General features: G+C 42.1%; 1 protein-coding gene across 7 annotated transcripts; it reads left to right on the top strand.

The window, feature by feature from the left end:
• The first annotated feature begins 17,591 nt into the window (after positions 1 to 17,591).
• Positions 17,592 to 93,724, top strand: Zfx (zinc finger protein X-linked). 7 transcript variants are annotated; one of them, XM_037199289.1, is made up of 9 exons: positions 17,621 to 17,669; positions 55,826 to 55,893; positions 68,703 to 68,791; positions 73,081 to 73,650; positions 85,484 to 85,633; positions 85,996 to 86,139; positions 86,498 to 86,641; positions 87,321 to 87,461; positions 88,243 to 93,724. In XM_037199289.1, the coding sequence occupies exons 3-9, from the start codon at positions 68,731 to 68,733 to the stop codon at positions 89,424 to 89,426; spliced, it is 2,394 nt and encodes a 797-aa protein (XP_037055184.1). In that variant the 5' UTR covers positions 17,621 to 17,669; positions 55,826 to 55,893; positions 68,703 to 68,730; the 3' UTR covers positions 89,427 to 93,724. The 7 variants fall into 7 exon arrangements, with proteins under 7 accessions (XP_037055186.1, XP_037055184.1, XP_028737505.1 ...); XM_028881672.2 differs by lacking the exon at positions 17,621 to 17,669 and adding an exon at positions 47,095 to 47,156; XM_028881671.2 differs by lacking the exon at positions 17,621 to 17,669 and adding an exon at positions 47,353 to 47,699.
• The last annotated feature ends 28,172 nt before the right edge of the window (positions 93,725 to 121,896 follow it).

Below are 121,896 nucleotides of genomic sequence, written 5' to 3'. Positions count from 1 at the left end.
AAACCAAAAAAAAAAAAAAAAAAAAAAAAAAAGTCACAGTAAAAACTTTAACTAACCAGGAATGCATTTTAGGGTCAGTAAGATAGATAGTATGTGTACTTCAAACTTAAACAAGAACTCTGCCCCCTTGTAAATTCTGGAAGTCCTAGAGATATCATTGTCAGTAATCATCAACCTCCAAGGGGTTGTGAAAATCCAACAAAACCTAACAGCTCTGTAGCAATCTCAAAAGCACTGATCCTATGACCTTGTTTGTCTCAAGGGTCCTTAGCCACATGACTTTTTTTTAATTATATTATTCTCTTCAAAAGACCATTTTTTGCCTTTGTTAATTTTCCCTATGGCACTTCATTTGTGCACATGTGTGTGGCACATCTGTGTCACAGTGCACTAAAAAAGGTCAGAGGATAGCCTTGGATGTGTTCTTTACCCTCTATCTTCTTCTTCTTCTTCTTCTTCTTCTTCTTCTTCTTCTTCTTCTTCTTCTTCTTCTTCTCCTCCTCCTCCTCCTCCTCCTCCTCCTCCTCCTCCTCCTCCTCCTCCTCCTCTTCCTCCTTCTCCTCCTCCTCCTCTTTTTTCCCCCTTTAGTTTTTCAAGACAGAGTTTCTCTGTGTAGCCCTGGGTGTCCTGGAACTCACTCTGTAGACCAGGCTGGCCTCGAACTCACAGAGATCCTCCTGGCTCTGCCTCCCGAGTGCTGGGATTAAAGGCGTGCACCACCACACAAGGCTCAGCATATTTTCTTCTAATAAAAACATTTAAAGTGGGGAGTTTCTCACTTGAGACTTGTATGACCAACTTAAATAAGGTTTTGTTTACTTATTTGGAAATCTTATAGTCAGTAAAATGCACAGATCTCAAGAATTTATTTTGACAAGTTTGACTAGTTTATATATTCATGTATCTGTCAGACCAAACAAGATACAGACTAGTCTCACACTCCAAAGACTTCCTGCAGCATCCTACCACATGTAATGTTTTGGCATCTGAGTTGTTTTTCATTTTGTGTTTATTGATTGGAGAGGGGGTCATGGCAGGCATCTAGAGGTGCTAGGACATCTTACAGGAGTTGATTCTTTCCTTCCACCATGTGGGTCCAGGGCATCAAATTCAGGTCCTCAGGCTTGGCAGCAAGTCCTTTTACCCACTGAGCCATCTTGCTGGCCCACACCTGCATTTTTTCACTTCAAATGTTTTTGGAATTCTTCTATACTGTAGTGAGTGCCAATTTTAACCTTTTCATTGCAGAGTAATATTCTACTGTGAAGATATGCCACATCCTGTTCATTCATTCGTTCATTCATTCATTCATTCATTCATCAGTTAATGGACACTTAGACTGTGCACTTTACCTACTGTGAGTATGATACTGATGTAAACATTCATGTGTAAGTCTTTGTGTAGTGGTAAGTTTCTTTGTGGCAGATCCTAGAAGTGTGATGTTGGGTTGTGTGATAAGTCTATGCCACATTTTTTTTAAACTTTATTTTATGTGCATTGGTGTGAAGGTGTCAGATTCCCAGGAACTGGAGTTACAGACAGTTGTGAGCTGCCATGTGGGTGCTGGGAATTGAACCTGGGTCCTATGGAAGAGCAGCCAGTGCTCTTAACCTCTGAGTCGTCTCTCCAGCCCCCTACGTCCACTTTTGAAAAGAACCGGTTATACTGGTTTTGAAAGCAGCTACTTCATTTTATATTCCCATCAGCAATCCAGAAGGGTCTCGGGTTCCCCAAGTCTTCCCTACTGCTTTGAACTAGCCTTGCCATGTGTATTTTACTGGGTGTGCGGTGCTTGTCATTTCAGTTAGTATCTTCCTAACTAATGAACAGCTTTTAGGTGCTTAATAGTGATTCGTATTGGTGAGACCCTTTTACACGCACCCCCCCACACACACACAGACTATCTCTGTGTGTTTTGCTAGGAATTGGATCAAAGGGCATGCACATAGTAAGCAAATGCTGTACCACTGAGCCATATCTCCAGTCCTTCAATTTGTCTTTTCCTCCTTTTATTTATGTATTTGTTTGTTTGTGTATTGTTTTTTTCCAGACACAGTTTTTCTGTGTAGCCCTGGCTGTCTTGGAATTCACTCTGTAGAGCAGGCTGGTCTTGAACCCAGAGATCTGCCTGCCTAGGCCTCTCAAGTGCTGGGATGAAAGGCTTGCAGCACCACCACCTGGCCCTCCTTTTTATTTTTTTTTTATTTTTTTGGGGGGGTTTTTTTGAGACAGGGTTTCTCTGTGTAGCTTTGTGCCTTTCCTGGAACTCACTTGGTAGCCCAGGCTGGCCTCGAACTCACAGAGATCCACCTGGCTCTGCCTCCCAAGTGCTGGGATTAAAGGCGTGCGCCACCACCGCCCGGCTCTTTTTTATTTTTTAAAGACATGTACTGATACAGTCCAGGCTGGCCTCAAAGTCACTGTGTAACCCATAATGACCTTAAATTTCTAATCACTCTGCTTTCATTTCCAGAGTACTGGAGTTACAGGCCTGTACTACCATACATTTTTTTTTTTTTTTAATTTTTGTTTTCTTTTGTGACAAGGTCTCTTTATATAACCCTGGCTTCACTGGAACTCTCCATGTAGACCAGTCTGGCCTTGGACTCACAGAGATCCACCAGCTTTCTGCCTCCTGAGTGCTGGGATTAAAGGTTTGTGTCATCACACCTAGCCTTTTGTGGTGCTGGGGATTGAGCCCCACCAGGGCCAGAGCCTCTGGGAGTGCTAGGCAAGCAGTGTCCCACTGTGCTACATTCCTAGGCTGTGGCTGTTGTTTGTCCTCATTGAAAAAATATTTAGCTTATCCTTCATTGTTTTTTTACACACACTGCCCCTCCCTCCCGCCCTGCGTGTGTGTGTGTGTGTGTGTGTGTGTGTGTGTGTGTGTGTGTGTGTGTGTGTCTTTGTGTGATGGGGATCAAACTATACATTGCTAGGCAAGCACTCTGCCTTGGCCTACATCGTCAGAACTTTCTCTTTTGGTGCTAGAAACTGAAGCCAATGCCTAGCACACACCAAGCTACACTCCTAGCCTTACCTTTTGTTTTTTAAAGATATCTCTTGAAGTGCAGAAACTTCATTTTCATGAAGTCCAGAATATTTTTCTTGTGGAATGTGTTTTTAGTGTCATAGCTAAGAATTCGTCGCCTACTTCAAGATCACAGATATTTTCTGTGTTTTCTTCTAGAAGTTTTATAGTTTTTGTTTGGTTTGGTTTGGCAGTGCTGAGGATGGAACCCAGGACCTCACACTTGGTAGGCAAGAGCCCTACCTCTAAGCTACATCTCCAACTATTTTATATTTAAAACGGTGTTGGCTATTCTAAGTTCTTGTTTCGGCTATTGTAAGTCCGTGATTTTCCATAAACTTTCAGTACCAGCCTGGTAATTGTTCCAAAATAGTCTGCTAGAATCGTGTTGAGGATTCTAATGCATGCATTTCTAGACCCAGTTTGGAGGGAATTACCATCTTGACAATATTGATAATTCCAATTACTAACCATGGAATAGCTCTTCATTTTTCATTCCTTTTCACTTCTCTTTCACATTTTGTTAATTTTCAGTGTACATGTCTTATACTTCTTTTGCTAAATTAATTCCTAACTAGCCATTTAATGTCATTATTTTTTAATTTCATTTTTGAATTGTATATAAAAGCACAGTTGATTTTTGCATATTGAGCTTATGCCTTGTGTCGCTGAAACATGCATTTATTGATCTGAGTAGAGATTGTTTCCTTGTTTGTTTCACATGTGTGCATTCCTTGGATTTTGTTTTACCTTATTTTGGTTTGGGGGTTTTGGAGACAGGGTTTCTCTATGCAGCCCTGGCTGTCCTGGAATGGAATTTTCATCATAGAGGACTATGCAAGTAAAGACAGTTTTCATTCCTTTCCTATCTGGATGCTTTTAATTTTTTTTCTACTGATTTGGTTCACTAGCCAGAACCTCCAGATCACACAAATACTTTTGTTTTGTTTGTTTTGTTTTTCCAGACGGGGTTTCTCTGTGTAACAGCTCTGGCTTTCCTAGAACTCTCTTTGTAGACCAGGCTGACCTCAAACTCACAGAGATCCACCTGGCTCTGGCTCTCAAGGGGTGTTATTAAAGGCATGCACCAACATGCCCAGCACGCAAACACATTTTAATGTTGCTGCAGGTCAAACCCCAGGTCTTGCGCATGCTGGTAAGCACTCTGGCCCAGTGTCGATCCTACGTGACAAAAGTAGATATTCTTGTTTTGTCCCTGGTCTTTTTTTTTTCCCCCGTTTTGAGAATGGAATTAAGAACCTCACATGCTGGGCAAGCATTCTACCACTAAGCAGCATCCATAACTCCTATTAATTGATTTTGGGATATTATATCAACCTTGTGTTCCCGGCATAAATCCCAGTGAACATAAGGCTTATATCTAAAATATGTACTTTTTACAAGTGTCTCCTACTAGTAACACTTAACATGTTTAGGTTTTTAAAAACCCATCAACTTGTTTCCCAGACAGAGTGGATACACTATTTCACATTCTCCCCAGCAATGCATCTAGTTTTCCTGACTCCTAGCCAGGAATCGACATCACCACTTTTCACTGGAACTGTTCTGATAGGCACGTAACGATCCCTCTAGCATGCCTTTCCATGGGCTTATTTTCCTTCTGTGTATCTCTTTTGGCAAAAGTGATTTCCTATCTTTTCCTCACTTTGTACTTGCATTATTTGCTTTTGTATTGTTGAGTTTTGAGACATCCATCCTTTGTTTAATGTGGTTTGCAAATATTTTCCCCAATTTGTAGCTTGAATTTTCATCTTCCAAATGGGTCCTTCCGTGGTATGAGACTTTGGATGTCAACTTTAAGAATACTTTGGCTCAAGAGCCTAAAGATTTTCTCCTGTTTGGTTGGTTGTTCGGTTTTTTTTCCCTAAAGTTTTTGCGTTTTAAATGTAAGACTGTGACGTGTTTTGAACTGACTTTCTCTGAGGTGCGAGGTTAGCCTGAGTTGTATTTTTGCCTATGAGGTAGAATTGCTGTAACCCCTTTTATTGAAAAAATTATTCTTTCTCCATTGAATGACTTTTGCACTTTGTTTTTTAAAATCGTCTGGGTGCTGGAAACTGAACAGCAGGAAATGGAAGCACTCTTAATGGCTGAGATACCCCTCCAGCCCCTTTTATAGATTTTATATGGAGAAAATCATACCATCTAAAACAAGGAACAGTAGAGTCAATTAAGTGAGACAGTTGATTAGCTTGAACTGTTTGGGAGGCCCCCAGGCAGTGGGACCAGCACCTGTCCTTAGTGCATGAGCTGGCAGTTTGGAGCCTGGGGCCTATGCAGGGACACTTGGCTCAGCCTGGGAGGAGGGGACTGGACCTGCCTGGACTGAATCTACCAGGTGGAGCTGAATCCCCAGGGCAGTCCTTGCCCAGGAGAAGGTAGGAATGGGGGATGGGCTGGGGGGAGGACAGGGGAATCTGTGACTGATATGTAAAAGTAAATTAATTATAAAAATTTAAAAAACCCCCCTACTTTGCTGTACTCGCTAGAATTTCCACTATTGTGCTGAATAAGGTGACAAAAGGGGACATCCTTGTCTTTCACCAATGTGTATGTTAGCTAGAAGAATTTTTTGATAGCTTTTTTTTTTTTTTTTCGAGACCGAGTTTCTCTGTGTAGCTTTGAAGCCTGTCCTGGAACTCACTCTGTAGCTCAGGCTGGCCTCGAACTCACAGAGATCCGCCTGCCCCTGCCTCTCGAGTGCTGGGATTAAAGGCATGCGTCACCACTGCCCGGCTTGGTAGCTTTTCTTTATCAATATGAGAAGAAATTTTTTTTCTGAGTTTTATTTTTATTTTATGGGTAAGTGTTTTGCCTTTATGTGTACCTGGTGCCTGTAAAACCCAGAAGAAGGTGTCAAATCTCTTGGAGCTATGGCTCCACAAGGTTGCAAGCCATCGTGTTAGTGCTGGGATGCACCCCCCACATGTCAGCTCACAGCCTTCTGTAAATCCCGTCTCTCTTCGGGCTCTATCTGTGGACCCCAGGATTGTAGATGGTGCACAGACACACATGCAGGCAAAACACCCACACACATGCACACAAAATGAAAAAAGCCGAGGATGATTTGATGATCTTTCTTCTTCAGCTAATCAACATAATTGGTTCTGTTGATTTTTAAATATTGAACCAGATTTGCATCCATGAAATGAACCTAACTAGGTTCTGGTGTTTGATTTAAAATTTTTTACCATAGTACAAAAATATCATAGATCTCATTTTAGTCTTTTTTTTTTTTTTTTGGTTTTTCGAGACAGGGTTTCTCTGTGTAGCTTTGTGCCTCTCCTGGAACTCACTTGGTAGCACAGGCTGGCCTCGAACTCACAGAGATCCGCCTGCCTCTGAATTTTAGCCATTTTTAAAATGAACAATCGACACCAAGTACTTTCCGGATGTTGTGCAACCATTCCTGATATCTAATTCCAGAATATTTTCATCCCCCCAGAAGGAAACCCTATACCCATGAAGCACGCACTCCTCATTTCCATTCCCCCTTGCCCCTGACAACCACTAACACTTGTTTTCTGTTTATATGGATTTGCCAATTCTGAATAACTCACATAAATGGAGCCACAGATTTTGTGTTCCTCTATGTCTGGTTTCTTTCACATAGCATAATGTTTTCAAAGTTCATCCATGTTGCATCCTGTGGCAGTACTTCATTCCTTTCTGTGAGCGCATAACATGCCATATTTTGTTTATCTGTTCATCTGCTGATGGACATCTGGGTTGTTTCCATTCGCAGATAACGGTGCAGCGAGCCTTTGTGTTCAAGCCTTTGTTTGAACACCTGCTTTCAATTCTTTTAGGTCCATACCTAGAAGTGGAGTTGCTGGGCCAAGGTAATTATATATTATAACATTCGGAGGAGCTGCCAAACTGTTTTTCCAAAGTGGCTGGACCATTTCACATGGAATTCTGAAGCTTAAGAATTCAGTGTCTGTGGGTGGGGGATGTGGTTGAGCGTTTAGAGTGGTTGCCTAAGATTTGTGAGGCCATAGGCCTGCTCTGCACCACTGAAAAGAAAAATTCTTCAGCTTCTTTAAGAAACTTGGGACTAGCCAGGCATTATGGCTCTCACTTGCAATCCCAGCTACTTGGGAGGCTGAGGCAGGAGGATTGAAAGTTCAGCCTGGGCTACATAGCACATTCAAGGTAAGCTTGAACAATTTAGGGAGATCCTGTTTTCTAAAACCAAACAACAAAATTAAGTTTAAACCTTCTTTTCTTTAAATTTATTTGAAAAAGTATAGGACTATTCAAACTCTGTATTTCATATTAGGTGCATTATGGGAGTTTGTGTTTTAAAGCAATTAGTGCATTTCATCTTAATTATCATGTTCTCGTGGGTAGAATCATTATTGTCCATTGAAATCCTCAGAATCTGTAGTGATATCCCGGTTTCTTTCATGATTGCTTTTTATTTCTTTGATTCTTTTCTACCATCCTGTTTTCACATTGATTTCTGGTGTTATCTGTGTGCGTGATGTATGTGTGAGGGCAGAGAAGTTCCTCTGCGCATGAGCAGAAGCGAACACATTGGTGTTTTCAATAATCACCCTCCACAGTTTTTGTTTTTTGAGATGGGGGTCTCTCACTGAGCCTGCAGCTTGCCTGTCTTGACTACACTGGAATGCCAGGAACTCTAAGACCTCCACCCCTTGTGTTAGAGATGCGGGCCTTCACGTGGCTTTTACCCAGGCCTGGAGATCTGAACTCAGGCCGTCACGATTGTGTGGCAAGCACGTCCCTCCCTGAGCTATCACATCATCTCTCCAGTTCCAGGTGTTCTCTTTGTTCTTTCTTTCTCTGCTTCTTTTGGGTTCGTTTGATGTTTCTTTTTCTAGACTTTTCTGTCGGAGCCTTTGTCCCTCATCAGTGCTTTAGCTGTGTCTTACAAATGTTTATACGTTTGTTTTCCTTCGGTCCACAGCCTTTGGTAATAGGTGATTTATTTTCCTTTCCAGGTTTTCCCTAATACATAATAGTTTTACATTTTAAATTGTGATTAAAAAAAACAAATTACGAAATTTACTATCTTCACCTCTTAAAAACTATTTTTTAGCTGGGCGGTGGTGGCGCACGCCTTTAATCTCAGCACTCGGGAGGCAGAGCCAGGTGGATCTTTGTGAGTTCGAGGCCAGCCTGGACTACAAAGTGAGTTCCAGGAAAGGCACAAAGCTACACAGAGAAACCCTGTCTCGAAAAAACAAACAAAAAACTCTATTTTTCATCTATTTATTTGTGGTATGTTTTGGAGAGTGGGTAGTGCACATACCATGACACGTGTGTGGAAGTCAGAGGACAACTTGCCGAAGTCTGTTCTCTCCTTCTACTGTATGGATTCTATGGATCAAATTCAGGTCATCAGACTTGCTAGCGGGTACCCTCACCTGTAAAGCCATTTCGCCAGCCCTATCTTAACCTCTCAACTTTTTCTTTCTTTCTTTTTTTCTTTCTTTTTTTTTTTTTTTTTTTTTTTAACAAGGTTTCTCTGTGTAGCTCCAGCTGTCCTGTCCTAGAACTCATTCTCTAGACCAGGCTGGCCTCGAACTCACAGAGATCCACTTGCCTCTGCCTCCTGAGTTCTGGGACTAAAGGTGTGCGCCGCCGCCACCGCCACCACCGCCGCCGCCGCCGCCGCCGCCGCCACCACCCGGCTTAAATTAACTATTTTTAAGCGTACAGTTCAGTAATAAATGTATTCATATTTCTGTGAACCAGATTCCCAGGTATGAAACTTGCTAGCTTAAAACCCTTTACTTAGGCTGTGGGTATCACTCATTTATAAAAAATTTTCCTACTATGTGTGAGACGCTGGTTTCGAGCCCCAACACCAGAAAAATAAAAAAGAACTAGACGTGTTAACACTCACCTGTAATTCCAGTGTTAGGTCAGCTGAGGTAGAAGGACGAAGGGTCTCTAGTTGGAGGCCAGCCTGGTGTATAGAGTTAAGACTCCGTCTAAACAACCACGAATTAATGTACCTCAGGGGCAGAACACTAGTTTGCTTGATAAGTGTAAGGCCCTAAGTTGGATCACCAGCACTGCAAAATAAAAAAGTAGACCGGTCGATAGATAGATAGATAGATAGATAGATAGATAGATAGATAGATAGATAGATAGATAAAATTTAAGAACAGGTGGAGTACACTGGCATCTGCCTCTAGTTCCAGCACTCGAGTCTGAAGCAGAAGGATCATCATGAATTCAAGGTCAGTCTGGGCTATATAGTGAATTTTAGGCCAGACTGGGTATTTATCAAAATAAACAAGGAAAAAAACCTTAAATAAAACCTTCATTGAATAGCCTTTTCAAGTTAATTAATTAATTAATTAATTAATTTATTGAGACAGATATCACTAGCTCTTGAAATTTGATATGTAGACCAGGCTGGGCTCGAATTCACAGGGAACCTCCCTGACTTTGTCTCTTGAGTGTCCAGCTAAATAGTTCCTCTTTATAACTTCCTCTGACCTGGTGTTTTTATGAATGATTTAGATACCTCATATATAGTATTTATGTTTTAAAATTTGCTGTATTTTAGTTTCCTTGGACTTCTTCTCTGATCTAGTCATTATTTAGAGGCATATTTGTTCCCATGGATTGAGACATTTTGATTTCTACCTTTATTGTATTGTTGTCCAAGAATGCTCAATATGATTTCAGTTCCGTTAAATTTATAGAGACTTGTTTTACTGCCTATGACATAGTTTATCCTAGAGAATGTTCCATGTGTGCTTGAAAAGAATGTGTCTTCTGAAGTGGTTGGATGGAATGTTCTAAAAATGTCAGTTAGATTGAGTTTGTTGATAGTTATGTTAGTCTTTATTGTTGCTGTGATAAATTGCCACAAAAGTAGTTGTTTACAATAACATGAATTTACTGTTGTAGAGTCGTGGAGGTCAAAGTCTGCAACAGCTTTCACTGGGTGATGGTGAGGATACTGGCAAAGCTGTGTTTTTTTTTTTTTTTTTTTTTTTTTTCTGGTGGCTCTAAGGAAGTGGTACAAGTTTGGATATAGTCTCTCCCCCTAACCTTGTCTCTCTCTGCACAAAGTTTGATGTTGTCTTGCAAAGGTCCCAATGTTAGAAGCTTGATCCTCAGTGATATTGGGGGTGTGGTGTGGGAAATCTTTTAGAAGTGGAGCCTGTGGGAGCCCATTGGTCTCAGAAGAGCTTTAAAATAATTCTTGGGCGGGGGAGAAGGCTAAGCTGGTTAAGATTCACAAGCCTGATGACCTGAGTTCCATGCCCAGGACGCACATGGGAGAAGGAAAGAACCAACTCCTGTAAGTTGTCCTCTGTTCTTCACATGTCTGCCTCTAAACAGACAGACAGACACATAAATAAATAAATTAATATTTAACTTCTCTTACTTGTGGGACCCTGAATTAGTTCTTTTAAAACCTAGCTTCTTTTCCTGCTGTGTGATCTCATCATATTCCTTCCTCTTTCCCCCTCTCCATCTCTTCTATGATACTACCATGATGCCTTACACCATGAAGGGGAGACCCTCACCAGAACCAGAACCATGTTTGGACTTTTAGCTACCCAAACTGTGAGCTAACTAGACCCATCTTTATAAAGTCGCCAGCCTGAACTCTTTTGCTAGAATAACACAAGATGGACAGATCTAGGGAGTAGCCTTTTCCTTGTCTTTTCAATTTCTCCAGGCTGCCTACATCCCTTGGCTCATGGTCCCTGTCTGTCTTCAGTCAGCAAAGAACTGTTTGTGCCTTTCTCTTCTGGCATCACACTGATGCTCACTCTCCTACCTCACTCTTTCACACGAGGACCTTTGTGGTTACATTGAACCCCCCCCATAATCCACTATAATCTCCCTATCTCAAAACCTTTAATTTAATCACACAGACAGGCAAGTATGGTGCTGGAGCAGCAGCTGAGAGCTTACATCTGATCTTCAAGATGGAGGCAGGGAGAGAACAAGACTGTGCCTTGTGTGGGCTTCTAAAACCTCAAAGCCCATCACCAGTGACACTCCTCCTCCAACAAGGCCACACCTCCTAATCCTTCCCAAGTAGTTTGCCAACTGTTTGTTGTTCATGGATTTGCCTGTTCTAGACATTTACATACACAGAATCATATACTATATAGACTTCTTTCATTTAATGTGATTTTTTTCAAGGTTCAACCATTCATGCTGTTGAATATTTTAGTATGTGCATTAGTCTTTAGAGTAGTCATAACAAACCACCAGTTGGGTGCCTTAAACAACAGAAATTTATTCTTAGTGTTCTGTGGCTAGTATTCTTGTTTGATTTACTATTATCTATAGTTTGATCTTCATGTAGTCCAGGGTGGCCAGGAACTCACTATGTAGACAAGGATGACCTTGAACTAACTTCTGATCCTCCTTTCTCTACTTCCCAAGTGCTGGAATTACAGGCCTGTGCCACTATTCCTGCCAAAGTTTGGCAATTATGAATGAATGCACTATAAACATTTGCATACAAGCTTTCAGTTCATTTGAGGAAAATACAGTAAGCATATATTTAGTTTGGTAAGGAATCTCTCCTCCAAAGGGGCTGTGCCATTTTTCACTCTTACTATAAATCAGAGTTATTATTATTATTATTATTATTTTGGTTTTTCGAGACTGTTGCAGATTTTAAATTCTAGCCTTTATGAGGCTGGACAGATGGCTCAGCATTTAAAAGCACTGGCACTTCTTGGAGAGGATCCAGGTTTGATTTCCAGCACCTACATGGCAGGCAGTTCATAATTGTCTGTAACTCCAATTCTGAGGAATCTGATGCCTTCTTTTGACCTCTACAGGAACTGCATGCGTACTGCACACATTTGGTGCACAGATGTGCACAGACATGCACAGACATACACGCAGGCCAAACACCCATACACATAAAAGTAAATAAATCTTTAAAAATTTTTTAAAAGAAATGTAGCCATCCTATCTGCTATAAAGTGGCATCATATTGCCATTTTGATTTGCCTTCTCCTAATGGTTAATAATGAAGGACATCTTTTGTGTGTCTGCTAGCTGTTTGTACATTCCTTGGAGAAATACAGACCTGTGTCCCTAGTCTTTGATATTTTGTTTAAATTGGATTTTCTTCTTTATTATTCAGTTGTTCCAAGTTCTTTATGTAGTCTATGTACAAAGCTCTTATCAGATCTATGATTTGTAGATATGGTCTCTCTCCCTGTGGCTTTCCTGTGCATGTCACATTGATGGTAACCCAAGTTTTAAATGCTGATGAAGAATTTCTTCATTCTTTCTTTCATTGTAGCTTTTGGTGTTATCTAAGAATCCTTTATTAGATCATGATTTTCTTATGAACTTATGGCTTATTTAGTAGCATTTTAGTGTCTACACACCTTTACTATTTGGGCTATTCACTTGACACAGGGAATTCCTATGTGTCCCAGGCTGGTCTTGAACTCCCGGTCCTGTGGCCTCAGTTTTCAGAGTGCTGGGATAACAGACATGCACCATCATGCCAGGTCTAGACATTTACTTTTTATACTATCCCTTTATTGTTCTTTTCCATTCAAGCATGGGGTTTGTTTAATCTTGATTCTTCGAAATGTGTTGAAATTCTGTTTGTCATTTGTATGTGACCCTTTTTTATAAATACCTTCTATGTGACTGAGAAGAGTGAATAAAACATTTTCAAGTCTAGAACGATGAGATGTACCTATGGCCTTGGCTACTTGGGAGGGTGAGGCAGGAGATCCACTTGAGCCCAGGAATAACAAAAGCCCATACCAACAAAGTTGATTTTTTTTTTCTTTTTAGTGAGTTTGCATTGGTTTGGGTTTGCTGATCTTGAACCTTAATATCCGTCTTTTTCCAAGTTTGGAAGTTTTCAGTTATGATTTCTTACTTTCCTTTTCTTTTTTGTCTTTATTGAGACAGGATTTTTCTGTGTAGCCCTGGCTGTCCTGGAACTCACTCTGTAGACCAGACTGGCCTCGAACTCAGATTCACCAACCTCTGCTTCCCGAGCACTAGGCTTAAAGGCATGTGACACCAACACCCATCTAGTTATGATTTCTTCAAATATTTTTTTCTGTTCTCTCTCCTGGGACTATGTTATCATAAATGTTAGACTTTTTGATACATTTTCATAGGTCTGAAGTTCTGTTAATTTTTTTCAATCCCCTTTCTTTACATTCTTCAGATTGCGGAATTTCTTTTGAGCTAGCATAAAACTCACTGACTTTATTCTCTGCCATCTCTTATGGTAAATCGGTATTACATTTTATTGATTTATTTGTGGGGGAGCACACATGGGCCATAGCACACAAGTCAGATGACAGCTTTCAGGAGCTGGATCTTTCTTTCCACTCTGTGGATCCCAAAGATTAAACTCCGGTTGTTAGTCTTGATAAGTGCCTTTCCTTACTGGGCCTTCCTGTTGGCCCAATGGTTAACTTGGATCCATTATGGTATCTCTTGTTTGTTCAAACACTAGGGTAGATGTTGTTGTGAATCTAGTTTTGGGATTGGATTAATGTTTAAGCCTGTAGACTTTGAGTAAAGAGCAGATTATCCTCTGTAATTTAGGAGGGCCTCACACATCCTGCCAAGGTCCTTGGAAGTAAAGATTGACTTTTCCTGAGGAAGAAAGAATTTTACCTCCAGACTGATTACCTTTGGACTCAAGCCTGCTGTATCAACGTTTTCATGGTTTCCAGTCTGTGGCTGTACCCTACGGATTTTGGCTTGCCTGCACATTATATATCTATGTTCTATTGGGTCTACTTCTTCTATGAGTGTGTGTGTGTGTGTGTGTGTGTGTGTGTGTGTGTGTGTGTGTGTTTCTTCCTTCCTTTCTTTGTTTTTTTTTTTTTTTCCTTTTTTTAAAAAAATTTTGAGACAGGTTATTTCTCTGTGTAGCTTTGGCTGTCCTGGAACTCACTTTGTAGAGCAGGCTGAGCTCTAACTCACAGAGATCCACCTGCCTCTGCCTCCCCAGTGCTGAGATCAAAGGCGTGTGCCTCCACTGCCCGGCTTGTGTGTGTGTTTCTTATGAGACCACTTAGTGAACTTTTAAAATTTCATCTACTGCATTATTACTATTGCTCACCAATTTATTCCTTCTTCCCTCCCTTCCTTTTGTCTTTGACATGGTTTCACATAGCCCAGGCTGGCCTGGAACTCTGGACATAGCCCAATCTTCTTCAAACTTTTGAACTTCTTGTCTCAGCCTCTGAATATTGGATGTTTATTTTTTAAGTAATTTATTTAATGTATTTATTTTACGTGCATTGGTGTGAAGGTGTCAGATTCCCTGGAACTGGGGTTACAGAAAGTTGTAAGCCGCCATGTGTGTGCTGGAAATTGAACCTTGGGCCTCTGGAAAAGCAGCCAGATCAGCCAGTGCTCTTAACCACTGAGCCATCTCTCCAGCCCCCTTGGATTTATTTTTTGTTTATTTGTTTATGAAACAGAGCCTCACTATGTGCCCCCAACTATCCAAGAACTTTCTGTGTAGATCAGGCTGGTCTCAAAATCAGAGACTCACCTTTCTCTGCCTGAGATTAAAGATATGTACCTGACTATAATTTTGTTATGTTCTGCCAAGACTTATATCTTCATTTATTTAGAGCATGCTCATACTCATGTAGCAGGTGCAAGGCTCTGGATTCAATGTCAAGTACTGGAAAATAAAAATAAAAATAAGTGTTTACCTTTACCTCACAGAGCAGTATTACAATAATGGCTTTAAAGCCATTGTTAAGGGGGGCTGGAGAGATGGCTCAGTGATTTATAGTTCTTGTTGCTCTTGCAGAGCAGCCAGGTTCAATTCCCAGCACCCAAATGGCAACTCAAAACCATTAGTAACTCCAGTTCCAGGGGAGCCTCTTCTGACTTCTGAGGGCACCAGGCAAGCATGTGGCACATACACATGCATGCAGGCAAAACATTCATGCACATAAAATAAAATAAATAAAATTTTTAAAAAATCAAGTCATTGCCGGGCGGTGGTGGCGCAATCCCAGCACTTGGGAGGCAGAGGCAGGCGGATCTCTGTGAGTTCGAGGTCAGCCTGGGCTACCAAGTGAGTTCCAGGAAAGGTGCAAAGCTACATAGAGAAACCCTGTCTCAAAAAACAAAAAAAACAAACAAACAAAAAAAACAAAAAAAAAAAACCTCAAAAAAAATCAAGTCATTGTTAGTTTCAACATCTGAGTCATCTTGATTTTGACATTTACTGAAAATCTTTTCTCTCAGGAATTAATTAGTTTCCGTGGTTCTTTATGCACCAAGTTTTGTCTCTATTTTTGCCTGGTTTGGTACTAGGGATTGAAGCCAGGGCTTATCAAATGCTAGGCAAGTGCTCTACTCAGGAGTCAGAGCCCAGGTCCAGCCACACAATTTTGCATTGCATAGTGGACAGTTTGCATTTTTGCGCTGTGAGTCTCAAGGTCCTTTTCTTCTTGAAGTCAGGCTATCAGTCTGGTTAGGCTCAGATTTAAATTGCAGTTCATCTTCTGTGCGCAGCTGTTCCGCTATCAGCTCAGTTTCCAAAGCCTTTGCCCAACTTCCTTGGGTTTATTTCACCTACGGTTTACTCAGGGCTTAGTCTGGGTGGCATGTGATACCATAGTTCAGTTCTCAAGGTCTTTGTGTTGTTGTTCTGAGGTTGACAAATGTTTGTCCAGTTTAGAGGTAAGCCTGGGATTCATGCTGTGCTCACACAAGATAAAAAGTTGCCTCCTCAAGGTCTTTTTGCCATTCCACATTGTGAGCTCTGAAAAGCCTCTGAAAAGACCCTAAAGATGGGATTCCTCAGAGTTTTTCTTCTTACACTGCTTACAGCACTCTAGATCAGTGTTGGAAGAAAAAGTAGGGTGGACAACGTAGGTAATTCAGCCCCGTAAGAGTCACTTTCTTTAAAAATTGAAAAAGAATTCTTTTGCATTGTCTGGAGAGATGTTTCTGTGGCTAAAGGTGCTTGTTGCGAGGCAGGACAATTAGAATTCCATCCCAAGGACCCATGTGGGGGAGGGAGAGCACACACTCCAGATCTCTACTGTGCAATGTGCTGCATGCTCCTCAATAAATAAAATGCAGTTTTAAGTATTTTACAGATACATATTGTATTTGAGAATATCTCCCCCAATATATTCTCCTCTCCCTCTTTCCTCCCCCTTTCCCATTCCTAATAGTCCTATTTTTCTCTAGAAAATTTCTTCTTAAAAAAAAAAGATTTATGTTGGGCTGTGATGGTGCACACCTTTAATTACAGCACTCAAGACAGAAACAGGAGGATCTCTGTGAGTTCAAGACCAGCCTGGTCTTCAAAGAGAGTTCCAGGATAGCTAGGGCTGTTATATAAAGAAACCTTGTCTCAAAAACCAAGACCAAACCAAACCAAAACAAAAGATTTATTCATTTCTATTGTAAGTGTATGAGTGTTCTCCCTGCATGTATGTAAGTGCACTACATGCACGTGCCTGGTGCCCATGGAGGCCAGGAGAGAGTTTCAGATTCCCAGGAACTGGAGTTGTGGGTGGTTGCCAGGTATAGTGGCACACATCTTTAATTCCAGCACTTCGTGAGTTCTAGGCCAGCCTGCTCTACATAGTGAGTTCCAGCACAGCCAAGGATATATAGAAAGAGCCTGTCTCAAAAAAGAAGAAAGGAAGGAAGGAAAGAAGAAAGAAAGGAAGAAAGGAAGGGAGAGAGGAAAGAAGGAGAGTTGTGGGCGGCTATAAGCTGCTGTGTGGGTACAGCAACTAAGCTTGGGTTCCAGGCAAGAGCAGCAAGTCCTCTTAACCTCTAAGCCATCTCTCTAGCCTTTCTAGATAATCTCATTTCTACTTTCATTTCATCTATACATACATGATTTTATGTGGGAACCTTAAATGAGAGGAAAAAATAATATTCATACTTTTGGAGAATGGCTAAATCTACTTAATGTGATTATCTCTGATTGTACCAATTTTCCCTCAAATGGCTAATTTCATTCTTCCTTATGGCTGAGAAAAAAAATATATATATGTGTGTATATATAATATCAATTGTCCTTGTCCATTTCTGTCGTTTGAGACAGGGTCTCATGTAACCCAGGCTGGCTTCGAATTTGCTTTGCAGCTGAGCCTAGTCCTGAGCTCCGGACCCTCCTGCTTCCATCTCCCGATTTCTAGAATTACAGGCAAGCCAATTTTTCAAGGTTTTTTATTTTAATTTGTTTTTCTGGAGATTAAATTCAGGGGTCTTGAACATTATTTCTGGCTGTCCTGGAACTCCATTTGTAAACCAGGCTGGCTTCAAACTCTTAAAGATCGGCCTGCCTCTGCCTGCGTGTCGGGATTGGAGGTATGCGCCAACATGCCTGGCTTTCCAAGTTTTTTTTTTTTTTTCTTTTTTTTTAAAAAATTTTGTTTGTGCATTTTTGCACGTCACAAGGCTTATGTGGAGGTCAGAGGCCAACCCGGTGGAGGCAGTTTTCTTCATCCCGGATTCCAGGGATCAAACCCTGGTTTCCAGCGGGGCGTGGCTTAGAGCCTTTATCTACTCACAGCCCCGTGCTCACAAGACACTGAGGCGCTGACGGAGCTGGAAGAACGTTTCGTCTCTCCTCCGGATCGGCCTCTTCTGGCTTGCTTTTCAGAGATCTCAGGTAATTCTTTCTCTTTTCTACAGAGACATCAGCTGTTAGACGTAGGTAAGAGCGATTATTGTGGATTTTACTCCAATCTTGGTTGACCCCAGAAATCGGTGTTTCTTTCGTTGGGTCTGGGAATGGTATTTCGTTGAGCCTGGGAATGGTAAACTGCGTCTTTTCTTGCTTGTAAATTGTGCCTTGACTCTGCAAAGTGTGTTTAAAACCCCAGGTGGCGAATAACTTTCTTTTCATTTTAAAATGTTCCGCGCTCTTCCCAGTGGTTGGCTGCTAACGACCGAATTTTCATTTCTTAGCGGTAAGGCCTTTTATCTCCTGTGGGATTGTTTGCGCACTGTTTTCTGAGGCAGAGGCAAGTGGATCTCTGTGAGTTCGAGTTCGAGGCCTGCTTGGTCCGCGCAGCAAGTTCCAAGTCAGCCGGGGCCCCTGGCTCCCACGTGTTGGGATTAAAGCTGTGGGCCATCACGCGCAGCTTTGTGGTTTTAAAAGTTCTCTAAGCATCTATGTTTTCAGTTTTATTTCATTGTGTTAAACAAACAAATATAAACTTTCAAAATGGTCCGTGGAGGGCAATATCTATCATCCATGGAGAAAATCCCTTCTGTGTCTGTCTCCTCTCTCTCTCTCTCTCTCTCTCTCTCTCTCTCTCTCTCTCTCCAGACAGGGTCTGGCTATGTACTCCAGGCTGGTCTGGTACTCAGGATTCTCTCACCCCCACCTCTGGAGTGTTAAGATAGCAGAAGTGTGACATGGAGATGGGCGCAATTACTGTTCCTTTACCCTGAGGTTGCTTTTGGACAGAGACTGCGGTTTGTGAAATTTGGGCTGTAGATCTCCAGTTTCTCCTAATTTCCTTTTTAGAGACAAAAACATAGATTTTGAAGTTTTAAAATACAGGAGGTGCGCATAATCCTCAGTCCTGCCCATCTGGCCTACTAATGCCGGCTTCTTTTATTGATTCTCGGAAAACTCTACAGCCTTCACAAAGATTCTGGATAACTGTTTCACTACTTTGCATTTCTTTATTCCTTTTCAGATATTTAAATATGTGTGGCACATGTGCGCCATGTGTATTCATGTGTGTGCAGGTATGTCTCCTGTGCTTGAACACGTGGAGGCTAGAGGTCAACACTGGGGACCTTCCTCTATCGATCTCCACATTATTGTTATTAGTCTTTTGAGAGAAGGTCTCAATATGTACCCTTGGTTTCTTGGAACTCATTGTGTAGACCAGGCTGGCCTGGAATTCACAGCAATCCGATCCACATGCCCCTGCCCTCTGGGTGCTGGAATGAAAGACTCCGCCACGTGGGGCTTCCATCTTAGTTTTTGAGTAGGTCTCTCACGGGACTTGGAATGTTGATTAAGCCAAAATGGCTGGCCAGCAGCAAGCCCCTGCAAACCCTCCTGTCTCCATCCAGGACAGCACTGGGGTTCCAGGTCCTGGGGATTCAAACTCGGATCCTCGGATTGTCACGCTAGTGCCATTGTCCACCGAGCCACCTCCCCAAGCCCCCTTTTCTGATATTTAAACATATTTCATTCTGACAAAGACATTTAGGGCCGTCTCGTTGGCTCATTTGCCCGCCCCTTCTTTCTTTCTTCCTTCCTTCCTTCCCTCCCTCCTTCCTTCCTTCCTTCCTTCCTTCTTTCCTTCTTTCTTCCTTTCTTCCTTCTTTCTTTCTCTTTCCCTCCCTCCCTTCTTTCCTTCTTTTAATTATCCACTCGTGTTTTTTTTTAACATTAATTGAATTAAAATGCCAGGTTCTGTACTAGGTCTAGGAAAAGAAATAAAAGCCAACCGCGTTCCTCCAGGTTCCCTTAGCCTTCCTTCGCTGCGCATTATTAATCACAGTTTCGTGTCCTAGAACAGAGGCTTAAGGAGCATGTGGAGCTGCACATCAAGTCTTTGACTTCGTTAGTCTCCAGGGTTTTTGATTTGTTTCTGAAGTGTCTGTAAAGCTAGCCCAGCTACTTTCTATGAAATCTATTACAGAAATACTTAGCGACTGTGTGCAGGGTAGTTATAAGATATTTCACAATACTTATTGTCAAGTCTCATCCAACAGAGAAATTGTTACTGGAATTATTACTTTTGGGAAATGCTTTTTTGTCAGCATGTGTTATTGTATAATGTTTCCTGCTAAATGATGTACTTGAAATAGAAGAATATTTAAAATGAATCAATCAGCTTAACATTTCAAATGAATATTTTAAATTATCTAATTTTTGTTTGTTTGAGACAGGGTTTCTCTATGTAGCCTGGGCCATCCTGGAACTCACTATGTAGACCAGGCTGGCCATGAATTCACGTAGATCTGCCTGCCTTTGCCTCTTGAGTGCTGGGATTAAAGGCGTGCGCCACCATGCCTGACCCTAAAATATGTAATTTTTGAGCAGAAGTATTAAAATATAAACTATGTATTTTCCTCTCTTTTTATATTTATTTATTCTTTGGGGAGTGGTATGGGCGTGCATGTGCCACAGCATGAGGACAACTTGCAGGAGTCAGTTCTTTCCTTCCTACACATGGGTTCCGGGGATCAAACTCAGCTGATAGACTTGGGAGCAAGCATTTTTATCCACCGAACCCATCTTGTCGGCCCTTAACTTTTTTCTTTTTAGTCAGTTCAAAAGCAGTGAGGTGCCTTGTTTGGGGGGAATAGGTACTTACTGGCAAGCAAAGGATTTGTATGATAATTTTGCCTCAATCAAATTTCTGTGAGTTGAATGTTATTCCAAAATTTATTAGAGAAACTATATATATAAAAAAATTTTTTAGCTGGGGGGGAGGGGCGGGGTGGGGGTAGGGGGCAGAGGGCAGGCACATGCTTTTAATCTCAGCACTTGGGAGGCAGATCTCTGAGTTCCAAGCCAGCCTGGTTTAGACAGAGAAACCTTGTCTTGAAAAATAAAAGAAAAAATATTTTAAGCCGTAATACGCTACAATAACAGGGAATATTCCATTTTTGTTAACAATTTAAGGGGATCTTAGGGCTACATTATTGCAGAGTGCTTTCCCAGACATAGATTACTGAAGTAAGCAAGATTAAGATTTAGAAATAATAAACAGTTATTTCCTTAAGGAAGGGGAAACCTTTGTTTTCATTGTTCTTGTTCGCAATTTGAGTTGTGCTCCTCCAAGGAGGCGTCTCAGTAGGCTAAAACTCTAAGAAATTAAGGGAAACACCATATGGCGAGATTGAATTAAACATTTCTGTAAGCACATGACTGAGGATAACAGGCCTAGAGAGTTGCTCAACAGTTTAGAGTACGCATTGCTCTTGCGGCGTACCCAGTCACCCTTATGGTGACTCCAGTTCCAGGGGATCTGATACCATTTTCTGACCTCCACACACCAAGTGTCTGGGCATATATGCAGACAAAACACTCATACACATTTAAAAAATGGAACAAACCTTAAAAAAATTTAAAAGTAGAATTATAGCAGTTATCTGTTCCTGCTCAATAGTTTTACCATAACACAGAGGCTTGAGACACATCACTTTTTCATACTTCCTGTGAGCCAGGAGTCTGATCATGGCTTTAGCCAGGATGCCGAGCTAAGGAGTGTCTGCATGGTCTGTTTCAAGGTCTCACAAATCTTAATGCATAGAGGGAGAACACGTGCTTGAGGCCCTGGGTTCAATGTCCAGCTCCCGCTTCCCCACCAAAAAAAAAAAAAAAAAAAAAAAAAAAAAAAAACCAAAGAGAAAATCAGTTGAATTGGGCTGTGGTTTGTTTCCGAACACAAACTGGCACATTTAACCTCAGTTTCTTGTAGGCTGTCAGCCAGAAGCTGTCCCCAGGTCCTTGCCACATGGCCCGATTGGTAGTCAGTTTGCTTCTGTAAAGCCAACGGGGAGGAAGTCTCCCTACAAGAGGGACATACCATCATGTAATCCTTATACACATAATATAATCATGTATATGTCCAGTTGAGGCAGGAATATTGCCAGGAATGTGAGGCTAGCCGAAGCTTAAAAAAAAAAAAAAAAAAAAAAAAAAAAAAGACATGGCCTGGCAAGATGACTCAGCAAGTAAAGAAATTTGATTCCGAACCTGGCGACCTGAGTTCAATTCTGGAACCTATGTGGTAGGAGAAAACCAATTCCCCCAAGTTGTCCTGTGACCCTCACAAGCACATACCATGATGTGCACACCCACAAAATACATACACACAAAAAAATGTAGAAAAAAAAACGCCCAAAAGCTGGCCGAGATGGCGCACACGTAATCCTAGCCCTTAAGAGATAGAAACCCAAACCAGGGCTGGGAATGTAGCAGCTGATAGTGCTGCCGAGCATGCGGAGGGCCTGAGTTCAATCTCCAGCACCTCATAAACCGGGGCTATTGGTACACGCCTGGAATCCCAGCTCTCTGGATGTTGAAGCAGGAGGATTAAAAATTCAGGGCCATCCTCAGCTACACTGAGCTACATGAGCTCCTATCTCAAAAATAAAATAAAATACAGGAGCCCGACACACAGACGCAGGGAGGCAGGGATTATGGCGGCCGCTGTAGAGTTTGTCTGCCACAAATATGTATGGATTTTCCGGCTTTGTCTCGAGTGTCGCTAGTGCTCAGGCTGTTGTCTTTTAACTCATTCCCCATTAGCAGAGACTCGGGTCATTTGCAGAAGTAGCCTGGTACAGATAAGGAGGAGCAAGGAAAGTACACAAAGACCCAGGGGTGTTTTTATGGTGCTAGAAATCAGTAACGTTCAAGCCAGACATGGTGGCGCATGCCTTTAATCCCGGCACTCGGGAGGCAGAGGCAGATTGCTGAGTTTGAGGCCAGGAGAGAGAGGGGGAGGAGAGGGGGGAGGGAGAGAGAGAGAGGGGGAGAGAGAGAGGGAAGCAGAATCAGTATTGTTCTCAAGGATGAATGGGGTCGTGTTTCATTGGACACAGTCATGACATTTATAGCATATAAAGGTTAGTGGTGCCAATGAAATGAGGCAGATTGAATCTACATGAAAATCCATGACCTAATGATGATGTTCAAATTAGGGCAAGTCTGAAATTATTCGTCAGTAGCTAAAGAAGGTGTCGGGGCTGGGGAGACGGCTCAGTGGGAAAGGGCTTGCTGTGGAAGCCTGGCAAGCTGAGTTCATACACTTCAATGGAATTATTAGGACAGTGATAATTTTCATGTTCGTCATTGTATTCAGACATGGTGATCAACTGCTGTATAATGAGAAACAGTGTGCTAGCACACGTTTGCAATCCTAGAACTCAGGAAACAGGCAATCGAATTAAGAGTTTGAGGCCAATGTGAGACACACACACACACACACCACACACACACCACACACACACCACACACACACACACACACACACACACCACACACACACACACACACACACACCACACACCACACACACACACACACACACCACACACACACACACACACACCACACACACACACACACACACACACACCACACACACACACACACACACCACACACACACACACACACACACACACACACACACACACACACACACACACACACACACACACACACAAAGCAAGAACTGGCCAGCTCAAATTTGTAATCCCAGTATTTGGGAGACTAAGGCAAGAGGATTGCTGTGAGTTCAAGGCCAGTCTGGGCTACACAGTGAGTTCCAAAGGAGTAGGAATCAGCCTAGACAGCCGTCAGCAGATAAACGAATAAAGAAAAGGTAGCATATACACACAATGGAGATTTTTCCGTGATAACAAAGGAAATTTGCCAGGTGTGGCGGCATAGACCTTCAATTCCAGCACTTGGGAGGCAGAGGCAAACAGATCTCTATGAATTCAAAGCCAGCCTGATCTACATAGTGAGTTCCAGCCCAGCCAGGGCTATGTAGTGACATCTTGTCTTAAAGGGGGAAAAAAGAATATTATAGCTAAACATTATATTTTCAAGTGATGTGAAATGTGGGTAATTATTAGCATTTTTTTAGCTCAGTGTAAAGTATAACTGTCCCATTTAGTCAGTGTTTTCTTACTTTTTCTTTGTACTAAATCAGAAAATTCTGATTCAGAGCTATACATTAAACAAACACACAAACAAAAGACAGGAAATTTTTTGGGTCAGAAATTTCTTCTGTATGCCGAATTGAATGGGGACTCATAAGTGGAGAAGTCATTTCTTCCATCCAGGGTGGCCCCCAGACACTAAGTAGGTAAAGTTCATATTGAAATTCCGCCATGTTGAATGTTTTACCTTAGGAGAATGAGTATTGCTGTGGGCAGCATCCCCAAAGGTATGCTTTTGGGAACATTTTGGCCATTATAGTGATTAACAGGAATCTACTGACAAGGGTCTCCTAATGAGTAGTGGGCAGGAGCCAAGAATGTCACATGTTTCTGACTGCATGTGACATTGTTAAAGTTTTTTTCCCCCACATCTTACACACTTTTCAAATACTGCCCCAACATGCGTGTATTTTAAAGGTCTGCCTGTAATTATTTCTCCAGAGTCCTTGTTTTCTATTTCTAAAATTGCTTTAAAGAAAACTGGGGCGTATGTTCACAAAGCTCCGTGTTATTCTAATATGGGGGCCATAGGTCGCCTCTCTCTAGAACTCCAGTTTTAGCAAGCATAATTCAAAGTAGTTTTTGTATGACTTGAATGTACGTGGAATTTTCCAGGAGTGGAACTACTATGTAAATTGAAAGGAGTGTATAGTGGCATTTTGTTTGGAACTTTCCCAAGAATGGCTTAATGCTTTTGAAAAAAAAACCACACCAATGACATCAGTGCCATTTATGGCCTGTGCTGAATATCTTTCTCGACCCTTCCAGACCTTTCTACCCTTCTGTGTCGCAAAAAGGGACTGTGACTGACAAGATTCATTGCCCTCCAGCTTCTGGGAGGCATGGACAGATAGGAGATCTGGAAGATGGAAGGCAGTTGAGTAAGGGCTCTTGATCTGAGCATCAAGAGCCAGGCCGACCGTGCCTGGCATTTTTCCATCACAATGTGGTCATGCTGTGTCAATTTGGTTCCTAGGGTAGTTGAAAAGCACAAGTCAACCATGGGCCGTGAAGAGGTAGGTGGTTTAGATACCCCTGGCACTTGGGGCAACTAGGCTATTTCTCCTTTCCCCCACATTTATGGCTTTCTGGAAGTTCCCCATGACCGGCCAACAGAGAAAGGGTACAGACCTCCCAACCATCAAAAGATCACAGTAGCTGCATTCTAGCCCCTGCAGGACAGTGGAGGAGGGAGCTAGTCCTAGGGGCAAAGCCTAGGCAGAGCACATCTCTGCTTCATGTAGAAGGGAGACAGCCTAGTCTCTCTGTGGGCATATTGTTGGGAGATGCGATCCTCCGATCCTCCGTGAGCCAGGCTGCCCCTGTTTTTCTCTTTGGGTATGCCAAGAATGCAAAACCAGGAGGAGGGCTGGTGTACCTGAGGAGGTGCATTGCAAGGAGCTGCCTGGAGGGATGAGTGATGTCTCCTTTTGGGTCAAAGAGCAGGATTGCTAAAAGATGGGAGTTCCTTAGGCCAGGGTTCTTTCTGCTATGAAAAGAAGCACTGTGAGCACATCGCACGCACGAGCGCGCGCGCGCGCGCACATACACACACACACACACACACACACACACACACAGAGCAATAGAATAAGATGATTTCTTGGTTGCTTGACTATCTTTGAATTTATTTCCAGAAAAGAGGTCTGGAACTCAGAGCTTGTGGCTTGCTTTATAAATGTATCTTTGGCCTTCAAAAGCCTGTAATTCTTTTTTGTTTGTATCACTTAATAACCTGTTTCTCTGGTAATGATATTTCATTTGTTTCCACAGTCTAAAAGCGTATGCGTTTTCTTAAATAGCCAGGTGAATTGAAAATTGATGTGACACACAAAGGTATGTGCAAATGTTTGTAGCAGTTTTATTCATTAACAAATTAAAATCAATGTCAAGTGTGGTAGCATAAGCCTATAATCCCAGTTTTAGAGAGGTTAGGGCTGGATAATCAACGCCAAGCTGGTCTACATAATGAGTTCAAAGCTAGCCTGAGCTACTTACCAAGACCATTAAAAAAAAAAACTAACAAAATTATAAACAATCTGGATGTTCTCCAACTGGTGAACTCATAAACAGTCTGTGATACTATATACAATGGAATTCTAGTCAGCAATTAAAAGGGAAGGCCTGTTGATTCATTTACAAATTAGGATGAATCTCTCCTTTCATAGTGGTAAAATACACATAAACTTAGATGAATTTTAGTGTTACTATGTAGCCCTAGCTGGCCTGGAACTCTCTGTGTAGAGTAGTCTGGCCTCCAACTCACAGAGATCTACCTGCCTCTACCTCCTGAGTGCTGAGATTGAAGGCATGAGCCACCATGTTCTGTAACATGGATAAATTTTAAATACAGTCTCTCAGGATAAGAAGCCAGACATAAAAGAGTTAAAATAATTGTAAGTTTCCTTATATACGACGTTTTGAAAAACCGAGAGACTATAACTATAGAAATGTGTGTTCATTTCCTATTGTTCCATAACCAAGTACCGCCACAGACAGAATAGCTTTTAACAGCACAGATATATTTTCTTGCACTTCTGGAGGATAGAAGGCCAGGATCTGCTTTATTAGACTTAAGGCAAGGTATTGGCAGGGACTTTTCTAGCTCTGAGGCCATCTGCATTCCTTAGCTGAGTCCTGCCTCACGTTACAACAGCCTCTGGTATCCAGCCTCGCAGCTTACTTCCGCCTTCCCCTCTTAGTCTTTCTTTAAGGATTCTTGTCATGACATTTAGAGCCCGCATGGATAGATAACACTGGATGATTTCTTCTCCAGATCCTTGATAGAAATCACATCCTGTGAGGTTCTTTTGCCATATAAGGCACGACTCGCAGGTCTCTGATAGTAGAATGTGGGTATCTCTGTGGGCCATCACGCAGTCTAAAACAGGAATGAAACAGACCAATGGTTACCAGGACCCGGGAAATAAGGAAGAGTTGAAGCCATCCATCGTGGGCTTTACTAGAATGGTGGCTGATCTGTTACAACTGTCAAAACCCAGAGAAAGGGACCACAGAAAACTAACAAGAGCAAATGTTACTGCCTGAAATTTAAAAAACAAAACAACAACACCAAACCCCACCTGGTCATCAATGATTCCAGGACAGGCTGCAGAGTTCAGGGAAAGAACAGGAAAATAATATTGCAGGAGGAGTAAGTTCAAGAGATATGTTGTCCAACGTAGTGAGTACAATAAATAAAAAAATGTGTTGAAGAGAGGGGGCTGGAGAGCTCGCTCAGCTTCTTACAAGAAGGCCGAGAATTGCTCTCCAGCGTCGAACAAACCTGCTGTGGAGGTCCACACTTGTAGTTCTAGCACTCAAGAAATGGAGGCAGGAGGAGGAGATGTTTAAGGCCATCCTCAGTACATAGCAAGTTAGAAGCCAGCTCGGGCTGCAGGAGAGCCTGGCACCTTGTCTAAAAAGAAAGACAACAGAAAGGAAGGAAAACTAAGAGAGTAGATTTTAAGCGTTCTCATCGTAAAAAATGCAGTGGGTTAAATAATCAAGTAAGAGTGAAAGCATGCATTTATACTGCCACCAACCAAACTTTTATTTTTCACCTTCAAAGAAAAGATGATTGAGGGAGAAGAAGACTTAGAAATTAGTGAGATAAGGAAATTGGTAGATAAATGCCTCAATGAAACATCCATTTAACTGGTGAAAATTGTTTTGGAGTATGACTGAGAGTTAGAGGCAAGCCTGAGCTACATAGTGAGACCTCGTCTGTCTCAGCACACACACACACACACACACACACACACACACACACACACACACACACACACTAACAGTTGTCAAGTGTGGTAGCACATGGTTGTAATCTTTGTGCCAGAGAAGTTGAGGCAAGAGGATGTTAAATTCAAAGATTTGAGACCACCCTGTCTCAAAAAAAGAGAAAGAAGCTTTGCAGGTAGCATGTTCATTCAGGAGATAGAGGCAGGAGGATCATGAATTTGAAGCAACTTTGGGTTATATAACAAGACCCTGTCTCAAAAAATAAAATAAAATAAAATAAAATAAAAAAGATGGGGGGGGGAAAGACCCAATAATTTTATGTCTCTGAATTGTTTTTTAAATATGACGAGAAAAATGGAGAGACACTGAAGAACATTTATTAAACCTTTGTATGAACAATGGGAACCTGTGGCATTTGGGCCCCAAACTCCTTCCCACACCCCCTCACCTACTCTTTGTGATGGAAACTTGATTCTGGGAATACAGGTCCAAAACATAGGGGCTCTGTTTTTTCCTTAAAAAATCAAGATAACTTTAGCATTAATAAAAAATTGAAGCGGATTGAAATAATCGGGTAGGTTTGAATGCATGAATTAATAATATTCCCGGGACGGGGTGATGGTTTCATCCTAGGGAAGGGCAGGCCATCAGCATCTTTCAGCCTCCTCAGTACCATAGTACAGAAGCTGAATTCCATGCACCTAGAAAGCAGAGGATGGGAGGTCATTTCCTTCCCCCTCAACCTTTGGACAGAAGTCCTACTGTGTGCACCGTGTGCATGGCAGACAATGGTCCTCAGCCCTGACCATTCCCATTCTAGCCTGCTCACAGGGTGGCAGTTCCACACCAGGAGGGGCAAGACAAGTCAGGAAGACCAGGGCCTGATACCCCTCTCAAGGTCCATCTTGTAAAGCAAATGTGTCCCTCTGGAAGAGGCAGGCTACTATTTCTCTGCCCCCTTCCCAGTTCAAGCGTAGTGATACAGAGATCTTGCCCAAGAGGAGAGAGAAAGCCCAAGTGAACAAAAAGCTTTACTACTCTGTCTTCGAGGACTATTTTGAAACAGAGCCGGGACAGTTCATGCTTGGGACATTAGGGGAAAAACGGCCATCTTGGCGGTGAGCAGTTAAGAGGGCCACGAGCTCCACTGGGTTTGTAGTACCAAGTGAAATGATAGACCTTCTAGAAGGTTAAAAGACATAAAAGGTTAAAAGGAGAGGCAGCTAAGAAGAACTCTCCTGGGGTAGGAACAAACTTCAAAGTTGGCCCGTATTGCTGGCCCTGAAAAGGAGACTGATCGGACTGTGGCACAATTTCTGCTTCATGAGGTATCAAAAATAGAGGCATCAGCTACAAATTAGTGGAGCCCCCCCCCCAGCTGGTAGAACAGCTAGATGAGGTCCGAGAGAACGTAGCTGTAATCCTGGTGCTTCTGGAGACTGTGATGTGTGTCCAGGGTTGTAGCCTCTGAGAAAGACATCAAAAGGCTCTGCACTGTGCAGGAATCTCAGACTCACTGAACTGGACCAGTCAAGTGACTAAACAACTGGCCCTGGGAGGGAGGGGAGAGTCAGCATCCAGATTGGCTCCACTATCTCTAAAGCATCCAGTCGTCAACAACAAAGCCCAAGACTCGCAAACAAAACAAAACAGACCGGGACCCCCCATCTGGGGAAACAAAACAGGCGCTAGAAATTACCTCTGTGGTCAGCTTAGTCTGTTGTTTTCTTTCTTCTAATGAAACACCAGAAAGTAGATCATTTACAAAGAGCAAAAGGTTGTTTGGCTCCTAGTTCTAGAAGGTGGGAAGTTGAAGACCATGAAGCTAGCATCCGGTGAGGCCCTTCCTGCTGTAAATCCCATGGTGGAGAGCCTCACATGATAAGATATAAATAGGTGTCAGCTCAGGCCATTCAAACCCTTCTAATGGGAGCCCTACCCTGATGACTTTGCCTAGTGCTGATTTACCTCCAGATGCCATCAGCATGCATCTGGGCACTACATTTCCAGGGCAGAAGCACATTGGCAAGGCAGACCCCTCAGAAGCAGTGTTTTTCTGCTGCCTTACAGGGTGCTTTCCCCTTGCTATAAAAAAATGGTAGCGAAATGTCGCTGCATGTGGGCAGTCAGGGCTCCCTGGAGACACCATCTTCTGAAGCTCAGGCCCTCTTCTTTGTAAACTGCCATTGTCATTCCCGCTCTCAGCTGGAACAGTGAGTGCCCCTATCTAGGCTGGTGCCGCTCTCTGTTCTCCCTATCGCTCATCTCTTTCATAATCGTCTCTACCGCTGAGGGCTGCAGCCCCTCCCGGCTTGGCCTTGGGCAAAAGTATTAATAATAGGGTGGTGGACTCATTGTGCTGGGCCCAGCATTCCTGGGTCTCTGTGGCACCAGGGAGGAAGGTAAGTCTCCCCAGGCCACCTGAGGGAAGGGGTTCTGGCCTTTTCCTGGCCTTCATTGTCTCTGTAGCAGCAGCTGCTGGCAGGTAAGTGCAATGTGTGACTCACCAGTGACAAGGCTCCATGCTTGGTGGGGTGGGAGAGAAGTCAAACTCGGCAGGATCCCAGAATGCCCTGCTGCTCAGAGCAGCAGCAATCTGGGGCCTCTCTGTGAGAGCTGGCTACAAGGCCAGGCGCCCCCTCAGGCCCAGACCTGGACCCTCTGTGTTCAAAGAAGCATGTTTACAGCGGCCCGTGACTGTGTGAGCATCGAAGTGTGCGATGATCTGCTCCAGAGTACAGGCTCCGCTTGACTTTCTGTTCTTAATCCTTGTTTTCCTACCCAGCCAGTTATCTCATGGTAAAATCTCCAAGTGCCTCCCTCGGCAGACCTGATCATGGACTGCTCTCTCCCTTGATTTTCATGTGAAATTCCCCCTAACATAGCGGCACTATCAAAAACTGCTCAGTTGCCAGGCACCGTCTTGTACGCACAATTCAGACTTGATTGAAATTGTAATTTTGCTCTGTCAGACTCCTGCTGCGTCCTTGGCTTTGCCTCACCTTGGCCAGAATTACCAAACTTTCCACAGTTCTGCCAGCTGCTGCTTCCTGTTTTGTTCTCAATTTGAGGGTGTTTATTTCTTTTGCTTGATGTCTGTATGCTAAAAGAAATAAATAAGCAGAAAACATTTGTGGTTCATTCAAGACCGGGGCACCATCCAAATTTGTTCCATATGATACTCTCTGACTAAGAATTCTTGTCTTGTAATTAGTGACTTTTTTTTTGCCTCAAAGTATAATGTTAAATTATCACTTATTGTAGCTTTTTTTATTTTTTGTTTATTTATTTATTTATTTTTTGACCTGCTATATGTAGCCTTAGCTGCCCTGGAACGCTTTATGTATGTAGACCAGGCTAGCCTCCCACTCACAGAGATCCATCATCTACTTGCCTCTGCTTCTGGGATGAAAGGTATGTGCCATCACGCCTGGCTTTACGTGCTGGGCTTTATTTTAGCATTTTTATTGACTATATCTGGTGTGGGAATGGAGGAGTCTTTTTTTAAAACCTGGCTTAATTTCCAAGACCCGATTGGCTAAAGTTGTTAACTGGAGGGCTGTTATGTAAGTTAGTTAAATATTATGCTATGTTATGCACACTGCAAAGCGGTGCTACAGCCTTGCGTGGTTCCTGTAGTGCTGCCAGTCAGTGGATTCCTTGTTACTAGCCTGGGACAAGATAAAAGCCGAGAGTGAGGGGATGGGTTTTAAAACTTATTTGTTTGTGAGACAAAGTTATCACTGTATGTCCCCACTGACCTCAAACTCAGATTCCTTTGGAATGGTATTATATTCATGTGCCACCTGGCCCAACACCGTTTTATAGCATGTGATGAATATTTTATACTGCCATCTCTAATGGTAAAATTTTGGCCCGATTTTTTTAAATGTCATTTGAAAATATTACCTCCCAGGGCTGGAGAGATGGCTCAGTGGTTAAGAGCACTGGCTGCTCTTCCAGAGGACTGGGGTTCAATTCCCAGCACCCACACGGCAGCTCACAGCTGTCTGTAACTCCTGTTCCAGGCAATCTGACACCCTCACACAGACATACATGCAGACAAAACACCAATGCACATAAAATAAAAAATAAATGAATCATTAAAAATACTAAAATATTACCCCTCAAGGATTTAAACCAATGAAAAATAAATAAGAAAAAAGTAGATTTGTATTCTGGTCAAAAAATAATTTATTGCCAGGCGGTGGTGGCGCACGCCTTTAATCCCAGCACTCAGGAGGCAGAGGCAGGCAGATTTCTGTGAGTTCGCGGCCAGCCTGGTCTGCAGAGTGAGTTCCAGGACAGGCTCCAAAGCTACACAGAGAAATTTTGTCTAGAAAACAACAACAACAACAACAACAACAACAAATTTTATCTTGAGGCTGGAGAAATGGCTCAGCAGTTAAGAGCACTTATTGCTCTTGTGGGGGACCTAACTTCAGTTCTCAATACCCACATGGGGCTCACAAGCATCCATATCCTATTTCTGACCTCCACAGGCACCAGACACATGTGTACGTACACACATTCAGGCAAAAGACCCATACATGCAAAAATGAAACAAATATTTTTAAATTACCTTAAACGATAATTTTTCTAATAGCTTATTTTTATTCTATTTTATATAAGTAGTATGTAGTAGATTAGGGGTTTTTGTTTTTTGAGACATGCTGACCTAGAACTTAATGCAATCCTTCTGCCTCAGCCTTCTGCCTGTTGGGATTATAGGCATGAGATATCAGGTCCACTTTAGATTGGAATGTGTCTATATATCAATCAATCAATCATCTATCTTTGAGACAAGATGTCTTAGTCACTGTTGCATTGCTGTGATGAGACTAAGAATTCAAATATAGGAGCCTATGAGGGCCATTCTTATTCAAACCACCACATTCCACTCCCTGGCTCTTACAGGCTTATAGCTATATCTTTTTTCTTTTTGTAGCTATATCTTAATGCAAAAATGTATTTAGTCCAACTTCAAAAGTCCCCAAAGTCTATAACAGTCTCGATAATGTTTAAAAGTTCAAAGTCTCTACTGAGACTCAAGGCAATCTCTATACAGTATGTAAAATCAAAATCAAAAGCAGATCACATACTTCCAACATATAATGGCACAAGACATACATTACCATTCCAAAACAGAGGGAAGGGAGCACAGTCAGAAAATACTGGATCAAAGCAAGGCCAAAAACCAGCTGTGCAAACTCCAAATTCTCCATCTCCTTGTCTGATGTCAAAGCACTCTTCAGATCTCCAACTCCTTTCAGCATTGTTGACTGCAACACACTTCTCTCTCTTGGGCTGGTTCCACTCCCTGTTGGCAGCTCTCCTCGGCTGGTTTCCCACCGCTCTGGCATCTCCAACATCATGGACCCTCCAAGGCAATCCAGGCTTCACCTTCACAGCTTCATGCATGGCCTCTCTGGGCTTCCATGCAGGGACACCCCTGACACACACCTGGCCTCACACACCTGACCAAACCTTTCAAGTTCTGCTGCCTGCTGGGACTGGAACTTCTCCCTCTAGCTCAATTACATCTTCACCAGCTTTCTGGTTTTGATGGTTTCCTTCACTGCTTAAACTTTCCTTAAGCTCCTTTACACAAGGAATGAAGGAAATTTAATATAATGTAATAAAAGGGATGTCCTTAGCTGGGGGGTGGTCTTGACCTGAGGTCTCACTTTATTCCATTTAGCATCAGGATTTCCATTAAACATTTTTATCTCCTTAAGCACTGGACCTATTAGTTCCATTACAGTTCCTGGTAATTTTTTCTCCTCAAACTGTACATTTTGTGTTTCTCTTTGTCTGGCTCACTCCTTTTCATCATAGAGCTGTTTAAGAGTGATCGATCACTAATAACCACGTGACACAGCCAATGCTAACCACTCTTGAAATTTCCTCTGCCAATAATATTACTCCAAAACTCTTCAGTTAGCTTCAGGAAGATTTTTGGGACAAGGGCAAAAAGGAGCCACATTTTTCTGCCAGATTACAAGAATGGTCCCTAGGCCACTTACTAATAATACTCTTCCCTTCTGAAATCTCTTGAGCTGGGTCATCGCTCTCAGCACCACTGTCTTTTATGCTCCTTCTAAGATGGCTCCTTAACGCATTCAACTGCTTTCCTAATACAAAGTCCCAACATTCACATTCCACCAACAAGCAGCATGGTCAGGCCTGTCACAGCAACACCCTGCTCCCTGGTCCAACTTCTGTCTCAGCCAGTGTTCTATTGCTGTGAAGAGAGACACCATGACCAGGGCATGCTTTTATAAAAGAAAGCATTTGATTGGGGACTTGCTTATAGTTTCAGAGGTTTAGTCCGTCATTATCATGGCAGGAAGCATGGCAGCATGCAGGCAGATGTGGTGCTGGAGAAGTAGTTGAGAGCTACATCCTGATCTTCAGGGAGAGAGAGAGAGAGAGAGAGAGAGAGAGAGAGAGAGAGAGAGAGAGAGAGAGAGAGAGAGAGATTGATTTTCATGACAGGGTTTCTCTGTGTAGTTTTGGAGCCTGTCCTGGAACTCACTCTGTAGACCAGGCTGGCCTCTAAATCACAGAGATCCGCCTGCCTCTGCCTCTTGAGTGCTGGGATTAAAGGTGTGCACCATCATCACCCAGCAAGCATGGGCTTTTAGAACCTCAAAGCCCACAGTGACATACTTCCTCCAACAAGTTCATATCTCCTACTCCTTATCCTTTCAAACAGTTCCACTCCTGATGACTAAGCATTCAAACATATGATCCTATAGGGGCCATTCTCTCTTTTTTTGTTTTGTTTTGTTTTTCGAGACAGGGTTTCTCTGTGTAGCATTGCACCTTTCCTGGAACTCACTCGGTAGCCCAGGCTGGCCTCGAACTCATAGAGATCCACTTGGCTCTGCTTTGTAGGGACATTTGAAAACACTTCTAAATAATGACTAGGTTAAAAAAAAGTTCAGTCCTGGGACCGACATAGAAAGAAGGAGAGTCAACTCCTGCAAACAAGTTGTCCTCTGGACTTGCCCATGTGTGCTAGGGTGTGAGTCTCTCTCCCTCCCTCCCCCCCCTCTCTCTCTCTCTCTCTCTCTCTCTCTCTGTATGTGTGTGTGTGTCCCCCTTTTTCTTTCTCTTTCTCTCCTGCTTCTCTTTCTCACCTACACACACCCCAAACACACACACACAGACACACACACCCCACAGTTAATTAAAACAAGAAAAACTTATGAAGTGTTTAGCCCTCGACAGCAGTGAAACAATCTGTCGAAGCCTGAGCGATACAGGTAGTGGTACTGAGAAGGAAGTTACAGTTTTACACGTGTATTTTAAAGAAGAGAAAGTGTAAGGAGTCTTTTTCTGTCCCACCAGCCAACTCCCGAGTCATGATACGGAGACTTCTTATTAATTAGGAAAACTTGGCCTATAGTTTAGGCTTGTTCCTAACTAGTAACTTAAGTTAACTCATTCCTAGTGATCTAAGTCCTGACATGTGGCTTTACCTCTCTTCTCTGTTGCATCTCCTGTTTCCTCTCCTTGTCTCCTGGCTTCTCCTCATGAGCCTAGAGTCTTCCTCCTACTTCCTCTCTCTCCCTGGAAATGCTGCCTATCCCTCCTGCCTAGCTACTGGCCATTCAACTTTTTATAACACCAATCACAGCACTACACCTTCACACAGGGTACAAATATCCCACAACAAGAAAGCATTTAGAGCATGTGAGCGAACTGTTCACAACAAGAAGATGAAAGGTAAGGCTTAGTACTTTTTTTCAAGGAGCCCTCAAAACGCAGACATTTAATACTATTTAACTATATTTCCATCCCACAAAGTAATCCCGTGGTGGTGGTGGAAGGTCCAGGGTTGGCAGGAATCCATAGCAAACTAACTCAACAGGAACCTCTTATCTGCATATCCCAAGTAGCATTGTCAGGCTGCTGTCATGTCCAAGCCATCAGGCCATGGCCCAGAGCCCAAGAGAGTGCAGACATCATGTTTGAAAGGGCCCTGAAGAGGCACTTGACCCGCCGTCGTCCCCAGTTCTGTCGCTAAGAACTTGGTCATCTGGTAAGCTGAGTGCTTGCCTTCTCTTCGCCTCTCACCCACACAGGCTTATGAGTGGAGGCAGGGATCGAATCTTGAAGTTGTGCTTTAGCTAGAGAGCAGGGGGTTGGAGAAGGCAGCAGATCAATATGTTTCCAAACAACACACGACAGCCCCTGCCTTCCATCTCATCTGCTCAGGCAGCACTGGGCTCTAAGGGGGAGGGGAGGACAGAGGCAGCCAGGGAATCTCTGCAGACCTCTGTCCTGGCCCTCTGGCCAGGCACTTAAACACACTTCAGAGATTTGCGTTGACCATGCCTCCCTCTCTTGTTATCAACCGGTGTGCTCTCCCCTCACCCTGTGAATGTCTGGGTTCAGGCACTTGAAAGGCTGAGCCTACTTCCGTTCTGCCAGCATCAACCCTGTCCTCCTCACAGGACTTCTGGGTTGGGGGAAACGGGTGGGGGGGTAGGGGTGGGGGGTGGGGGTAGGGGGGAGATAATGCAAAACAAGCCAACAGTTAACAGCACATACTTTCTAAGCTACTAATAACATGTACGTGCAGATTCCTTTTTATAATATTGAGTACAAATGTTTCTTTAGAATACAGAATACAGCAGTGCTCCATCCCTCCTTCCTGTACTATATTAATGTGGTGACAGCTAGTGGCAAAGGGGACCAGGAAGTGTATATTTTAGTTGCAAAGCCCTGTGTCTAATTAAAATTCTCTTATTATGAAGGAAAGGGAGAAATACACTGGGGAATAAATCAGACAGAACTGAATAAAAACAGGATGTTGGGACTAGAGCGAGGGCTCAGTGATTAAGAGGACCCAGGGTCAATCCCAGCACCCACATGGGAGCTCATAACTACCTGTAACTGCAGTCCCATGGGATCAGACACCCTCCTCTGGATTCCTTGAGCTCTAGACATGCACACGCACACGGTGCAGGCGAAACACCCATACACATAAAATACAAGGGGGGGGGGAAATTAAGTCACAGCTTTCTTCTCTTCCTCACCTGCAGGGTATTTACAACACAAAGGTCATAAAGACGGTTCAAACCTATTTCCTCAAGGCTTCTTTTTCTCATGAAAGTGATGTATTTGAGCTCCCCAATCATGTGAGCAAAGGGACAAATTAAGAGTAGACTGAGGACAAGGTGTGTGTGTGAGGGTGTTGATCTTTCGGAAACATCTACATGAAAAAGATGGAACTCTTGCCCGCGCTCAACTTTCTCCACTTTCCCAGCCCCAGTTTTTATGAAGCATATATTAAAGAAAAGAATAGGTAGGTAATGGAAAAACTAAGTAAGCAGTTCAAGTTTGTTCTTTTTTGATTTTTGAAACATGGTCTCATATAGCCCAGGCTGTCTTCAAAGTTACTATATAGTTTACAATGATCTAGAGCTCCTGATCCCCTGCCTCCACCTTCTGAATGCTGGGATTATAGGCATGCACCACCATGCCTGGCTCGGGAAATGTAAAAGTTCTTTCTAAGTGGTCTATAAATTCAATGTAGTTTTAAAAATGCCATCAAAGTCAAGGGTGGTGGTGCACACCTGTAATCCCAGTGAACAGAGATGATACTATAATTAAACCTGCATCATCAGTGAAAGTACATTAGGGCCTTGAGGGCACCTACGATCACTGAAAGCATTTGGTAATCAAGCTTTAGGTGATTAAGCACCAGGCAGTTTGCACTTAAGGCCTATCTTGCTGTGATACTTTTGATCATTGTTTTAGTGTTAGGGATGATACAGCCTTGGGCAAAAGGAATAACAAAGATCAGGTGTTTGCCCTTGGGCATGCCAATAAGGAGACCATGGAGCAGAAGAGAAATATTCTTGAAAGTCTGGTGGGTCGCTGCAAGCTGGCATTTCTAGCGCTTAAGAGGATGAGGAAGGAGGATCATGAATTTGATGACAGCCTGGGCAAAATTCGGGACAAAAATACTGAGACCCTGTCTGTCTCAACAAACCAAACCAATCTAAAATACAAGCCCTTACAAACCATCAGGATGTATTGTAAGATTTGATGAGGTATTTTAGTTTATGTCTATAGGTGTTCGTAGGTCTGTGCACCATGGGCATGCACCATGGGGACATAGAGGCCAGAAGAAGGTGTAATATCACCCTGGAACTAGAGTACAAGGTGGTTGTGAGTCTCCATGTAGGTGCTGGGAACTGAACCCAGGGCTTCTGGGAAAAGCAGCCAGTGCTCTTCACCAGTGAGCCATCTCTCCAGATCCTTGCTGAGCTCTTTTTAAATTTGACATAGAAGTTTCTAAATGATCCAAGACAATCCTGGAAAATGACAGTCAGATAGAGGTGGAGAGGGACTTGATGGAACAGACTAAAGACATGAGTCATACAGTAGAGCAGTTGACACAAGGTGGTTTTCATGGAGGAATGGATGAACAGGTTACTGTATAAGAAGAGTGAGCATAGATAATGTATTACAGAACTGAGGACATGGTAGAATCCCTGCTTAGTTTGCATAAGGCTCAAGGGTCAATCCTTGGAACACAGACAACTCCAGCAACGACAAGTATATGGTGCAGTTGGTGCTACAAATCAGTAGAGAAAGGGTCTACTGTTTAGTGATTGTTATAGAATTGATTTTATACTTAGAAAAAACAGAAATGGAATCCTTATTTTATGCCACACACAAAAATAGATTTAGGATACTTTTATTTCTTTTTATACTACAACTATTCATTTATTGTGTATGCATGCATGCACTATCATACATGGCATGTTGTTGGTCACAGGATACCATGAGGAAGTTGCTTCTTTCCTTCTAGCACATGGGGTCTGGGGATTGAATTCAGGTTGTCAGGCTTGGTGGAAAGTTCTTTAGCCTGATGAACCATCTTATTGAGCCAATATAAAAAAGTTTCTTTCTTTCTTTGCTTTGCTTTTTGCTTTTTGAGACAGGGTCTTGCTATTGTAGGCCAGGCTGTCCTTGATCTCTCTGCCATTCTCCTGCCTCAGCTTCCTAAGTGCTAGGATTACAGACCTGCACCACTATGCCTGACTTCAAAATGTAATTTAGGGGCTGGAGAGATGGTTCCGTGATTAAGAGCACTGGCTGAGAACCTGGGTTCAATTCCCAGTGCCCACATGGCAGCTCACACCTGTCTGTAACTCCAGTTACAGGGCTTCTGACACCTTCACACAAAAATGTACATGCAGGCAAAACACCAATGAACATGAAATAAAATAAATTTTAAAATGTAAATTTATTAGGAGGAACATCAAGAGTCAATCCTTATGATCTTGGGCAAGATTTATTAGGGAAGACACAAAAGCACAGGCTATAAAAGAAAATTAGCGAATTGATTATGTAATATGTATACTCTGCTATGATGCTATGCTTCACCTTAAGCCCAAAGCAATATGAATATTTTGCCTGCCTGTATATATGTGTACCACTTACATGCCTGGTATCCAAGGAAGTCAGAAGAAGGCATCAGATCCCCTGGATCTGGAGCCATGGATGGTTGTGAGCCATCATGTGGGTGTTCAGACTAGAACTTGGGTTCTCTGTAAGAGCAACAAATCTGTGCCAGGAGATGGTGGTGCACACCTTTAACCCCAGCAGTCGGGAGGCAGAAGCAGGCAGATCTGTGGGGTTGAGGCCATCCTGGTCTACAAAGCAAGTTCCAGGATAGCCAGGGCTACACAGAGAAACCCCGTCTCAAAAAACCAAACAAACAAAAGGAAAAGAAAGAGAAAGAGGAAAAAGAGCAACAAATGTTATAAATCATTGAGTCTCCAGGGGCTTCTGTTTAAACTGAAGATTCTGTGCCCATACCTCATACCTACTGTGCTAGTGTTCTCTAGAGGTACAAAGCCAGTAATACATGCGTAGATAGGCAAGAGGAGATTTGTCAGGGGATTTTTGTCTGTGTAATTATGGGGGACAAGAAGCTGCTGGATTTGCCATCTGGAAGACAGAGACCAATCAAAGTGGCTGCTGAGATTCAGCCTTGAGTCCAGATGCCTGAGAATCAGGAGCTTTGGTGTCTGAGGGCAGAAGGTGGGTATCAAAGCTCAAGAAGCAAGAGCACATGCCTATAATCCAACCTCTAATGAGGTAGATGCTGGAGGAGCAGGAGTTTAAGGCTAGCCTTGGGTACATATTGAGTTCCAGGCCAGCCTGGGCTACATGAGACCCTGTTTCAAAATCAAACTAAACCAAAACAACAAAAAGAAGCAAGAGAGATCATTCACCTTTCCTCTTACTTTTCATTGTATCTGGGCCTCAAAGGGTTGGGCCTGTTTACCTTGGAGAACTCCATCTATTTGACTCTGTCTACTCGTCCAAATGGCTATCTCTTGGTTACATTTTTGTTTTGTTTTGTTTGACGTAGGAACTCAGGTATTCCAGGCTGGCTTTGAATTTACTGTATAGCCAAAGATGACCTTGAAGCTCCGATCCCTCTGCTTCTACCTCCTATGTGCTCCAAATGTGAATTTCTTTTCTTTTCCTCCTTTCTTTCCTCCTTCCTTCCTTCCTTCCTTCCTTCCTTCCTTCCTTCCTTCCTTCCTTCCTTCCTTCCTTCCTTCCTTCCTTTCTTTCTTTCCTTCTTCCTTCCTTCTCTCTCTCTCTCTCTCTCTCTCTCTCTCTCTCTCTCTCTTTCTTTTTTCCTTTTTTTGAGACAGGGTCTCACCACATGGCTACTATGCAGCCTTGGCTGGCCTCAAACTCAGAGAGCCCTTCCTGCCTCTGCCTCCCAAGTGCTGGGATTAAAAGCATGTACTACCATAGCAGACTAGATCAGAATCTTTTTCTCTTTTTCTTTTTTTGTTTTTCGAGACAAGGTTTCTCTGTGTAACAGTCCTAGCTGTCCTGGAACTTGCTTTGTAGACCAGGCTGGCCTCGAACTCACTGCCTCTGCCTCCTAAGTGCTAGGATTAAAGTTGTGCACCACCACCTGGCTTCTTTCTTTCTTTCTTTTTTTTTTTTTTGAGACAGGGCTTCTTTTTCTCTGGGTAGCCCTGGCAGTCCTGGAACTCACTCTGTAGACCAGGCTGGTTCAAACTCACAGATACCCGCTTGCCTGCCTCTGCCTCCTCAGTGCTGGGACTAAAGGTGTTAGCAGCAGCTGCCACAGCCACCACAGCCACCACTGCCTGGCAAGATCAGAATTTCTAATGAGACCCTATCTCAAAAAAAAAAAAAAATTCCAAAATGAAACAAATTAGGAAGTTGAGACTCCAGCTCATTTGGACTGTTGGCCTCGAGTTTCTCGGAGGTGGGCCCCAGGCTTCTTCCTCTTTACCAAAGTGATCCCTTATGAATTTGGGAAACATTACTGTTTCCTTCCTTTCTTCCTTCCTCCTTGTCCTCTCTGTGCTGTAGATTGAATCCAAGGCTTCATGCTTGATAGACAAGCACTGTGCTTCTGAGCTGTGTGCTTGATTGTGACGATCATTTTGGAAAGAAGCAATGACGTTCATATGGCCCATAGAATAGTGAGAAGGGAAGCCATTTTACATGCACTGCCTCGCCTGCTTCAAAGATGCTTTGAAACTGGAGGCTAACCCTGTTCTTTGTGTACATATGTATGCATACAGGGTTGAAACTTGCTGTGGAAAATTGCAAGCCAGGTATGGTGGTTCACACCTGTTAATCTCAGCACATTCGAGGCTGAGGCAGGAGGCTTGCCATGGATTTGATTGAGGCCAGCCAGAGCCACATAGTGAATTCCAGGTCAGCCAAGAGTACGTGGTGACATCCTGTGTCAAAAGAAAGCAGAGATTTTCAGATATATACACGAGGAAAATAATGTAAATTATCCTTTTGTGTCTATCATCCAGCTCCAGCCTGTCTGCTTGTGCCCCCGCTTCTTTGATATCACCCAGCCACTCACATTACTCTTAATCTTTGTTTCATTCTCAGCCACCCCAAGTCTTTTGAAGGCCACCCCATAGTGTGTTATTTCACCTGAAAATATTTTGTTATTGTACTTCTCAATGATAAGTACTCATTTTTAGATACACTGATATCATCATCATACCTAAATGAATTCATAATTTGTTTATCTTTTTTTTTCTTTCGAGACAGGGTTTCTCTGTGTAGCTTTGTGCCTTTCCTGGAACTCACTCTGTAGAACAGGCTGGCCTCGAACTCACAGAGATCCACCTGTCACAGAGATCTACCTGGCTCTGCCTCCTGAGTGCTGGGATTAAAGGTGTGTGCCACCACTGCCCAGCCATAATTTGTTTCAATGAGCTGTATATTACATTATTTTTCCAATTCTCTCATTAGTTTTGAATTTTTTTGTTTGAATCAAGATTGAAATGAAAAGGCTGGGTGTGGTAACACATGCCTGTAATCTTAGCACTTAGAAGGCCAAAGCAGGAAGATGGTTAGGAGTTCCAGGCCAGCCTGGGTTACATAGCCAGACCTTGTCTCAAAACCAAGGAAAGATTGAAGTTCATATATTCTAACTAATAGACATCTTTTAAGGCTTTTCTAAATTTTTTTTTTCTTCTTTATTTTTGAGACGTGAATGTAAGTAGTCCAGGCTGGTCTATGTAGCCTAGGATAACCTTGAACTCCTGATCCTCCTGCCTCTACCCAGTGCTGGTTACCCTATTGGCTCTCCCCTCCAATTGTTTCTTTATAATTTGTTTGCAGAAGAAAGCAGAGCACCTCTTTTACAGACTGTCTCTATAATAACATGTTGTTGGTCACACCATTGGCTTTTTATTGATGTAGTTCTTTGTCCCCTCTGTTTCCTGTAAATTGGTAGTTAAAGCAAGTGACACTGTGTATGTTCATCGTGAGGTACACATCTGGAAGTCTTTTTGCTTAGCAGCCATTGACTATTGTTGGCAAGATCTATTATTAATCTGGTGGTTACAAAATGGTGATGGTCTAATTTTATCAAGCCGCCTTTGTGTATTAGCGGGAATATTTCTATTTAAAGGCAGTTCCCTGGCGAACCATTTGGTTAATCTGAGGAACAGTTCTTATGGGGCAAATGCTTCATTTTTCCCTTCGCCAGCTTTCAAAATAATGAGTGGGTTCCTTAGCATTCTCCAAAGGTGATCATTTTAGAAAAGATATAATTTACATACCATCAGAATCACCATTTTAAGGTGGTGAACCTGGCAGGGTGTGCCTGAAAACCAGGAAGTAAAAGCAGGCAGGTTGTGAGTTCCAGGATAGCCTGGGCTATATAGTGGAACCTTACCTTAAACAACTAGGGGTTGGGGGTGTAGCTCAATTGTAGAGGGCTTGCCTGAGGATCTAGATTTGAGCCCTCTCACTTAAAAAGAAAACAACCCCCCCCAAACTCACCAAGAATTTGCTAGTTCTTCACATTTTTACCGAGTTGTGCAAGCATCACTAGTTGTAAGGCCTCATAAATTCATGAACATATCTGTAACAAGTCTTTTTCTGTCCTCCCATCCAGCTCCCAAATAATGACATGGAGACTCCTTATTAATTATGAAAGCTCGGCCTATAGCTTAGGCTTGTTCCTAACTAGCTCTTATAACTTACATTAACCCATTTCTAGTAATCTACATTCTAACACCTGGTGTTACCTTTCTTTCATATCCAGTACATTTCAATCCACAGAAGTTTCTATTCTTGTGGTGTTTGAATTTTCTGAACTTTAGCCAGCTGGAATCTTTGAACTGGCCCCCGAGACCTTTTTCCACACCATTGTTAACCTTGGACACTTTCTTTCCTTGCTTTTCTGGTAGAAGATGTCCCTGGTTCATGATGTGCTTTTCTATTCTTCAGTCATTTCTCTGAGGAGTCCTGATATACTCCAGTGGAAAACAGTAGGGGCTGAAATCTGGACTCCAGGGCTGCTCTCGATTTCTGCCTTTTGTTTCTAGGCTACTGTATTGATTTTTCCCTCTTCAGTGGAGCTAGTTGGTTTGGCATGCCCTGTGATTTCTAATCTATGAGGTAGAATTTGGCCATTGGTGAGTTTCGGGAATTATATGCTGTCTTAGTTAACTAATGATTCATAGGAAAAGCATTGTTTGAAACATCACCTGCTTGTCAATAATTATTTTAAAAATTGTTTTCCTTGGGGAAGGCGCACAACTTGGAGATTTAAAAATTCTTATTTGGCATTAATTATAGCCAAATGACCCCTTCCAGAAGATGCAACTTGCTCATGTTAAGTATAAGGATAGTAGTATAAGTAAGTTTAAGGATCTAGTGTCAGACAAGCAGTTAAATTTTTATAGGGCACAATCAGATATAAATATAGTTTTTCTAAGGGAAATTAACAAATTTTAACCATTGGAATATAAAATAAATGTATCATCACAACTTCATTCAAGCCAGTCTATTTACTCCAAAGCCAGTACTCTGTCATCTTCTGTTTGGATTTCTATTAGTGACAGACATGGAGTGCAAATCTACAGCATCTTTTTGCTCTAATCTTTCTCTGGAGAAATGATTGAAAGGCTTGTGTGGCTTCTGGCTCAAGCACCTATAAATATGTCAGAAATTCTATGATTAAAACATCTGCAAAAGCTTGACTGGATTTTTTTTTTTAACATACATGAACAGCTCTGAAGGGACGAATACATGTTAGCACACCATCAAAATTCTTTTGACTGCCAGGAGGTGGTGGCACACGCCTTTAATCCCAGCACTCGGGAGGCAGAGCCAGGCGGATCTCTGTGAGTTCAAGGCCAGCCTGGGCTATAGAGCGAGATCCAGGACAGGCACCAAAGCTGCACAGAGAAACCCTGTCTCAAAAAAAAAATCCTTTTGACTGTTTTGAAATCAGCCATTTTATATTTCTACTATAGGCTTTGAAATATTCTGCTCTCAGTTTCCCCAGATACAATTTCCTCTTATTTTGTGTTTACTTGGCTGAGAAAAATGAAAGCACTTTAGGACTGTAGTTTTGTTAGTTGTATGAGACAGGGTCTCTAGGTAGGTAACTAATTCAGCACCTGCCTGCTTCAGCCTCTGCATTTCTTGAGATTACAAACCTGTAGCACCCTGCTGGGCTTTCAGGAGTGTTTTTATCACTCCACACAGCCTCCTTTTTAAAAGTTCTGCAAAGGTAACTAACTGATGCATCCTTGTTGCTCCGTTTCACCAAGATCCCACACTCATCTTAGCCAGAAGGCAGAAGAGTGATGCCCAAGATTCTGTAGTCACTAACACTATTAGAAATTAAATACAAGGTGAGTGGTACTTAGTCACCCGAGGCTGGATTACAAATGCTTTCAGTAATCTTAGGCACACTCAAGGTTCAGGTGTACTTTCATAAACGATGTAGTTTTTAATGATAGTTCACCTCCTCCTCTTTTTTGGGTACAGTTCTGGCTACCAAGTCCAGGACCTTGCACATGATAGGCAAGTACTTTGCCATTGAGCTATCCCCCTCCCCAATACTTTTCCTCTTTTGAAAATTAAAACAAATATAGTTGACTTGATTTATGCAGTCATCGAGAGGTTTCGCATTGCACTTTAAGAGAAGTATATCTAATCTAAGCAATAGAACCAGGCCTTTCCCCAGCGAAGTTCAGTTTCTTTATATATGCCAAGGAATCACAAAGGGTTCCTTAACACTGCCAATACCCAAGAACTTCTGTGATCTTGTAAATTGAGGTGGCATCTTTTTTTTTCTTTATTCTTCTTGACCGCTCATTTCTTAAGTGCTTAGCAACTGATAGAGTCGTTGGTGGTAATAATGGAAAAATTGACAAGAATGCCTACATTCCGACCTTCTGTTTTGAACCTGCTGTTTATGGTTGTGTGGCTGACGTAGAGATTCCCTTAAGGGCAAACCTAGTATTAAGGGGAGGCCCTTATAAAGCACTTTAAACACTGGTTATCAGGTTTAAAAAAACTATATTAATGTGACTTCATGAGCTACCTTCCACCCCCCACCCCCACCCTGAGACAAGGTCTCACTATATTAGTGAGGCTGGTCTCCAAGACTTGTTCTGAAAGAATCCTTCCTTCTCAGTTTCCGGAACATCTGGAAATGCAGTGCCTGCCTGCCAACTTTTTTTTTTTTCCAACTTTCTGAGATGGTCTTCCTGTGTAGTCCAGGCTGGCCTGAACTTTTGATTTTCCTGCTTCAGACTCCTGAGCGCTGAGATAAAGGTGTGTGCCACACTTAACTTTTTCTCATTTCTTTACTTGAAGTCATCGTGTTTAGTTTTATTTTTATGTGGATACAGCCCCTATCACAGCCTGAAGGAATTTTCTATAAATGATGAAGATGGTGTCATTTATATCTGAAAGAAAATTTGTTTGGTGGCAGGAAGTTAAAACCCTGAGAAGAAAATTACTATCTGGTTACCAGATAGACCTACTAGATTCTGTAGATCCTCAGAAAAAACTTTGATGGAACACTTCACAAATTTATGCCGTTCTTGCCCAGGGTCATGCTAATTTCTGTTCCAATCTTAGTATAGGTTCGATCTCAGAGAGTCCCCCACCAATAGCCCCGTCTGGCCTGGAACTTGCCAAAATCTTCTTGCCTTGGCCTCTAGATTTTGGAGACTAATGCTTGTCTCAGAGGTAGTTCTTAGAATACATGTTTTCCCTTTTGAAAAGCTTTTTATGATTGTAAGATGTTTGATGGAACAATTTACATTCTTGGAATTAACATATATGTCCTCCATGTTGAAAGACATTTCACATCAGTGTGCTGTTTATTTGCTTTATCATTTTTGTGTTCTTTATTATTTAAAAATGTCTTACCTAGGGTAAAAGCTATCAACATTGTCTTCGCCAGTATGTCGAACTGGGTGTGGTAGCACATGGTTGTGATTCCAGCACTTGGGAAGCTGAGGCAGAAAGTTCATGTCAGCCTGGACTATATCCCCATTGTCTTACCTCCCCTAGTACCCCACAAAAGTTGTAACATGTTCGATTCCGTATATAGGATTGTAACATAGACTGCCTTGGTGGCGCACACCTTAAATCCCAGCGCTCAGCAGGCAGAGGCTCGTGAATCTGAGTTTGAGGCTAGCCTGGTCTACAGAGCGAGTTACAGGACAGCCAGGGCTGTTACACAGAGAAATCCTGTCTTGAAGGGGGAAAAAAGAAAAGGAAAGAAATGTAATATAGTAATCTGGACAAAGGAAAATACAAAATTCTTATTTTTTAAGTTTATAAATATTTTGTTGAATCACATTTTCCCTTCTCTTCTTAAACTTTAAGAGATTTGTTTAAGAATTTTATTGAAAAAGATCTTATTTTCTAGATATTTATGGAAGAATGTAGAATTCCTGACTCATACGTAAGTTAGGATTTATACACTCCAAAGAATGTAACACACATGTCTAGAAACTCTACCACTAAAAAATTCCTGTTCACTGCAGTGTGAGAAAGTCTTTAAAATGTACCCCCCCAAGACCAATTTGGCCTCCTGACAGAAAGGTTATTTATTAAAAAAAAAAAAAATGACAGAGTTTGGTAGTTGGTCTGGAGACACCCCCCTCGACCATTCAAATTGGCAAGCCCATTTCCATTTTGTTTCAAAGTTATTTTTTTAAAAGGAAGACAGGAGACGGCGGGGGTTGCTAAATTTATCTTCTTCCCCAGGCACCGGGGCTGAAAAAAAAAAAAAAAAAAAAAAACACCACATTTACGGCGGGAGGGGGTCTGAGGGCCTGCAAAGCACTCGAGCCCGCGCCTCAGGCCAGGACCCTCGCGGAGAGGCGGTAGGTCTCCCTGGAGGCCCCCGGGGGGTGGTTGAGGCCCACAAACATGGTAGGGGGCGGCCCGGGCCTCCCGCCTCTCGACGGGGTCGGCGGACCACGGCCTCGTGCGGACTTCACAGCCGAGGCGGCAGTGGCAGCGGTGTGTGTGTGGCGGCGGTGGCGGGAGGGAGCGCGGAGGTGGAAAGAAGGGGGGCGCTGTCACGGAAACTCGGGCCGCCGGAGACCCCGCCGCAGCGAGGCCACTGGGCTCCCCGGTTGCGGGGGCGTGAGCGGCGCCAAAGCCGGGGCGTCAGAGGGACCCACCGGGCGGAGGAGGGGGCCCCATCTATCCTTCCGCATTTTCCTGGGTCTCTCTCCCCGGCGGTGACGTGACGTGCTGACGGCGGGCCCGTGCCGGGGAGCTGGGCCGCTTTTTGTCAGCTCCGAGCTCGGCCCCTCCTCCCTCCCTCCGCCCGCCCCACCAGCCGGAGCCCGGCCCAGTGCTCCAGAGAAAGGCCGGCCTGCAGCACCCGCCACCGTCGCCGACCGCCGCACGCCCGTCCGGTGAGTCTGGGGGGCCGCTGCGGCCGTGGGGCCTGGTGCGCGCGCGGCGGCCTGGTCCCGGCCTGGTCGGCGGCCCGCAAGGCGCCCTCCCGCGCTAGGCCGGGCGGCGTGGCGCGCGACGCCGTGCAGGCCCCGAGGAGGCCGCAGTTAGGCCCGGGGTGGCGCCCGGGTGTTCCGAGCGACGGTTGAGGCGCGCTCAGTAAACGGGCGGGGGCCGGGGCCGTGTTGTTCGGAGGTTGGGGAGGCGGTTGAGGGGTCCTGGGGGGCCGACGCGACCGACCCGGGGCACCGTGCGGGGGCGAGGCCTGGCGAGGAGGCTAAGGCTGCAGGCATGAGGTGAAGGCCGCAGGCCGGCCCGGCCGATTTTCGCTATGTAAATATCGGCGAGGGGGGGGGAAAGGGACGGGGGACAAGATGGCGGCCGATCGGCGCCTGCTGCAGGGGACGACTGAGGGGGTTGCCGGGAGGGGGAGCCGCCATCTTGGAAGGCGGCGTCTGAGGAGAAAATTCCGCTACAGCCCGTGAGGGGGGGTGGGAGAGCGGGCAGCGGCCGCGGCGGCGCTGGCGACGGGCACCGGAGCCCAGGCGCGGCGTCGAGTGTGCGCCGAGGGGCGTGTTCGCTCCCCATGGCGGCCATTGCCCTCGCCGCCATGATGAGCCCTTGGATTCCAGGCGCTTGGCGGCAGCGCCACCTTCCTGCCCAGCCTCCCACAGCCCCGTGACTGGCTGCTGTTTCCGCTGCATTTCGGCTTAGCAGCCGCAGGCGGCCATCGCGGCCGTCCTCGCGCCGGAGCCACCTGGTCTGTGTTGCCCCGGGGCTTGGAGCCTTTTCCGCGGGCGCTTACTGCCACTCGGGGGGGGGGGATCAGCACCGGGGGGGGCACTAGGGGAACCGGGGACATTTTGTTCTTTTTATTTTTTTTTCCCTCAGAGAAAGTCAGACATGGCCGTTAGGGTGACCCCGATGCGGTGGTTCTCCGCCAATCGATGCTTTCACGAGTCTGTGAATAAAGAAAGAAAAATGATGGGAAAGTTCTCACCACTCTTTTGACCAATAGGGGGCAAAAGGCAGCCTACGAAAGCGGAAGCCTAACGATCGGAGGGAAGTTTTGGTATTCCTTCCTGTGGAAACAAGTTTCTTGGGAGGCTGCGGTGAAGTTTGGGTATACGCTTCTTTTTTTTTGTGTGGTTTTTTTAGTTGAGGAAAGTAAAAGGGAGGAAAGCTATTTTCTTGTCGAGGATCGGAATGTGATGCGTTACCTAGCGTACAGTTATCCGCTGGGGTGGGTGACTCGGGACGGTGTCCAGCGGGGGGCACCGCGCAACTGGTAACCGGGGAGCCCCGAGTCGGCGGGGCTTGGCACTAGGTGCCAAGAAAGACTGAGGAGGCTCTTGGACGGGGTGGCTGCAGGTTCGCCCCGAGGCAGGTGAGCCAAGGTGGAAAAGCGCCAGGCGCCGCGCGGGAGCCCCGTCCGAGCCCTGGGGGGTTCAGAGAAGGCCTGGCTTCCACTCGAAGCATCGGCAAAGGCTTCCTGAACTCGGCGGCCGTTGGAAGTTACAAAGCGGGGCGTCTTGAGGGGGTGGGCCACCCAGGCAAAGGGCGTTTCAAGGGTGAGGCTTTTCTTCTGAGAACGGCAGGTATTTACTGTTCGGTTCAAGTGGAGAGCGCAGGTAGGGAGTGGTAGGAGCCGAGGCTTGGAAATTGGAAAGATGGGTTGCTTTGTGACTGGTGAAAGGGGTTCCTGCCCGGTGAGGGACGCCCTCGCAGGGTGATGACACCCCGATCTGTGTTCCATAGCTATCAGATCGGCTAGGAGTAAGTTGAAGAGAAGTAGGTTGTAGGTTGACCAGTGTTTCCAGGGTTTTCTCGGCGATGACGATTGCACAGTGGTCAGAAGCCAGATTTTATTGCCTTTTTAAAGGATTTTTATTACATTTTTGAATGATCTGTTTTCATTAGACAGCTGCTCCCTTTTTCTGTACTCGCTGTAAATAACGTTTTGCTCAGAGTTGTTAATATTTCCGTGGTGAATAGAGAAGGGTTTCCCATAATTTCATTGCCTATCGTTGAAAATTAAGACTGGTGCAAGTTGAAGATGAGAAATGAACCTACAGGTGTTTCCATGGTAATTTTTGAGAAAGTCAGTTTTGAAAAGTAGTCTGGAAGGATGATTATTAAAAAACAGTGGCCTTCAGATGCCCTTTGCAATCTGTTTTTCTCGCTGGTGAGAGTAGACACCGTTTTGTTTGAGAGGTTAACTAAGGTTATTTGCTAAGGCAAGCCTTCCTGCGGTTTTTTTTTTTTTTGATTAATATTTGACTCGTCTAGATAGCTGCACATGTGGGGAATGTGTTTTAGAGTTTGATCATCCAAACCTGAGTTCCATACTTACTCGCTGTCAGTGTTTCCACTTTTGTGACAGCAACAGGTTGGGAATAGCGCTCCTGGAGAGCGTGGAGGCGCCGGGAGAGTTGTTCAGAGAGGCCATGGCACACTTTGATCTAAGTTCTCTTAAGTCTGACATGCCATTTGCCCCAGCACTAGGAGGCAGAGGCAGGCAGATTTTTCTGAGTTCGAGGCCATCTTGGTCTAGATAGTGAGACCCTGTCTCAAAAAAAAAAAAAAAAAAAAAAAAAAAAAAAAGTACATTTGAAAAATTCTCTTTAAGATGCGGTTCTTGGGTGTGTGTATAGGGCGGGGTAAGAGCAGTCAGAATGCATAATATATAGTGTGAAATTGTTAAGTTTAATTAGTACAGTTAAGTAGTTCTTTATAAAAAAAGAAAAACCCGGATAGTGGGTGTTCAGTATTGAGATGAAATTAGATTCAAGTTGTATAATTAGGAAGATTGGTAAGTGTATAGTCTCCATCAGGAATGGTTCCATACACATTTTTTTTTTTTTGGTTTTTACCTTAAAGGGCAGATGCTGCTAGTCTGGAGAACTGACTGGTGGAATACTGTTGCTACCTTATCCAGCTTGGATAGACAAGATGCTAGTTTTTTTTATTTATTTAGAGTACTTTGCAGATAGATGGCTATTTCCTTTTTTTTGCGATTTCCTTTTTTCAAAAAAAAGAGTGTTTGTGTATACTTTCAGAAACTTTTCCCCTCTTGCTTGCTGTAGATGTTTAGTCTCCAACATTTAGACTTGCACTGTCACTGATAATGTATTGTTTATGCTTGTGCACAGGGGCAATTCATTTTTTTAAACTTCAGAAACCCTTAACAGGCCCCTGAAATCCTTCACCCTCATCAAAGATCTAGTTTTTTGTTTGTTTTCAGACCTAGTCTAAGTAGCCTGCCTAGCTTCAATCTCCTAATTCTCCTGCCTCACCCCCCCCACCCCAGTGGGTAACCCAGTTATCTGGTTGTCAGGGTTTCTTGTGTTGGTGATTTTTTCCCTCTGTGTAGGCTTTTCTCCTTGCCTTTTGTTTGTGGAAGGATTGCCCTGCCTCTCCTTAGCCTTGCTGCCTGTACACACCTTGGCCCTGCCTCCTTTGGGCAGGAGCTCTGTCGATTCAGTCTCTTTTTGGCTTAGTTTATCTTATTTGTTTGTTTGCGACAGTCTGTGTATGTAGTCCTGACCGTCCTGGAACTTGGTATGGTGGTCCAGGCTGGCCTCAATCACGGAAGTCTACCCCCCCCCCCCCCCCCCCCCCCCCCCCCCCGCTTGATCCAGTCTCCTGAGCTTGGCTGCTGACTTTCCCCGTCCTGACAAGAAACCTCACCTGTCTCCTCTTCCTTTGCTTTCTTTAACCAGTACTTTTCACTTCACCTTTTTCTAAAGCCACTAATTCCCAAGGCAGAACATTTCTATCCCATGCTAATGGGTTTGTCACATAAAAGGGTTCTGTTCCACACACTCCTTCGATTTCTTTGTCTCCTGTGGTGGGATCGTCCTCAAGGTTTATCTGCTAGCTCTTCTCTGGAATCTTCTCTGTTAGTTCAGTGTCTGCTACCATGCCCACATATCTAGTTTCTCATCCAGCGTTTGAAGTGTCTAATGTGTCTTAACATAGCTGAAACCAAACTTATCTAGCACATAGATGACCAATACTATTTATAGGATTTTTTTTTTTTTAAAAAAAGCTCAGGGCCTCCAAACAACTCTTATTTCTTATTTTTGTTTTCCTCAAGACATGGTTTCTCTGTGTAGTCTTGGCTGTCCTGGAACTTGCCATGCAGATCAGGGTAGTCTTGAACTCAGAGATCCACCTGCTTCTGCCTCCTGAGTGCTGAGAATAAGGACGTGGGCCACCACCGCCTGGCCTCCTTATCCTTCTGTTACCACCACCAGTTTTCCTGAGTTGTTACTTTTTGTTCCATAGACCAGTGTGAACATCTTTAATTTAGCATTGACTCTTTCATCTGTTAACAGTATGTTTGCATTTTTGTCTTCTAATAGAATGTAGAGACGGGGTCTCTCCTCTGTCTTTGTCCCCAAGCAGTACCAGGCATATGATCATTATCTCCCCCAAACAGTTCTCTGAATTATTGGGTGCAGTAAAGTTGGTTTAAATTAAATAGTTTCCAGCTATTCCAATTCAGTTATCTGTCTAGTATGTTCTTTGACCAAGGGATATTCATTTTAAGGCACACCTATCTTGTTAGGACAGCAGGTCAAACCCAGGTGCTGAGTAACCTCTACTCCTTTCCCATATCTGATTGGAATATGACCACCCTGCTTTTATTCCTGCCAAATTGTTTTTCCAGACAGCATTTTTTAAAATCCACATAATTTTTTTTTGGTTTTTCGAGACAGGGTTTCTCTGTAGCTTTGGAGCCTGTCGTGGACTAGCTCTGTAGACCAAGCTGGCATCGAACTCACAGAGATCCACCTGCCTCTGCCTCCCAAGTGCTGGGATTACAGGCGTGCGCCACCACCGTCCGGCTTAAAATCCACATAATCTTAGAAACCCTTTTTTTTTTTTTGCTCAGCAGGAAGTACACTTTAAAGAAAATATATATGGCCTTGATGTATGTAGCCTTTTGTCTTTTAAAAACTAAAAGTTTAAATTATGAAGTATTTCTAAATTACTATAAATATTAATGAGAGTTTACAGATTTTAGTGTGTTGTGATGTTTGATACATACACACACACACATATTTGTTTAATGAAATAGTCTCACAGATTCAAGTGTGCATCCCCCTTCATCCCCATTCCTCTTTTCTACTTGTAACCATTGTTCTAATATGTATGTAATGAAAACAATATCAAATATTATGTTTTAACTGTATCTATTATGCATTGTTCTATACATTATTTTCCTTTTTCTATTTTTGCTTTTGGAGACAAGTTTCTCTGTGTAGCCTTGGCTCTCCTGGAACTCTGCTTTGTAAACCAGGCTGGCCTTGAACTCAGAGATCTGCCTGCCTCTGCCTCCTGGGTGCCTGTATGCCACCATGTCTAACTATTGAACATAATTTTTGAGATTCAGTTTATTGGCTTTCCATGTGCTGCTTGGATTCCTAGGATCCCTAATGGTCTTATAGGAGGTCCATGAAGTCAGAGTTATTTTCATAATAGCAATATTTGCTCTTTTGATCCACATTCACCTGTATATTATACAAATATTAGAGAGTACACGATTCATGATGTCGTAATGGAGTGAGTACAGAAACAGTTGGGATTCATCTTTCCTCAAGAGATTTGCAGAATTGTAAAACAGTTTCATTTTTACTTAGAAAATTAATTCTAAAATATTATTCATGCTCATATATAATAAGCTTTTTAATGAGTTGATGTTTTTAAATCTTGATCTCAGTGGTGGTGCACACCTTTAATCCCAGCACTCTGGAGGCAGAGGAAGGTGGATCTCTGAGTTCGAGGCTAGTACAGAGTGAGTACCAGGACAGCCAGGGCTACGTAGAGAAACCAGGTCTCCAAAAAAACCCAAAAAACTCACTTCAGTTTCAGAGGGGCCCGAAACTTAGCAGTCCTGCTTTTGACCTCTCAGTGCTTAGGTGCCACCAAAATTAGTTTAAATTTTTAAGTATGAATGCCATAAAAACTTCTTGTGGTCCTATATTTTTGAAAGCTTAAAAGAGTCTTGAAACCAGAAAGTTTGAAAACTCCTGTTGTAGTTCATTCATACTATTTGGGGGCAAGCAGTGCTGGGCATCAGAGCCAGGTCCTTTCGTGTGCTAGGCAAGCCCTCGCTAATACTGTGTTTCAGTGTGTGGAAACACTGATCTGTTTATTTCTGTGGGAGGCACATTAGGCTGTTTGCAGTCTTTAGCAGTTCCTAACAGTGCTGCTGTGAACTTGCTCACGGTTCTCTCTCCAGACTGTATAGACGGACAGTTGCTGCATGGAAGAAGTCTGGGCATTGTCAGTTTGACTGGGAATTGCATTTGACAGTCTTACCAGTTGTTTCTGAGCTTGTTTCTCCAGATCATTGCCAAAACATTCGATTTTGCTATTTTCCCAAACCTGTTGGGGATAAATGCAATCTCCTTGCCCTGTTTATTTTACATTTCTTTGGTTACTATTGGGGTTGGCTGGACTGCCCCCTCCAAATTTAGTGGCCATTTGAGTTTTCTGGGAACCATTTATACATACATCCTTTATGTTGGACTGTTGCTTTTTCCTTATAGTTTATGGATATTTTTGCATTCTGGGTCCTAAAGATTTGGGATTATATATGATGAAAAAATATCTTCCTACTCTGTGGCTTTTCTTATAGTTTTGTTTACTTTTTGTGTAGGAGGTCTTAATGTGAAGGTAGCCAGTTTTGGCTGTGTGTGTGTGTGTGTGTGTGTGTGTGTGTGTGTGTGTGTATACACGTGCATCTGGAGGTTAGATGACAACCTCCAAGAGTCAGTTCTCTAGAACATCATGTGAGTCCTGGGGATTGAATTCGGGTTGTCAAGTCTGGTGGCGAGTTGTTCTCTACCCACTGAGCCACCTCCCTGGCTCCACATCTATTGTTCGTTTCTCTTTCTGTCTTTATTGACCTGTTTGGCTGGTTCTATCACTGCCACATTGATTTAATGATGATAGCTTTATAATTAAATCTTAGTATGTTCCTTTTTTCTTCAGGATTATTTTAGCTGTTTTTTCCTCTACTTTCGGGTTAGTTTTTCAATTTCTGAGAAGAATGATTGGATTTTTATTGTATTCGCATCACCTCTATTGAAAACTCTAATCTTGGCTTGTAATCTTTGTCGTCATTTTAAGTCAGGTCTTCTTTTAGTTTGTTCTCTGTCCCCTCTTCCTTCTCTGTTTCTCCCTCTCTTTGTGGCACCAGGGATTAAATTTAGTGATTTACACATGCTAGCCCAGTGTTCTTCTGTCAAGCTGTGTCTCCTTCACCCATGTATCCCAGGCTGTTCCCAAACTAGTTGTGTGTAGCCAAGGATAGCCTTGAATTTCTGGTCTTCCAGTCTCCTCCAGAGTGCTAGCATTATGGACATGTACCATTATGCTTAGTCCCTTGGTAGCCTTTTAGATAGCACGGTGTATGCAATGCTGGGGATTAAGTCCAGGACTTCATGTTAGGCAAGCAAACTGACTACATCCCCAGCCCCTGCAGTCCTGTGTTTGGTTTTGTTAATTTTTTTCACATACTTGTCTATGTTGGCCTTGAGTTCATTCTTTAGCTCAGGCTGGACTAGAACTTGAGATTTGTTTACCACAGCCTCTGCAATTAGGGGCTCTGCTGCCAGCTCCCTTCCCCCAATGGTGCTGAGGAGTGAATCCAGAACCTTGTGCATGATAGCTAGACAAGTGCTCTGCAAATGAGCTATACCAGTCTTTTAAATGTAAATTGTGAAAATCTTTTTTTCCCCCCCGAGACAGGGTTTCTCTGCGTAGCTTTGCGCCTTTTCCTGGAGCTCACTTGGTAGCCCAGGCTGGCCTGGAACTCACAGAGATCCACCTGCCTCTGCCTCCCGAGTGCTGGGAATAAAGGCGTGCGCCACCACTGCCCGGCTTAAATTGTGAAAATCTTACTGCTTTCTTTTGTGCATAGGTGTGTGTGAGATGTGCATTCATACATGTACAACATAGTATAGAAGTCCTATCTAAATAATCCTAAAAGTTATTTTGCTAAAACTAAATAAAGCCCTAGATACTAAGGAAATAAGATATTCTATTAATTGATTCTTTTTTCCCTCTACAGGTGTGTATCACTGTGCTCAGCTAACCTTTTAAGATGAATTGGGGAGCATTCCTTCTTTTTTGAAACAGGTCTGTTTAATAGAAGTGATCTGATTATTGAAAGTTAGACAGAACGCCATTAGTAAAACTATACTTAGTTTCTTCTTTTTCTCCCTCTTTTAGTAGATTTTGGATTGAATTGAATTGGATTGATTGATTTTTGTGTCTGTGTGTGTGTGTTTTGAGACACGGTTTCTTTGTGTCGTCTTGGCTGTCCTGGAATTCACTCTGTAGAGCAGGCTGGCCTCGAACTCAGAGATCCACCTGCCTCTGTCTCCCGAGTGCTGGGATTAAAGGTGTGCAGCAGCAGCAGCAGCAGCAGCAGCAGCAGCAGCACCACCACCACCACCACCACCTAGCTGGATTTGATTTATTAATAGCCTCTTCTCTCCCATGCCATATCCTTTTGGCTTCTTGAGATTGTGTTGTCTTTTTGGTAATTTATACAAAATAAGTTTCCTTTCCTAGGAAAGTAGAAATTCTCAAATATTTTGATATAAAATACAGGTTTCCTTGATGGTGTTTACAAAATTGACTTTAATTTCTATTTTTTTCCTGTGTTGTTAGTAAGTTAGCAACTAACCTGTACTTACCAGATTTCTCCAACTGTTCATTTTATGGGTGCTTTGTGTTTTCACTCTGGGAGCTATTGCTACCTTCCCTTCTGCTTTGTTTCTGTGTGTTCTGACATTAAAAAAAGGATGCTGGAGCCTTGCATACTAGTATTCAACCTATTTTTGAGGTACAAGTGTTGAAATTTGAAAACTTCTCTGCTAACTAGATCTTAGGATTTTGATACTACTTTATTTTTGTTATTAAGTGGTTCTAAATACATTGTCCTTTTCATATTTTTTCTATTAACGACAAGGTCGCATGTAGCCCTAGCTGGCCTGAAATTTGCTGCTCAAAACTTGGTGTTAGCCATAACTCTTAATCCTTTTGCCTCTATCTCCTAAGTGCTGGATTTACAGACATGTACTACTGTGCATATCTTCTGACTTTTCTTTTCTAATTGTATTGCAGCATAGTTGGGAAACATTGACTGATACAAAACTCAATTATATTTATACCAGCAACAAGCAACTTGAAAATCAAATTCAGAAACAAGGATAATTTATAATAAGATCTAATAGCATATAATATCTTACAGTAAACCCAACAAAGCATACTGTAACTTTTTTTTTTTTTTGAGATAGGGTTTCTCTTTATAACAGCTCTGGCTGTCCTGGAACTCGCTCTGTAGACCAAGCTGGTCTAGAACTCAGATCTGCCTGCCTCTGCTTCCTGAGTGCTGGGATTAAAGGCATGCGCCACCATGCCTGGTCTGATTCCCTTTTTTAATGATTAATTTTGTCCATTATCTGGCTCCTGGATCCTTTAACGCTACAATGATTGTATTGTATTAACTTCTTTCTGTTTGTGTAGTGGGTATGTACTATCACTGTTTTTTGTTTTTCAAAACAAGGTCCCTGTGTAGTACTGGCTGTCCTGGAACTCGATATGCAGACCAGGCTAATCTTGAACTCAGAGATCCATCTGCCTCTGCCTCCTGAGTGCTGGGATTAAGGAGTGTGCCACCCAGCCCAGCCCTCTTTTACTATTTTTTATATGATAAGTCTTATTTAAAAACATTTGACTTGGAATTCATGATAGCTAAGTTTCTAGTTTGATTAAATTGTTTTGTGTTTTTAAGTGGCAAATTAATTTTGCAAAAATAATTGATAAAGCTTTCTTTGTGTTCTGGCATGGTTCATATAGTTTGGGAAAAACTTGATGACTTTTGAAAGTGCTATATCTAACAACTATATTTATTTAAAATTCTTGATAGTGACTAAATTCATTTTTTCCCTCCTCCTTCTCTTCTCTTTTTTTGGTATTAGGGTTTGAGCCCAGGCTCTTGCACATGATAGGCAAGCACTTTGCCACAGGGCTGCCTCTCTAGCCTAGGTTCTCTGTGTCTAACAAAGTTAATGCTGCTAATTTACATGTCCCCTCAATGTGCTAGCATTGATTTACAGCTTTCTTAGAAGTTTTCCTTTTTTCTGTATCAGCCCCTTCACATGTTTTTGGTTTAGTAGTATTTTATTGTCTTTGTACTTTTTTGGAAAAAAAAAAAAAAGCCAATCTTAGATTATTCTTTCCTTAAATTAGTTGGTCCCTTAGTTTAGTTCTAGGGAAAGATTGTGAAGTTTAAAAATGCTTGTTGATAGTCAGCTTGGAACATATTTACTGTTGGTCTTGTGGCAAACCCAGCCTGTTCTTTTGTTTAATGACTCAAGGATTTATTAAGTTATTTGTGCAAAGCCTAATTACTAATTGCATTAACAGAAGATCAGTGTAGAAACATTCTGCAGTTCTGTAGCTTGCCAGTTTAAAAACATTGTTCTAGTTATGGAAAAGCCCAATACTATATTCTTGCCAGTGTTTAAGACAGATAGAGGCTGGCTGGGCGGTGGTAGCACCCGCCTTTAATCCCAGCACTCGGAAGGCAGAGCCAGGTGGATCTCTGTGAGTTCGAGGCCAGCCTGGTCTACAGAGTGAGATCCTACACAGAGAAATGCTGTCTCAAAAAACCAAAAAAAAAAAAAAAAAAGACACGTGGAAGCCATTACTGGTGTTAGTATTACAATTACAGAATCTCAGACCTAATATAACATATTTAGGAAAAGCAGTAATAGATGTCATGTGTTTACATCGGTAAGGTATAGCATAGAGTCACTATTAGTTACTTTTAGTGTTGGTGGTGTGGTCACATTTGAGAGACAGAGGCATGTAGATCTCTAGTTCTAAGGCCAGCCTGGTCTACATAGGAGTTTCCAGGACAGTCGGGGCTACATAGACTATTTCTCTTTTTTTTTTTTTTTTTTTTTTTTTTGGTTTTTCGAGACAGGGTTTCTCTGTGTAGCTTTGCGCCTTTCCTGGAGCTCACTTGGTAGCCCAGGCTGGCCTCGAACTCACAGAGATCCACCTGGCTCTGCCTCCCGAGTGCTGGGATTAAAGGCGTGCGCCACCAACGCCCGGCGACTATTTCTCAAAACAAACAAACAAAAACAAAACCACCAATCAAAAATATTAAATAAAATCATAAATAAATGTTCATAGTTTATTTTGGTGGTGTTGCATGTAGAACCTAGAACCCAGTTTCATGCATGCCAGGCAAACACTCTACCACTGAACTACACCCCCAACCCTTTATAGTTTATAAGTATTTTAAATGTTTTAAAAAGCACAAAGTGGTAATATGTGATTTTTAAAAGTAGTTACTAGACAATTAAAATAATTAGTTTGAATAAAGTAATTGGAAGTGAGACTAAATTAAACTAAAAATGTAAGGTAGATACTGTAGCTAGCACCTGTCATTCCAGCACTCAGGAGGCTGAGGCAGGAAGATTGTTGTGAGTTCAAGGGCAACCTGGGCTATTGAATTGTGAGACTCTTTTTCAAAAAACTCCAAACCCAGCAATAGGAAATGACTCAGCAGTTGAGGATGCCGGCTGCTAAGCCTGACTACCTGGGTTCAGTTCTTGGAGAGCACATGGTACAAAGAGAGGGTTGACTCACAGCTGTCCTGACCTCTGCAAGAACGTGAGTCTTGAGAAGGTACAACCACATGCATGTACTCAAACACTAAATAAATAAAAAAAACCAGCAACACAAAACCTCTTGAAGTTCAAATGTATTAGAAAGGGTCTGTCTGTGTAGTTCTGGCTGTCCTTGAAGTTACTAATTTTAGACCAGGCTGGCCTCAGTCAAACTCACAGAGGTCCCCCTGTCTTTCCTGTGCTGGGATTAAAAGCATTCATGCCCAGCCTTGGTTTTTAAATGCAAGATATATATGTATATACACCTTGCTTGCATGCATACACACACACACACACACACACACACACACACACACACACACACACACACACACGACTCATTAAGAAAGGGACTGCATAAGAAAAGCATTCAACTAAGTTAGCAACTACCAGTTGACTGGGCTAGCAATAATGAAATGCCCAGTTTGGGAAAAGATGGCAAGTGTTAGAAGAACAAAGCAAATGGGTAAGAAAACACTTCCTGATAACACCATCATTTCTTTGCATGCATTGCATTAGATGGAAATTGACTTTTTAAAAATTTCACCTCTGACAGTCTTATTTCATGTACTCTTATCCAATGTAGATTAAATTAATCTCTACTCTTTGTTATGTTCAAATACTGTCTTCATCCTCGTTTTATTTACACATTCCACTCCAGTATACCTACATCTAAAGGCAGAATACTTCATTTGAGGAGACGTGAATAGGACTTTGTTGAGAATCTCAGCACAAGTTACAAAGCAACTTAAAAATTAGTCACTATGAAGTCAGAAAGGGTGAACCAGAGTCGAGTTATATTTGTTCTATTATGATAAACAGTAGAATGTTATATGATGATAACAGCGGATTGGTAAATTACCACATGCATTCAAAGGCAATGTCTTTATAAAAGAATTTATTGCTTTCTATATCTGAAAAGAAGTCAAAACCTGTACTATTTCTACCATCGAGCTAGTCTTAAAAGCATTTAACACAGCGTGGTATTGTTAGCTTACAAATGCAGCTAAATTTAGAAGATATTTTTTTGGCAGTTCTTAATCTGAGCAGGAATAGGGGCTTTGGAAAAATAAGGGTTTTAAGTTTGTCATTTTAGGGCCAATTTTTAATAGATTGTGAAAGTTCGGACTCTTAAACTTTAAACAAACAAAACCTTGAAATTACCAATTGGCACAGAATGATTTTATGGAAAAACTAGTCTAACAAAACTTGGCATTGAATTCCTGACTGAAGCACACAAAAAGTTCCAAGTGGGACAGGGCAAAGAAGGACATGGTTCTTCCATTCACAACAGCAGGCATTTTCTCTTATGTATGTCTGGGTGAGGGTGTTGGGTCCTGGAGTTACAGACAGTTGTGAGCTGCCATGTGGTTGCTGGGAATCAAACCCCGGGTCCTCTGGAAGAGCAGCCAGTGCTCTTAACCACTGAGCCATCTCTCCAGCACTAGATTCAAATTTTAAAAATTTCTGTCTCATGGATGTTTTTGTTTTATACACTTCCATGCTATTTTTTTTTTGGTACATTAAAAAATCATGACTTTGAATTTAACATAACTTTTGTCTTTCTGCCAAAATCATGTTGAGGAAAAAGATAAAAACTCGGAGGTGGGGGAACCCTGAAATGTACTTTACATCAGAATATGGTGACTTTCTCCTTGAATAAAGCAATTAAGAATCTGTCAATGGCAAAAAGCAAGAGAGTTTTAGTGAATCTGTGGCTCTATACCGAAATTGGCATCCTGTAAGAGCAAGCCATGGACGTAGCCTGGTGATTAAAGCTGAGCTTTTGCCCTGTGGGTACAGATCGATCTGTCTCTGGTGGATTTGCAGAAGGAAATGCAGTAAATTATCTGAGTTGCACATTTGTTTGTACACATGGTTTGCAAAATGGGTGCTGTGGCAAGAAAGGTTGGGGTAGTGCTTGTTTAATTTTATGGTAGTAGAGATTGACTAGAGGGCCTTGTGCATGCTAGGCAGGGTACTTTACTTCTGAGCTATATTCCAAGCCCTCTTTTTTACTTTTTGAGACCAAATTCACTTTGTAGCACAGTCAGGCCTCAGTCTCCCAGATAGGTTGGGTTATAGGGTTGTACGACCAGGCCCAGCTAAGGGGCAGTGTTTTAGATGGCTTATAGTTATTGTGCAGCCTATGAGACTTGGACATGGGAAATGTAGTACTTTTCCACCACTAAAGGAAGGCCTGACTGATTTTCTTCTCTCTTGTGTACTCATACTAGAAAGGATGCTTGTGACCTAGACACTGACTGTTAACAACACAAACAGAGATTTTCATTGGGGCTGAGGAAAGTCTCCCGGCTGTCAGTGTAACTAATTTAGCAACTTGTCTCTAAATGTGGTCAACCAAAAGGAACAATGCTTTTGAGGAAAACCAGCAGTTTGGAAGGGGCTTCCAAAACAACCAACTGAAAAATGAAACCCTAGAGAAGAAAGTGTAATGTCAGGTATAGAATAAACATTGGGATCTTAGAAATATCTGGGAAGACATTTTGTCCACCAAAAAAATTTAGAAGATTGCTATAGGGGAAAAAAATTAACCACTAAGCACCCCAGTTTATTTAGGAACTTAAAATAGGCTCTCTTGCTAGGTGTGGTGGTGTACTCCTTTAATCCCAGCCGAGGCAGGTGGAGCTCTAGATCCAAGGCCTGCCAGGACAGCCAGGGCCAACATAAGAGAGAGACCTTGTCTCAAAAACAAAACAAAACAAAGCATCTTACTTGTGACTATCAAGTTAGCTAGTATAGAAAAGTTAGTACAAGAGGAAAGTTTGGGGTTGGAGAGATGGCTCAGTGGTTAAGAGCACATACTACTTATAGAGGAGCAGATGACTAGCGCCTGTAACTTCAGCTCCAGAAGCTCCCACACCTTCTGGCCTCTGGGTTCCTGCACTCACATGCACATACCCACACACATAAATACATAATTCAAAAGCAAATATGAGGAACGTTAAAGTGATAACAGAGGACAGATGGAGGAGGAGTACTTATCCTGTAATAGAAATTGTAATAAGAGTCAATAGAGAAGCTAGTAGAGTGACGCAGGAGTTTGAGGCCAGCCTGGGGCTGCATGATTTACAAGCCAGCCTTCACTGAGACCCTACACTAAAAACAAAAAGAAGACTAAATAGAGAAAATGGAAGGAGCTGCCTAGGGTCCTCCTATGTAAGCTCAGTGCTAGAGCTAGGCCATGTACTAGGTCTAGAATTAATCTCTAGTTCTGAAAAAAATGCATTAGCAATGTGTGAGAAAAAAACAAACTAGCCAACATGCAAGACTTTAGCCAGACTCTATGGCATAGACATGTAATCCCAGCTAGTAGGAAGACTGAGGCAGGAGAATAGAAAGTTCAAGGTCTGCCTGGCATGTAGAGGAAGTTAAAGGCTGGCTTGAGCAACTTAGTGCAATGGCTTCAAAAAGGGCAAAAGAGGGCTGAGAGTCAGCTCTGGTAGAGCACCTGCTCTGTGTCCAAGGCCCTGGAAACGTGGAGTACCCAAGCCAGACATGTCCTTTGTTTAAGAAGGGCTCAGATCTTGATTGAAGGGGGGGGGGCACTGGGTGTACGTGTGAGTTGAAAAGAGCTTGGTAGAATAATAGCAGTGGAAATAAATAAAAACTGATGAGATTTAAGACTACCTGACTTTAGGTGGGCATAGAGCAGTTAATTTAATCCCAGCACTTGGGAAACAGAGGCAGGAGGATCTCTGAGTTTGAGGACAGCCTGGTCTAATGGTTCAGGACAGCCAGGGCTACCCAGTAAGACTCTGTCCCAAAAAATAAAAATAAAAAAGAACTGACTTTGAGGGTTAACCTAAGGGAAATGAAATACGACTCTGGATTTGAGACTGGAAAAAATGGCTGCTAATGAACAGTGTGGCAAAAAATTGGGAAAGAAATCTAACTTTGGAGGGAAGATGTTATTTAGGTTTTAATAGCTGTCAATTTTTACCATTTCCGATTGCTGAGAAAAATTTTGGACAGGTTTGCTTTTGTTACTGTTTGTGAAGTTTGAACCATTTCATCTACCATATATAATACAAATTAGTTCTCTGAGTGTGACAGAAAAGATTGTAGTCAGCCATACATTTTATTACATTAAAGTTGTGGGAGACCACAACCAAAAAGGTAATTTTTGTATGAGTATATTAGCCATATATATATATATATATATATATATATATATATATATATATATGAATCCTGTTAATTTGCCTAAGAGAATAGTCAAAGAAGTATACACAGAAATAGAACACAGCTGGATTGTCATGCATTTGAGGCCAGCATGGCATTGCAAGACCCTGTCTCCCTCTCTATCTCCCCACCTCCCCAAAAGGGAATTAAAGAACTGTAAAACAAGTAAATTCTCCCAAATTTCTATTTTAAGAGAGAAAATGCCAGTGCTGTTCCTATTGACTTGGTGGGGGCGTTTATTGCTCCATTTTAAAGATCGGAAGGAAAGCAGCTTGGGGGAATTGTGTGGATTTCATCCAGTTCGATACTTCCCTTAAAATTTCATTTTTCCATTGTGAATTCTTTCAGAATCATGACTTTTGTACCAGGAGGGGATATTTTTCCAAATTGGGGTGAGTCTCAGAGGTGTTTTGAGGGTGTTTGAGAAAAGTAGTAATAATTTGGTTCTTTGTTCATTTGGATTTCATCTTGGTGCTTTGAACCATTCTGTTTATTTGGCTACTTTTGGGGATTGGTTCCTGCTCTCCAGCATGCAGACACTTCCACAGACAAACCTATGTCATTGGTGGCCCACCCTTTTCACTCACCCTAACTTGATTACACTCCCGAGAGTTTTTCTAAGTCATTTCCATTCTAACAAGACACTTTCATTTTGATTGTCAGAGGGGTTAAAAAGCCCTAGGTATAGTCATTTCTGCTTGTAAGTACAAAATGTGTTTTTTTCCAAACTTGTTTGAGTTTTGTAATGGCCCTCTTCCATGTTTGCTAGAATATGTTATATGATAAAAATAGAATATGTATATGATAAAAAGAGGAGAATAACAGCAAAGAATTCTCTCCTGCATGTTGGCTTCATATTGTAGAGCTTCTGAATGTTGGGGGGCTGCTGAAGTATTCTGAGCCCAGGGGAGTGCCATGATCAAAGCAGTGGTAGGAGGATTAGTCTCCCACGGATAGCAGGAATGCCTCAGAACTTGGCACCAGCTCCTGCTTGTGCTGAGCTCCTAGTCATTTGTTATGGGAGTGGCAGAAAAGAGCAAGGCCACTTGAGAGGCTATTTTCATGCCTCAGGGATCAGGAAGTATGAAGCTGAGAGACAACAATAAGACTGGAGATCATAAGAACTGGGATGGATTGCTGAGAAGTCCTGTGGAGAAGTAGTTGACAAGATCTGGCACCCTGGACTGACTGTGAGTGGGAAAGAAGGAAGAGGGGAGAGTGGCCGGAAGAGTTGGTGGTCTGGTGGAGGCGGAAGGTTCTGCTTTGAGTACGTAGGTTTTGGTGGTCTGTGCAAATGGTTCTTGAGACCAGGGGAGTAGAGAGAAACCAGTAAGAGAAAATAGTGAAGTGTACCAGACTGGGCAGGCTTTTCTGTTGTAATGTGGTGAGGGAGTCAGGAGAGCTAGCTGTGTAGCGAAGGGACAGAAGAGAGTTAGGATGGCACTTTGAAAAAGCAGGCAGGAGTGAACTTCAGAAGCAGTGGGACTGATGATCTGTCAGGGTCTAATCGAAAAGCCAAGAAAGAGAAAAGCTGGACAAAGTAGTTGGATTACAAGTTGAGAATGTTTAGAGTCAATAGAAATTAGTCTTAGGTAGGGAGATTTGAGGGATGTGGGACTTAAGAACCTTACCGTATCCCTTTTGTTGCCTTAGTTGGCTTAATTTCATGTAATATTTCATTATGCTTAGAAGGTTAACTTTATCACTTCATAATTGCATTTTTAAAAAGGGGAAAGAATTCTAGCCAGAGGTGATTCTGGTAGGGAGTGGGTGGTGACAGCTTATAGCATGTACACTTTGTTTTTCGTGGCTGAACAATTTTTTGTTTATTAATCTAGCCATCATTTGTTTTAATTTCAAATAGTTTTTTAACACAAAACATAGCTATTTCTTGGAAATGAATAGAACCATCGCTGGCACACTGAAAAAACACTTGTTATGTTTTGGGTTTCTTATGATATTTCTTTATGGAATTTAGCATATAAACATAAGACATGTAGGGGCTTTGCTCTCTTGGTAAATGACTCTTATACAAGCATGACAGCCTGAGTTTGGATCTTCAGCCCCTAATAAAATCTGGGGTGAGGTAGAGACACTGGAGCTTAATAGCCAAATCAGGAAGGTTTCAATAAGAAACCCTGTGTCAAAAAATAAGGTGGAAGTTTGCTCTTATTTGGGGACCCTAGAATTGTATCTTTAGGTTTCCGTGTATAACCTAAAGTAACCATAGAAGCCAGGAAAATAGACAGCAGAGAGGCTGAAAATGGGAGCTTTAACTGGAGATGGGGGAAGAGGGAGCTGGGGGTAAATACATGAAGGATCTTTGGGAAAAAGCCATAGGGGAACCAAAAAAAGTGATTTAAAAAGCAAAACAAGATGGAGAACAATCAAGGAAGACTCCCAGGGTCAACCTCTGACCTCTGTATGCACACAGAGGCCCACCTGCACATATGAACATGAAGAAAAAATAAGACATAAAAATAGCCATAGTTAACAAGTACACTAAGATAACATTCTCTGGAAATTCTGAGGAGGGAGAATACATTTTCAGGGTTTTGTGTGTATGTTGGAGTTATAGGGGAGGACATTTGCAGGGAAAGAGCACAACAGAAATGAGATCTTTTTATTTATATTTCTTTTTCTTTTTTTTTCTTCTTTCTCTCAAAAACTTTTAATGTGTAGCCCAGGCTGGCCTCGAACTCGTGATCCTCCTGCCTCCGCCTCCTTCAGCAAATCATACCGGTGTGCGCCGCCGCCGCCGCCGCCGCTGCCACCACCACCACCACCGGCTTTATTTATATTTCTAATAGTCTGGCTGTGAAGCCAGGTTGGCTTAGAATTTGGCAATCCTCCTGTCTCTGTCTCTGAATACTAGAATTACTGATGTGCCCAAGCGTACCAGGCCAGGGTTGAGATGTTCTGCCGTTTTTGTTTATTGAAGTGTGTGTGCCTGTGTGGTGCTGGGAGGTACTTGGGAGAAGAGTGGGAGAGATAATGACGGAAAGGTGGTTTGGAGTTATAATTTAAGATCGGATGAGCTTTGCCGAGCAGCGGTGGCGCACACCTTTTAATCCCAGCACTTGGGAGGCAGAGGCAGGTGGATCTCTGTGAGTTCAAGGCCAGCCTGGTCTACAGAGCGAGATCCAGGACAGGCACCAAAACTACACAGAGAAACCCTGTCTCAGGGGAAAAAAAGATAATATGAGCTTCAACTTTGTTTAAACAGGAATGGTGCTTAAAGAAATGACTATTTTTGTTTTCGTAAGCATATAGTATTTACTAAGAAAGCAAATTAGAGGCCAAAGAAAGATGATTCTAATCTAATAGCTCCATTTATTTTGAATTAAAAAGTGAGAAAGTAGAGATAGGGAAACCAATGAGGAGGTTTGTGCAGAACTTAGAACACAGGCAAGTAAAATCTTTGATGTCTGAGCTTTTGAGATAGTAATCAAATAGTATTTGGTAATACATTACTTGATATGTTAAGATTTCTTTTTCTGAAGTAGATGAGATAGAATTAGGGTCATTGGGATGCCTTGCAAAACCCCAAGGCAGGATAAAGTAGGGCCTCAGGAAATTCTAGGCTCAGGATCCAAAAATCAGTTGGGAAGCTCCCTCTTTCCCCTTCATCTACTTTTGCAGGGCATTCCCTTGATTCCTTTTGTTTGTAGGCTTTATTTCACTAGTCTAAGCCAAAGTGGGAAAATGACTTTACTCAGTTCCTTTGTCCCAGCAGCCTAGACTGAGAGATGGAAGCAGGCAGAGTGAGTGAGAGAAGAATGAGTGGAGGAGATACTCACTTGTTCTTGCCCATGGTTTCAGATTTTTGAGAGTAGGAATTTGATATTATTGTGCTCAAAAATGAACTTAAAAAAACCCATTCCAAAGCTAGTGCTAATGGCCAAAAGGCTTAAATACACTGTGAAAATTTAAATTGCACAAACCAGGGGGGTAAAAAGGTGGTGGTACATTCCTTTAAGGCAGATCTCTGAGTTCCAGGACAGCCAGGGTTGTTATACAGAGAAACCTGTGTCTAAAAACCAAAAAAAAAAAAAAAAAAAAAAAAAAAAGGAAAGAAAATTCACTGTATAACAGAATTCCATAATGTGCTTACCACAGTTATGTTTACTATAATCAATGTACTTTGGGGTTCTATGATTGTTCAGTATAGTGGTTGAAAGAGAGAGCATATAAGTTTAGAGAAGTAATGCAAAAATTGTGCCGAAATTTCCCACGATAAATTACAGAATGAATTTTAGTTGAACCTTAAGAAAATTAGTTGCCAGGCAATTGGTGATGCATGCCTTTAATTTCATCACTTGGGAGGCAAAGGCAGGTGGGTCTTTGGTTTTGAGGCCAGTCTTGTCTACAGTGAAAAACAAAAAATCATTGGCTGCTTTTCCAGAGGACCCAGGTTCGAATCCTAGAACACATGTGGTAGCTTATAACCATTTAGAACTCTACTTCTAGGGGGAACTGGCAACCCTCTTCTAGCCAACAGCGTGAGGCATGCATGTTGTACTCATATATACTTGCATACATGCATACACATAAGATAAATAAATAATTTTTTGTTTTCAAGACAGGGTTTTTCTCTGTGTAGCCCTGGCTGTCTTGGAACTCGCTCTGTAGACCAGGCTGGTCTCAAACTCAGAAATCTGCCTCCCTCTGCCTCCAGAATGCTGGGATTAAAGGCGGGCGATGAATTTAGTTTTATTTTAATGATTTATTTGAGACAGGGGCCTCACTAGACAGGATCTTAACTCTGTAACTGAGACTGATTTGGAACTCTCTTATGTAGCCCAGGTTGGTCTTGAACTTGTGAGTCTCCTGCTTCAGCCTCCCAAATGCTGGGATTATAGGTGTGTACCTGGCATGTATCTCAATTTATAATGAGCTTGAGTAAAGGTGATCCTTTTGATTTATATGTTTATATATTAGATAGATGTTCATCTGTCATATAACTTGAGTGCTTCAGAAATGAAAATGTGACATTAAAAAAAAAAAAGGATACCAAAACTAATACTGGCTTCACTTTTCCCCTTGATTTAGGAGTTGTGGCTGATGAGAATTAAAGGCCATGGATGAAGATGGACTTGAATTACAACCACAGGCGCCAAACACATTTTTTGATGCAACAGGTATAATGACCTGGATTGTACTTTTTTTTTTTTAAGATTTATTTATGTATACAGTGTTCTGTTTGTATGTATCCCTGCACACCAGAAGAGGGCACCAGATCTCATTACAGATGGTTGTGAGCCACCATGTGGGTGCTGGGAATTGAACTCAGGACCTCTGGAAGAGCAGTCAGTGCTCTTAACCTCTGAGCCATCTCTCCAGCCCAGGATTGTACTCTTTATCTACCAAATTGGGAGTTTGTTAGGGCCCATTTGCTAAACTCTCACAATGTTAGTCACTCTTGGATTTCAGAATCTACAAATGGGAAAGTGAATACTTTATCATCCCCCTTCCCCAAAAAATTGGCTTCCTCATAACCGACTTTAATACTCTTTTTTGTTTGGTTGGGTTTTTTTTTTTGGTTCTTCGAGACAGAGACTTTAATATTCTTGTCAGTACAAGTTGAATAGCCTTAATGTGAAAATCCCAAATGCTTCAAACCTCCAAACTTAGGAGTGCTGACATGACTCCACAGTAGAAAGAACATTTCCACACCTCACTTCACGGCATGGGTTGAAGTCAAAACACATGCATATGAAAAGTACTGTGAAGAGTGACTTGTAGGCTGTATATGTACGGTGCATATAAAAGAAATGAATTTCATGATACAGATATATGTGATGTAACAGGCTTTCTCTGGGCCACCAACCAGCTCTCAAATCATGACATGGAGACTTATTAGTTTACGAATGCTCAGCCTTATCTTATGCTTGTCCCACTAGCTCTTATAACTTAATTTAACCTGTTTCTCTTCATCTATGTTTTACCTTGGGGCTTTTTACCTTTCTTTCATTCTGTATGTCCTACTTTCTTGCTTCCTCCTTGTCTGTCTTTCTGGCAGCTGCCTGGCTGGCTGCCCCGGCATCTCCCTCTTTTTCTCCCTTGATCTCCTCCCTCACACAGCCTAGATTCCTCCTCCTACATATTCTCTCTGCCTGCCAGCCCTGCCTATCTCTCCACTGCCTAGCTATTGGCTGTTCAGCTTTTTATTAGAACAATCAGGTGCCTTAGGCAGGCAAAGCAACACATCTTTACATTATTAAACAAATGCAGCATAAACAAATGTAACACATCTTTGCCTAGTTAAATAGTCCGAAATATGTGAATATTGTAAAAGATGAAAAGTCTGATATGCTAAATACCTCTGTTCTCAAGCATTTGGTTTTAGTTTTTGAAAAACCTAAGCTGGTCTTGAATTCTCTATCCTGCCTCAGCTTTCTGAGTTCTGAGACTACATGTGTGTGCCACTTTTGTGGCCTGACTTGGTCTCAAGCATTTTAAATAAGGAATATTTGGTCTCTGACACAGCAGTATCAAACTCTTAGTAGTTTCTTTACTTCCTATCATCTTGCTCAGTTATCACACTGAGTTCTGTTCCTTGTCTCTAAAACAAATGCTCCTTAATTACATCTGTTGCACATGATTCCTGCCACATAGTCTCTTGTCTCAGCCTTCGTCAGTGTTTTAGTCCAGCTCACTAGTCAGAATATTTAGCACAACATGTAGATGATCAGATACATTTGTTCTCTATCACCCAACAGATTAAAGTATAAACCAAGGGCCTCTGTGTCCCTAACACTGTCCTACTTTCACAGCCTTGCCTCCTCACAGATTCCCACGAAGAGCCTTGTCAGAAAGACAGTCTTGCTTCACTCTCCAAAGTACAGAAGGCTTTACGTAGTTTTTAATATTGAAGTGGGTATACTAGGTTTTAGGACATAAAATGGTTTTATATCACACTAGCTGAACTATCATTATAATAAAGTATTAACTAATTTCCTATTGGCCTTTAAATGATCAGGTTGGCCGGGTGGTGGTGGCGGCTCATGCCTTAAATCCCAGCACTGGGAGGCAGAGCCAGGCGGATCTCTGTGAGTTCGAGGCCAGCCTGGTCTACAGAGCGAGATCCAGGACAGGCACCAAAACTACACAGAGAAACCCTGTCTCAAAACCAAAACAAAAAAAACAACAACAAAACCCACCCCAGGTTGTAGTATATTAAATAACTCTATCAGAAAGTTACATACTTAGTAGAAAAGGGCATACATTTTTCATAGGATGGTCTTTCAAGTTTGGTGATTTCATTTTGATAATGATAAATGCATAGTTTATAATTCTTTCTTTACTAAACATGAAGTATAATTATAGTTCTTGAAAAAAGATACTAAACACAGTGTGACAAGGAAAGCTAGCTAGTGTACTAAGTGGTAGGGTGGAAGACTTTCAGTTCAGGCCTCATTTATACTTCTGGTATTCGTTCATCTTAGCAAGTCACTTACTCTGCCAGGGCCTCCATTTTCATGTCATGATAATAAGGAAACCTCTCCTTACAGTTTTTCAGAACACTTGCCATAGATTCCCGTTTTATCATGCCGATCTGTGAAGTATGCATGGCAAATATTTTCATTTTCTGATGAGGAAACTGAAACTCAGAGGTTAAATGACTAGCCCAAGGTCACAAAACTATTAAGTGTCTAACCCTCATCTGTGAGTAACATTTTGTAAACCATGCCTGTGCCACTAAATGGTTCAATCTTGCTGCCTGCCAGATGGATATTGCTGTTGTATAGCTTCATGATAATGTTGAAATTTTTGAAAATAATGAGCATAAAGCCTTTTATAGAAATTATATGAATTAAAGTAAACCTACTCTTTGCTATTTGTAGAAGTAATTATGGTGGATATTAACTGACTTTAAGACTTGTTTTCATTTTTAAAATTCTTTGGCCTTGATTTTGTTGTTGTTGTTGACAGATACACTTTTTTTTGTTTTTGTTTGTCCAGAGGTACAGTGATTGAATTAGGTACCTGCTTAAGATTTAGCTTTGAGAAACAAGCAGAATCACTGATCTACTGAAGACATTTTTTTTTTTATACTCAAAACTTACAGAACTTTTTTTTTCTTTTCTCTGGACTGGCAGCCAAGATACTGGATTTGTTTTATTTTATTTTGTATTTCTCATAAGGATGTATAATTGTTCCATTTGCAGCATTTGTTGAGAGCAATATTTACTGAGCACCATATGCTGTGCAAACTGTGATCTCAGTTAAGTCATTTAATCTCTGGGCAAAAATTGATTCATCTCCTATCACTCCTTTAGCTAAAATGGACTCTAGCAGAGTTTCCTGTATTGTGAGGAGCTGCTTTTAGGAGTGACACCAGGGAGGAGGCTAGATAGAGTCCAGCACTCTGAAGTCTCCAGTAGGTTCCTTCTACTACCTACGTTTATCCCACTGCTCCTTCTGTTCCCTATCCACAGAGACAGAGATCCTCAACCAAATTCTCTTCTGTCTTCTTTTCATTTATGCCCTGATCCTTTCATGTTCTAGAATAGAGGTTGGATTTTCCAGTTCCATAGTCAGAGGTGGGGAATGGTGGTGGAGCCAGAACACAAAGGAGAAGGATGTGAAGGAAGTGGAAAAAAGAAATTCATGTGACAGATGCAAAAGAAAAAATACAGTTTAGGAAAGGGAGAACAAGAAGGAAAATACTTGAGAAAGACATAATAAAAAAAGACTGATTTACCACCTGTACTTAGTTATATTACTTAGTTTTTATAACTGTGCCTTAAGTAATTGAATGTGTTTTAATGTGCCTACAAATTTACTGTCATGAAGTTTTTTGTCTCAGTTGTATTATTATCAATAGTTTTTCCTTATCTATTGATTTGGGATGAGTACTTAAGAGTATCCTAAAAAGTATATTTTTAATATTATTTAAAAATAGATTTTTTTTTCAAAGCGTAGGATTCAAAAGAATCTAAGTGTTTGAGAAAACTGATGCGCTAGTATATCTTGGGAGAAATTGAATAATAATTTTGCTAGTTGAAATATTCATTTAGTCTTGAAATTCACGTTTGTATTTACTTATTAGCCACTGTTGTATTGCTGTGAAGAGACACCATGACCAAGGCAACTGTTAGAAGAGAAAGCATTTAATTGGGGGCTTGTTTACAGTTTCAGAGGTTTAGTCTGTTACCACCGTGGGGAGCATGGCTGGAGAAGTAGCTGACAGCTACAGAGCTACATCCTGATTGGGAGGGAGGGAGAGACAGAGACTGGGCCTAGCATGGGCTTTTGAAACCTCAAAGCCCACCGACAGTGACACACCTCTTCCAACAAGTCCCCACCTCCTAGTCTTTCCCCAAACAGTTCCAGTCCCTGGTTACTAAACATTCAAATATATGGGTTTATAGGGGTCATTTTATTCAACCCACCGCCCTTATTTATGAGTTGGTTTACTTTTCAGGAGCTGGTGCTACACACATGGATGGTGATCAGATTGTTGTGGAAGTACAAGAAACGGTTTTTGTGTCCGATGTTGTGGATTCAGACATAACCGTGCATAACTTTGTTCCTGACGACCCAGACTCGGTTGTGATTCAAGATGTTATTGAGGACGTTGTTATAGAAGATGTCCAGTGTCCAGATATCATGGACGAAGCAGATGTATCTGAAACAGTTATCATCCCAGAGCAAGTGCTGGACTCAGATGTAACTGAAGAGGTTTCTTTAACACACTGCACAGTTCCAGATGATGTCTTAGCTTCTGAAATTACTTCAGCCTCAATAGCTATGCCTGAACATGTCTTGACAAGTGAATCTATACATGTGTCTGACGTTGCTCACGTTGAACATGTGGTTCATGATGGTGTAGTAGAAGCAGAAATCGTCACTGATCCTCTGGCCGCCGATGTTGTTTCAGAAGAAGTGTTGGTAGCAGACTGTGCCTCTGAAGCAGTCATAGATGCCAATGGGATCCCCGTGGGCCAACAAGATGATGACAAAAACAACTGTGAGGACTACCTTATGATTTCCTGTAAGTCTTGGGGTATAGTGTTTGTCAGAGGTGAAGCCTTTCTAATTTAAGCCAGGGGTGGAACTTTCTTAACAAATGGTCATTGAAATTAAATGTATAAAAATACCTTATCCAGGTGTGGTGGTGCACACCTTCAGTCTCAGCACTTGGGAAGCAGAGGCAGGCGGATCTCTATGAGTTTGAAGCCAGCCTGATCTATATAGTGAGTTCTAGGACAGCTAAGGCTACATAGTGAGACCCTGTCTCAAACAAAACAAAACAAAGTAAATCTCTGTAAAATGAGTTTTAGTTTGGAGTTTGTAAGGTATCTTAAAATTGTGAAAAGTAAAATTGTTGACTTGTTTCTATATAAAGGTATGATAGGCTGGGCAGTGGTGGTGCACACCTTTAATTCCAGCACTTGGAAGACAGAGGCAGATGGATCTCTGTGAGTTCGTGTCCAGCCTGGTCTACAGAGTGAGTTCCAGGACAGGCTCCAAAAAAGCTACACAGAGAAATCCTGTCTTGAAAAACAAACAAACAAAAAAAGGTGTAATAGAAAGAGGTGGTTTCTTCAGTTATGGAAAGACAGTCTGTAACTTTGCAGAATCATGAAGGATGTGAGTTAGGCCTCTTTTAGCATGAGGAACCCTCCTCACACAACTTGGGGAAAATGCATGACCAAACTACTTATATTCTTGTATGCTTATAGGTACAGGAAACAAACCACTGGACAGAGAAAACCTGGAGTATGAACTTATGTTCTTGGATGTACAGTAATCTTTATGTATTTGAATTGTATGTCAAATACTGTTTGTGGAACAGAATGGTAAAGTGTGTAGTAGTGAAACAGAATTTCAAGCCTGATGATTAGAGCACGGAGGCAAACTAAGGTGGTGTGGGGATAAACCTCCAAGTGTTTTAAGTTGGCATCTGGGAGAACAGCTCTTTCTTCTTATAACATTGTATTTCTTGGTACTACTTTCAGATAGGAAATTCTAGGTTGCATAGACCACAGGTCTAACCCAGTATAAATTTTTAACTCCTTACAGCACTAAATTTAGTTAAATAGACTCATATACTATTTATAAACTTGCCTAATTGTTTTCATGTATGAAATTAGTATACTATATAATAGGATCCACCAGTATTTTATAGAAAATATCTTAAAAGTTATTGAGGTATTTGAACCCAGGTGTGGTGTGTGCATACCTGTAATCTCAACTGTCAAGAGGCTGAGGAAAGAGGACTTCTTAAGCCTAGGCTGCACAGTAAGATACTGTCTCAATAAGTTATGATAGAACTTTTGAAATAAATAGTCTGTAAAAAGGAAGAAAAAGCATTCATTCAGCATGTATTTATGGGACTTGTGTGTTTGGCATTGCTATAGGTGGTCCAATTATTAAAAATTCCTAAATATGTAAAGTAGAGAAAGCCATTGTTCCTAGAGGGAGCAAAAATTTTCTCTTCCACACATGTGCTCCACGGACATGCACAATAATAAAATAAAAATTTAGAAAACAGTATGTATAGTTATAAATTTTGTTACATTGCCTCCAAATGTTTTGCTTAATATAATTCCTCCTATGAACTTTATGAGGTTATCTATTTTTCTATATTCTAACCAACACACAGCAGTATTTCCCTGGTGTTTGCTGGTCTGCAGAGGAATATGTAATGTAACTTATTTCCAGTTGGATTGATTTTGGAAGATAATCCTTGTAGCAGTAGAGAGTAAGAATAGTGAACAAGAGACTAGTGATAGACAGTAGTTCAAGTGGTTCATGTGTGAGAAAAATACCTCAAGTTGGGTGTGGCTGTGTAGTTCTGTAACCCCAGCACTTAAGGAAGATTGAGTTCTAGGGCCAGCAAGACCTGTCTCAAAAACAAAACAAGAGCCTGGTGGTGTGGCGCCTCATGTTTTTAATCTCAGCACTGGGGCAGGCAGGGGCAGGCAGATCTCTGTGAGTTCAAGGCCAGGCTGGTCTACAGAGCGAGTTCCAAGACAGCTAGTTCCAAGACTGTTCTCTCTAGCCCCAAGGAAGAACTCTTAAAGGAAGGGGAAGGGAGGGAAATAATGGACTACATATGGCATGGAAGCACACATGGGAGAGGAAGGCAGCCAGCAATAGTGGGTCATGAGGGTAGATTAAGTAACAGTATAACACATGTATGAAAATGCCACAATGAAAACCTATCACTTTGTGTGTTAACTTGAAAATGGGTCAAGTATGGATATTTGGGGTATAAAATGACATAGACATTTGAAGTTAGCTTAGGCTATAAGGTGAGACAAAGTCCCATCAGAAAAAGGAGAAGAATTAAGAGAGGTAAATGAAAACTGGAGGTTTTCAGAAGACACAGTGACAGACTTTGAAGGTCTTTTCAACACTATTGAAGGTATAGAGGATTCTTTAAAAGTGTCAGTCCCTGAGAAGAAAGGGTCTTGTTGGGCAATTAGGACACTGTTGGTGTTTAGATTAGTTTCAATAAAACATGGTTGAGTTGATAGGAGATGGAAGAAGTTGAACTTTAATGTGGGTTGATACATCAGTGAAAGTGGTATTAGGGTGAAACTTTGTGTAAGCTGTTGTGGTTAGTCATGGGACAGGAAGCAGTAGTACGGCTTTTGCTGGTTGGTGAAAGGGTGAATGTGTGTGGGACATGCTTATGGTCCAGGGACAAATGACTGGACAGGGCCACTCTGACAAGAGAGAAAGGCAGGCTAATAGATGCAGAGAAGAGGAAGAGACTGATGTTTAGGGTCATACTGGATGGCTCTTGTGTCCTAGGCAGGGGCATAAAATGTTAGGAAGAATGAGGACCCTCTCTAGAGACAGAAGGTTAGAGGACTATCTGAATGTCATAGCTGTTTTCCCTGTGAAGCAGCTTCCTCTACCAATACAGAATAAACACGAGGTTGGGGGGGAAAGGCAGAGGATAGTGAAAAAGGATTGAAAAGCTTGAGTCTGATGGGATGGGTCAGGGTAAGAGGCTTAGATGAATGTTTAATATAAATGGAACTAGATTGAGCAGCCAGTGAAGAGTAAAGATACTTAAATTTATAGTATAAAAATGGTGTTTTTAATTTTATTCTAAAAGTTTTAGATTTATTTTTAGTTCATGAGTGTTTTGTCTGCATGTACATAATGCATCAAGTGGATACTGAAGTTAGAAGAGGGTATCAGTTTCCTGGAACTGGAGCTATGGCTGATTGTTAGTGTGCTGGGAACTGAACCTGGATTCTTTGCAGGAGCAGCAAGTGCTCCTAACTGCTGAGCCATCTCTCTGCCCCTTTATTTCACTTTTAAAATTGCATTTTATTTTTTTTGTGTGTATACATACATATATGTGTGCTTGTGCCATGGTGCATGTGTAGAGGTCAGAGGACATCTTGTGGATGTTTGTTCTTTCCTACTGTGTAGGTTCCGAGGATGGAACACGATTGTGGGCCTTGGTGGCAGCCTTTGCCCATTAAGCCATCTTAGCCCAAAATGTAGTTTTTGAATACTAATGCCAGCCTATAATAAGACTAGACAACCCAGCACCAAGGCTAGAGGAAGTTGTTGGCTTTGTCCCAGACTGTGAAGGCGGCAGCACTCTGGCTTCTCTCTGCTTCCTGCCCTTCTGGCTTCCACCCTCTTGCTTTCTAAGGAGTAAAGCTTAACTGCACACCAGCCTTTTGCCTTTATTGCTTTTTTAGAAAGTTCACCTCTCTAGTAGACTCATTTAAATATATAGAGATAGATTTAGTAATGATTGACACCAGCATACCAAGTGTAGTGTTGCAGAATTCAGACTTTAAAAAAAAAAATCTTATTTATATTTATCTTTCTTTGAGGTACCAGGGGTTCCAATTTAAGTCAGTTTTAATGGTCCTGAAAAAGTAAATATGAACAGAAGTAAACTTTTTTAGTATATTTTGGCATACTTTAATATGTCTTATATATAATAAATATATTTTAATGGGATATTTATTTCATTCCTGTTAAAAGAAGTTCAAAGAAAGCAAAGGTGCATTTAAACAGGTGTATATTCTCATGTTATTATCCTAGTTTGCCATAATGAAGTAGTTAGGTTGTTTTAAAATTAGATTTAGAGATAGAGGACACAATGTTCTCTATTGCACAGACATTTTCGAACTTTTTCTCCCCTCCCCGCCATCATCTCTCTTTTTTCCAAAGTAAAGATCATATTAAATAATCCACTTTATTACCTTTGGAATCAAACCATTGTACTTAATGGTTTGTAATGTGTTGGGAAATTGCTAGTGTTTTTTTGGTTTCTACCTTCCAGCAAAGCTAGTTCATAAAGCTGTATTTTAATTTCAAACCTTTAAGACTGGCAAAGATTTTTGTTGTAACTGGATAGAGGACCTGTGTGGAATGGTTACATTGAACAATAAATGTGCATTACTTTACATATTTATTTTTTTATGTTGATAAAACTTAAAATCTATTTTAGTGATTTTTTCAAGTATACAGGACATTGTTATTAATTACAGTTACCTGAAAACTTTTTTTTTTTTTTTTGGTTTTTCAAGACCAGGTTTCTCTGTGTAGCTTTGCACCTTTCCTGGAGCTCACTCTGTAGCCCAGGCTGGCCTAGAACTCACAGAGATCCACCTGCCTCTGCCTCCCAAGTGCTGGGATTAAAGGCGTGCGCCACCACTGCCCGGCTTGAAAACTTCATTTTTAAAGCTTGTTCAGAGGTTTTTCTTTTCCTCCATCCAAAATTATGTAGGTAAATTTCATAGGTAGAGCTGGTCTTAAGTTGTGTGTCTATAAAAAAATGCATACACATGCATGCATATGCATGCACATACATACACACTCTCACAGAGAGGGAGGGAAGAATACTATTGTGTAGGCATTCCCAATTAGACATCCAAAATAAGTTAATGGATTAATGACTTGAGTATAGTGTAAGTTTAGATGCCATAGTATCTACTGTCACTTCAAGCAATCATTTCCTAGTTTTCAGTCTTTATACAGTTTACTGAACTTCCTTGGAGCTGTGTAAAATGTGCTTGTATTTACTGTAGCTCTGTTATTACAATGAGATTGTACTCCAGAATTTCACATCATTTTTTTTTGTTTGTTTTTTGTTTTGTTTTGTCTTTCAAGACAGGGTTTGTCTGTGTAGCTTCAGAGCCTGTCCTGGAACTCACTCTGTAGACCAGGCTGGCCTCGAACTCACAGAGATTCACTTGGCTCTGCCTCCCGAGTGCTGGGATTAAAGGTGTGTGCCACCACCGCCCGGCTCACTTAAGTTTTTAGGTCAAATGCTGGGCAAGATGTGAAGATGACTTTTGAGGCTTTTGCTAGTTTAACTTTTTAATTTATTTATTTATTTATTTATTTATTTATTTATTTATTTATTTATTTATTTATTTAGAGACAGAGTTTCTCCGTGTAGCCCTGGCTATCTTGGAACTCACTCTGTAGGCCAGGCTGGCCTTGAACTCAGAGGGATTTTTCTGCTTCTACCTTCTGAGTGGGAGAATTCCTGGGTGGTTTGGGATTATTGATAATTTTTTTTTAAAGATTGATTTATTTATTATGTATACAGAAGAGGGCATCAAATCTCATTACAGATGGTTGTGAGCCACTATGTGGTTGCTGGGAATTGAACTCAGAACCTCTGGAAGAACAGTCGGTGCTCTTAACCTCTGAGCCATCTCTCCAGCCCCTGATAATTTTTTTTTTTTAATACTGAGTTTGGACACTAAATATATCTTTCTTTAAAAACCAGGAGATGAAAATGAAGGCCTGGGTTCTAAAGACAGGTGTGTCCTTGCACTTCCCAATCTTCACTCTCTAACTGACTTTAACCATGTTACACACATTCTCAGAGCCTTTGTTTCTTTATTTGGAAAAAGAAGTCAGAAACTTACATGGAAACATGAAGGAAATAGCAAAATGCAATGCAAATGGTAGTTATTATTAGAAGTAATTTTAATTTAAAAAATTATGCACTTCTGTTTTGGAGAAACCTTATTCTAAAGTACTAGTTCTTAATGTGTGCAGAAGGCGCTTATGCAGAAATCATACATATGATGACTCAATTTATTGGCACTTTCTTTGTTTTTAGAAATTCATTTTAATAGTAACTTTAAAATTACGGTAAAATTCTGAGTACTTAACAGGACCATCAAAGTGTTCTTTTAAAAAAAATCTCTTCTATAATATTTTATATTCAGAATAATTTCACGGGTTGAGTAGATGGGGTAAGTTCTCAAGGTGAAAATCTGAAGGTGAATTCTACTTTTGTATAATAATAGATAGAATGGCTCTGTTTTCAGGGAAGTCAATGTATTTGAAATGTGTTTTCCTACATATTTATGAAAGCAAAAGGGTTTTTCAACCCTGAATTATAGGTAAGGGTATGACACTTTGCATGTTCAAAGATGGCTAGATTTTCAGTCATTGGAGGTTTTATAAGGATACTGACTGATAAACGTGTGCAAACAGCAAGTTTACACAGAAGGACATTTGACTTTGTTGTACCAGTTAGAATCAGGTGTTGGTTTGTTTTGGTTTTAGTTTTGTGTGTGTATGTCTGTGTGTCTATGTGTGTGTGTCACATGTGTGCCCTAGGAGGTTAGAAGAAGGCATTGATCTTCTGGAGCTGGAGTTATAGGCAGTTTGTGAGCTACCGAAAGTGCTGGGAATTAAACTCCTGTCTTGTGGAAGAGCCACAGTTGCTCCTGACTACTGGGCCATTTCTCCAACCCAGTTTTTGTTGTTTTGCTTTTGACTTTAATTTTTTTGAGACAGGATTTCTTTATATAGCCCTAACTGTCCCAACTTTGCTTTTGATTTTTGAGACTGAAATTTGCATTGTGTAGCTTCAGCTTTCTGAGTGCTAGGATTAGTGCCTGGCTTAGGATCAGTTTGTCAGACTTTGCTCTAAGTTTAGGCCAACTTCAACCAAACTTGAAGTGTTTAAAAATAAGTACTCCGATGATAATCCATATGTATTCTAGATTCTTCCACATAGATTGGTGAGATTGGTATCCTTCTGGTGCTAACCTCTATTTGAAATTTGAAAATGACAATTGGTTCAGTTATCTAGATTGTGAGGATATTTAAATTATTATGATTTTAAAGTAATTAACCATTCACTTCTGAGTGTGTTGACACATGCTTTTGTTGATTTTTGAAATTATATTTCTCTCTTTCTTTCACTTTCTCTATATATGTGTGTGTATGCCTCATGACATGTGTCAATCACAATATGAGGACACTTGCACGAGTTGGTTCTGTACAGCCCAGTAACCAATTCGGGTCATCAGACTTGGTGGCAGGCACTTTTACCTGCTGAGCCATCTTGATAGCCCAATACAGACTTTTAATGTCAGTATTTTTGAGGCTGAGGCAGGAGGGATGCTTCAAATTCAAGGCCAGCTTGAGCTCTAGCATGAATTCCATACCAGGCTGGGCTACAGAGTGAGACCTGTTTGTTCCTTCCTTTTCCCCCTTTCCCTTCCATTCTTACCCACTCAGAATCAAACCCCTGACTTGGTTCCTTTGTTACGTTTTTCTCGAGGTGAGGTACTAGCCAGATTCCCAAGTCCTACTCATCCCTAAATAGGTGTCCAACCCAGCTCTCTTCCTTATTCCTACTATTGTTCTTATTGAAGGCCTTGTTGCTTGTCACCTGCCAGACTCATAAGTGTTCTCCCTGCTTTGTGTCTTGATCCATTTCAGCCTATCTGCTTTTTCAAGGCCAACATGATGGTATAGCAAATGGGCATATGATTCATCATTGCTTAAAGATCTCCCATCACTTATAGCAGATGCTCTCATGCCTCTGGTCAGGGTTAGGACTTTAGGGCCCCCCTAAATCAGTCTCTCTCTTTTTCTTACTTTCTAGGTCCCATCTCCTACATTTGGATTATGTAGAATTGCTTGGCTAGGGACTTGCCCCCACCTCAAGTTCCCCAAGAAATTTTGATGTCTGACCCAATTGAGAAACGTCAGCTTTCTCGGATCAAGTCTGAGCCTCTCTGCCAGGTCAGGAGGCCCTTAGTGATCTGACTGCAGTTTAGCAGTTGGCTGTGTACTTCACCATGCCTCGTGACACACTTCATTGCCAGTCATTTCATACCATTTCTTGTCTCTGTGCCTGTGTCCATAGTTTGTCCTTTACCTGAATGAAGTAACTGCCCCTTTTTTTTTCTGTTAGCCTGAGTGAGATATCCTTTCTTTGTCTACATAGAACCTGTTAGTATACAGTGAGACACTCTCAGTTTGGATATTAATCCTCTTTTGTGTTCTATATGAACTTACTATATAAGATTGCATTAGAGAGCTTAGCTTTCGTATCCTTGTAATGTGAGTAAACAGACATTTGCCTTTTCTCCATAAGCGACCTTCATGTTCAGTTACTTTAAATTATACAAGGAAAAGTAAAATAATCTATCAACAAATTAGATATACATAAACATATTTTAGTTGTTTTTGAGACAGGGTCTCACTATATTGCCCTGGCTGTCCTGGACCTCACTTTGTAGCCCAGGCTGACTTCAAACTCAAGAGATTCCCCCTGCCTCTGCCTCCAGAGTACTGAGACTAAAGGTGTGTGCCACCACCCCTGGGCTGGCCTTGAATTTGCAACAGTCCTCTTGCCTTTTATTTCTGAATGCTGGGATTACAAGCATGTATTTGTCTTCCAACAAGTATATTTTTAAGTGAAATGTTTGGTTTTGAAGCTGGGTGTATATTAAAATATAATTTGCTATTTAATAATGTCCTGAGTGTCAGAAGTAGACTAAAATGATTGAGAGAGAATGTGTAGTTTAGTAGTAGACCACTTGCCTATCCTTCACAAAGCCCTGGGTTTGATCCCCAGCACTACCAAAACAAACACTAAAATGTTTGCTTTCAGTGTCCTATGAATGGTTTGAGATCCATGGCACTTTGCATTTGAATGATTAAATTTTATAATTATTGTAATTATTGTTGTAAATGACAGATTGGAATAGTTTACAAAAGCCGTTTGCCAGTAGTTCTTTGCTGTGATTTATTTAGAATTTGAATGGTCAGGGCCGGAGAGATGGTTCAGCAGTTAAGGGCACTGGCTGCTCTTCTAGAAGACCCAGGTTCAATTCTCAGGACCCACATGGCAGCTCACAGCTGTCTGTAACTCCAGTTTCAGGGGATCCAACAGACACACATGCAGACAAAACACAGTGCACACAAAATTAAATAAATAAATAGATCATTTTTTAAAGATCAAAGAAATTGTTTTAATTCTTGATAAGTCAAAAATCAGGTTGACAAATTGTCAGTATTTTTTTGCTTTTGGAAATTTTTCTTGCTGTGTGTATTATCTATGTATGTGTTTGGGTAAGCACATACTATGGCACACATGTGGAAATCAGAGGACAACTTTAGGGAGTAAGTTCTTTTGTTCTATGATGTTTGTTTTACAGGTCAAATTCAGATCTTCAGGCTTGGTGGCAAGTACCTTTAAATGCATAGCGATCTTGGCCCAATTCTTGCTTTTTACTGTTGGTTTTGAAATACTGGCCCATCTTTATGTTCTTTACAAGAATTTTGCTTAGGTAAATGCAGTTTTTTAACCTGATGGAGAGAGAGCATGACAGAACTTTTTGACATCACAATATGAGTTCTGCCTTGGTTTAATATTAGTTGTAAACTACAGAAGAGATGATCCAGAATTTAAAATGTTACAGTGATCAGAACCACCACCATCTAGCCTTTGTTGCGGTACTAGCTGCTTAAAGAGTCACGCATATGTAAATCTCATTTGTGGTGACCAAAAAAGCCTCTTTAAATAGTTATACTATTCTCTAGTTTTTCATGTAATGTAGTTACTTTTACCAATATATCTATCTCCTACTCTAGAGACTAAAAGTTAACAAACTTGGACCAGGACTTGTGTGGCTTGAGATTTAAATTCCGTGTAATTACAAATAAGTCAACCTTTGTAGACTTCCATTTGCTCTGTTGTACAATGTCAACAGTACTGTACTGTTCTTCACAGGGTTGCTGGAAGTATTAAGTAGTACTAGTCAATAAATGGTAGTTACATTTATTGTTTCTGCATTTAAAATAATCATCTGTCTGCTCTCTCTGGAGTGCAGTCTTACTTTGTTGTATGGGTAACTCCCAATATCTAATGTAAAGCCTTAATATGTAATTACAATTCACTGTTTGATGAAGTGATTAAAACATAAATGTCTAGCCAGAAGGAAAACAAATATATGTGGGAAGTCACCAGAAAGAGAACTAAAAGGAGAGAGGAAAAGGCTTGCTGGGGGCATTGGGGCTTCTCTTTTTAGGCCTTGGACCTGTTTCCCTCTGCTTGTGGCAAGCTGAGCCACATATGACTAGTTGAGCTTAGAGCAGAAAAAACATTGTCATGTTTCTTTAATAGACTTAACATTAATGAATCTAATTTTTCTGAGAAATTGTTCTAGGTGCTGAGTTCTCATTAACCTTTACCACACTTTCTGTGTTTCTGGGGATGCCCCGAAATAATGTGTGCTATAAGGATGCTTACATAGCAATTACATTTTTGGTCCTTATTCAAATCTAGAATTTTTCTTGTGTTTTATTTTCCAAATCATACACAACATTGATTACTTTGGTGACTTCTATAAAGCTTTTTAAAACTGTAGTGTTTGGCCGGGCAGTGGTGGTGCACACCTTTGATCCTAGCACTCAGGAGGCAGAGTTTGAGGCCAGCCAGGGCTGTGACACAGAGACCCTGTCTCAAAACAAAACAAAACAACAACAACAAAACACAAACAAAAAACAAAACTGTAGTGTTTGCTCTTAAACACTTTGCTACTTTCTGCCCTCTTTGTTTCTCTCTTCCATTTTCCATATGGCCCTTCTTTTTGTCTTTAAAAGAGGACAAATGCACATTTCAGAGTTTGTTTGATTTATATATTATATTTACTTACCACCAAGGACCTTGGCTTAAAGTCACAAGTTAAAGTTGTAGATATGTGTTACTTACATATAAGATATGTGTTGTAAGTTTTTTTTGTTTGTTGTTGTTTTGTTTGTTTTTTGACTTTTTGGGGCAAGGTCTCCCATGTAGACTTAAGTTGGCCTCTAACTCAGAGATCTGCCTGTCTTTGACTCCTGAGTGTTGATATTAAAAGGCATGTGCCATCCAGCCAGCATTTGTAAATTTTAAGCAGATTGAATTAGAATTTGTATTCCTATCTCATTGAAGTATACTTTTTTGGCAGTCTTTCTTTCTTTCTTTCTTTCTTTCTTTCTTTCTTTCTTTCTTTCTTTCTTTCTTTCTTTCTTTCTTTCTTTCTTTCTCTCTTTCTCTCTCTCTCTCTCTCTCTCTCTCTCTCTCTCTTTCTTTTTAGACAGGGTTTCTCTGTGTAGCTTTGTGGCTTTCTTTATTTTTAAGTGCATTATTCTGATGAAAATAGATCACATCAAATGATATTCAGGAATAGTAACCATGAAGGAGTGCTCACAAAATATTCATATGAGGACCATGCTTTTTCATTTTACTACTAGAATATTATTTAAAGGTCTTTGCCTGAGATATTCAAAGATTATTTTAAATGTAGGAGTGCTTTTACTTGTGGTTTAGCAAAGGCTAAATATATCCTTTTACTTAGAGTTTCTATGCTACCAGGCATATTTCTGTGACTAATCTGGTTTTAGTATCTGATTTCAGTTTTAAAAGTCTCTAGAAGTGTGTTTATTGAACCTTCTACTTGTCTAGGTTAAAATCACCCAATTTTATGTGAATCAAGTTAAAGAGACTGTTAAGAGGACTCTCAAAAATAGTAACTTTCTATTTAAGCATTTTCTATTATTACTTGAGATGTATTTTTCTCCTTGTTTAGTGGATGATGCTGGCAAAATAGAACATGATGGTTCATCTGGACTGACCATGGACACGGAACCTGAAATTGATCCTTGTAAAGTGGATGGCACTTGCCCTGAAGTCATCAAGGTGTACATTTTTAAAGCTGACCCTGGAGAAGATGACTTAGGTGAGAGGGAAGCCTTAGCATCTTTTTGTTGTTGTTTTTGAGACAGGGTTTCTCTGTGTAACAGCTCTGGCTATCCTGGAACTCAGTTTGTATTTGTAGACCAGGCTGGCCTCGAACTCGAGATCTGCCTCCTAAGTGCTGGAATTAAAGACGTGTGCCACCACTGCTAGCCTTAGCATCTTACACATCCTGATCAGTGCTTCAGCCTAATTGCTTTTGGGTTACTTAGATTGAGAAGATGTGAAGTTTTTTCTGAAGATAAAATAATTTTGACATAGTAACTGAAAAATATGTTGAAAAAAAGGAAGAAGTGGGAATGAAATTTTAAAATAAATTATTGGAGCTGCTGTTTTCCTTGATAGGTGGAACTGTAGACATTGTGGAAAGTGAACCTGAGAATGATCATGGAGTTGAACTACTTGATCCAAACAATAGTATTCGTGTTCCCAGGGAAAAGATGGTTTATATGGCTGTTAATGACGCTCAGCAAGAAGATGAAGATATAAGTAAGTAGTTGGCCTTTCTGTGGGAGAAAATGTGTTTCTGAGTGTTTTCTCTGTCTCTTTTAAATGGTCGGTATTTGAAGGAAATAAGTAGCATTGTTTTAGAAATTATTATGTTGGCATGTTCTGAGGGAATTGTTACTGTTTAGAATGTTTGTTGCTTTAAAACTAAATGATGGTGAGAACCAAGAAATGAGTCATTCGGCAAGTGTTTGTTGAGTGTTTATCATATAAAAGCTGTGTTCTAGGTATGTAATGTTTGGACTTCTTCCCGTTTGCATATTAGCTGGGTTCAAATAAAAGTATCTTTCCTATGATGTCTCTAAACCTGGTCAGGAAAGTTCATATATTTTCTACTTAGATGTTGCTGAAATTGCCGACGAAGTTTATATGGAAGTGATTGTTGGGGAGGAGGATGCTGCAGCCGCAGCCGCAGTGCATGAACAACAAATAGAAGACAATGAAATGAAAACCTTCATGCCAATTGCATGGGCAGCTGCTTATGGTAAGTCACAGAGCAGCTCTTTAGACAGGAGTTTGTGATTGAAAACCAGTTTCTGTAGCTGGGCGGTGGTGGCGCATGCCTTTAATGCCAGCACTTGGGAGGCAGCGCCAGGCAGATCTCTGTGAGGTTGAAGCCAGCCTCGTCTACAGAGCGAGATCCAGGACAGCTAGGGCTGTTACATAGAGAAACTCTGTCTTGGAAAAACAAAAACAAAAACTGTTTTTGTGATTTTTAGGTTTCAGAAATCTGAAATGCTATAAGGATTATTTGATTTAAACAAGAGTAGAGGAAGATTTTAAAGTGTACTTCTTGTCCTGACTTTTAACAGGCATTTCCTTTATGTGTATATTACATAGAAGGAAATACACTGTATGAACTATACAGGCTTTCAGGCTGGAACTTTCCATCTTAACTGTATCAATCTCATGACTTTAAAATCTTGGGAAACGGCATGGGAACCCATGGGGAAAATACTGATGGATGTTTTAGTGTTGGAAGCTAGGCATTTCCAATGGTCTTACTGTAATGAATGTGTTCATAAAATTCCATTACCTAGAGTGGGGTATTTCTGTCATTCATGAGTATCATGGCTTTTCATTGTTATAATTAATAAAGAATTCCTAATTCTTTTATAATTTATAATACTGTATGATTTTGTTTTTTTAATACACATTGTTAGGTAATAATTCTGATGGAATTGAAAACCGGAATGGCACAGCAAGTGCCCTCTTGCACATAGATGAGTCTGCTGGCCTCGGCAGACTGGCTAAACAAAAACCAAAGAAAAGGAGAAGACCTGATTCCAGGCAGTACCAAACAGGTGAGGGCGGGCGAGTTCCACGGGGCAGCGTGCTCCGCGAGCTCTCAGGAGGTGCTAGTGTGCATCCCCAGGGGAGTGATTGGGATGGCATCTTAGTGGCTAGATGACATGTAGCTTTTGTATATTGATTTTAAAAATATAATTTTCAGAATTCAGTGATATTCATGAATGATTTTCTTGATTAAAAAGGAATGGGAAATGGATCAAAGAAAGATGAAAAAAGTTAAAGCTGAAATTACATGAAAATGAAAGGCAACCGTGTTGGCAAGTGTTAATTTTGGAAAAAAAAATAATGATTATTTCAGTATAAAAACAGGAATTTCAGTATAAAAACAGGAATAATTTACAGAGCAGCAGGATATGTACTTGAGTTTGTATGATATAGCTTATTTCTTATATACCAATTTGCATATTAAGAATCTTATTGGTATATTTAAGCTCTATTATAAGTTAACATATTAATGTTTTTTAATAAAGTAGGAATTCTAATTTAAAAACTTGATATGAATAATTCCCTTAGGTTTCTAAATTTATAAGGGTTTGTCACTTTACAATAGAAATTACATATTTATTAATTTTTATTAAAATGGAAGAGGTTAGTGTAGACCAAATTCTTAGGGTCAGGTTGCTGTGTCTTGTAGATTGAAAATGACAAAAAAAAATATGTAGCATGTAGCCCAGATTAGGAGCCCCCGACTGTAGTGTTTAGAGCAAACCTTCAGACTTCTGAAGAACCCCAAATCAGCATGTTTTGATCACTTCTGCTCCTTTACTTTCATAGCAATAATTATCGGCCCAGATGGACATCCCCTGACTGTCTACCCTTGCATGATTTGTGGGAAGAAGTTTAAATCGAGAGGTTTCTTGAAAAGGCACATGAAAAACCACCCTGAACACCTTGCCAAGAAGAAGTACCGCTGTACTGACTGTGACTACACTACCAACAAGAAGATAAGTTTACATAATCACCTGGAGAGCCACAAGCTGACCAGCAAGGCAGAGAAGGCCATAGAATGTGATGAGTGTGGAAAGCATTTCTCTCATGCTGGGGCTTTGTTTACTCATAAAATGGTGCATAAGGAAAAAGGAGCCAACAAAATGCACAAGTGTAAATTCTGTGAATACGAAACAGCTGAACAAGGCTTATTGAATCGCCACCTTTTGGCAGTCCACAGCAAGAACTTTCCTCACATTTGTGTAGAGTGTGGCAAAGGTTTCCGCCACCCATCAGAGCTCAAAAAGCACATGCGAATCCATACCGGGGAGAAGCCCTATGAATGCCAGTACTGCGAATACAGGTCCGCAGACTCCTCTAACTTGAAAACACATGTAAAGACTAAGCATAGTAAAGAGATGCCGTTCAAGTGTGACGTTTGTCTTCTGACTTTCTCAGATACCAAAGAGGTGCAACAACATGCTCTTATCCATCAAGAGAGCAAAACACACCAGTGTTTGCATTGTGACCACAAGAGTTCGAACTCAAGTGATTTGAAGCGACACATAATTTCAGTTCACACAAAGGACTATCCTCATAAGTGTGACATGTGTGATAAAGGCTTTCACAGGCCATCAGAACTCAAGAAACATGTGGCTGCCCACAAGGGTAAAAAAATGCACCAGTGTAGACATTGTGACTTTAAGATTGCAGATCCATTTGTACTAAGTCGCCATATCCTCTCGGTTCATACAAAGGACCTTCCATTTAGGTGTAAGAGATGTAGAAAGGGATTTCGGCAACAGAGTGAGCTTAAAAAGCATATGAAGACGCACAGTGGCCGGAAAGTGTATCAGTGTGAGTACTGTGAATATAGCACTACAGATGCCTCAGGCTTTAAGCGGCACGTTATCTCCATTCATACGAAAGACTACCCTCACCGCTGTGAGTACTGCAAGAAAGGATTTCGAAGACCCTCGGAAAAGAACCAGCACATAATGCGACATCATAAAGAAGTTGGCCTGCCCTAACAGTAATCTTCACAGATGCTTGTAGAGAAACTGGCCTGGAAACAGAAAATTCATTGAAAAGCCAATCAGTCTTGTTCACATACAATACTGTATATTGATTTATGCTGTGTACAAATAGAATTACTGCTTCTAGTTGACTTTTTTTTTTTTTTTTTTTTTTTTACATTTTGTTCAATAGTGTGTTCTGAATTCCATTCAGTTTGTTTAATACATGGGGAAAAGCAGCAACAAGTTAGTTGCTTTTACTAAAGTACTCCCTGATTCTATACTGAAGTTTTCTATCTTAGAAGTTTTATATTTATTTTAAAATATTTACCTTGCTTACCTTGATGGTACTCTTCTAAGACCATTTAACTCACGGTAACTTTGCATTGGTATCTGAAAGTATTCATGTTGACTTATTTTTTTTTCTCACAAATTTCTCACAATAAAATTGTCAGAGACATTGGAGCAGGAGGTTTTTTTACGGTGAGGTCTCATGATCATAACATGGAAGTCGTTTACTTGTCTTGCTTAGTATTTGCAGGCCATATGACTATGAAAGTTTCCATATGAACTTTCGTGTCCCTGGCATTGCTGAGTAAAAGAACAGTGGCTGGGTTTGTGTTTTCTTTTTTTTTCCTTTTTAGTGGACAAAATATACTTCTTGTTTCTTTAGATTATTTACCTCTTTTGTCAGTGTAGCAAACTTTTAGAAAACCTTGTTGGGAAGTTTTGCTTGATCCTTGTTGTATTTTGATTATTCTGTCTGTGCTGCTTTGTCTTGGAATGGTTGTGTGCTACAAATGAAATTTAATTGAGGACTGCATTTTGGAATCTCCTAGGGGTAACTTGTGGCTCATAGGATCTTTTGCAACTTTATATATGTAAATGTACCCTGAATTATATATATCTATCTATATATACACATATATATGTAACATGTATCTGTGTGTATTGCTTATTTTACATACTTATACACACAACCCCCAGTAGTAGTTGCTTAAAATCTATAATGAAAAGTATTAAATTTACAGTAACGTGAAAGATCCAGGGATGCAAGAGAGAGCATTTTGTAAGTCTTGCTCTTCAGAGAGACTACTCAGGTGAAGAATTAGAAGGAAAATAAGGACACTAGTATTTTTAAAGAGTAAAGGTATTTTCTTTTAAATATCTTTGGTAATTGAAAAATAATTGAGAAAATAGAAGTTAAGATGTTTATAGATACAATGTTTTCATACAGTTTCAACTCCATGCCTTTATATTTTTCTGAAAAGCTAATGGGTATCCAGACAGGAATCCCTTCGTTCTCTCTGAGAAGCTGGCGAGAGAACTCTTGTCTGATTAAGCGAGAGGGACAGGAAGGAGTGATGGCTCCATGGACCAGAGAACGGGTGCTAATAAGGACGTAGACTTGGCAAATTGAGCCTGCTCTCTTAGTTCTTAGTTAACCTGAGAAACTTAACACTCACTTGTCTTGGATTGCTTGATAGAGATGTGGTCCAAGTGTGTGACCAGGCTGAGGCCTCACTTGGATCCTTACCAAGTCTTTCTTTCACAGTCTTGTTCTTGAGAGCTGGCGGTTTGTAACATTGGTTTGTAACATCCAGGTCTGATCACTGAGGAGATTTGTAAAAAAGAAGTTGGATACTAAGATTTTGTTAAGCTGTCTTTTGGAAAACAGTTTCTAGAGTCCCTGGAATTGGCCGTTGGCACACGGGTCTGGCACATCGTGGGGAGACCTAGAAGTTTTCTTCCCACTCGATAGCTGCCTTGCCGCCTCATTATGGTGCTCCATCCCTTTCGTGCCGTTAGGTTTTTACCTTTCATCTTTCTCTTAGTCATCAATATTTGTATTCAAAAGTTCTATTTTTGGGGTTAGATGTCTTGACTATTTGGTGTTTGGCAAACCTCTGAAGTGCTAGATTGATTTAGTCTAGTTCTAAATCAAGTTCTTAAGGCTGGTAGGAACACCATCCTCAATGCCAGTCAAAGCCAAGGCATAGATTCCCTAGCCTTTCCATCCAATAGGGAATTCTTTTGCCTTTGTAGCCTCCGCAACGTGCTTTAAAAAAATGCATCACAACTATGATTTGATTTATTGCCCTGTTATTCTTGAAAGCTCTGTCTTTTTTTTGTGAGAACTTTTAAAATCTACTTTATTATTTTCCCCAGAAGTAATGTAAAACACCTAACATTGAAATTTATAAAATTTAAAAATAATCTACAATCAGTACAGAAAATGCAAATGATTGGATCATTTAACATATTTTTTTAATAAACTGAAAGATAAGGAACAACACTTTACACACTTGATATTTCTCTTTACATAATCTGGAACCATACACAGTTCTTTTCTTTTTAAAGCACAATATTGAAGCCTTTAAAAGGTATTTAAGGGTTTGGTCAAGTGAATATAAAATGTGTGTGTCTGTATAAAGAGGAAATGAAGTAGTCACTGATATGTACTGACATTAGTTACAACCTAGTTTTAATTCTTAAAACAATTTTGATTAGCAAAGCTAAAAAAAAGGATGTTTCAGTTAAATGTTTTAAAGAGGTACAGATTTTTACAAGGACATAATATAAGTTATTGTTCTGTAGAAATATCCTATTAAATATTGTATGTCCCTCCCTCTGTATACTTTGTAAAAAAAGTAAAATACATAAAAAGAAAATCATATAGGGGATGTGTGACATTATTGTAATTGTGTACTTGAGAATAACGTGCAAAAATAAAAATCAGAATATTTTCCTGTTAACGAATGTTCAGTCTATTTGATACCAGTACTAAGTTAATGCTTTTTCTTAAGAAAGAAAATGTACAGTTTTTGTAAACCTAATAAACATCAAAAGCAGTGGATTATTTTCATCCCCCTATTTCTTAATTCCTTTTATGCAGCAGTGGAATGCAAAATGCTTGATTGCTTTGAATTTTGTGACTTGGATGCAAATACTGATATTTCAGTCCTGTGAATTTGCAAGTAACATTACAGAGAAGTTAAGAGGTGATTGGTGAGTCCTTTGATGAGCATGTCCTTGAAATTAATTTTTTTCTTTTATCTTTGTAAATGATTTGTTTTATTAGCATCTCTGATTCCTGTTATAAATTACCTGTGCATAAAGTGGGTTTTGAAAGCACTTAAAATTTGTTTTATTATCAATTCTCAACACATTTAGTCTAAGGAGACTACCACTATTCAGAAGCCCTACCTTTGAGTTACCATTTGTGCCCAGGTTGGAGGCCTCTAGTAGATCCCGACATACTGGAGGATGGTCACTGTAGTAGTGAAAATTGCAAGTTGGGTAAAAGTTGTCAGGAGTCATGAGAGAGATTTGCAGCACTTTTGATTTTAACAGTGAGGTTCTGTAATATAGAACCAGCGTTGGCCTAAGAAATGAAATAACAAATAACCAAAACTTGAGGTAAATGTCCAACAGAATGGTGGACATCACAGTCAGAGTCCTAAGTCTGACGAAACCAGGACTTGCTTCTAAAACGTGATCCCACCAATTCTGCTAAACTATGCGGCCCTATTGTCGCTGGGGATCTTGCTATTCATTTCCTGTAAAGTCTTAGATTTGTGTAAGGAAAAGCAGGATCGAGTATCTTAAAGAAGATCAATGTCAGAGTAATGCCTGGCAGCATGGTAGTCTGGGACTTGGTTAAAAATTCAGATTCTCTGCCCTCTTCCAGTCCCCAGTGAACTGGGACAAGGCATGAGCCCCAGCAGCCTGTGTTTGAGGGAGCTCCCCCAGTGATTGTGTTGCATGCTCAAGTTTAGTGAAAGTGATCTTAGAGCACTTGAGGAACCTAAAGATGACTTGGTGTGACATTTTGTGTAGTCAGGAAGCTCACACACAAGCTAGAGATGGCACAGTGATTGTAAATTAGAATCCAGAGACTTTTGCTTTATCCTTTCTGTAAAAGTCTGAGCCAGTCAGTCACTAAGTATATCCTTCAGTGCACATCTGGATAGCTTGCACCTCCTACTCTTACATAGCCCCCCAATGTTGCATTCCTCAAAGGTAGGAAGACTTGATAAGTAAAGAGAAGGACTGAAAATTGTGTGTTCGTGTGTGTGTTTAATTGGCCCAGAGTTACTAAAGTAATTCATATTCAAAAGGACGTTTTGCTGCATTTTACAGCTTTTTAGGAGGTCAAAATTAAGTTTGCCCTATGAATTTTGTTTTATCTTTTGTTTCATGTATATATTGTTTGCCTTTTTCATAAATAATTCTTGGATTTGTTATATATTGTTCCTGTTATTTTTGACATCTTTGCTATTGTAAATAAATTCCTATTTTGTTTTAAGTTACCCTAGTGGAGTGTTGGCTATAGACAAGGCATACATGGTTACTTGTGCACACATCCCCCACATGCCCACAGAAATGAGACTTGGATCCCATCCCTATCTTGTTACAAGCCTGATGTGCTGTGACCGCCTCACTTGAGCACTTTTCACCACCAAGGGAACCACTGTTGCTTTAAAGCACAGCCCCTGCAACTACTTGGATTTTATTTGGCTAGACTGGCTGGCCAGCAAGCCCCAGGGGTGCTCCTGACTCTGCCTCCCCCTTGCTGAGATTCCAGGCATGTGTCCTCATGTGACTTTGCCGCTGGCTGTGGAGATTGAGTTCCTGTCCTGCATGCACAGCAAGCACTTTCCCGGCAGTGTTTTCTGACCGCCAGTTGAGGGCACAAATCAAGAATCCTTTGCTTTTGCTTGGTTTTCCCTATCCAGTTCCCTCTCATGTTACCTGGCTTGCTGGTATTGGAAAACACAGAGAATTTGGCACTAGTGACCTGCTGATACTGGAAGGCCACTAGGATACCTTGCTGTCAAGGCTTTGTATGAGTTCTGGATGGCATACAGCTGTGTGGATTGCCACCGAAGTATCAGAACACTTTGGCTAAGATTACATAGCAGTGAACTCGATTTGTGTAATTATTTGCTTGCTAAGAGGAGGCAGTGTGATTGCTTCATGTTTCTGTTTGACTTAATGCAGAGTCCATTTAGCAGGGATACATGTTGAAGTTTTGGAGGTTCTCTTACATCTGTCCTCCCTTCTTGAGTTCTAATCATGTTGGACATGCACAAGAAACCACACGTTGGGCTGGAGAACATTGCTCTAAGCACACACTTGGTGCTCTTCCGGATGACGACCTGAGTTCAGTTCCCAGCACCCATGTCGAGCAGCTGTAACTCTAGCTCCAAGGGATCTCATGCCTGCTTCTGGCCTCCAAGGGCACCTGCACATAACATGGCATCTACTCACACACACACACACACACACACACACACACACACACACACACACGAAAATAAATCTTGAAAAATAATGAACCAAACATTGAATGTCAGTATAGTGATGTTGAATCAGGAGACTCGGAGGCTGCAATGTGGTTCCTTCCAAATTCCACGCAGTGGAAGCCCTGTCTGCAACCAGTCACTTGGAGGAATGGAGCCCACCCTCTGCTCTGAGTCCAAAGACTGACTTGTCTCCTGCAGAGCATGCTCTAGCTACCCTTACTGGGGCCTGGAAAGATGGAGAAAGGGTTCCCTTGTGCCAGCCTAGTTTGTCCTCTGGCACTAACACACGAGTAACTCCCTTTCGGCTGTGTATGTTGGTGTCCATTCTTGATTTTTCACCGCCTCTAAGGCAGGGTTTGTGACACGTCAGAAGGTTTAGTGCCTATTTCTCCCAAGCAGCATATTTTGATAGTTGTTCAGAAGTTGCGTTTTGAGAGAGGGACAATTTAGCCTAGGCTGGCTTCAATTTAAACACGATTTGATTTGATTGGTGACCATGTTTGCACACACCACGTTGTGTATGTGGAGATCAGAGGACAACTTTGAGGACTCGGTTCTTTTCCACCTTGTGGGTTCTAGGGATCAAACTTGAGAGTCGTCAGGCCTGACAGCAAGTACCTTTATCCACTGAACCATCTAGCTGGCCCAAGGTTGCCTTCAAATTTAAGAACATCCCTACCTCTGCCTCCTGAGCGCTGGGATTACAGGCATATAATACAGTTCTTGGCAGAACAATAATTATGAAGGACAAATTTAGAGCTAAGAATTTATCTTAGCAGTAGAGCACTGGACTAACATGGGCAAGGTCCTGAGTTCAGTCTCTAACAACATGCACACGCGCGCACACACATACACACACACACACACACACACACACACACACACACACACACACACACATGAAAAATAAAATGGAAATGAAAGCACACACTTTTAATCCCAGTTCGGAGGCTAGACTGTGATTGCCCTGAATTCAAGGCCAGCCTGGTCTACAAAGCCTCTGTGTGTGTGTGTGTGTGTGTGTGTGTGTGAGTGATATATATATATATATATATATATATATATATATATATATATATATATAGAGAGAGAGAGAGAGAGAGAGAGAGAGAGAGATACCCTCCCTCCCTCCTTCCTCTCTCCCTTCCTGTCTCTTATGACTCATTCACTATCTAGTTGAGGATGACACTGAACTGATTCCCTGGCCTCCACCTTCTGAGTGCTGAAACTACAGATATGGACCACACTCGCAGTTTTTTTTTTTTTTTTTTTTTTGGTTTTTTGAGACAGGGTTTCTCTGTGTAGCTTTGCGCCTTTCCTGGAGCTCACTTGGTAGCCCAGGCTGGCCTCGAACTCACAGAGATCCGCCTGGCTCTGCCTCCCGAGTGCTGGAATTAAAGGCGTGCGCCACCAACGCCCGGCCACACTCCCAGTTTTATGTGGTGCTGGGGATCAAACCCAGAGCTCCATCTCCATGTATGCTAGCTAGGCAAATACTTTCCTGTCTACACCTGTCAGCCCGTCCACCTTCTCTAGTAACGAGATTTTTCTTTTCCAATTTTAGACTATGACATAAATCTCTTATCCAACTTGTAACCACAGCATTAGTTCTATTTCATGTTCAATAACTTTCTTCCCTCCTCTCCCCTCCTCCTTTCTTCCCCTCCCTCTCCTTCCTTCCTTCCTTCCTTCCTTCCTTCCTTCCTTCCTTCCTTCCTTCCTTCCTTCCTTCCTTCCTTCCTTCCTTCCTTCCTTCCTTTCTGTCTGGAGATTGAATTTAAGGCCTCATCAGTCGAACTGAGACTGAGTATAATGACTGAACTTTTTCGGCCTCAACTTTCCAAGCGCTGAGAACACGGCTATATACCACCATGTTTGTCTTGAACTCTGGGTCTTGCCCATGCTCACTGGGTGCTGCATCAATGAACTGCATCCTTTAGGTCTTGCTATGTACCCAGACTAGACTTCAAACCACTGTAGTTCAAACTAGCCTTAAACTCTCAATCCCAAAGTGGTCAGTGATGGTGGATGCCTTTAGTCCCAGCACTCTGGAGGCAGAGGCAGGCAGATCTCTGAGTTCGAAGTCAGCCTGGTCTACAAAGCAAATTCCAGGACAGCCAGGGCTACACAGAGAAACCTTGTCTCAAAAAACAAAACCTCATTCCTCTTTCCTCAGCCTCCCAAATGCTGGGATTATAGATGTGTGTTACCATGCCTGACTGATAGTGAAGGGTTTTTATTTTGTTGTTGTCAAGTGCATTTTTGAATTCACTCATTGCCTTTAGACACTTATAAAATGTACTCCTTGGGGGGGGGGATACAGAACGATGTAACAAAAACAAAAATAACTTTGTCTCCTCAGCTCCATTACCTGGAACACAATTGTCCTGTAAAAAATAGCCATTGGCCCAGGTAGACAGCTCAACATGTACTAGGCTTGCCATCTAAGCCTAGTAACCTAAGTTCAAACCCCTGAACCCACAATTTCAAAATCTGGATGCAGTGCCATGCACCTATAACCCCAACTTTTATAGCAAAATGAGAGGCAGAGACAGAAGGACCCCCGACATACACCATGAAGCCCTTGGGCCAGCTAGCCTGGATGATGTCCACAGGGCAGCAGACACAGAGGCTGTCTCAGTGAGGTGGAAGGAGAGAACCACCAAAAAGCTTGCCTTCTGATCTCCAAATGCATGCCACGGTGCCGTGTTCATTCCCATCACGCGCGCGCGCGCGCGCGCGCGCACACACACACACACACACACACACGTTAGAAAATGCCTGTCAGATTTTTTTCCAATTGCAAAATGAGAGTAAACCTGGACGTGGGGGCACATAGCTCTATTCCAAACACCGGGGAGACAGAGGCAGGAGGATCAGCAGTCCAAGGTCACTCTGGGCTACCTAGGGAGTTTGCTGACAGCGTGAGTTGCATGGGACCTCTCAAAAATTTGTAAATGTTATTGGAACAAATATTACACAATACAGAACAACTATTAAAACAGCTTAATATCCCCATCCCCTGCAAACTGGTTTCCTTGAGGGAACTGGAGTCAACAGCCTATAGACTTTGCCTCCATGCACACACAGACCTGTACAAGACTGAATAACCAAAAGAAGAGGTTTTGTTTGGTTGGTTTTTTTGTTTTTGTTTTTGGTTGTCTTTTGAGACAGAGTTTCAATGTGTAGCTTTGGAGCCTTTCCTGGAACACACTCTGTAGCCCAGGCTGGCCTCGAACTCACAGAGATCCACCTGACTTTGCTCCCAAGTGCTGGGATTAAAGGCCTGCACCACCACTGCCCGGCTAAGAGTTTTTTAATTGCTTGATAATTTCATGCATATAATGTATTTTAATCAAATCTCCCTATTCCCTCCCTTCTGAATCCTTCCCTACTCCTCCCCTACCACAATCCTCTCAAATTTCATATGTTGTTATTATTATTGAGTTTTTGACAAAGTCTTCTTGCTATATAGCATTGCTGGACTGAAACTTGCTATGTAGACCAGTCCAGCCATGAATTTACAGAGATATACCTGCCTTTGTCTCCAGAGTGCTGGGATTAAAATTGTGCCACTGTGCCTGGCTTTTTTATTTTATTTTGTTTTGTTTTATTTTTTTGAGACAGGGTTTCTCTGTGTAGTTTTGGTGCCTGTCTTGGATCTCCCTCTGTAGACCAGGCTGGCCTCGAACTCACAGAGATCCACCTGGCTCTGCCTCCTGAGTGCTGGGATTAAAGGCGTGCGCCACCACTGTCCAGCATGGCTCTTTTTTTTTTTTAAACTCACAGAGCCCATGTGCTGTGTGCTGCTGTCATGTGAATAAGTGTAAGGCCATCTACCAGAGCATGGGCAGCCTCTCAGGGACCTCAAGAAATCTTCCTCTCCCAACAGCCAAAGATTGTCAGTAGCTTCTCAGCTAGGGGCGGGACCTGGGATTTTTTCTGACCAGTGTCAGTCACATCTGCTAATTCATGTGTTTAACTGTGCTGAATGCCGATGACTCCATCATAATGGTGATTTCAAGGCTTATTGATAGATCTTTTTTTTATTTTTAGACAGACTTGCTTTGTAGACCTCCAAGTAATGCAGATGTGTACCACTGCACCCAGTTAGTTCCAATTTTGTGACAAAAATGAGATTATGCATCTTTCACGTATTACTTAATACCTTGTGTCCATTCTTCTGGGGCAGCAGGCCAGTCTTCCTTTCATTCTCTTTAAAGCTGAATAACTTTCCATACATTGACTCTACCATATTTAATCAACTAGCTCCCCTTTGATAGACATTTGTTTCCAGTTTTTCTTTTTTCCCCTTGAAGAATGTTGAAACAAGTTGCGGAGATGACTTAGTAAGTAGCAGCATTTGCTGTGAAAGAAAGAGGACCCGAGTTCAGATTCCTAGTACTCACATGAAGTCTGGACATGGCCACATGTTGTGGAATAGAATACTTGTTTAATTTTGCAAAGATATGTTGCAGAATATTTGTTTATGTAAGATGTGTTGCTGTTTTACCTTGCCTGCCTAAGGCACCTGATTGGTCTAATAAAAAGCTGAACGGCCAATAGCCAGGGAGGAGGTACAGGTGAGACTTGTGGGCAGGGAGAGTAAGCAGGAAGAATGTAGGCTGGGGAGAGAAAGAAAAAGACAGCAGGGGCCAAACAGACACAGGAAGCAGGAAAGTAGGACATATAGAGTGAAGAAAGGGCCGGGCAGTGGTGGCGCACGCCTTTAGTCCCAGCACTCCAGAGGCAGAGGCAGGCGGATCTTTGTGAGTTCAAGGCCAGCCTGGACTACAGAGTGAGATCCAGGACAGGCACCAAAACGACACAGAGAAACCCTGTCTTGAAAAACAAAACAAACAAACAACAACAACAAAAAAAAAAACAAGAAAGAAAGGTAAAAAAAAGCCTTGAGGCAAAACATAGATGAATAGAAACAGGTTAGATTAAGTTAAAAGAGCTAGTGGGACAAGCCTAAGCTAAGGCTGAGCGTTCATATTAATAGTAAGTCTCCATATCTTTATTTGGGAGCTGGTTGGTGGCCCAAAGAAAATTCTAACTATGGCCACATGTGCCTGTAGTCCCAGCACTGGGGTGTTAGAGTTAGGCAGGATCCTGGTAGCTTACTGCCCAGATAGTCTAGATGAAGCACCAGGCTTCACGTTCAGTGCAAGACCCTGTCTTGAAAAAAATAGGGTGGTGAGTGATAAAGATACTTCATATCCTCCGGCCTACATGTGAATGGGTGTGAACACACACACACACACACACACACACACACACACACACAAATAAGAACACTGAAATGACTATCCTTGTGTATATGATCTGTACAAACTTGAGCATTTCCCCCCAAGATGGGACTGCCAGATTAGTGTCCTGTTTTAAAATGTTACTAAGTATTGCTGAGTTATTTTCTTCTAGATTGTAAATATTATGAACGCAGAGATATATACTGTTTTGATTGTTGCTGTTCATATAGGATAGACCGATATAGAGTAGGTGCTAAAGAAATCTGTTGGATGAAGTTTCCAGGCTTAGAGCAGTTCATTCTCCCATGGCTGTATATGGGAGAGTCGGTTCCCTTTTGTCGTACTGAGAGTGCTGTAGTCAATATCAGACCTTAAGTAAGCAAACTCTGCTTTGATGAGATGGAGTTCGATACTTTTTCATAGCTAAGTGTCCTTTGCATCGTCTCTATGATAAACTGCCCGTGCAAATCCTGCGAGTCCTGTTTTCTCTTTGGAATCTTTAGTATCCCTTGAATGGCCTATTAATTTCCTACTACATTTGTTGTACATTCAGTATTTTTTAAAGCTGGACATGGTACCTCCTCATGTCTTTAATCCCAGCACTTGGGAAGCAGAGGCAAGTGAGATCACTGTGAGTTCAAAGCCAGTCTGGTTTACAATGTGAATTCCAGGCTAACCAGGGCTATCTAGTGAGACTCTGTCTCAAAAAAACTTATTACATTTCCGTGTGTGTGTGTGTGTGTGTGTGTGTGTGTGTGTGTGTGTGTATGTGTGTGTGTGTGTTCTACTTACTTTTTTTTTTTTTGAGACAGGGTCTCACTGTTACCCAGGCTGGTCTGGAACTTGTTAGGTAGATCAGGCTGCTTTCAAACTCACAGAGATCTACCTGCTTTTGTCTCCCCAAGTGCTGGGATTAAAGGCATGTGGCCACCAATCCTGGCCAAGTTTTTAATTTTTGAAAATGTCAAATAAAATATTTGCTATAGTAACAGGCCCAGTTTTTGGTACTGTTTTCTGTCTTAGTCTGTTTTTCACAGCTATAACAGAAGAGCACAGACTAGGTAATTTATAAACAATAGAAGTTCGTTTGGCTTGTGACTGGGAAGTACAAGATAGAGTGGTCACACTTGGTGTGGAGAGAGAGAGAGAGAGAGAGAGAGAGAGAGAGAGAGAGAGAGAGAGAGAGAAGGTAGGAGGGAGAGGGAGGGGAGAGAAAGGGGGGGGGAGAGGGAGGGAGTGGGATTGAGGGAGAGGGAGAGAATCCTGAAGGAGAGACTAACAGAGCTAACTAACCTACCTACTCCCACGCTGTCAGGACATTCTCAGGCTAGTCTCTCTCATTGTCCTCATGATGTAACCAACCTCTCAAAGGCCCACTCCTTAATATGGTTCTAAAAGCCATTGAGTTGGGGAGGGAACGTTCAGAGCCCAGCGCCTCCCGTCCGTCCGTCCCCCCTCTGAGAGCACTGGAAGCCTGCTCAGTTCCTGTGGATGAGTCATCACCTTCTGCTGGGCTCCCAGCTTCTCAGCTGCCTTTTCACATCCAGGAAAATCCTCTGAGAGAAAAGCAACAGTGCATTTGGGGCCCATCTTGGCTTTCAAGTCTCTTGTACATTGCTAGCTTGCTTGATACTCTTGAAGACCCTTGAAACAGCCTCTTGTCTTTTTGTTCTGGTCATGCTTTAGTGGGAGGGCTGGTATGCAAGAATTCAGTTCACCCTTGCTGTAGAGAGAAAAATCAACATTCTGACTTTTTTTTTTCTTGTTTCTTTTACTTTGTCGGGGTGTTTGAAATTTGCGTTTCGTCCTGTAATCCTAGTTTCCACAGTCGCCTAGTATGAGTTCTATAGTTATATGGGTACAATGTTCATCCCCAGTTCCTACACTTTTTGTTTGCTTTGATTTTTTGCCTCCTGCTTGTGAATCAGTATTTGGTGGATTTTAGTCACGAAAATGTTTCCCCTCCTGGGATCCTCTGTCTCCTGTTCCAAGTGCCTTGGTTTCTTTCCAAGTTCCTCTCTGCAGCTGCTCTCCTTGAATTCTTGGTTCCTGGTTGCATTACTCTTTCTTCACTGTTCACCTTTCTCTTTCTAGGCTACGTGGCCCATCACATGCTGGAGCAGATCCTTTAAATTCCTGAAAAGGGTTTGGGCAGATCAGTTGGAAGCCCTTGCATGTCTGAAGATGTCTTCACACTGTTCTCCCCCTTGATAGTTGAAGCTATGTTATCCTAGTTCTTGTACAACATTTAGAAATACTGATGAGAGGGCTGGAGAGATTGCTCGTGGTTCAGAGCACTGGCTGCTCTTCCAGAGGACCCTGGTTCAATTCCCAGTACCCACGTGGCAGCTCACAACTGTCTGTGACTCTAGTTCCAGGGGACACAACACCCATGGCAAAACACCAATGAAAAATTTAAAAAAAAAAAAGAAATACTGATGAGAAATCGAGGTGTAATATTCTTCTTTTGAAAGAATGTGTTTTTCTTCTTTGGAAACTTGATTTTTCTTTATTTTTGGCATTCTGATATTTGACTTTAGTAGGTACAAGTATTTTGTGTGTGTGTGTGTGTGTGTGTGTGTGTGTGTGTGTGTGTGTGTGTGTGTGTTTTCGAGACAGGGTTTCTTTGTGTAGCTTTGGAGCCTGTCTTGGATCTCGCTCTGTAGACCAGGCTGGCCTCGAACTCAGAGAACCACCTGCCTCTGCTTCCCGAGTGCTAGGATTAAAGGTGTGCGCCACCACCGCCCGGCTATATTTAATTTTTAACATTTCCTATTGTGTGCATGGGTGATGTATGTGTGTGTGGTGGGGGGAGTGGAGGCACATGCCATGTCTACATGTAGAGGTCAGAGGACAACTTTGTGGAGTTAGTTCTCTTCTGCTATCTTTACCTCAGTTCTGGGAGTCGAACTAATGGCATCAGGCTTGCTCAGCAAAGCCTTTTACCCAATGAACCAATCTCACTGGCCCTACATTTAAAAATTTTTATCTTCCTTGGGTTTGATTGACTTTTTAAAAAAGACACTCTCTCTCTCTCTCTCTCTCTCTCTCTCTCTCTCTCTCTCTCTCTCTCTCTCTCTCTCTCCTCTCTCTCTCTCTCTCTCTCTCTGTAGGAGGTGCCCATGGGGATCTCCTGGAGCTGGAGTTACAAATGCTTGGGAACCACCAGATATGGATGCTGGGAACCAAATCTGGGTTTTATGCAAGAGTAACAATCACTCTTAACTGCCGAACCATCTCTCTAGCTCCCCTGAGTGGCTCTAAAATATGAAAACTGGCGTCCATATTTTTTTCATCTCTTGAGTAAAATTCATCTCATTTAAAAATGATTTTCTCCCCTTTATTTTCTTCAGCTCGCCTGGAATTCCCATGAATTCAGTCCTGGCGCCGTTCAATGTGTTCTTGTTCCCTCAACTTTTCTCTCACGTCTTAATCTCCTTTCTTTCCTGTTTGCTTGATGTTCCAAGAAAGTGACTCAAAGAAACTTCTCCGGCCAGAATTTTGGATATTAAAAACTTTCTTTTCTGTCTTTCGTTGGTTTGTCCTCCACAGTTAATTCTTGCTTTATGAACGAGATAGCTTCGCTAATCTTTCCCCAGATCTTAGTTATAATTAATTCTAAGTTATCTTTTATTTGCCGCATCTATCCTTTGGAACATTCATATAAGTCAGGGCCTTATGTGATTCATTCATTACAAGGCATCCAAAGAAATCTAGGTCAGCAGCTAAAATTCTTAACAGGTCATTTTTAGCTTTATTCTAGTCTCTTGAGAAGAATCAAAGAAGAAATACATTTTTAATTCCCACCTAACTTCTCAAATGTCCCCTCCCTCCACTGCCACCCCGCTAAAACCTGTCACACCACTGATGATGCATCTCTGAAAAGTCTCTCCCACTATTGCCTTCCAGCGCTCCCTCAGAAATCCCATCTGTGTGACTTCCCCCCCCCCCCTGTCCGTTTTCTTCCTATTGGAATACACAGAGCTTTAAAAAAACAACTCTCTTTTTCTGGTAGATCGTTCTGCGTATTCTCTGCAATAGAGGAAACCCAGGAGCAAGAAGGAGCTTTTTCCTATAGAAACTGAGAATGAAGAAGGTGAATATTCATACTAGGATTTCCCTCACTTACATTTTCCAAGGAAGTATTCAAAAGCCTCTCTAAATACAATTCCACCTTGCTCCCTTTGGAGTGAGCTTAAATACTTGTTTATTTTCATATCCTGGAGTTCCTGCTGAGCTTGACTGAATTCACCTTGAGCTCTTGCCATAAACTTTAGAGCCAGGAAGTAGTAGACATTGCACACTTTCTGCCCTGAATATGTGCTGGGGAAGACATGCTCACCTAATTGACATGTTTGCAGGATTTTTTTGTTTTTCGAGACAGGGTTTCTATATGTAACCCTGGCTTTTCTGGAACTCACTCTGTAGACCAGGCTGGCCTTGAACTCACAGAGATTCCCCTGCCTCTGCCTCCTGAGGGCTGGGGTTAAAGGCCTGCACCACCACTGCCCAGCTTGGCTTTTGTTTTTAAAACTTATTTTATTTATCGTTATTAGTGTGTGTGTGTGTGTGTGTGTCTGCGCACTCATGACAGCCACGCTGTGCATGTGGAGGTCGGAGGACAACTTTTGGGAGTTGGTTCTTTCCTTCCACCTAGGTCCTGGAGACCAAACTCTCAGGATCTTTTATCTCCCGGGTCTTTGTTCTGTTTGTTGTTGTTGTTGTGACACAATGGTGTCACCATGTAACCCAGGATGGCCTATAGTTAACTCACATCCTTTGGTCTCTGCCTCCTGGAGTGCTAGGTTTACAAGAGCAGGCCACCACCATGCCTTGCTCAAGTGACCTTTCTTGACAACTTGAAGCAAGTCCAGGGCCTAAAGAACTGCTTAGTGCTTGGAAACAGTGTTTTAGGCTTCATTTCATGTTTGTCTGAGTTTTCAAAAAATTTCGTAGCTCATCCCGTTCTACTGAAGCAAATTAGAAGTTGCAGTCTTCCAACTGAGCTTTTGGGAGGGGATGTGGTGTTTTAGTTTGGTTCCTATTGCTGTGATAAAGACCATGACCAAAAGCAACTTGGGGAGGAAAGGGTTTATTTCAGCTTAGACTTGCAGGAAACACTCCATCACTGAGAGGAGTCAGGACAGGAACTCAAACAGGGGAGGAACCTGGAGGCAGGAGCTGATGCAGAGGCCATGAAAGAGTGCTGCTTCCTGGCTTGCTCACTGTGGCTTGCTCAGCCTCCTTTCTTATAGAACCCAGGACCACACCTGCCCATGGGTGGCAAGTGGGCTGGGCCATCTTACATCTATCATAAATCAAGAAAACTACTCTCAGAGGCTGGAGAGATGGTTCAGTGGTTACGAGCACTGACTGCTCTTCCAGAGGACTCAGGTTCAATTCCCCACACCCTCATGGTGGCTCAACACCATCTGTAACTCCAGTTCCAGAGGATCTGATGCTCTCTTTGGTGGTTTTTAGCGGCGCTCTTACCCTGCGAGGAAAAGCAAGAGTTTTGTTGAAGGGAGAAGGGATAAGCTGTGTTCAGGCCTGCTGAAAGGATACGTGCGGGAAGGGGCAGGGGGACATGGGGTCCTACCTTTTAAGGATCACCCCGAGTATGTGCACACAGGCCCACATGGCTACTTCACGTGTGTGCATAGATCACGTGGTCACGCTGCGCGCAATTTACATGACCACATAGCACATGGGTTACATAGGACTTATGACCTGGAAATGACGAAGTGTCCCACGGGGCATGTGTGATCATGGGGGTGTGGCTGGAATTCCTATCACTCTTCTGCCCAATGTGGGAATCAGGCATGTGCACTATGTACATACATACAGGTGAGCAAAACACTCACACACAAAATAAAATGATAAAAAAATTTAAAAAAGAAAATGACCCTCAGTCTTACCTCCAGGCCAATCTGATGGAGGCATTTTCTCAGTTGAATTTCTCTCTTCCCAGATGACTCTAGTTTGTGTCAAGATGACAAAAACCAAACAAACAAACAACCCCCCCCAAAAAAACCCAGCCAGTACACATGAATACAGGTTCACACTGTGCTTATCCAAACCACTACAATCTTTCTCATCTCATCAGTCCAGTTTGTAGCTATGGTTTTGAGACAGGGTCTCATTAATAATCCAGGCTGGGGGCTGGAGAGGTGGCTAAGCAGTTAAGAGCACTGGGTGCTCTTCCAGAGAACCGGGGTTCAATTCCCAGCGCCCACATGGCATCTCATAACTGTCTATAACTCCAGTTCCAGAGGACCCTACACCCATGGCAAAACATCAGTGCACATAAAATAAACTAAAACTCAATGTGATCCATCAGGCTGGCCTGGAGAGCACCACCTCATTTCTTGGCCTCCTAGCTACTGGGATTCGTGAACTTGCGCTACCAGGCCTTCCTCCAGTTTATACTTTGAACTGGTTCTTTACTCTAGCTTTATATCAGAATCATGTCTGAGCTTTTAGTATTTTGTCTTGCTCTTGGAGAAAATAGATACTATTGTAACCTCAGGTTAGCCGAAGCAGTGGGAGAGCCGTGGAACTCAGAATGAGATCTAAGATGAATCAACAATCTTGATTACAAACCAGGGTTGCAAGTCTGCAATTCACAGTAGAGGTTCTCCACTCTAGCTGCACATTAAGACTCCCCTGGGGTCATTTAAAAGTCCCTCTGTGCAGGAGTCATCTCAGGCCACCAGACTATGACTCTTTAGGAGAGAGGCTCAGGCACTAGTATTTTTTTTTTGGTAACGCTCCCCAGATGATTGAATGTGCAGCCAAGTTGAAAAAGCAGTGTTCAAATGGGTATGGTCCTATACGACCTTGAGAAAGTGGGGGAGTAGGGGTGGGGGGCGGGAAACTAATTCCTGGTTGGTGCTTCTGGCCCTCCTCAGCTGTGGCTTTCCTTCCAGTAGATAATGCGCATTGGAAGTGTTGCATTCTGCAGAAATAGGGAGCGTCCTCTGTTCTTCTCACTGACACACTGATAAACGGACATGTGGTCCATTAAGGGTATGAAGCAGCCCATAAAACTGCTTTTGCTGACCTAAAGGGCCATGACAAACTTTCTCATGATAGTCACTTAATGTATGCCAAGTTCTCTGTACTATTTCCTTAGCACCTCGAGTCACAGAATGAAGTCTTCTGACCTGGTACTTTACGAGCTGTTTCTCACACACTTCTTATGTTTCTGATAAGCTCACATCGTCATAAACCTCACAGAGGCTGCTGAGCCATAGGAGCTCATGGAGGGTCCTAGGGGGGTCTTGAGCAAAGGCAAACATTGTTGGTCATAAGTTTTCTATCTCCAGGGACAGTTCAATTTCTTAAGAAATTGGACATTCATTGGTAGGGTGGAAATTAGGTTCTCTCTCTCTCTCTCTCTCTCTCTCTCTCTCTCTCTCTCTCTCTCTCTCTGTGTGTGTGTGTGTGTGTGTGTGTGTATGTGTGCTGCATGGATGTGAGTCTGTGTGCTCCTGTGCATGTGTGTGGAGCACAGAGTAGGATGTGGTGTGTCTTATCTTTCTCTTTCACAATCCGCCTTATTGCCTTGAGACCTGCTTTCTCACTGACCTGGAAGCTGGGCCTGGATGGCTCCCAGGACTCCACCCCCTAACTCCAGAGTTACAAGCATGTGCAGCTGGCCTTGGCACTGCACTTGAGTGCTGGAGATTTGAACTCAGGGCCTCTTGCTTACAGAACAAGTTCTCTTGCCCACTGAACAATTATCCTAGCCCTGGGGATTAGGTTTTAAAGGACATCTGACTTACAATTTCAAATTTTCAAACTTGTGTAATGCACGTAGGTTTGGTTCTCTGTCTGGAATGTACAGTTGTAATTCACCACTCTGACTTCATGAGCTCTTAACTCTCGGACTATCTGGGTTAATATAAGATGTGTCATGGCTTGGGTTTGGACAACTGTTTCTTAGCATCATTTTTCTGATAGTCTGATGTTCCCAGTAAGAATGTTTTCTGGTTTAGGGTTCATGTGAAAACTTTAATCTGAAAGCCAGTTGCTTGTAGCACCCCAAATGTAGTTCAGGTCCTACACAGAAGGGACAAGATAATAGCTGTTCCATATGTGACAATTTTCTCTCTTTATCCTTTTTGGTTTGTTTTTGACAAGGTCTCACTATGTAGCCCTGGCTGTCCTGGAACTAGCTATGTAGACCAGGCTGGCCTTAAACTCACAAAGATCTCCCTGGTTCTTAGAGCTGGGATTAAAAGCAGACACCACCATGCCCAGTCTCTGGCTTTTGCTTGGGAACAGGAAGTTTTGTGGCGATCCAGAGAGGGAAAAGGTGAAGCATACACACTCAATCCTCAATCTAGCAAATACACTGGTGTGTGTGTGTGTGTGTGTGTGTGTGTGTGTGTGTGTGTGTGTGCGTGTGCGTGTGCGTGCGCGTGCACATGCGCACACTCTCCCATAGCCTCCTGCCTCAGCCTTCTGACTTCTCGGAGCCACTGTGAAGGCTAGTTTTTGTTTTTTGTTTTTGTTTTTTGTCAACTTGACACACGCTATAGTCATTGAGAGGAGGGAATCTCAATAAAAAAAAATGCCTCTTTAAGGCTCAACAGTGGGCATTTTCTTAATTAGGGCCCATCGGGGGTGGTAGCACTCTGGGCTGGTTGTCCTGAGTTCTATAAGAAAGCAAGCAGGGCCGGGTGGCGGCGGCAGCGGCGGCGGCGCACGCCTTTAATCCCAGCACTTGGGAGGCAGAGGCAGGCGGATCTCTGTGAGTTCGAGGCCAGCCTGGTCTACAGAGCGAGTTCCAGGACAGGCTCCAAAACTACACAGAGAAACTCTGTCTGGGAAGAAAGAAAGGAAGGAAGGAAGGAAGGAGGAAGGGAGGGAGGGAGGGAGGAAGGAAGGAAGGAAGGAAGGAAAGAAGGGAAGAAAGGAAGAAAGCTGAGTAAACCAGAATGCAACACTCCTCTGTGGTTTCTGCATCAGCTCCTACCTCTAGGTTCCTGTTCTTTCCATGATGAACAGTGATGTGGAGGTGCAAGCCAAATCAACCCTTTCCTCCCCAGCTTTCCTCTGGCCACGGTGTTTCAGCACAGCAACGGTAACCCTTACTAAAACAGTCACCATGCCCAGCTAAGCAACCTTACGTCAACCTTTGCATTCTCACCTCGTGAGGGCCTCAGCGTTCATGTCTCCCCTCTTGTCACAGGCTGCCAGTTATACTGCATGGCCCTCGGTTCCCCTCAAGGATACAATGTACGGAGGTGAAGCAGAGGAAGCAGCAGGTATGTGTCGCTCAAATATATTTGGGGCCAAAGATTTCACGTCTTTTTTTTTTCCATCTTTAATTACATTTTGTTGTCGTTTCTGAGACCAGGGATCACTCTGTAGACCAAGCTGACCCGGAGCTTACAGTGCTTCAACACGCCTGGTTCACAACGTTTCTCTTTCTAGTGGTGGTATACACAAACAATTTATTTTTTCTGTTATTCCAGGCTGTTGGAAGAGGTTTAGGTGCTTCCGATCAGTTTGCAACTTTTCTTGGAATGCTAGGAGGCTGCCTCAAAAGGGACTAAGCGTCCTGTCAACACAAGCTTTTACGTTTAAATGGAGGGAGAGGGAGACTATTCAAGAGTGTGCTGGGGAATAGTTCTGCTTCAGCCAATGTCACACCCTATGTGTGACTATGACCTATCCAAACAACTGCAGTTATCATGAAAACACATTCAATGTGCACACATCGCATATCCATATAACCAAAACAAGAGCTCCATTAATCCTTATCCTGTGGGGCCAATTGGCATATTTCTATTCTGTTTCATTAAGTCACCTATTTAGCTAAATGTGACACAAAAACCACAGGAAACAAGTGAAGAAATAGGTGACTGGACCGAATAGAAGTTAAAACCTATTGTGAAAAGGACACTATCAAGAGACTGGAAGGTTGGGGAGAAGGCTTAAGCAAGCATAAGGTCCTGGGTTCAATCCTCATCGTTACAGAAACTGGGTATGTGTAGGCAAGAAGTTCAGAAGTTTAAGGTCATTCTGTTACACTGAAAGTTCGAGGTCAGACCGACTCTATCAGAGAGAGAGAAAGAGAGAAAAGACACCTCACACAATGAGGAAAATATTTGCAAATCCTAGATCTGATGAGAGTTAACATACAAAATACAGAAAGGACTCAACTCCTAGGTCCTCCCCATCGTCCATGAGCTGGAAAGAGTTGGGGGAGGCGATATTGTGATCAGAATATACTGTATGAAAAAAATTGTTCTTCAATTAAAAGAAAAGAAAAGAAAAAGAAAGTTAAGAACTCAACGTCAAGCAAGCCGACAACCCAATTTAAAAACGGGTGATATGTAAATGACCAACAGGCACATGGAAAGATGCTCAACATCATTAGTCATTAAGAAAATGCAAATCGAAACCACAGTGAGCTCCTACTTCATGCTTGCCAGGATGGCCATCGTCCAAAGCATGGGAGATAACAAGTGTTTGGAAGGACATGGAGAAATTGGAACCCCTGGGCATTGCTGGTAGGAATGTAAAACGGTGCAGCTGCTGTGGAAAACAGTTTCATGGCTCTAAAAGTTAAACATAGCATTGCCATATGATCCATTGATTCTACCAGTAGGAAAATACCCCAAAGAAGTGAAGCCAGGGCTCAAATAAGTATTTGTACACCAAGGCAGCATTACTCACAATAGCTGAAGAAGATACATAATTCAAATGATGGGCAAATGAATGGATTAAAAGATGGGATCTTTCATATGCTGGAATGCTGTTAAGAATGAAATTCTGGCCGGGCGGTGGTGGCGCACGCCTTTAATCCGAGCACTCAGGAGGCAGAGGCAGGCGGATCTCTGTGAGTTCGAGGCTAGCCTGGTCTACAGAGCGAGATCCAGGAAAGGCGCAAAGCTACACAGAGAAACCTTGTCTCGAAAAAACCAAAAAAAAAAAAAAAAAAAAAAAAAAAAGAATGAAATTCTGATATATTGTCCAGCGTGACTTAACCTTGAAATGTCCTGTCCAGTGAAACGTGCCAGGTGTGAGGAAGGACAAATACCATTATTTTAGTTACATGAGACAGAGACACAGTGTGCATTAGAGGTCACCAGGTGAAAGTCATGGCAGTGGGGCACACCTATAACCTGAGCTCCGAAGGCTGAGGCAGGAGGATTGCAGTGACTTAAAGGCCAATTTGGGCCACACAATGAAATTTAGCCCTGGGGTACAGAGTAAAATCCTGTCACAACAAAACCTCACCATAACTCCCTCCCCAACTGAAAAAAGGATATCAGGGGCTGGGGACAGTATGGGGGTGAGTGGGTGGGTAGGGGTAATAGGAAGTTTTTGCTTAAGCTACAGTTTCTGCTTGGGATAATGAGAATGCTCTGAAAACAGATAATGGTGGTAGTTAAATAATACTTAACTATACATAATGGTTAAATAGCACTTACAGTGGTTGTAATCATAAATTCCAATACATGTATTTATTATATATATAATTTCATTGTGATCTAAAACATTTATGACAACCTACCAAATTGATTTCCTGGACCACTAATATGACACATACTTTAAAATGAAAAAGATCTCTAGACGGTGATTAATATTTATAGCTGCTTAGATATTTTAATTTATAACAGGAAGAAAGGATTAAAAGTTGATAGCTGATGCATTCTGAATGATCCACCCATGGGCAAGCATAGCATTTTGTTAGGCACAAATAGTACAATGCTTTTTGAATCTGTCAGTGGTGATGCTGCCTGGGAGGGCTTTTCCTTTAAAATGGGTAATACAGGATAATGTAAAAAATTTATTTGTTGTTATGATATACTTTGTCACCATGTCCAAATCTGTGACTGTTTAGAAAAGAAAATCATACCAATCACTCAGAATGGTAGTGGAAGTGTATCTTTTTGGAAATTAATCATCAACACTGGATCTGGTCATTCCCATTGACTAGAATGTTCGGTGCCAGATGATTTTATTCCTGGCGTGTGCTGTTTCTGAAGAGGCAGGGATCAGCTCACAAGGAGGATGCCTCCTGGGGGATTGACTAGTATTCTCTCTAGCAGCACCAGAAATTAATTCCCTTTTTATTAATTAATTAATTGATTGACTGATTGATTCGCTTCTGGGGGCTAATATTTCCTCTATTCATAGTGCATTTCCTTCTCCCCACCCCACAGGCTCCATTTGAACAGCACAAGAAGAGTGCAGCATTCCCATGAGGCTGGGGCAGGAAGTTTCTGGACCGGATTCCAGCGATCCCTGTAAGGCCTGGGGTGTGAACTGCACTTAATGACCTGACTCTAATGGACTCAACATGATAAAAGTCAGGCGATGTCCCTTCTGAGATTAGATTACAAAGACGCGAGGACTTCTGTGTTGCTCATGAGCTGTCTCTTGCTTGCTTGTTTTGAGTGGGGCCTGCTACCCTGTTGCCGCCACCTACTTTATGGAGATGTCCACGCGGAGAAGAGCTGGCCCTGCCCACCAGTGCGTGAGAAGCGGAGGTTCTTGGGGAACCAACGGCTTCTGAGAAACAATATCCAGCCAACAACTCTATGAGTCAACTTGGCACTTTCCCCCATGGTGCCTTTGGGTGAGACCATGACCCTTGCCAGTACTCTGGTGGTAACCCTGCAGTGAGAGACCCTGATACTCGAGTCACAGAAACTGAGAAAATTACATTGTTTCGTCCCATTACATTTTAGGATTGTTTCTTGTGCAGTTAATGCAAATAGGTAGCCCAGGGACCACTATCAGCTCATTTATTTAGACAAAAAATTTCAAATGCTCCAGGAGTTTCCTGCCTAAATTTGATTTCATAAGCTTCAGGAAAGATTTTCCACTGTGCTTGCTTATTTAAGTTGCTAGACTTAGCCTTTCCAGAGAAGTAATTCTAGAAGCTTCTGGGGCCACTCACAGTCTGTGTTTCTGTAAAGAGTCTATCATAAAAGGTAGGTCTAGCTGAGCATGGGAGTACACACCTGAAATGTCAGCACTTGGGAGGCTGAGGCAGGAGGATTGTGAATTTGAAACCATCCTGAACTATATTAGTGACTATTAGATCAATGAACTATTACTCTCTCAAAACACTAAATAAAAAGGTAAATCATTGTTGTGCATCATGCAAATCAGCATTTTACTGTTAAGCATACCTTTCAGAGCAGTACCCATTAGTTTTAGATTAATTTGCAGTTGTAAGAATATAGCACAAACACATTCTCTTTATGAAATAAGTATGGTATAAATAGAATCCTCTTTGCCAGTAACCTGATCTGGAGCCCTCTTCTTCCCCTCTCCTTGCCTGCACTTATGCATTTGGAGTCAATCTTTCCACACCCAAAGCAAATGCATGTGTTTATTTTTGCAAACATGATCCCCCTCTGGCCATAACTTTCACTTTTTTCACTCATTGCTTTTTTCCACTTAACCATCTCATCTAGTTTTGATCAGAACATTACATAAATCATGAGATGTCCATTTGGAGATTAGGTTACAACCCCCCCCCACCCCCCCCAGGTACTTGAAACACACTTCTCTCTTAACTGTCAAGTAAGAACCATACATTTTGCCGTTTTCCTACTAGTGACTTTTTGGGGTGTTTCTAGATTCTCCTCATTCTCCCCAGTGCTTCAGTTGAACATCTCACCTACTGCGCCAGAGTGTTTTCCTAGGGCAGACGCTTTCAGTCATCTAATATGTACATTTCCAAGTCTTACGTACACCGTCAAGCTGCTCACCCAAATGGCCATGCCCATAGATACTTTCTGCAGTAGTGAAAGTGCCTGATAGCTGTAAGCCGGCCTGGGATGTCCTATTTTTCCAGTCTAGTGGGTGAAACATGATTTCTTGTTGTTTTTAGCTTGCATTCCCCTCTTCATGCAATTAAAAAAAAATCTATTGGCAGGTCCTCTCTCCCTTTCTATAGGACTGCTGTGAGAGGAGTTGGGTGTGCCTGTGTGAGGGTGGGGAGCAGGGAGTGGATTTCCACCTCCGTGCCAACTACTCAGGGAAGTCCCATGCTCCTTTTGAGAACATCAGCTGCCTAGTGTTGATAGCACTGGGACAGCTTGTGGGAGAGAAACTGAGCAGCCTGTCACTCCCTGTGGGGTGATGAAGAGCTGCTGGGTTCAGCCAGGCCATTAATCCAGTGGGAGTCACTGGGCTTACCCAGTAGACCAGCAATTCGAGAGTGGGAAGGCCAGGTGGAAAGGAGAGCCTTGTCTCTGATTGATGCGAAATACATTGAGGATGGGGCTGGAAGTCGGGGGAGTCTCTCTGCTTGAAAGGGAATGGAAAACTACTAGGTGTTTGGCCAGGCAGGACCACAAAGGACACAGGCCTTCATAGATTAGGTTTTTAGACACCCCCACCTCTGCAAATTAACAGAATTTAGGATTGGATCATGGATAGCAAGCTGCAAAAATAAAGGCTCTAGCTGAGCCTCACCCCCCCCCCCCAAATATGCATGCTTGTGTGTTTAAAAAAACATTAAAACGTTCTCATCTTTTTGGCTCCCTTTCCTTGATATAGATAAAGATGGATAAACTTGCTGTGTGGACCTTAGGTTACAACATTCCTATGGAATTAGGAGAACAGATTGGATCCAAACAGATCTTGATCTTGGAGCTAGATGTGGAAACTGGGGAGATGTTGAGAACCGTGAGTCTCTTTCAGGTTGCTAGGGGGAAATCCCATCACTGTAGACAACAGAGCTCCTAGACATATGTATGTGAGAAGACAGACCTGAAACGATGGAGTTTTGTGGGAGAGGGGGTTACTATTTAATATTCATTCATTCATCCTTCCGAAAAACAGGCACGGTTGCTCCTGGGCTGTTCCCAGGGTGTGTGCTATCTCAGTGGAATGATAAATCCAGAATCTGGCGGAACTCCCACTACAGAAACCAAAGAGGCCCCTGAAGACGCCATCTGGCAGATTCTTCTCCTAAGCTCCGCAACAGGGCCAAGGTGCCAGCATGTTGTCTAAAGTATGTGAGTGACTCATTCTTCGGGAACTTTTAATCCTTTAATCCTAAATGGAGTGAAGCAAGTCTATTCATTGCTGAGGCAGCGCTGGTGGAGGGCTGGGAGGACTGTCTAGTTTTACCAGCTGCGGAGGTGCTCTGGAGCCCCTTGGCGCGGCTTGCTTCCATTTCTCAAGCACCCTGCAAATTCTCAACCTCTGGGGCTGTCTCCAATGCAGCTGCTCTGAGTCTTCGTGCATTTCCCTTTTGGTGCAAACGTTCACACGTTTCTCTTAGGCATGTACCCAGGGATAAGACCGCTGGTTTGTAGCTGTAATAGAGATTACAATGTGCGCCTTTGATTTCCCAAAGTCTAATGTTAACTGGCATTTTTTGCCTACTTCCCAGACAATTCAAGGACCCTACAGTTCTGTATTTATGGCCCCTTCCCGGAACTATATGCCTCCATAGCCATGTGTAGTAAACATCAGAGGACATTATAGTGTTATTACAGTTGTTCTTCAGTAACCATGGGGGATTGGCTTCAGGGACTCCTTGAGTATCAAAATCTATGGATGCTTGAGTCCTGTATTAGTTTGCTTTTTATTGCTGCGATAAAATACCATTACCAAAGCAGCTTATAGAGAAAGAATTTACTCAGGCTCATGATTCCAGGGGATAGACTTTGTCATGGCTGGGAGGCACGGCCTTGAGCAGCAGGCATGGTGAAACTGACAGCTCGCATCTTCAACCGGAAGCATGAAACAGAGTGTGAAGTAGAAATGGCCCAAGTCCTTCATTCATTCACTCACTCACTCACTCACTCATTCATTCATTCATTCATTTATTCATTCATTCTGTCTGTCTGTCTGTCTACCTATCTATCTATCCACCCATCCTTGTGTACCATGTGCTTGCCTGATCCAAGGAGGTCAGAAGAGGCTGTCAGATCTCCTGGAACTGGAGGAACAGATGGTTGTGAGCTACCATGTGGGTGCTGGGGACTGAACTCAGCCAGGCCATCTACAAGGGCAGCAAGTACTTCTAACTGCTGAGCTGTCTCTCCAGTTGGTTAGAGAGGGTCTCATTTTCAAGGCTGGCCTCGAACTTCATATGTAGCCTTGAACTTCTGATCCTCTTGACTCTACCCAGAGTGCTGGAATTCCAGGCTGATGTTAACATGCCTGGTTTATGTGGTGCTAGACATTGGACTCAGGGCTTTATGCCTGCTAGACAAGCATGCTACAACCAAGCTAAAGTCTCCACACACTCTTAGACTCTTACATACTTTAGGCCATCTCGGTATTACTCAGAGTACTTAATGCACTATAAATGCTGTGTAAATCATTGCTCTGCTATATTGCTTAGGGATTAATGATAAGAAAAAGCCTATGCGTATTTACTACAGAGGCACTTGGATTTATTTGTTAGGTTTTCGAGGCAGGGTTTCTTTGTGTAACCGCTCTGGCTGGCCTCGAACTCCCAGAGATCCACCTGGCTCCGCCTCCTGAGTGCTGGGGTTGAAAGTGTGAGCCACCACTGTCCAGTGAGGCACTTTTTTCAGTCCGCGGTTGTTCCCTTATCAGATGGCTGTAAGTGCTGGGTTCTGGCCACACAGTTCCTTCTTTTGTCCCGTTGGCTGTAAAGGCAGCAGCAGCTTCCTGCTGTACTTAATTTCTGGGATGTTACACCATCTAAGCTTGTCTATTACCTGTAGAATAAGTTCCTTGTCTAAATTAGCACTTGTATTCCAGGTATGGTGGCATGTGCATTTAATCCCAGCAATCAGGAGGCAGAAGCAGGCAGATCTCTGTGAGTTCGAGGCCAGCCTGGTCGATATAGCAAGGCTATCCAGAACATCCAGGGATAGAGAGCTCCTGTCTCAAAGACCCAAAAATAAAATAATAATAATTTTAAAACCTCCACACACATTTTTTTGCCCTTGTTGGGAATGTATGAAGTGATGTTTCTTTTGTTGAAACATCACTCCATACATTATTATTTTTATTTAATTATCTCTCAGTGGCTTTTAAAATTTTTTTCCAAATTGGAGCTGGAGAGATGGCTCAGTGGTTAAAAGCTCTTATTCCTCTTGCAGAAGACTCAAGTTTGATTCCCAGCATGGACATGGTGGCTCACAACCATCTGTAATTCCAGTTCCATGGGAGCCAACTCCCCCTTCTGACCTCTGTGGGCGCCAGGCATGCTACATACATACGTGATACACAGATATATACGTACCCAAAAAAACATACATAAAATAAAAATAAATAATTTTTAAAAATCCAGTGTTTCTCCTGTTCTTAAACCATAGCCATCTGCTTTGGTTTGTTAATTTTTAATGCACTTATTTTAAAATCTTTTTCAGATTGCTCTATCATTCCTAGTTTCTTTCTTGTTCCCCCCACCCCGCCCCCCAGACAGGGTTTTTCTGTGTAAAAGCTCTGGCTGGTCTTGAACTCGCTCTGTCGACCTAGTTTCTTTTCTATAAATCCTTATACATGCTGGGTGTGTCTTTCTTTCGTGGTGCTCTCCCCCCACCCTTCCTTCCTCTCTTCCTCACTCCCTGGAAAGTGATGATGGGATTGCTTCACCCTATTATGCTCAGGGATAAATGCAGCGGCTCAGGGAAACGTCATCACCGTTGGGGATCAGGAGCTTACATGAGGTGTGTTCCTGGGGGTCACTCTGCAATCTTTTTTTTTTTTTTGCCTTTTCCTTTGCCACAGGTGAGAAGTGGGTTTCTAGCTAGCTGAGGAATCTTTCAGCCAGTTAGCTGTGAATTAATAGGTGGGGTAGGTGAGTCTCTCAGCTCCCCCGCTGTGAATGGAGTGCTACTTCCTTATTGCTGCTCTGGCATTTCCCGTGTGTCTGAAATTCTTTCTAGACCACTATCTCTGCTGGCTCCTGGGCTCTATGCTCCCATACACTAAGCGTCTCATTAGAACCAAGAGCTTCCTCTTTGTTTCTAGTTCTTGGTTTTTGTTATATTTAAAACTTACTTTATTTTTATTGAGACGGGATCTCTCTATGTAGCCCTGGCTTTTCTGGAACTCACTATGTAGATCCAGCTGGCCTCAAGCCACAGAGATCTGCCTGCCTTGGCCTGCAGTATGCTGGAATTAAAGACATGAACTACTAGGCTAGTTCCTGTTTTGTTTTGTTTTTTAATACATTCCTGAGTATCTTCTGAAGCAATATCATTTTTATAGTTTAGAAACAGAGAGAGGAACCTGTAGCATGCATTCACTCTGAATCAGCCTAACATTTAACAACAGTGTTCTCTAAAAATCTTGGTGCTTAAAGTGTGGGGGTCTGTGGAGGTTTCTTTTTAAACTATTTTTTTTAATTCAGATGTTTCTTTTCTTTTAAAATGATTTATGTATGTATATGGGTGTTTTGTATGCATGTACACCTACACACCAGAAGAGAGCAGCAGATCCCATGGGACTATAGGTAAAGACAGTTGTAAGCCACCATGTGGGTGATGGGAATTGAACTCCAGACCTCTGGAAGAGCAGCCAGTGCCCCCCCCCCAAAAACAGAGTCTCTCTGTGTAACAGCTCTAGCTGTCCTGGAACTTGCTCTGTAGACCAGGCTGGCCTCGAACTCACAGAGATCCACCTGCCTCTGCCTCCCGAGTGCTGGGATTAAAGGCATGCGCCACCACCGCTGAGCTAGCCAGGGCTCTTAACTGCTGAGCTATCTCTCCAGCCTCTTAATGTTTCTTTTCTTAAAAATTATTTCATTTTATGTGTATGGGTGTTTACTGGGAACCGAACCTGGGTCCTCTGTAAGAACAGTATGTGCTCTTGACAACGAAGCCATCTCTCTGAGCCCTGGCTTCTAACTAAAAAAATTATATGTTTTATACTTGCAGTGTTTGATTGTGTACTTACCTCTTTCAGGAACACCCCGGAAACATCTTGAGTGGCGATGGTCTTCAGTCGGACTAACTGGCCAAGGGATCGGTCACACAGGAGCACTGTGGATACTGTGTGAGCCTGTGTCTTCTCCTGGGGAGGGCCACATCTTTCTTAGGTGAAGAATTTTAGTTGTCTCTGACAGAACCCATGTGTTCCTTTAAGCAGAGACATCATTTTAGTTTTGCTTCTTATTGAGGAATGGAGTTAAGTACCTTTAAGTGCACCCCTGTATTATGCGTGCTTGTTTAATCACCTCCCAAATCAAATACAGACTATTCCCAACCTTCCAGAAGTTCTTTGTGCCTCTTTCCTGTCAGTATCCATTTCCTCCTTCCAGTAGAAAGTGCCACGCCCTCTGATTTCTATTGCTGCAGATTAGCTTCCTGTTTTTGATATTACACACGCGCAATTACACCGTATGTGTCTGGCTTCCTTTGTTGAACGTAATGTCTATTGCCTCTTCCCTTCTGGGTGTGTAACAATTGTTTTATGTTAAAGTGTGGCACACGAGTGGATGACTGATCACAGTGAGCTTATAGTTTCTTTTTCTTATTGACAGCTCTCTAACATAGTCTTACTAATTCTTGGAGAATTTTGTTGGTGCATACAATGTATTTTTTTCACTTGTTTGTTTTTTTGAGACAGAGTTTCTCTGTGTAGCCCTGGCTGTCCTGGAACTTGTTCTGCAGCCCAGGCTGGTTTCAAACTTGGGGATCCGCCTGCCTCTGCCTCCCGGTGCTGGGATTAAAGGTGTGCACCATCCCCGCCAGGTTCACACAATATGTTTTGATCATCTTCACACCTCCGCCATCCCCTAAGTCTGCCTGGTTTCACTCCACCACCCCTTCTAACACTTCCCCTTAAAAAATAAATAACCCATTTGGTCCAGTTTGTGCCGCCCATATATCCATAGGTGTGGAGCCATTCCCTGATTTACTGGATTGTGGTTGACCTGCCAGGGCCTACATCCTTAAAGAAAACTGACTTTTCCTCTCCCAGAAGCCCATAGCTTGTCAGTTAGGGGCGGGAACTCCTGAACCCCTTCCCACTCCACGCTAGAATGCTAGCTGGCTTGATACTGCGCAGGTGTATGCAGGCAAGCACAGCAGCTGCGTGTTCACGAGTACACCAGTCCCGTCGTGTCCAGAACACACTGCTTTGCTGTGCTCTTCCTTGACTTCTGGCTCTTAAGATATTTCAGTTTCTTCTGAGATGGTCCCTTAATAGACATTTTTTGTCATCCGGTTTTTAATTATCCTAAGTAAGACTCTATGGACATCCTCCTGTTTGTCTTTTGACATGCATGGCATGCTCGTTCTTGTCCCTCAGGAAGACACTTAGGAGACTGTTGAGTTGTAGAGTAGGCATGTCATTAGGCTTTACAGATACAGCCAGTTTTCCTGGAGTGATTGTACCAACATACATTCTTATCTGCAGTGTAGAATAGTTTTGATGCACGTTTTATATTTAGGTATTCTGGTGGGTTTGTAGTGGTGTCTAGTGGTTTTAATTTGCATTTCCCTGATGCGCAGTGACATTGATGGCTGTGACAGATTGGATTTTCAAAAGTGTTGACAACATCTTATTGCATATGATCTTATCATGTAACGTTGATATTCTTCCTCCTGAGAGGTAGAGTCCATGTCCCCTCTCTGGATCTTGTGCTTATGGCAGAAATGATGACATGTCGCATCTGAGACCAGGTCCTAAAAAGCATTTTCCTATTTTTTTAATATCCTCTTGGGGCTCTGACCACATAATCAGTTAAACTAACTTGAGGTTACTAAGCTATAAAGATGCACAAAGTAGGTCCTCCAAGAAGGACATGTGATAATCGGCATGGAGGCTCATGCTTGCAATATCTCTGTGAGTTCCAGGCCAGCCTGGTTTACATAGTGAGTTCCAGGACACAGAGAGACCCTGTCTCAAAACAAGACAAAACACAACACAACACAGCACCTGTGGAGAGCCCTTGGAACTAAGTAAGCAGGCAAATAATGCCAGCCACTCCCCAGCTTACCCATCTCTAACCACTATTTCATGAGATAACCTAATATATTTAGACATATTGAAGCTGGTGGGTCTCCGCTTGGGGAGATTTTTAGCCTCAGGACACATTTTGCAGTATCTGGAGACATTATTTCGGGTTGTCGTAACTTGGGATTGGGAATGCTGCTGGTGTCTAGTGGGCAGAGACAAGGAATGCTGCTAAACATCCCACAGGACGCAGGACAGCCCCACACAACAAGGAGTTGTCTGGGTCCCAAATTTCTGTTGTACAAATGTTGAGAAAACCTAGTTGAATTTACACAACCCACCAAATTTGTTACATAGCAACATTAGGAGGATCAAACACACAGGCAGAGGTGGACTTAGGAAAAAAATGTAAATAGTTCACAGATGTCTGGGAGGGCCAGAATGCTAGGCTGAAGGGCTGGGTACTCAGCTATCAGCGATGCTCTACCCGCACCACCACACAGTGAGTAAGCTCCGCCAGGTAGTGGACACACACCCATGGCTTACTGTGATGCTGAGGACCAGCTTCATGGAGCTTGGGATGAATGGCGGCTGCCAATAGTACCCTTGCCCCACGTCTCCTGCTTCTTCCCATTGCTCACGTCTGAGTCAGTCTGACTTTGGGATGTTGGGTGGATGAACCCTAGATCACATGTGAACTCTCTGCAAGTGAAACAAGAAAGAGCTCGTGACTTCCAACAGGGAGGCAAGACTAAGGAAGGGTGTCCCAAAGATGCGCAGAAGCTAGGATCTTTAGCAGAATCCCCTGACAATATGTTGTGGGGCACTTGCTAGCAGCTGTAGAGTGACAGTTTCCACAGGCCACCAATTCTTTTGTGAGTACACTTGGACTATTTCTCTCTCTTTTTTTCTTTAAACTTAGGCAAATTGGTAGAATGCTTGCACAGCATGCACGAGACTCTGTGTTCCATGCACAGCACCACAAAACCCAGGGCCTTCCTTACTTTTCTGTTGCTGTGAGAAAACACTGTGACCACAGCAACTTATAAG

The sequence above is a fragment of the Peromyscus leucopus genome, chromosome X, assembly GCF_004664715.2.
Source record: "Peromyscus leucopus breed LL Stock chromosome X, UCI_PerLeu_2.1, whole genome shotgun sequence".
NCBI lineage: Eukaryota > Metazoa > Chordata > Mammalia > Rodentia > Cricetidae > Peromyscus > Peromyscus leucopus.
The sequence above is the reverse complement of the archived record's forward strand: the minus strand, read 5'-3'. Positions and strand labels throughout refer to the sequence as shown.

Excerpts from the sequence above, each read along its gene's own strand:
- Zfx (XM_037199291.1), top strand. The coding sequence starts at position 68,731 with ATGGATGAAGATGGACTTGAATTACAACCACAGGCGCCAAACACATTT. Across the intron at positions 68,792-73,080 it reads CACATTTTTTGATGCAACAG|GAGCTGGTGCTACACACATG; the intron begins GTATAATGACCT and ends TTTACTTTTCAG. Across the intron at positions 87,462-88,242 it reads TTCCAGGCAGTACCAAACAG|CAATAATTATCGGCCCAGAT; the intron begins GTGAGGGCGGGC and ends TTACTTTCATAG.